This window comes from Bufo gargarizans, chromosome 3, assembly GCF_014858855.1.
Source record: "Bufo gargarizans isolate SCDJY-AF-19 chromosome 3, ASM1485885v1, whole genome shotgun sequence".
NCBI lineage: Eukaryota > Metazoa > Chordata > Amphibia > Anura > Bufonidae > Bufo > Bufo gargarizans.
Window position 1 is genome coordinate 59,331,561 of NC_058082.1, and position 144,179 is coordinate 59,475,739.

Sequence of the window (144,179 nt, forward strand, 5' to 3'; positions counted from 1 at the left end):
TAATCTCAGTTTCGGATAATTCCTCCTCCATCTCAACCCTCGCATCTAAGGAAATTGGAGGTAATGCCGTTTCTTCTACGTATGCTAGTATCCAACTTTCCAAGTCTGTTGTCTGCATGTCAGCTAGTTGCCCCTGATAGGTTGTCAATATATACAGCCTGCACAACCCCTTTAATAAGTTGCGTAGTAAATGGAGCTAGCCACTGCAGTGCTTCTCCCATTTACTTTAGTAGAAGTGCACAATGGACTGAGCTGTTTAGTTCTGACGTCAAGGCTACAAGGTTACAGCTGATTCACAGTGGTGCAAGCTGTCATCCTGAGAATAGGCCATCCATGTCATAATCTTGGACAACTCCTTTAAAAGAAAAATAAATCCCCAATTTTTGTTTTACATGTGAACAAAGAACTAGCAATTGAGATATAAAAAGGCTTTTGCAGCCTTTGTTTCCTTCATTGCTGAGCATATCATCTTCTGTTAGCGATTGAATGGTGACTCGAATAGAGAGCCGAAGTAGTACCATGATTTAGGGTACTTAGGGTACTTTCACACTTGTAGCAGAGGATTCCGGCAGGCAGTTCCGTCGCCGGAACTGCCTGCCGGATCCGGAAATACGGACACAAACTGATGGCATTTCTCAGAAGGATCCGGATGCGGATCCGTCTTACAAATGCATTGAAATATTAGATCCGTCTCTCTTTGGTATTATCCGGAAAAAAGGGATCCGGTATGACTTTTTTTTTTTGCATTTTTAAAGATCTGCGCATGCACGGCCGGGTAAGTCAGATCCGTTTTGCTGGAACACTTAATGCTACACTTAAATGTAAATGAATGCTCCGGCATTCCGGCAACTGATCAGTATTTTTGGACGGAGATAAAACTGCAGCATGCTGCGGTATTTTCTTCGTCCAAAAAACGTAAGAAGGACTGAACTGATGCATCCTGAATGGAATGCTCTTCGTTCAAAATGCATTAGGATAAAACTGATCAGTTTTTTTCCGGTATTGAGCTCCTGTGACAGAATTCCATACCGGAAAACAAAAACGCTAGTGTGAAAGTACCCTTAGGGTTATTATGATGTCATGGGTATAGGGCAGCTTGCCATCACTGATGGAACTATGAATTCTGTATTTTTCTTCATGAGAATGTCATGGAATGTGTTCATGAAATTAAGCTGAAAAGAATGTGGGTTTTGCAGGAGAGCCACAGCCAAATGAACACAAAAAGACTTCAAGCCAAATAACAAATTTATATTACAAACGTGGGATATTGTTCCAAAAAAGCATTGGTATATAAATAGTTTACACAAACCATGGTTAAGAAAGGACACTAAAAGTAGTGATCTTAAATTACAGGCATAGAATTTCACCCATTGCATTGTATACAATGTAGACAATTACGTTTCCAATGTTTATTAAGGATTTGAAGTTCTGTTACAACACATCAAACTCTTATTGTTCCTAGTCTAATGGAGTGACATTGTTTGCTAGTGTTTTTACCCTTTTATGCAAATGAATATTATTTTAGCTTTGAGAGACAGCATGGCGAATTGAATCACACGTGGCATAAAACATGGTAGAGAATACTCTACTCACCTCTCTAATAGCCTAATATACAAGTGGGCCAGTGATCAGGGGCATAACTAGAATTCAAAGGGCTCTGTTGCATTTGCAGGAATGGGACCATCACCTGGCTGACAGTAAAATGAACTATAGTGCAGATAGCCTAGCTATTCCATGGGATCTTCTGCACCAAACAGAGCCCACATAATAGATCTACAGTCATGAGAAAAACAAGGTACACCCTCTTTGATTTCTATGATATTTATGTGTCAGGACATAAAAAATTGGCCCTTAGAATGCCTTAAAATTAGGTAAATACAACCTCAAATGAAGAACTTAAACAATGAAACGGTGGAATCTGTTCTATTAAACAAAAATGAAACAAAAATGGAAAAATTATGTGTGAAAAACTAAGTACACCCCATGGATCAATAGCTTGTAGAACCAACCTTGGCAGCCATAACTTGAACTAATTGTTTTCTGTAAGACCTTACTTGCCTCTCACATCACTCTGGAGGAATTTTAGCCCACTCACCTTTACAAGATTGCTTCAGTTCATTGAGCTTTGTGGTCGCTCATGCATGCACAGCTCCGTGAAGGTCCCCCTACATCTTAATTTATTACAACTTTAGTATTTTCTTTTGATCTATTCTGTTGTAGATTTGCTGCTGTGCTTGGGCTCATTTTCCTGTTGCATCATTCAGTTTCTGACAAGCTTTAGCTGTTTGATAGATGGCCCGCAGCATCTACACTTTGGTCTCATCTCTCCAAAGAACATTAGGGGTAATTTATTAAGACCAGCATTTTAAACTGGTAGATCTGCCGAAGTTATGAATTGCCTTTGGACTATACATTACTACGGAGCATCCACCGCCGGTCTAAGTCTACTCCAGCTTCCTACCTGGCTTAAATTTAGACAATTTTCTACCCTAAAACAGACATAGAAAATGTTAAATTAGACAGGCCTGCCAGCCTATCCCTTTCCCCGGCCACATCACACACCCTTTTTTAGATCTGGCGTGAGCGGTGAAAAGTCACAGATTGCAGCGCAAATAACCTTTGCACCGCAATCTGCACCAGAAATGGGCCAAAAAATAGGTGAATTTCTGTTAAATTACTCCCATTGTTCCAGAAGTCTTGTGCTTTGCTTAGATGCAACTTTGCAAATTTAAGCCATGTTGCCATGTGGTTTTAGAAAAAGAGGCTTTCTCCTGGTAACCCTTCCAAACACTGAAGAATGGCAAGAACACAACAGGCTTTTCAACAGATAAGTGCAATGCTGAAAGGCAAATATATTTTTATTTGGCCAGTAATACACGGCAAACTGGGCTTTAGAATATTTCACTGCACCACACAAGGGCAATTAGGCCCAAATTTATTTCAACTTTTGCAAAACACAACAAGCTTTTCAACAGATACCTGCAACGCTGGACAGCAAATATATTTTTATTTCGCCAGTAATACACAGCAAACTAGGCTTTAGAATATTTCACTGCACCGCAGAACAACAATTAGGCCTTAATTTTTTTCTACTTTTACACAACACAACAGGATTTCCAACAGATAAGTGCAATGCTGAATGGCGAATATATTTTTATTTCGCCAGTAATATATGACAAACTGGGCTTTAGAATATTTCACTGCACCGCAGAACGGCAAATAGGCTCTAGTTTTTTTCTACCGTTACACAAAAGGCTTTTCAACGGATAAGTGCAACGCTGAATGGCAAATATAATTTTATATTGCCACTAATATACGGCAAACTGGGCTTTAGAATATATCAATGCACCACTGAGTAGCAAATATATATTTTTTTTCCCACTAATACATGGAAAAAAGGGCTTTAGAACAGATAACTGCACTGCTGAGCGGCAAATATATTTTACTTTTGCCACTAATACACAACAAAAAGGGCTGTAATTTTCACACTTCACCACACAACAGCTAATAAGCAAAAAAATGCTTTAGAACATATAACTGCACTGTACTAGTGCAAATAAAATGTAGAAATATTTCCATGTAATAACCCCTGTTAATGCTTGTATCAAACAGCACTTGCACCCTAATAAGAACAGTTTGTTGGAATTACAGAGCTGTATAATGTCAATTTGGATCCCCAGTCAGTGCAGCAAGGTGTAATAGGAATGTTCCTATTACCCAGGCGTCACCTCCCTGACTGAACCCTGTTCAACAGAAATGCTGTGGAATGATTCCTCCCTATCCTTTCCCTACACCTTGAATAATCTTTCCCTGCACTTGTAAATCGTTCTTTTTTTATTAGCACAATGACATTGTTTTCTAACACTGTCCCTAGCGCCTACAGATGTTTCTCCCTGCACTAAGTACACTGGTAAATGGCAAAATCTAAGATGGCTTCCGCTATTTATAGGGCTGTGACATCACAGGGCTGGCTGGCTGCTGATTGGCTGCATGCATAGCATTATGGGTTATCTCGCCTTCCCAGAGATCCTTTATCCATGTCCTCACACATGCAGCAGCCATTTTAAATGTGATTCATTATCACGAAGTGAAGGGAAATTCGCATCTGGTGAAAATCGAATTTTTCCACAAATTCGGATCGAATTCCACTTCGTCGGCTTCGATTTGCTCATCTCTACTTGCTAGATATTTCTCACTGATCAGTACGGCCAACGCTGTCAGCGAGTGCTCCTGCTGTATTCCCAGGACACTGAGTAACTAACCAGAGGCTGGGAGATACATGTCAGTAAGCAGTAAGCAATCCCTATTATCAATGCAGGGAGGCAGGGGGAAGCTCAAAAAAAATCTGAGCATTGCATGGTCTGATCTTGGGGTGAATTTGCTAGGGTGTCTACTTCTGGAAAGATTGTCAACTGTCTTGAATATTTTCCACTTCGCTTATGGACTTCAAATTGTTTAGCCTTGTAACTCTTTGCAGATTGATGGGCAGAAGCAATTGAATCTCTACGATCTTTACTGATGTCTTTCTCCCTTGGCATTGTACAATGCTCCAGACCAGCACAGTGCCAAAACATTATGTTTTTTTATAGTTGGTCACACTTGCTGATGATCAGTTAATCAAGGACATTTGATTTGCAGCACTTGGCTGTAACTGACCCTCTTAATTTTTATGGAAGTACTTAGGGTGTACTTAATTTTTTGTGTTAAATGAATAACGACATGGTGTGATTTGTCACGTGTTGTTGTTCGTCTGAGTTTGTATTTGCCTAATTGTAAGATATTCTAAGAACCAGATCTATTTTTATTATATCCTGATACATAAAACCCTAAAATTTAAAGTGTGCATTGTATTTCTCTTGACGGTATCTACAGGAAAGAAAAACCTTGTATATGTCCTGTTAAGAATGTCCCTTCTTCTGCATGGCTCCAGCACAGCATCGATCAGTGAACGAAATTGCAGTTTTAACCACACAATTATTAAGTACAGACAAATTTATAAACTAAATTAAAGTAGCACTCCCATAAAAAATATATCATCTGACCTGTTAGAAAGGTCCATGATGTAATTGTAGTGAATGTAATCTTCTCACCAGTAACTATATTTGTGAGGTATCTCCTCCCTTATGATCCTCAGCTGTGTCATGTGACCAACACTCTGATCTCCAACTGCCACTGGCCAGGAAGTCAGTTATTTTTCAATTCATTCCTATGAGACTGACATTGAGGCTGCCAAATAAATACATAGAGAAACTGGCTTCCTGTCCACACATAAAATGCTGTGTTATTTGGAAAGTCAGAGTGCTGGTCACATGACACAGCTGAGGATTGGAAGGGAGGGGCTAGCTCACAAATACAGATACTGGCAAGAAGATTGCATTCACTACAGTTAACTTCATGCACCTTTTCTAACAGGTCAGAGAATAAAAATGTTGTTGTGGGAGTGCCTTTCTAATACTGTGGCCCAGATTGCACTTGGTCTAAAAGGTGTTGCAATCTGGCACAAGGCACTTGGGTTTCTGTACTTTTTGGGTGCAGAGTCACCAGAAAGTGGGCATTTTCTGTAACATGCAATTTGCTTCATACAGTAATTCTAATGTAAAATTCTGTCTCAGAGTAAGCCAACCAATAGATGGTATTAAGTTAAACATCTGTGTCTATCACTGTGCCATATTTATCATCCAGCCTGAGCCCTTGTGATAAATCAGGTGCAGGTCTAAGTGTGCAACATTTATAGGATTATTAAATCCACCTCTGTAAATCCATTTAAACAAAAGCCTATTAACACTAATATGCATTTGTTTTTAAAGGGTATGTCCACCTTTGCAACAAATGTTTTCATTGCTCCAATCAGTGCATAAAAAGGTAAAAAATTTAAGAAATGTGCAATTTCTACTTCTTCCTATTATATATTTGGTAGGTTAGCAAGAAGCAGGAGTTAGATGGAAGGGAGTGTGGCTGCAGGATCAGCCCACACAGGTTTTGTTTAAAGTATCTTACCATGTGGACACATAGATTTGCATAGTAGCTACTGTGTAGGCAAATATTTACACATAGGTGTCTGCTTTATCATTTTAGATGTATTGGAGCAAAAAAATTATAGTAAAGAAGGACATAACCTTTTTCACTATGAATCAAGGTATTGGTCATGGCATCTACGGATAAAACTATCACTAGGATATCACTAAAATCCTGGGCAATGAACACCTAATATCGCCATCTCTTATTACGGATTACCTTTTTCTAACCACAAGCGCTGTGTCAATGAGCAGGGGGACCTACTTTTACACATACCATCTTCAATAACTTTATACAATGTGCAAATATTTGGTACAAGTCTGTATATTATGTGGAATAATATATGTCCTTCATTTTTCAATATTATCTAACCTATCGTGTATTTTACTCATAGTTTCCCATAAGATATGACAAGATAAGATATGGTAAGTTAGAAAAACATCACAGTTCATTTCCATCAATTAAATGCAGTAGATATTACAATGTCTGAAGTTCCATTGATTTTCTCCTGGGCTGTTCTTGTCTTTCCTCCCACTCTTCTTCCTCTTGTTGCAAAGTTGGCATTCTTCCTAGGAACACAGATAACTTCTCAGAGAAGCTTTGCTCCTGGGGGCACAGTACATAATTATAGATCAAGGAGGCTAGGATGGCCCCTACCAAAGGTCCAATCCAGAAGATCTGCAGAGATAAATAATATGTATAAGATGAGACAACTAATTGTTCCAACATGATAGTGAGAAAGAGGGATATAAATATTCAGAAACTGTTAATCATTAACCCTTAAAGGGGTTTTCTGGGAATTTACAAGTGATGGCCAATCCTCAGGATAGGTCATCAATATCTGATCAGTGTCACTCCAAAACTCTGCATCAGCTGTTCTGCAGTAGCTCCAGTGCTGGGACTACACTTCCCCGTTCACTGTTGAATGGGCTGGTTACTAGTGATGAGCGTCAGGGGTCATATTCGAATTCGCGATGTTTCGCAAATATTTTGTAGAATTCAAATATTCGTTATATATTCAAAAAAAATTTACTCGAAAAATCGCCAATGTAATGATCACGTAATATACGAATATTACGTGATCAATACAGGCATGGGTCAAAACGGATTATATAGCACTATATTCGATATATATAGCATTTACGAATATTCTAAAAAACAACAAATATATAGCACATTTTTTTCCATCTGAAGTCCTCTCTCTTTTTCCATGATTCCTCTCTGCTTAAATTGCTTGGCAAGCAACTTGAGCAGGGAGAAAAATCATAAATTCAGATGGGAAAAAAATGACCAATATTCTAAAAAACAAATATTTAGCACTATATTGAGTATAGTGCTATATATTCCTTTTTGACCCACACCTGTATTGATCGCGTAATATTCGCATATTACGCGATCATTACATTGCCGATTTTTCGAGTAAAAAACAAAAGACGAATATTCGAAAAACGAATATATAGCACTATATTCGAAATACTTGCGAATTCTAAAAGCTGCGATATTCGCAATAAATATTCGTAATTTGAATATTCGCGCTCAACACTACTGGTTACTGCACTTCAACTGGAAACAGCCTTGCAGTAGACAGCTCTTCCACTACACAATGGTTGGAGCTGTGTAGTTCCAGTGGTGATTTTAGATGCTAAAGCTACTTTGAAACAGCTGATTGGCAGAGGTGTGAGGTGTGGGATCCCTGCCAATCAAACATTGATGGCCTGACGTGAGGATATCACTTGTAAAAATCCTGGACAACCCCTGTAAGATGAACTATATATCTCAGAGGTCTGTATATACAAATCATCAAGGGCCTTAGATTCCACCCATCACGACAGCCACACCTTAATTCATGTATACCAGGTCACTACCTCTTGAGGTGTGAAGAACACAAAGAAGCTGGCCAAGATGGGCCAGGTGGTACCGGTGCTATGCACTAGCAGAGTTGAAATATAGTCAGCAGGCCACATCATAACCAGGAGAGACAGAGAAGTACCAAAGCTTGTCAGGGCAGGTGGCTCAGGAACAGGTCATGCAATCCAGGTCAGAAACAGGAGGATTAGAACAAGACAAGAAAGAATCAAGCAGCTAGCAGAATCCAGAAGGCAGATACAGATCAATATACTGGAATACTAAGACATAAGAACACAGACCTTTGCAGGAAGCTATGGACCAATGATGCTCAGGCAACTGGAAGGAGGGCTGGACCACTTCCATAAATGCACAGGAGAATTGGGATTGGCCAAGGAGCCAGAACAATTAATGTGCGGCGGCCCTTTAAATTACTTGGAAAGACGCATGCCAGCCCTGTGCGTGCACACAGGAAGCTGGCAGGGGAGGACAGTGAGTATCTGGACTGAAAGTCCAAAACACGGCAGAGAGTAGGAGAGCGGCAGCGGCCGGCAACTGCTGTTACAGTACCCCTCCTTCCCTTAAGCCCCCTCTTCTTGTGCCCAAAACCACACAAGAACCTTTTCAGTCCACAATATAGTAAGTTTTCTTGTCATGTTTCCTTGTTGGGAGTCTGCAAGGAAGGAGGCAGGCATAGCTTATAATTAACCTCATTGGTCCTTCTCAACTCTTCAAAAGGTCTTTTCCGTCTCTTGTCTGCATTTTCTTTCATACGGGACAATGCCTTGCTGATGCAGTCTTTGGTCTGACCCCATATCTTTAAGAAATCTCTAAAGGAGTCCGCAGCTAGAATCCCTAAAGAGGTGGGGATAGGGAGAGGGGTACAAGGATGTTGTCTATAAATGACAAAGAAAGGAGGAGAGGATTCAGTAGACTTACTAGAATGGTTATTATAGGAAAACTCTGCCCAAGGTACTAATTGTACCTAGTTGTCATGTTGGACAGAGATAATTATCTAATATTTGATTGACCCGCTCTACTTGCCCGTAAGTCTAAGGATGATATCCCGAAGAATAATCCAATTTAATCTCGAGCAGCAAACAAAGAGCTCTCCAGAGTTTAGAGGTGAATTCAACTCTACAATCAGAAACTATGTGTAGAGGGAGTCCATGCAATAGGAATATGACAAAGAAATCTACAAATAGGTTTGCAAGTTTTGCAGCAGAGGGCAGAACAGATAAGGGAATGAAGTTAGAGAAACGGTCCACAACCACCCAGATAATTCACCGGGCAAAAGATGGAAGCTTGATGACAAAATCTATGGCAATGTGTAGCCAGGGGGTGTTTGGAATGGGAAGAGGTAAACCAGGAGTTTGGTGTTGGCGATTTTATTCCGTGCACATATGGTACAGACAGACACATATTCACGCACATCTTTTGGAAGTGAATCCCGGGTGAATGGCTACTTTGGAGTCATGCCAACAGGCTAATACATTCCTTAGATTATGATGTAACTGCACCCAGGTGACCGATTTCAGGTCGGCCTCAGCAGATTTGTCATCACGGTTTCAGAATAGGGGTTACCCCAAGAAACTCATATCCCGCGCCTATCAGGATGCCAAGGGCTCGGATGGAACAAAGTTGTTTACTCCCAAGCACAAAATTAGGTATGGTAAGATACATCTTATCACCCGCTATAATAACCAGTGGACAGAACTTTACAGAATTTTGGAGAATCATTGGTTCTTGCTTACGTCTGATCAAAAATTGACACCTTATGTGGATAAAAACCCGAAGATTATTGCACGCAAGGCACCTTCCTTAAAGGATCAACTTGTACGGAGTCATTTTCAGCGTCCTCTACGTGGGTTGAAAAGAGGCGTCAAACTAAAGGGCACAAACCGTGTGGCCAATGCAACGTCTGTTCATTTATGCTGGGCAAGGATAGTTTTTCAAATGGTAAGGAATGTATATGCCCTTAACAGTATGTCAACTGCCACACAAGAAGTGTTGGTTATGCAATTATTTGCCCATGCAAGAAATTGTATGTGGGACAGACCTCACAGGAATTGCGAAAAACGGATTCAACAACATATGTCAAACATCGCTTTGGCTGCTCGGGACAGGGCGTGAAAGGAGAAACCACTCACTTCTGTGGCAACACACTTTCTGGACCACCATGGAGGCAAGTATAATGGCCTCCAGGTGGTGGGTTTAGAAAAGGTTCACTACAACATTAGGGGGACACATATGACACAATGTTTGCTTAAAGCTGAATCCCGATGGATTTAAAATTTGGAATGTTTGTCTCCACAGTGTCTTAATGAATAACTTTTGTTCACTGTTTTTTATACTAGGTAATTTATTGTATGCTTTATTCACTTTTTTGTTTATTACATTTTTTTTTTGTAGATGATTTTCTTTTGCACGGGTATTGACTTGATAATTTCACTTGTTGCACTCTGGATATTCTTCTCTTTTCCTTCCCTGGAATACCTCCGTATTGGCTGGCTACCTCCTGGACTGTTTGTTGAACCTTCTGCCTGGATCTACAGTGGAGGATATTTCTTGTTCGCCCTACATGTATTTTTGGACTATACGGATCTGATGAATGACCCTGGTCTTTTCGTGTCTCCTTCATGCTTTACTATGCCATGCACCCTCCTCTGGTCCTCAGTTGCGGACTCTTACTCTGTGGGCTACAGGACAAAATACTTCCTCTCCCGCACCCCTTCCCCTCCCTTCCTTTCCTCCCCCCTCCCTTGTTGTCTTATCCCCCCTCCTCTTTTTTTTGTGTAGGATGTAAAAGATAAAAATAAATATAATTTATAATATAAAATTTTTAAAATAAATAAAATATATAAAAAATATAAATTATAAAAAAATAAAAAATATAAAAATAAGGAAATATAATCAACTTAATTAAAAATAAAAAGTATCAATTATGTAGATTAACAAATAATGTATAAAACAATCAATATAAATAATATAAAACAATTGACACAATTGATAGGTATTCAAAAGTGAGGGGCTTTAATATAAGTTTTTTTATACACACTAATCATGGTCACTGTGTCGTATATTGTATGAATTCTGTATATACTATGAATGCATACCTTATTCACTTCTTCCCTTTTTTCTGGGTGATGTTTTATGATCACAGTTTCAATATGTATATATATAGAGGTTCATGCTTATCATTTGCCCCCCTATAAGGTACTTATTCATGTTATTATTTATGTCCTATCATTTGTTTGTTCCCCCTCCCCTTTGCCTTTGTCCTCTCGCTCACATGGGCCCTCATGCGTACATGTCGAGCTTTCATTGCGTGACGCTGCTTCCAGTCCATGGAACGCAGCATACGCTTTGACCCAGTGCGACATGCTGCTTCTGCTTTTTGGAACGCTGCGCACACTGGCCTTCTAATCGTGCACTCACGCATGCGCAGATGGCAGTTCCGCCCGCCGCTTGTCTTGGCGTGCATTTCTGTCTCTGCGCCGAGCCCACACTTACGACCAGTACCTCCTCTTCCTGGGGGGTCCCTCCAATAGACCACATGTACGCCCACACCACAGGTGACTATTATTATTTTATTATGATTATATATATATATATATATATATATATAGATATGAGCTCATATTTGATATACAAACAGGCACCCCTGAGGAAGCCAGCAGAGCCTGGTGATACGCGTTGGGCGTTCTTCCCTGTCCACCACGCATACCCCCACCATGCTACTTCTATGATAAGTATTTTAATTATATCATTCATGTTGATGGATTTCATGCACTTTAATTGAATCTTACCTAGTACTTACCTATGTGGGATGATGCTTATGGTCTTGTGGTAGAGTCAGGGTGGCGTGTGGTACTCATTTGGTCCACACAGCCATGATCTATTGTATACAATGATTTCAATTTGTCTCTGTTGTGTCTGTTGTCTTCAATAAATTTGATGTGTGGCTCTTATCTCGGTATTCTTTTTCTCTTTTGGCTTACATTGTATGTTTTATACCGTGTGCTGGCACTCTTGTTCTAATTCTGATGTGCCCCGCTTTCAAGATTACTTAACAGGCTAATATATGTCTCTTTCTGGCATGTGGCACAAAGGTCTTTCCGGGTGGAATGTCTATGTCTTTAACCAAGATAGATCCACAGTAATCAAGCGAGCAAGATCGATAATGTACTGGGGTTCCTCTTGCTGGTCCAAAGAATCAAATGACTGAGACAAAGCATCAGCCTTGATGTTCTTCTCGGCTGGGCGAAAATATAACCCCCCCCCCAAAAAAAAAGAGTGCCCACCTGGCTCGGTGTGGATTTAGATGCTGTGTGGTTTGGAAATATGCAAGATTCTTGATGTAGGTTACCACTGAATGTAGGGCACCTTCCAGCAAATAACCCCATTCTTCCAGGGCTAATTTTATGGCCAGAAATTCTCTTATACAATAGTTCCTTTCAGGAAGTGAGAAGAGCTTGGAAAAGAAACCGCAGGTAATCATTTTCCCTCATCATCATTTCTGTAATAAGACTGCACCAGCTATTACGGAGGATGTAAGAGACCAAAAATTAGGAATAAACTGGCAATAAAAATTAGCAATGTCCAGATACCACTGTAAGGCAGAAAGACCCTGAGGATCTGGCCAGTTCACTACTGCATTTAGCTTCTGTAGATCCATCTGCAGACCAGTGATGAGTGGCAGAAGCAATATTCAAATTTGCGATATTTTGCAAATATTTGGGTGAATATTCTTAATATATTCCCAAATTAGAGAATTTGTGATCCGCAGTCATTCTTTTCTTGATTGAGAAAATCGGCAAAAATTAGCGATCAACACTACTCCTAAAGTCAAAGATATTGCAGCCTTCTCATTGACCCACAAGCAAGAAGCAGTGAGGGGTCATGGGTACTGATGACATTTTTTTTTTAATATTCGCGATTACGAAGATCTAGCACTATATTCTAGTTTTTGTGAATTCTCGAAGTACCAATAGTTGCGATAAAAATTGGCAATTAGAATAGTCGCAATCAACACTACTGCAGACCTGTCTCAGAGATGATGTACCCCAGGAATGGCAGAGAAGATTTCTCAAAAATAGATTATTCCTCCTTAACTGCCATAGAACTAACAGTACATGTCTTCGGTGAGAAGTCAGATCTGGAGAATAAATCAAAATATCTTCTAGATAAACTAGTGCCAAAGGATGGGACGGCGGCATAGTCATACAAGCAAAGGGTCAGGGCAGGCAGCTCAGGAACAGGTCAGGCAATCCAGGTCAGAACCAGAACAAAACAGGCAAGGGTCAGGCAGGTAGCAGAATCCAGAAGGCAGACACGGGTCAATATACTGGAACACTGAGAAGTAAGAACACAGATTCGCGGGGTGCTATGGACTAATCACTCTCAGGCAACTGGAAGGAAGGCTGGGATTGGCCAAGGAGCCAGAACAATTAATGTGCGCTGGCCCTTTAAATTACTTGCATGCTTGCCCTGTGCGTGCGCCAGCAGAGAGACATGCCGCACTATGGAACTTAAAGAAGATAGGGGTGGATGCACCCGGGTAGGACAACACGGGCCCGAACTGAAAGCCCAAGGCTGCAGCATTGAGTAGGGTAAGGGTGGGGGCCAGCAACTGCCGTTACACACCCCTTTACTTTATAGTTAAAACCGATTGTATCTATTTTATGATACATTGTAGTAGGTATCAAATCTGTTTTATCTTGTGTTATTCATTATGAAATTTCAGTTGAGAGAAAAGTATGTCTTATTCTGAGCTTAGAAGGTGAGACCACCTTAATAAAATGCAACACCAGTCGGTAATAGAATGACTATGTAGACAAGATGACACCTTCTTAAGTCATATATTTACACTGTATCATTAACATAATTCAATGGCATGATATTGAAGTGTTATGGAATTGAAACTCGCAGTGAAAGGAATATTAAAGTGGTTATCCAATATCAGATAATATCAGAAACATCCTCCCCATGTGCCGGGCCCCTCACAGTTAATAAACTTACCCTGCTCCCTGCACCACTCCTGGTCCCCGCACCGAGGCTGCTGCTTCTCCCTGCACAACAATCAAAACATCTGGTGGGGAAGGGGAGCAGCCAATGGCAGGCGGGGATGGGGATGGGGACGAGCCTCCCTAGCGTCACCCGCAATGCTAAGGAGACTTGCCCCCGTCCCCGCCTGCCATTGGCTGCTCCCCTTCCCCACCAGATGTTTTGATTGGTGTGCAGGGAGAAGCAGCAGCAGCGGTGTGGGGACCAGGAGCGGTGCAGGGAGCAGGGTAAGTTTATTAACTGTGAGGGGCCCGGTACATGTTTTCATCTGTGTGCAAGGACAAGTAGCAGCGGCGGTGCGCGGACCAGGAGCGGAGCATAGAGCGGGGTAAGTATATAACCTGTGAGGGGCCCGGCACATGGGGGGTGGGTCGTTTCTGAAATCGGATAACCCCTTTAAGGTATATGCTTTACTTTATCATCTTTGATCGGTGCCCAATATAGATGCCTATTATTTAGATTCAGGATCATAAATGGTAGCTCAGTAATTGTCACTCTTTGTCATATTAGTAAGGTCTTCATATTAGCGGTTCCTTCATTTGTCTTACCCAGTGTGTGTTAAAATTTCCAACTACCAAAGCTGGTCCAAATGAGCGCGCTGGATTCATTGAACAGCCGGTGAAATAAATCTAAATCCAAAGGACAAAAGAACAGTTTACATTAGGAACATTGCAACAGCGTTGGTGGAAATTCAGTCTCTACACACATACCGTATTACTCATTACCATTACTCACACAGATTCACTCATGGCAACGTGTTTCAACTTACAAGCAAATAAAGGTAAGGCCTACTGGATTCGGCAATCCAGACGCAAATGGATGCATTTGTGAGACAGATCCGGATGCGGATCTATTTTCCCGTCTTTCAGGTTGTCATCCGGAAAAATTGATTCGGTATTTTTTTTTCTTCACATTTTTAAAGGTCTGCACATGCTGCAGTATTTTCTCCGACCAAAAAACGAAAGAGGGACTGAGCTGATGCATACATTCAGAATGCATTAGGGTAAAACTGATTAGTTTTTTTTTCCAGTTATGAGTCCCTAGGATGGAGCTCAATACCGGAAAAGAAAAACGCTAGTGTGAAAGTTCCCTTAGTTTTAGTTTTTTATTTCATCATAAATAAATTTCTGTTTTTGTTTTTTCCTCCCCACTTAAAACGATCCATAGGTTTTTTATTTATTTTTTTGTATAGTCCTATGAGAGCTTTCTTTTGTGGGATTGGTAGTATTTTTTCAATGCCACAATTTAAAGTTCCATGTAATGTATTGCGAGACTCCTTCCTTCTAACTGCTTAGATACTGTGACCACTATTGAGTGTGCAGTGAGACATTGAGGAGAGGATATAAGATGGGAGAGGTGGTAGTTGTACCCACAAATCACAGTCTCAGTCCTTACACTGGTACTCCGTAGGGTAATTCAGTGACAGGAGGGCACAGCCTTTCTTCCCTCGGCATACACCCTTCTTCAGACATAGATTTACACTGTATCATTAACATATTTCAATAGCACGATATTAAAGTAGTATGGAATTGAAACTTGTAGTTAAAGGAATATTAAGGTATATGCTCACTTAAAACGATCCATAGCTTTATTTTTATTTTTTTGTATAGTCATATGAGGGCTTGCTTTTGTGGGATTGGTTGTCTTTTTTCTATGTCACCATTTAAAGTTCCATATAATGCATTACGAGACTATAAAGAATTATGATTAGGTGGAAAGGGAAACAAAAACAATTCAACCACAGACTCCTCTGACTGAATTAACCAGGTTTTAGACCAAGTCAGACGCCTGACAACCTAACATGATGAGCCACGGTGTTAACCCTTAACTGTCTCAAAATAATGCTATTAAACATTAAAATACAATAAATCAGAACATTTCACTTAAGAATACAGTAACACTGTTCTGGGGTATTGCAACTGTGGCATCTGAGGGGTTAAACAACTCGACTTGGAGTTTCCTGTGACCCCTGCAGTTGCAGACAGCACCCCGTTGTAGTGAATGGGAGCTATGCAAACAGAATAGCAAAGCAAGCTACTGTATGTCATTTCCGAAACTCTGTGGCGAGATGGAATAAAAACTACAGCTATGTGTCTGTGCAAATAGTTTGATAGGCAGGTCGATGGTGACAGATACCCTTTACAGATATTAACGCAAAATTCCTTAATATGGTATTTAAAAACCTATTTAACTTTCCTAAATATAGAAGTTTTGTTGAGTGTAACTGATCATATTCTTAGCCAAAGAGAAATATGTACAATGTCTAATATACAGTAAATTTGTTATGGAGTGGTTAGCCAACAGCAACTCAAATACTACTTTATTCTCATCATAGACTTTTACAGCATACTGCTAGGATAAGCCATACAAATATGACTGGTTGGGAACCTGTGATCAGACCTCCAAACCCACTATCCTGGTCACTAGTGTTGAGTGAATAGAAGCATCTGAAGCGGAATTCAATGCGAAGTTTAGGAAAAATGTTATTCTCTGTGAAGCTGAATGTCCTCGTGCTTCATGGTAGTGAATCAATGTTTCCTAAAATGGTGGCTAAAAAGGAAAAATTATACTCGCCTCATCTACTTGAACGCAGAGAGACTGTCCGCTCCCGTCTTGATTAAATAAAACCCACCAAAGTATCTGCACGAGCATGAAGACGTCATCACATGATCAGGCGCGGCCAGCTTGATGACGTGGTGACATCTTCACGCTTACTGCAGGTGCTTTGGTGGGTTTTCTTCAATCAAGACAGGAACAGGCGTCCTTTCCACGATCAAGTGGATAAGTTGAGTATGTATATATATTTTTTTAACCCTGGATTAAGGGGCTAAATGAGAAGGGGGCGGCACAATCACCATTCCCCGTCATTGCGCCCATTTCATACAATGAAATGTGATTTGTGACAATGTAATCCATAACAAATCGAATTTCTTGACAAAGTTCTGTGAACCAACAAAATCAAATTTTTCAAAACTTTTCTTATCACTACTGGTCACCTTCTGTGCAAGGAAGTGCAACTCTGCCCCATTCAAATGAAATGTCCCAGTGGGTGACCTGGAGCATCGATGTGCAGGCAAACACTGAGGACACTTCAGCAGTCGAACCCCCAGTGTTCAGTAAGGGACTGCATGTCCTATTTAATTAGTGAACACACCTAATGCACTTTAAGGTAAAATCGAAGATAATAACACCCTATAAAATCATATTTTAGCTAAATATTTTTGCAATTCATAGCGCCTGCCATGACTGTTGGGTGGACAATGGACTTCTTTAAAAATTTTCTTTAAAAGCTTGGAGACTAACAAGATGAACAACTCAGTACCAGTACTGTAATTGCTCTGCTATACGCTGATATTTTTAAGTCCTCCATCCATCCTATTTATTAGATCATCAATAGCAAGAATTATTGAGCTTTATCATTTTTAAGTTATGATGAGCTGTGAACGTTAATGGCAGCATCAAAGAAGATCTGACATGTAAATTCTCCTCTCTCCTTCAGGATTCCATCTGCTCGGATCTCATACTGTGTGATGTATCATGGATGGAATGGTTTATATAGTCATCAGTGACTTGTGGGGATCATTATGCACTATTAATAAAGTTTAATCACATGCTTCAGGTCTCATGCGTGATTTACCAGCACTGATGTCAGTGCTCTGTCACTTGGGTCGCACACTGAGCGTTGTATGGTATCTTACACAATAGTGAGGTATAAGATGACAGGAGGCGCAGCATATTTCACAATTCTAGGAGTTTCTTGGAATTGCCTGCAGAAAGAGTTGAGCAATTGAAGCAAAAGTAAAGTTCTGAAAAGAATTCATCTCACTGCCAAATTAAGTCTATTAGTCACTATTAGGATAGTTCACATTGGACACAAATATTGCTATATCAGGTGTATGGAAGTGCAAGCAGCTGGAAAACAGCACCATAGCTGTATCATAAGAACGTGGTTCTGCTTCTTTGCTTAATTTTCTGTCCCCTTTATATAATATACTCATCACCATTGAAGTTGCAACATCAAGAAATACAAACTGTAAAGTAGAAAGTAGCTAAGATCTGCATATGACCAAATTTTAAACACCGATCTGTGGCATGTGGAAGGGGCATAAAAGCCAAACTAAAAGAAAAGTATTTTAGCCACATGAATCCTCAAAAGATATGATCAAGACGTGTGGGATGATTGTGTGATGCCTCCTGTCCATCGACAAGTCACGTATCACCACTTGTCACAAACTGAGAGGGATAGAACCCTTGAACTGAGAGACCTTGCTTTATCACTCCGGCAGATTGGTATGTGCTTAGGCCAAGAGGTCAGCATTGTATAATGTTGCATGTCTCGGAGAATGGGAGAACAACAAAAAACTGGAATGACAGCAAGAGGTACACAGCGGCAAACCTGTGCATGGACAGACGGATTAGAGTAATGGTGCATAGTGATCCATTCTGTACTGCAAGTGAAACTACACGTTACATCCTAAGTCTAGGGCAGCAAACACTACCTAAACAAACCATCAGAAGGTGGTTCCACAACTAATGTTGAGTGAATCGAACTCCATGAAGTGGAATTTGATCCGAAGTTCAGGGAAAATTCGATTCACCAAGGTCGAATTTCCTCGTGCTTTGTGGTAGAGAATCAATTTTCCTTGAATGGTGGTAAAAAAAATAAAAAAAATCTAACTTCTCTCATTTGTTTGAGCGTGAAGAGCCGGCTGCCGCCATCTTGATTGAAGATATCACACAAAATCCCTAGCGCAGTGAAGTATGATGTCACCACGTCGGCCGACGTCGGGCCGCTTGAGATTTAGCGCTAGATCTTCAATCAAGAAGGCGGCAGCTGGCTCTTCATGATCAAATGGATGAGGTAAGTATAATTTTTTTATTTATTTTACACTGTATTATTGCTGACAGATGCAGCGATCAGCAATGAATGCGGCATCTGAGGAGTACAATGAATGGGGGCGGCGCAATCACCGCTCCCTGTCATTGCACCCACTAGTTACATAGAAATGTGACATTGAGAGGGTGAAATGTGACATGGAGGGGGAGAAATGTGACAGGGAGGGGTGAAATGTGACATGGAGGGGGGGAAATGTCACATTTCTCACCCTTCATGTCACATTTCTCCCCCTCCATGTCACATTTTTCCCCCTTCATGTCACATCACCCCCTCCTTTTTACATCACCCCCTTTGTGTCACATTTCTTCCCCCCATGTCACATCATCCCCCCATGTCACATTTCTCCCCCTCCATGCCACATTTCTCCCCCTCCATGTCACAACACCCCCCCCCCCCATCTGGCATTTCTCCCCCTACATGTCACATTTCTTTCCCCTCCATGTCACATTTCTCCCCCCTCCATGTCACATCACCCTCTCCATGTCACATTTCTCATCCCACCCCATGTCACATTTCTCATCCCACCCCATGTCACTTTTCTCCCCCTCAATGTCACATAACCCCCTCCATGTTACATCACCCCCACCGAGTTCTGGTGGGGGCGCGCCAAAATGTAGCTTTGCTTGTGTTGGCAAAAATCCTTGCACCGGCCCTGATAGAGGGGATTGATATACCGGCTTCAACAAAATATTAATTGAGGCTTGCGATACACCAGCTTCCACCAAATATTGATTAAGGGGTTTGGTTTACCGGCTTCAAGCAAATACTCATTATTGGGTTCTATATACCTGTTTCCACAAAATTCTGATACAGGGTATTGATATACTGGCTTCCACCAAATATTGATTGCGGCCTGCTATACCCCAGCTTCCACCAAATATTGATTAAGGGGTTTGACTTATCATCTTCCAGCAAATTTTCATTATTGGGTTCTATATACCTGTTTCCACAAAATACTGATAGAGTGGATTGATATACCGGCTTCCACCAAATAATGATTGAGGCCTGCCATATGCCAGCCTCCCACAAATATTGATTAAGGGGTTTGACTCACTAGCTTCCAGCAAATACTCAATATTGGGTTCTATATACCTGTTTCCACAAAATACTGATAGAGGGGATTGATATACCAGCTTCCACCAAATATTGATTAAGGGGTTTGATTTACCGGCTTCCAGCAAATACTCATTATTGGGTTCTATATATCTGTTTCCACAAAATACCGATACAGGGTATTGATATACCGGCTTCCACCAAATATTGATTGAGAAAAAGAATTTAAGAAATAAGATTGGCACAGATTTCTTATATTCATTCTTATATTCATTTTCTTATATTCATTTCTCCATTTATCTGAGGGTGTCAGTCCTAGATTAGAGCACCTATCTCCATAGATTTATCCAGGTGAGCCACCATTGCTTCCAGTATTTAAATATTGATTGAGGCCTGCGATACACCAGCTTCCACCAAATATTGATTAAGGGGTTTGATTTACCGGCTTCCAGTGAATACTCATAATTGGATTCTATATACCTGTTTTCACAAAATACTGATAGAGGGGATTGATATACCAGCTTCCACCAAATATTGATTGAGGCCTGCGATACACCAGCTTCCCACAAATATTGATTAAGGGGTTTTATTTACCAGCTTCCAGTAAATACTAATTATTGGGTTCTATATACCTGTTCCAAAAAATACTAATACAGGGTATTAATATACTGGCTTCCACCAAATATTGATTGAGGCCTGCGATACATCATATTCCACCAAATATTGATTATGGGGTTTGATTCACCAGCTTCCAGCAAATACTCATTATTGGGTTCTATATACCTGTTTACAGAAAATACTGATACAGGGTATTTATATATCGGCTTCCACCAAATATTGATTGAGGCCTGCGATACACCAGCTTCCACCAAATATTGATTAAGGGGTTTTATTTACCATCTTCAAGCAAATACTCATTATTGGGTTCTATATACCTGTTTCCTCAAAATACTGATAGAGGGTATTGATATACCTGCTTCTGCAAAATATTGATTGAGGCCTGCGATATACCTGCTTCCACAAATATTGCTCTTCTATAGAATATTTGTCACAGAGTCATTTTGAAAATGACAGGCAGAGGAGGAAGCTGGCCATTCCACGGGGGTGGTAGGGGTCGGCAGGTGCACCAGACCGGAGCCTTAGTGGGAAGTTGGAGAAGGTGCGTGCGATTACATTAAAGGACACACCAGAATTGGTTGAGTGGTTCACTCAGCCTTCTGCTTCTGCACCCTCCTCATCCTCTCTATCAGCACCCTCCTCACTCTCTGCTGTGCACCCACAAAGACACCACCACCATAGCCCCTCAACTCGAGTCGAGGAATTATTTTCCATTCCCAGACCTTACTGATGGGCAGCCATTCTTGGCATCATAGGAGGAAGAGGAGGTAGCAATGGCCTCCACCCAGCGGTCTGATGACAGTACCCAGATCAGCCCAAGGAGGGTAGTCCCTGTTGCTGTCAACTCCGAGTTCTCTAATGTCAGTGGTGGTGAAAGTTACGATGATGACGTGTCGATGGACGTCACGTGGGTGCCCACAAGAGAGGAAGAGGAGGGGAGTTCAGAGAGAGAGAGAGGGACCAGCAGATAGGGAGGAGGAGGAGAAGCAGGCAGAACTAACAGTGCACAGGAGGCAAAAAGCAGACTGCAAATTAATCTGGAGCGAGCCATCCACCATGTGTGGTCACAGCTGGTGCTCCCAGGATGCCAGAACATTGCTCTGCAGTGTGGGCTTTTTTTTAACGTGTCAGCTGCTGACAATAGTGTTGCCATCTGAAGCCTGTGCTGTCAACGCATAAGTCGCGGAAAGCCCAACATTCACCTAGGGACGACCGCCTTAAGAAGGCACCTGGCCTCCCATCACCAAGCCCAGTGGGAGCAAGACCGTCAGAACTAGTGTTGATCACGTATATTCGAATTGCGAATTTTTATTGCAAATATCGGCACTTCAAGAATTCACGAATATTTAGAATATAGTGATATATATTCGTAATTTCGAATATTCAAGATTTTTTTTTAAACAGTACACATGATCCCTCCCTGCTTCTAGCTTGTGGGCCAAAGAGAAGGCTTCAATATCTTTGACTTTAGGAGTAGTGTTGATTGCAAATTTTTGTACTGCAAATTTTTATCACAAATTTTTCAATTGCCGATTTACGCAATCAAGAAAATAATGATTGAGATAACGAATTCGCTAATTTGCTAATATATGGCGAATATTCGCCCAAATATTCGTGAAATATCACTAATTCGAATATTGCCCCAGTTGCTCATCACTAGTCAGAACCCACAAAGCCACACCCCCGGCGCTCCACGTCCTGCCTTTTCTCCTTCTCTCTCCTCCCATTTGTCCTCCACTCCACTTTCCACAATGCCGTCGTCGTGTTCATCTGGCAAAAGGCAGGCTTCCATGGCCCAAATTTTCGGACGTAAAAAGTAGATGACACCGGATAACCCTCTTGCCCAATGGCTGACCGCCGGCTTCTCGGAGCTGCTAGTCCGCCAACTACTGCCATATAAACTGGTGGACTCAGAGGCCTTTAGAAAATTTGTGGCCATTGGCACACCACAATGGAAGGTCCCCGGAAGGAAATATTTCTCATCCCAGAGCTATATGGCCATTGTGGTAATGTGAACAGTGCTGGAAGGTGTGTTGTCCCACTCAGGTACCTCAGATGGGTGAGACAGATAAAATCCAGAGAGTGGTAGTGGTTTCAGCAAAAGCATTGTTTGCTGAGACAGTTTTGCATATATTTTCCGGGCGAGATTTTACTTAGAAAGGCAGTTAGGCTTGATAGTGGGAGCTGCCAGTCCACACCCTTTTGGCACGGGTATTCCCTTTCACCTGAGGTGATCGCAGGTGAGGCCTGCTGAAATCAGGCTGGCATAAAGTACCTCCCAGTATGTCAGTGTGGGGGAAAAAATTAGTCCTGCAGGAAGCTCTGTAAAAGTGGTCTCAGCCGGGCTGGCTGAGGGGCCATGGGGCTGGGTGATAGCCTGAACTTTGGGGAACTCAGTCGGCAGGACTGCTAGACCACATACCCCCAAAGGTTCTGGACTTACTACAGCCTGAGAGGGTGGAAAAGCTGCATGTTATTACCGTGTGTGAACGGTACTTTAAGTGAGGTAGGGATATTTCATGTTTAGTTAGAGCCCAGACAGGCAAGGTGTTAATTTATGTTTGTTCTGTGAAAATAAAGCTCACATTTGGTGTTTGTTCTGTGAAAATAAAGCTCACATTTGGACCTTGAATTTGGTGTCTGGCGAAGATACTTGTGAGAGTGACTCCTGGAAGAGAGCTAATCCCTTACACCATGTTCAGCGGCAAGTGAATGAATCTCTGGCACACAGTGTCGGTGCCAAGATACATCTGATCGCAGACACATGGTCTAGTAAACACGGGCAGGGAAGGTACATAACTTTTACTGCCCACTGGGTGAACCTTCTGACGGCTGTCAAGCATGCAACCCGTGGCACCCCTGTGGATTTGATGTTACCGCCACGGATTGCATGCAGGCCTGCCTCTTTTTCTCCTCCTCCTACTCTATCCTCCGTCTCCTCCTCGGCTGACTCATCCTTTTCCATTGCTACCGCCTTTTCTGCGGCACCTCCCCAGCTCCCCAGAACCTATTTGACGTGCCTGGTTAGATGTTGCCATGCTGCAGCTGTTGTGCCTGGAAGCCAAGAGCCACACCGGTCCTACACTCCTTTCAGCTCTGCGGTCACAGTCCGATCAGTGGCAAACCCCCCTCAATTTGACAGTTCGTAAAGTGGCATGCGACAACGGTGCCAATTTGCTGAGCACGCTGAAACAGGGCAAAATGACATACGTGCCGTGCATGGCACATGTCCTAAACTTAGTTGTGCAGCGATTCGTTGTCAAATACCCCGGGGACCAGGACGTCTTGCGGCAGGCCAGGAAAATCACTGGCCATTTTAGAAGATCTTACACGGCCTTGCCTTGCTGACGTTCAGCGGCGACACCACTTGCCCGTCAGACGTCTGATTTGTGACTGCCCGAAGCGCTGGAACTCCACCTTGTATATGCTTCATAGGCTGCTCCAGCAGTAACGTGCCGTTAACGACTACCTGTACGAACTCTGTGGCAGGACAGGTTCTGGGGAGCTTGTTTTTATTCACTGCGCCAGTGGCTGCTCATGTGTGATGCATGCAGACTTCTGGGGCCATTTGATGAGATCACCAAACTGGTCAGTCGCAGCCAGGGCGCCATCAGTGACATCGTACCTTACACCTTCTTTCTAGAGCCTGCATTACGTCGTGTCATTGATCAAGCCATTGAGGAGCAGGAGCAAGAAAGATGAGGAAGTCGCAATGCTAAATGAATTCCCAGAGGGGGGGCTACTCCATCTGAGACAAGTCAGCGGGAGTCTGAAGAGGAGTCAGAGAAGGATGGTGTCTGGGGGGAGGAGGAGGAGCAAGAAGAGCAGGCCTTAAACTTGTTTGGGATCTCTGGTGTTGTCCGTGGCTGAGGGGAGGAGACGGAGGATGACAATCTCCTGGGTAATGAGCAGGAGTCAGGCTGCTCCACCGCTTCCAATTTAGTGCAAATGGGGACCTTCATGCTCCAGTGTTTGAAGAGGGACCCATGTATAAAAGGCATAAAGGGCAAGGACCAGTACCGGGTGGCAACATACTTAGACCCCTGGTACAAACACAAAATGGCCGACATGTTACCAGCATCACAGAGCGTTGTCAGAATGCAGCATTTCCAGGCCTTGCTTCGAGAGATGCTACATTGTGCTGTTGCGGGTTCTGGCAGAGGAATTTCAACCCACAGAGAAACAGTTTTGGGTACCAATCCTACAGCGCATGCAAGAAGAGGGCGGTTTGAATATGTATTGGTCACTTCGGATATGAGATCATTCTTGCAGCCAACCCATCGGCAGCCTCCCTCCGGATCCAGCCTCAGAGAACTTCTAGAGCGACAGGTGTCCGACTACATCGGGTGAATGGCCGATGTGGATGCTCTGAGAAGCAAGGAACCCCTTGACTACTGGTTGTGCAGGCTTTACCTGTGGCTAGAGCTGGCACAATTTGCCATGGAACTATTGGCTTGCCCCTCATTCAGTGTCCTGTCCGAAAGGGTGTTTAGCGCAGGAGGGGGTATCGTGACCGATAAGCGCACTCGCCTAACTCACGACTACCTCACATTTTAAAAAATTAATGAAGCATGGATCTCGGAGGAATTCAACACCTGTGACGACCATGTTTAATTGAATTTCCTCATGCCAACCCACACATATCCACCACCACAAAGAACAAACAATGGTCCCTGTCTTAGGTAAATACAGCGGCTTATAAGGCCTTTTCTGTCCAGTGAAAGCCTAATGTTTGGGGCCACAAAGGAATTCAACACCTGTGACGACCACGTGTTATCGAATTTCATCTATTATAATTTTTTTATTTTTTTTTTCAAGAGGGGGGATTTCATTAGCCATGTTTATAATCCAATTTTATATTTTTAGTTCTTTTAAACATATGTATTTGACATGTATTTGTGCTGGCCTGCAGTAAAATTGATATCCAATAACCGTTTAAAGGGCTTCTGTCAGCCCACTAAACCCTTTTTTTTTTTCCCCGTTAATATTAATCCCTACACTGCAAGCTCCCTGTACATATGCTAAATATTAATTTTCGTTCAGTAGATATTGTTAAAAATCAAGTTTTATCATATGTAAATTACCTTGCTACCAGCAAGTAGGGCGGCTACTTGCTGGTAGCAGCCGCATCCTCCTCTCATCATGACGCCCCCTCCGCCGTTTGATTGACAGGGCCAGGGAACGGGTTCGTTCTCTGCTGGCCCTGTTCGAATTCAAAATATCGCGCCTGCGCCGTACCTTTCTTTAATCGGTGCAGGCGCACTGAGAGGCGGCCTCTCTCCCGGCCGCTCCATCCTCAATGCGCCTGCGCCGGGTGTAGATGTGACGTCATCGGCGCAGGCGCATTGAGGATGGAGCGGCCGGGAGAGAGGCCGCCTCTCAGTGCGCCTGCGCCGATGACGTCACATCCACACCCGGCGCAGGCGCATTGAGGATGGAGCGGCCGGGAGAGAGGCCGCCTCTCAGTGCGCCTGCACCGATTAAAGAAAGGTACGGCGCAGGCGCGATATTTTGAATTCGAACAGGGCCAGCAGAGAACGAACCCGTTCCCTGGCCCTGTCAATCAAACGGCGGAGGGGGCGTCATGATGAGAGGAGGATGCGGCTGCTACCAGCAAGTAGCCGCCCTACTTGCTGGTAGCAAGGTAATTTACATATGATAAAACTTGATTTTTAACAATATCTACTGAACGAAAATTAATATTTAGCATATGTACAGGGAGCTTGCAGTGTAGGGATTAATATTAACGGGAAAAAAAAAAGGGTTTAGTGGGCTGACAGAAGCCCTTTAATATACCTCCAACCACATAATCACTTGATGTTTTCTGTATGGTGAATGCCTAATGTTTGGGGCCTATACTTCACTGCCCTTCATTAAACTTGACATCCAATGACCGTCTAATATACCTCCAACCACATAATCACTTGATGTTTTCTGTACGGTGAATTAATAATTTTTGGGGCCTGTAGTCCACTGGCCTGCAGTAAAATTGATATCCAATGACCGTCTAATATACCTCCAGCCGCATAATCACTTGATCTTTTCTGTACGGTGAATGCATAATTTTTGGGGCCTGTAATCTAACTAGCCAACAGTAAAATTGTTATACGGTGACCGCCTAATGCACCTCCAGCCACATTATCAATAGTTCTTTTCTCTACGGTGAATGAATAATTTTTGGGACCTGTAGTCCACTGGCCTGCAGTAAAATTGACATCCATTGACCGTCTAATATACTGTACCTCCAGCCACATAATCACTTGATGTTTTCTGTCTGGTGAATGCCTAATGTTTGAGGCCTGTAGTCCACTGGCCTGCAGTAAAATTGATATCCAATGACCGTCTAATATACCTCCAGTCACAAAGTCACTTGATGTTTTCTGTCCTTTGAATGTGTAATGTTTGGGGCCTGTACTCCCGTCATCTAAAATAAACATTTTCTAGGCTCCAGCAGGGCACATTTTTGAGTTTCCCAGATGCATAAAAATGGCCCCTGATATAAATACATATTTTTGGTGGGAATTTTTGCCATTGATCCCCCTCTGGCATGTGACTGTCCATGTTGTGGGAAGATTTGTGCACTTCTAGTAAGTATTTGGTGGCTGCAAATATGACCTGAAGTTTTTTCAGGTTCACCTGTTATTAAAGTGAATGGGGTCTGCCGCGAACTTATGGTTCGCAAACATTTGATCACGTTCGCGCGATCGCGTTCGTGAATCGTCACGGCCGATGTTCGTCCATCACTAATTGAAAACAAGTGATCTCAAACTCGGATATTCGGAGGAGCTCTTTTCAGCGCCATTCCTTGATTTGGGCCTCTCGCCCGCTTGAAGAGGGACATGAGATCTTGTGCACTGATTCTCAAAGTCTTAAGTATCCACAGTCAGAAGAAGATGACGGTGGAGAACGGCAATTAGTGTTTTACAAGGTGGATGATGATGATTAGACACAGTTGCCAATAAGTCAATGGCAATTAGTGTCTCAAAAAGTTTATGATGAGGATGAGACACAGTTGTCAATAAGTGAGGTTCTTGTTAGGTCAGCAAGTCAGGAGGATGACCAGAGTGAGGAAGTGGAAGATGAGGTGGTGGACGATTAAATCACTGACCCAACCTGGGAAGGTTCAAGCCGAGCGAGGACAGCAGTACTGAGAGGGAGGGATCCGCAGCACCGCAACAGGTTGAAAGAGGCAGTGGGGTGGCAAAAGGGAGAAGGCGGGCCACACCAAACAGGCCCGCAACTGTTCCACGGAGCACCACTTTGCGGCAATCTCCCTTGCAATAGGGTAGGTGTTCCGCAGTCTGGTGCTTTTTTTAGAAAAGTGCAGACGATAAAAGAATTAGCAGTCCGTTAAATGACTGACACATGGACAAGTGCTTTTGGCTAGGTACGCTATATTTTCCTTATGGCACACTGGGTGAACGTTGTGGAGCCCGGGAGCGAGTCGTACCCTGAGATGGCACAGGTGCTAACGACGCCAAGGATTGAGGGCCCTACTTCCGCCACCACCTACATTAGTGGCTGCAACCCCCCATTCTCCTCCTCCTCCACTTCCACCTCTGAATTCTCAACTTGTAGCACCTCTCAGCCATCAGTCAGTAGCTGGAAGCAGTGTAGCACTGCAGTGGGGAAGCGGCAACAGGCTGTGCTGAAATTTATTTGCTTAGGTGACATACAGCACACCGCTGCAGAGCTGTAGCAGGGTATAAGGGACCAGACTAAGCTGTGGCTCTCGCCACTCAACCTACAACCAGGCATGGTTTTGTCTGATAACGGCCGTAACTTGGTGGCGGCTTTGGAGCTCGGCAAGCTCACACACATACCATGCCTAGCCCACGTTTTCAATTTAGTGGTTTAGCGGTTTCTCAAAACCTACCCCAATTAGCCTGAGCTACTGGTTAAGGTGCGCCGCATGTGTGCCCATTTCCAAAAGTCATCTATAGCTGCCGCCGGCTGGCAACGCTGCAGCAGTGCTTGCAATTGCCAGCTCACCGACTGTTGTGCGACGTGAGCACGCGCTGGAACTCCATGTTCCACATGTTGGCCAGGCTTTGTGAGCAGCAGAGGGCAGTAGTGGAATACCAGCTGCAACATGGTCGCCGCCTTTGGAGTCAGCTTCCGCTCTTCACAAGCAATGAGTGGGCATGGATGTCTGACCTCTGTGATGTTTTAAGAAACTTTGAGGAATCAACACAGATGGTGAGCGGCGATAACACTATTATCAGCATAACCAGACCACTTCTGTGTCTACTCAAACGCTTGCTGCTCACAATTAAGGTGGACACTTTGCATGTGGAAGAGGTGGAAATGGGGGAAGACAGTACACAGGATGATAGTCAGACCACCCTCATTTCGTCTTCTGTCGAGGACAGCAAAGTCTTGTCTGTTGGGACTCTGGCACACATGCTCACTTTCCCGTGATCCTCGCGTTATACGCATTTTGCTCAAGACCGATTACTGATTGTTCACCCTTCTCGACCCCCGCTACAAAGAGAACTTCTCATTTCTCATTCCTATGGTGGAGAGGACTAGCAAAATGGTGTAATACCAGAAGGTCCTTCTGGAAAAAAAAAATTAAAAATTTACAGCTGACAACGCTGGCGGTAGAGTACATAGTTCCTTGGGCAACCGAGGAGGGGAGACCAGTGGAACACAATGCAGTTCCAACAAAGGCAGGGCAACACTCTCCAAGGCCTGGGACAGTTTCATGACACCCCGCCAGCACCCTCACCCTGATGCGCGGCCTAGTGTCACAAGGATAGAAAAGTTTTAGAAGATGGTGAAGGAGTACGTAGCAGTGATCCCTCAGTGGCTTACAACTATTGGGTGTCCAAGCTGGACACATGGCATGAACTGGCGCTCTACGCCTTGGAGATGCTGGCCTGCCCTGCCACCAGCATTTTGTCAGAGCGGGTATTTAGTGCTGCTGGAGCATAATAACTGATAAGCGCATCCGCTTGTCAACTGAAAATGCTGACAGGTTGGTTGACTCTTATCCCTGGATCGCCCCTGACTTCTCTACTCCACCAGAGGAAAGCTGCTGAACATAAACACACTTTAATTGTGGCTTTTGTGGTGTATTGAATACACTGTATTCCCATGCATCCCTTCCACCACTAAAAGGGTATATGGTTCAATCTTACTTTTCTCCTCCTCCTCCTCCTCCATCATATTAACATGCTTATTAGGCTGTCCTCACCCCTAATGTTTTAGAGGGTCACCAGCAGGCCCTCGCCCATAATGTTTTAGAGGGTCAGCTCAGCAGAAGACCCTCACCCCTAATGTTTAGGTGGTCAGATCAGCAGCAGGCCCTCGCCCCTAATGTTTTAGAGAGTCACCAGCAGGCCCTTGCTCCTAATGTTTTCGAGGGTCACCAGCAGGCCAACAATCATAATTTTTGAAGGGTGTGTATGATGCCCTCCTTTATGTTTAAGGGTGCATTGGAGTGTCAGTTCCTTATAATTTTTGGCAGCCCTTTCCCTTTGTGCATAGGCTTTATACTCATATAGGAGTCCCACTACCTGAACAATTGTACCACAATGTGAATGAGGCCCTCCTTTATGTGATATACAGGTTGTATCAGAGTGCCTCTTCCTTGTAATTTTTGGCAGCACTTGCACTTTATATACAAGTAAATATACAGGAAAGAATGTTTCTTAACAATTTTTCCTCTAAAACCGATTTTATCTTCGGTTTGGTGCGCATTATTGTCAGTCTGTAAAAGTGGCGTACTACTCAGACAACATCGTTCCCAGCAGCGACCTGGGAGTCCAGATGCATCCAGACATCCTCCCCATGCTGTTCCCGAACCATTTCAGTGGTGTTTCTATCCATTTCTGACCTTTTCCTGTGAACCAGACACCCTCCCCTCTTTCGAGCAGGGGGTGCCTGGTATAATACTCTGGTTCTCCCACTGACTTCCATTGTGCTCTGGTGCTTTGTAAAGCACCCGAGCATCCCGAGGTGTTCTACTCAAGCACCAGAGCACACAAGCACTTTGGTGCTTTATAAACACTAGCGGTCAGGCTCCTGGCACTGAGACCATTTAGAGGTACATCAGTGATGTGCAGACAGTAGTGGATGATGATGATGATGTAGCCGATCGCACTATGGAGCCTGGTGAAGAAGGGGCTTCATCATCATCATCATCCGGAATGGGTGCGGACCCATTTATTCTCTATGTGGCCGGAAGAGATGCGGAGAGCACACTGTGCACCCGCATTTCCGGGCGCGGCCCCGATCTTCCGGTCCGCAGCTCCGCAAGAAAATAGAGCATGTCCTATTCTTGTCCGCAATTGCGGACAAGAATAGACATTTGTATAAGGGTGCCAGCCGGGTGTATTCACTACCACAGCAGATTCCCTATGCGTGTTACTGCAAGGCACAGTGTTCTACACCACTATACCGTCTCTCTGCAGCCAGGAAATAGCTGTTTTTTTTTATGTGATTTGCCACAATCAAATTCGGATCTAATCTTTTCAGAAAATTCGGCGAACCGATCGAATTACATTTTTTTGAAATTCTCTCATCTCTAATAATGACCCCAGTGGGCCCCCTCATGGGGGATCATAATGTATGTAGGGGGCACTGATGGTCATCATACTGTATGGGGGTCACTGGGGGTCATTATACTGAATGGGGGGGCACTGGGGGTTATTATATTGTGTAAGGGGCACTCACACAGTATAATGACCTCCCAGTGGCCCTCTCACATACTGTCACGGCCTATGGTATGTGGTGTGACACTTTCCTGCATTTGCTTGTCCGTGTCAACGTGTGGTCTTTAGTGCGTGTGGTGGCAGTGTCCGAGCCCTATGGCTGATCCCCAGGACATGATTGTCACACATGCCGTTGCCCGCGGCAACAGGTGTAGTGTGTGTTTTATGTGTGTATTCCCCTTTAAGTGGCAGTCTTCCCTTACCTTGTGTTTGAAGGGTTAATTCCCTTCTGTGTCTGTGAACACTGGGTGTGTTTGTTGGGTGTGGCTACTGGGGCCTATAAAGCCTCACTGTTAGCTTCAGTCTGTGGGTTGCTTCAGCCATGCTTAGCATGCGTTGGGATCTTCAGCTTGCCACCACAGGGATCAGCAAGTCTGTGGCAGGTAGGTGGAACTGGTTCAGTTCACCTGCCATTTCCATAGATCTGTTTGTGTTTCCCCTTTTCCCTGCAGCTTGGCCAGTGAAACCGCTGTTCCTCTGTGTCCAGAAGGAACAGGCCGTCTTACCCTGACTCCTAGTCCAGGGACCGGTCGGAGGGTGAGTTAGGGATCCGAGGTTCCTGAGCATGGGTCCTCCTACCTTAAAGGTCGGCCCATGCAGCTAGGAGTTAGGGTCAGATTAGGGATGTGATTAGGAGGTGACCTGCTCCCTAATTCTGTCGTCCTGGCCGAACAGGGGTTAACATCATCTGGCATCGCATGGCTGAGGATTTTCCCCGTCCTCAGCCGTGACACATACCTATCATTGCTGGAGCGCAGGGAGCCAGCAGTCCTTTCATGCACTAACCAAAGCCCCTTCATGTCATGATGTTGCCGCTGGGCCGGGCCTGGAGTAGTGAAGGAGCTGCTGTTAGTGAATGAAAGGACCGCTGGCTCCCCTACATTCCATGAATGAGAGCTTCCATCTGTATTGATGAAAGTGCTCATAGCAGCTGGCCCTCACCCCCCTGAGAGCTGGCACCCGGGGTGGACTAACCTCCCTTGGCACGCCACTACACAGTAGGCCCCAGCACTTGCCCGGCTATGCCGGGTGCTGACGCCGGCCTTGGACTTATACCTCTTCCTTTATAAAGTAAAGAATTCAAGTGTTGAATGTTATATTGTAAGTTACCGTTTGACTGAGACAAGTAAGGTGTCTTTGTGGCGTTAACGTGGACTTGAATAAAGATCAGGTGGATCTGTGTGTAGTACAATTTTAAAGAGGAGCTGTCACCTCTCCTGACATGTCTGTTTTAGTAACTGCTTGCATTCCCCATGTAATACAAATTCTGGAGCATCTTTTTATATAACTCTAGGTTGTGCCATTTCTCTGTTATCCCTACTAGAAATGTATTAATTACTTGCAAGCAGTCTGCAATAAAGGTCCAGTTGGGTGTTACCAGTTTGACAGTCTGACACAAGACAATCAGTGCTACCAGTTGCAGACTTTGCAAGCTCACACTCCCACAGCCACTTGGACCTTTAAAGCAGACTGCTGGCAAATAGCACAAGGGTGGTGGGAGCAAATTCTGTGAAAGGTAGAAGCCTAGTGGTCATGAGGATCAATGGAGCCTGTGCGTATCTATACAGAGTGCCTGATGCAACACCTTGAGAAATACCTACTGTAGGTCTGCCTAGGACCCACAGCAACACTGTAGGAAGGTGTAAGAAAGGTGAAAGCCAGCAGCTAACTGGCCCTTGGAAAACTTGGTCCTGGTAGAGATCCAGTTGCAAGTGAGCAAGTAGTTAAGTTCTGCAATGTTCAAGTGTTTAGCATCACTTTGTGTGTTCAACAACCATAAAGACTTTTGTGTCACTCCAGTTTTTTTTTTTTAAACCATCATGCTTCTGTAATCTGTGTAAAGTAATCACTATTTGCTATAGTAAGGGCATAATACAATATATTCTATTCACAACAGTTATCATCAACCAGTACTTACCCCAACTAAGTGACCCAGAACAACAGAGAGGCCAATAGAAAGTGCTGGAGACCCTACATTGTCGTCCCTCCTGTCATCAGTAGAGGCATAAATGCAGAGCACTAGTTGGAGGGTGAGGATGATTTCCACAGTCACAGCCTGTCCTTCTGTTGCATTATTACTAGGCTGGAAGAAAAAAACATATTAAAAACTTAATGACATCCCCAAATGCAGTCAGATATGATCAAATTATATACTGTTTTCCTATTTACTGGGAGCAGAGTGACATTCCCTGACACCATGTTATTATTTAATAGCTTTCATTGAATTATCCATTTTATAGTATCTCAATTCTTATAGTGAAATAAACGTATTTACCAGAGCTGTAAACCAATATATTATCAAAAGTAAATAGGTTTATATTATATATCTCTTATATATATAAAAATTAGTTTCTGTCTGTCTGTCTGTTCATTATGCACGACAAAACGACTGGACCGATCTTTACCAAATTTGGCAAACAGGTACATCAGGTGTCCGGCAAGGTTTTAGATCAGGTCTCAGCTCTCTAGGACAACCGTTCCTGAGATATTCCCAAAAAATTGCCCACATTAGCCAATACAAGCCTGCAAGTCTTTCTCTTCAAATCCCAACTGCCATAAACACCGTTTTACTCCAGGTTTCCATAACAACCCAGCCTTTTTTCTTTACTGCTTAATGGGGTGGGCACTGTCGAGGTCACTGTTTTTAACCGGCTCAGGACCGCCGTACGCAAGATTGCGTCTTCACGGCGGTCCAGTTGTTCTGGGTGGACGCGCCGGTGCGTCCTCTCGCAAGACGCGAGATTTCGGGGAAAGCCGGCCCGGGCATGCGCATCGCGGGCCGGCAAAATTCAAAGGACAAGTTCGTCATCAACCTGCCAGCCAATGATCGTGGCTGGCAGGTTGATGATTTTCAAAAAAACGAATCAGCAGCCAGATACCACATCATATTAGTAAATATGATATGGTTATATAGCTGCTGTGCTCCTCTGCTCCTTCTTTTGGTTGGTTGGCTCCAGCAGAGGAGCACACATCACTGTGAGTACCCACCAACACCACATACTAGCCCCAGATCACGTCCCAGCACCCAATTAACCCTTTGATCACCCCTTCTTGCCCCTGTCAATCACTAGTGAAAAGGAAAAAAGTGATCAGTGCAAACTGTCACTTTTTTTTTTCACTGGTATTGACCGTTAGGTTTTAGGTACAGTTTAGGCCCCTTGGTTAGGTAGTTTAGGGATCAGTTAGCGCCCAGCCCACCGCACCGCAGTCCGTTATTCGCTGATTAGCGTATCGCTAATCAGCATTTGTACTTTTATAGTATCTGGAAGTGATCAAAACTGATCACGGTCAGATCTATAATAGTATTAGTGTCACTTTAGTTCGCCCTCCACCCAAAACGCAGTGCGGCAATAAAAAAATCAGTTTGGATATTTTTTATCAACCGCAGCGGCCTCCGGTACTTCGCTAGCCTCCCCTTTGTAAGACAGGCTTGCTTTTTTTCTTGGGTAGTCTCAGGGAATACCCCTAAATTTAGTTGCCCAAATGTCAAACAGGGGGTATTCTTCTGAAAAGGCCTACAGGCTTCTGACCCAGTCGGATGAGGAATGGGTCAGAATACGAACCTGTAGAAAGCAGTGGCTCTCTGACCCAGAGTTCGGACGAGGAGGCTGAGGTCCCTGATAGCACCAGGCGTACCCGGCCCCGTGTCGCTAGACCGCAGGTTGCGCAGGATCCGCTTCAAGAGCAGCAGAGTGGGGCTGGTGCTGTCGGATTACGTGGTGAGGCATACACCAGCAGCGCAGCCCTTCCTGGACCTAGTACCAGCAACTGCCGTACAACCTGGTGAAGTGGCGAGCATCAGAAGGGCAGTTGAAGCTGGTACGGTGGCACGAGCAGTAGTGACCCCGTCGCAGCCACCGCAAAGACGTGCCCGTAGAGCCCCTAGAATCCCTGAGGTGCTGGCAAACCCTGATTGGCAGTCCCCAACTTCAGCCACACATGTAGTTTTCCCTTTCACTGCCCAGTCTGGAGTTTGGGTTGAGACAGCTCAGATCGGTTCGGCCCTGGGATTTTTTGAGCTGTTCTTGACTGCGGAGCTCTTGGACTTAGTCGTGGCCGAAACAAATCGGTATGCCACACAATTTATATCCGCCAACCCCGGAAGCTCTTATGCCCAGTCTTTCCGGTGGAAACCAGTCCAAGTTTCCGAAATTAAAACTTTTCTGGGCCTCCTCCTCAACATGGATCTAACTAAAAAGCATGAATTGCGGTCATATTGGTCCACAAACCCAATTCATCAGATGCCCATGTTCTCTGCTGCTATGTCCAGGACACGATTTGAGACCATCCTGCGTTTCCTGCACTTTAGTGATAACAGCACCTCCCGTCCCAGAGGCCACCCTGCTTTTGACCGGCTCCACAAAATTCGGCCCCTCATAGACCATTTCAACCTGAAATTTGCAGATTTGTATACCCCTGAGCAAAACATCTGCGTAGACGAGTCCCTGATACATTTTACCGGGTGCCTTGGCTTCAAACAATACATCCCAAGCAAGTGCGCCCGGTATGGGGTCAAATTGTATAAGCTCTGTGAAAGGGCCACAGGCTATACCCACAAATTTTGGATCTATGAGGGAAAAGATCAGACCCTGGAGCCGGTCGGTTGCCCTGACTACCTGGAGAGCAGTGGGAAGACAGTCTGGGACTTGGTGTCACCCTTATTCGGCAAGGGGTACCATCTTTATGTGGACAATTTTTACACAAGTGTGGCCCTCTTTAGGCATTTGTTTCTAGAACGGATTGGCGCCAGTGGCACCGCGCAAACTAGTCGCGCGGGCTTCCCCCAACGGCTCGCTACCACCCATCTTGCAAGGGGGCAGAGGGCCGCACTGTGTAACGAAGAACTGCTTGCGGTGAAATGGAGAGACAAGCGTGACGTTTAGATGCTCTCCTCCATTCACGCAGACACGACAATCCAAATTGAGCGAGCAACCCGTGTCATTGAAAAGCCCCTCTCAGTCCACGACTATAATTTGCTCATGGGAGGGGTGGACTTCAATGACCAGATGTTGGATCCGTATTTAGTGTCCCGCAGAACCAGACGCTGGTATAAGAAGGTGTCTGTATATTTAATTCAATTGGCTCTGTATAATAGTTTTGTTCTCTACAGTAAGGCTGGGAGAACTGGATCCTTCCTCAAATTTCAGGAAGAGATCATCGCGAACCTCCTGTACCCAGGAGGTTCCGTGGCCCCATCCACCAGTGTAGTTAGCCGTCTACACGAGCGACATTTCCCCAGTGTCGTTCCTGGTACCTCAAACCGACCGCCACTCTGAAAAAAATGTGTCTGTAGCAGGAGTGGAATAAGGCGTGACACCCACTATTTCTGTCCTGACTGTCCTGACCACCCTGCCCTATGCTTTGGAGAGTGTTTCCGGAAGTACCACACACAGGTACACCTAGCATAGGGATCATCTCACCAGGACAGGCACACAGGGCTATTAGGGCCCATTCACATACAGCTGCTGCAAACGTCTCCTTTCACCTGGAACAAAGTGCATAACGCACTTCGCCACATCTTTGGGCGATTTGCACTTTGCACATTGACCCATGGGGAAGGAGAGGTTTGTTCTATAAAGGTAAAAAAAAAAAAAAACTGTAAGCAAAAAGGTTAATGTTTAGTTCAAAAAGTTAACGTTTATAAGTTCTGTTCCAAAGTTAATAAAATTATTGCATTGCGGCCTGGTTTTTTCTTTTTTTTTCTTTTTTTTTTACCTTCCAGGTGGACCAACCGATCGACTAGCTGCAGCACTGATGTGCTTTCTGACAGAAGCATTGCGCTGCTGTCAGATTACACGCAAGTCGGTGTATGCGGCGCTGCAAGACGAGATTTCTACTCTGCAGTAACAGATACGTTTGCCAAGGCATACGAGCTGAGGAGGAGGCGGCGTTCCTATGCTTTGGCAAACACTTTGTATGTAAAAAAAATAAATAAATCCCGGCAATGATTTATTCATCCACATCGATTGATGTGAATGGAGAAATCTGGTTTGCCAGGGCATATGAGCTAAGTGGGTATGGATGTTGGGCGGAGCTCCTATGTCCTGGCAGACGCCTTTCCCCTCCTTTTTTTTTTTTTTTTGGCAGAGATTTTTTCATCCACATTGATCGATGCGAATGAAGAAATCTGTGCCGTTCATTTTTTTTCTTTCAGCCCAGAGGCTGAACGAAAAAAAAAATCAAATTACCCGTATGCTCAATATAAGGAGAATAGCAGAAACTCCTAATGCTGGCCATACATGTAATGATTGCGGAGACCCTCAAATGCCAGGGCAGTACAAACACCCCACAACTGACCCCATTTTGGAAAGAAGACACCCCAAGGTATTCACTGAGGGGCATATTGAGTCCATGAAAGATTTAAATTTTTGTCCTAAGTTAGCAGAAAGTGAGACTTTGTGAGAAAAAACAAAAAAAAAATCAATTTCCGCTAACTTATGCCAAAAAAATACATTTCTATGAACTCGCCATGCCCCTCATTGAATACCTTGGGGTGTCTTATTTCCAAAGTGGGGTCACATGTGGGGTATTTATACTGCCCTGGCTTTTTAGGGGCCCTAAAGCGTGAGAAAAAGTCTGGGATCCAAATGTCAAAAAATGCCCTCCTAAAAGGAATTTGGGCACTTTTGCAGCCTAGATGCGCAAAAGTGTCACACATGTGGTATCGCCGTACTCAGGAGAAGCTGGGGAATGTGTTTTGGGGTGTCATTTTACATATACCCATGCTGGGTGAGATAAATATCTTGGTCAAATGCCAACTTTGTATAAAAAAATGGGAAAAGTTGTCTTTTGCCAAGATATTTCTCTCACCCAGCATGGGTATATGTAAAATGACATCCCAAAACACATTCCCCAACTTCTCCTGAGTACAGCGATACCAGATGTGTGACACTTTTTTGCAGCCAAGGTGGGCAAAGGGGCGCATATTCCAAAGTGCACCTTTCGGATTTCGCAGGCCATTTTTTACACATTTTGATTGCAAAGTACTTCTCACACATTTGGGCCCCTAAATTGCCAGGGCAGTATAACTACGCCACAAGTGACCCCATTTTGGAAAGAAGACACCCCAAGGTATTCCGTGAGGGGCATGGCGAGTTCCTAGAATTTTTTATTTTTTGTCGCAAGTTAGTGGAATATGAGACATTGTAAGGAAAAAAAAATAAATAAATCATCATTTTCCGCTAACTTTTGACAAAAAATAAAAAGTTCTATGAACTCACTATGTCCATCAGCAAATTCCTTAGGGTGTCTACTTTCCGAAATGGGGTCATTTGTGGGGTTTTTCTACTGTTTGGGCATTGTAGAACCTCAGGAATCATGACAGGTGCTCAGAAAGTGAGAGCTGTTTCAAAAAGCGTAAATTCACATTTTTGTACCATAGTGTGTAAACGCTATAACTTTTACCCAAACCATTTTTTTTTTTTTGCCCAAACATTTTTTTTTTATCAAAGACATGTAGAACAATAAATTTGGTGAAAAATTTATATATGGATGTCGTTTTTTTTGCTAAATTTTACAGCTGAATGTGAAACAAAAAAAGTAAAAATGTCAGCAGCAATAAAATACCACCAAATGAAAGCTCTATTAGTGAGAAGAAAAGGAGGTAAAATTCATTTGGGTGGTAAGTTGCATGACCGAGCGATAAACGGTGAAAGTAGCGTAGTGCAGAAGTGTAAAAAGTGGCCTGGTCATTAAGGGGGTTTTAGCTAGCGGGGTTGAAGTGGTTAAAGTGGCGGGCACAGTGGAGGTCACTGTTATTAAAAAGGCAGGCACTGTGGAGATCACTGTTATTAAATGGGCGGACACTGTGAAGGTCACTGCTATTAACCTCTTCCGGACACAGGGCATACAGGTACGTCCTTATGTCCTGGTACTTAAGGAACCCGGTACTCGGCGGGTGGTGATCGGAACCCGGTACCTGCTCAAATCATTTAGCAGGCACCTGGGGCAAATGCCTCGGGGGGTCCTGTGACCCCCCCCATGTAGGCGATCGCAGCAAACCGCAGGTCAATTCAGACCTGCGGTTTGCTGCGTTTCCGGGTTATTCGGGTCTCTGAGGACACGATAACCCGGAACAGGATGGTGATCGGTGGTGTGTTTTTACCCGACCAATCACCATCCTTAGATCCTGAGTGGTGATGGTGACATCACCTCTCAGGATCGCCTGTGATTGGTAGGTGGGCGGGCCGGCGGAAGATTCAAATCATAGCAGCGCTCCTCCTCCTTTTGTGTCCGGAGCCCGAGGAGAGAGGAGCGCTGCCTGCACATGTGGATCTGAGCCAACATCACCCCACATGTGCCCCAGCATCCTTGCCCCCAGGACCCGATCTGTGCCTCAGCACCCCCCATCTGATCAGCAGTTAATTAGGGAAAGTATAGGGAAAGGTTGGGCTAGGCAGGGATAATAAAAGGAAAGTTAGTGTGAAAAAAAGTTTTATTGCATCACCCTAAGTAGGGTGTCTGGGGTCCACAGCACAGCTGTGTGACCCTAGACCCCCCAGGGGTGCTGCCGCTTGCCCCCCCCCCCAACTTTTTTGGGGCGCATTTTATCTTTATTTTTTATTTTTTTGTGCATATGCTGACTGTGTCCGGCCCTCTTTGCATCCGGCCACTGTTAGCGCATCGCACACCCCACCGCTGATCAACTTCGGACGGTTGATCAGCGGTTTTAAATTTTTTATTTAATTTTTTTTCACATTTTTCCCCTTTTTTTAGTTAGTCTTTATTTTTTTCTGTTAGTTTTTAGGGATAAGTACGTGAACACCCATGCCCCCACACACACTGAATAAAGATTTACACGCACGCACACACATACGCAGACACACTACCCTATGGCCCGCCGAATGTTCTCTGCCGAGGAGGCATACGCCCAGCTTGCCTCTGAGTCCGAGAGTCCTAGTGAGGATGAGGATGACCCCACTTTCCTGTTGTCATCTGCGTCCTCCTCATCATCTAGTGATGATGATGAGCCCCCAAGGCCTCAGACACGCTGCCAGGCGGAGTAAGGGGACCGCCATGCTAGGGACCCTGTGGCCCACCCTAGTACTAGCAGCTCTGGGGCTCGTACTAGTTTTCCGGCCCACCAGTTAAATCTACCGGAGCCCCCTGCTGGTGAACTTGTCTGGTGTACCCCAGAGCGATTTGAGCCCGTGATTCCTGAGTTTGTAGGCCAATCAGGAATCTAGATTTCCACAGTGGGCTTCACTGAATATGACTTTTTTAGTCTTTTTTTCAGTTACCAACTGGTAAATTTAATGGTGGAGCAGACAAACCTGTACGCCCAACAGTTCGTTGCTCGACACCCGGGCACCTTTTTGGCTATGCCCAGTGGCTGGACCCCGGTCAGTGCAGCCGAGATGAGGATATTTTGGGGCCTCGCGCTGCACATGGGCCTAGTCAAGAAACCTAGTGTCAGGCATTACTGGAGTGGGGACGTCCTCTACCAGACCCCACTTTACAGTACGGCCATGACACGTACCTGGTTTGAGGCCATCCGGAAATGCCTGCATTATTCAGATAATGCAGCATGTCCCCCCCAAGGTGATCCTGCCTATGACCGTCTGTATAAGGTATGGCCGGTCATCGATCACTTTGGGGTCAAATTTGTACAGACCTATGTACCTGGAAGGGAGGTTGCGGTTTATGAGTCTCTCATTGCGTTCAAGGGGAGACTCATTTTCCGCCAGTATGTTCCCTCAAAGCGGGCGAGGTATGGCGTGAAGCTGTACAAACTTTGTGAGATTACCTCAGGGTACACTTACAAGTTTTGTGTGTACGAGGGGCGAGATTCCCGTATTCAACCCCCAGAATGTCCCCCCACTCTGGGTGTTAGCAGGAAACTTGTGTGGGACCTTATGCCCCCACTGCTAGATACGTGGAGAACTTTTATACTAGTATCCCCTTGTTCCAGTGCCTCGCCGCCAGATCCACGTCCGCTTGTGGGACCATGCGGAAAAATCAACGCGGCCTTCCTGCCCACCCCCTCCAGGTACCTATTCCCAGGGGTGAGACCCATGCCCTTACCAGTGAAAACCTGTTGCTGGTCAGATATAAGGACAAGAGGGATGTCCTTGTACTGTCCACAATTCACGGCATCACCCCTGTCCCTGTGCGGGGTACTGCGGCAACGGTCCTCAAGCCCGATTGTATCGTTGACTACAATCGGTATAAGGGAGGAGTTGATCTCTCTGATCAAGTCCTCAAGCCATATAACGCCATGCGCAAAACCCGGCACCCATGGTACAATGCAGGTTGCCTTGTACAACTCTTTTGTGCTGTCCCGGAGTGCTGGCAACACAGGGACATTCCTTCAGTTCTATGAGGCAGTTCTCAAGGCCCAGATCTTTTTGGACCGGAAAGAGCAGGCTGGAGTACCTCGAGAACAGGAGGCGCCCGGATCGTCCCTGGCCAACACTTTCCAGGTGTGGTCCCCCATACTGGAAAGAAGGGACTAACCCCAAAAAAGTGCAGAGTGTGTCGCAGGAGGGGGATACGGAAGGACACCCACTACTCAGTGCGATACATGCCCCGATCATGCGGGCCTCTGCATTGACGGTTGCTTCAGGGAGTACCACACTTCCATGGAGTACTAAATTTATATCCCAATTTAGCCACTGACAATCGGATAAAAAAACTGGTTCTCAGAATTGAGACACCGAAAAAAGAATTGTAAAAACTAAAATAATTTTTAAAAAGTATACAAATTAGGTATTGCCGCGTCGGTAATAATCTCCTCTATAAAAATACCCCATGACCTAACCCCCCAGATTAACATGGTCCCAAAAAAAAAAAACGGTGCAAAAAAATAACTTTTTTTGTCACCTTACATAGCAAAAAGTTTAATAGCAAACGATCAAAAAGTCATATAAATAGTGCCAATCAAACAGTCCTCTTATCCTGCAAAAAATGCGCCCCTACATAAGATAATCGGCTAAGAAACTAAAATAAAAAATGACTCTCAGACTTTAGAGATACAAAAAATAATAATTTTGTATCAAAAAGGATAATATAGTCTAAAACCTAAATAATTGTAAAAAAAAGTTGAATTATTAGGTATCGCCGCGTCCATAAGAATATCCTCTATAAAAATACCCCATGACCTAACCCCCCAGATTAACACGGTCAAAAAAAAAAGTGCCAAAACAGCTATTTTTGGCACTTTTCCATTTCAATCCGTTTTTTCCGGTAACAAAACAAGGGTTAACAACCAAACAAAACTTAATATTTTTACCCTGATACTGCAGTTTACATAAACGCCACATTTGTAGTCGCAAACTGCTGTATCACTAAAAGGCAGGGCGCAAAAGGAAAGGACCGACATGGTTTCTGGAAGGCTGATTTTGATGGCCTTTTTTATTGACACCATGTCCCTTTTGAAGCCCGCCTGATGCACCCCTAGAGTAGAAACTCTCTAAAAGTGACCCCATCTAAGAAACTACACCCCTCAAGGTATTCAAAACTGATTTTACTAACTTTATTAACCCTTTAGGTGTTCCTCAACAGTTAATGGCAAATGGAGATGAAATTTCAGAATTTAAGTTTTTGGTAACCTTACCTCACAAAAATGTAATATAGAGCAACCAAAAATCATATGTACCCTAAAAATAGTCCCAACAAAACCGCCACCTTATCCCATAGTTTCCAAAATGGAGTCACTTTTAGGTAGTTTCTACTCCAGGGGTGCATCAGGGGGGTTGAAACAGGACATGGTGTAAATAAACCGGTCCATAAAAATCAGCCGTCCAAAAACCACACAGCGCTCCTTTCCCTCTACGCCCCGCTGTGTGGCCGTACAGTAGTGTACAACCACATATGGGGTGTTTCTGTAAACGGCAGAGTCAGGGCAATAAAGATACAGTCTTGTTTGGCTGTTAACCCTTGCTTTGTTAGTGGAAAAAATAGGTTAAAATTGAAAATTTGGCAAAAAAATTAAATTCTCTAATTTCATCCCCATTTGCCAATAACTATTGTGCAACACCTGAAGGGTTAACAACGTTTTTAAAATCAGTTTTGAATACCTTGAAGGGTGTAGTTTTTTAGATGGGGTCACTTTTATGGAGTTTCTACTCTACGGGTGCATCAGGGGGGCTTCAAATGGGACATGGTGTAAATAAACCAGTCCAGCAAAATCTGCCTTCCAAAAACCATATGGCACACCTTTCCCTCTACGCCCTACTGTGTGCCCGTACAGTAGTTTACGGCCACATATGGGGTGTTTCTAGAAACTACAGAATCGGGGCAATAAATATAGAGTTCTGCTTGGCTGTTGACCCTTGCTTTGTTACTGGAACAAATGGATTAAAATGGAAAATTTGCCAAAAAAATCTAAATTCTGAAATTTGCCATTAATTCTTGTGGAACACCTTAAAGGTTAATAACGTTTGTAAAATCTGTTTTGAATAGCTTGAGGGGTGTGGTTTTTAGAATGGGGTCTTTTTTGGGTGGTTTCTACTATATAATCCTCACAAAATGACTTCAGACCTGAACTGGTCCCTAAAAATAGTTTTTTTTGAAAATTTCTGAAAAATTTCAATATTTGCTTCCAAACTTCTAAGCCTTGTAACATCCCCAAAATATAAAATATCATTCCCAAAATGATCCAAACATGAAGTAGAAATATGTGGAATGTAAAGTAATAACTATTGTTGTAGGTATTACTATGTATTATAGAAGTAGAGAAATTGAAACTTGGAAATTAGCAAATACAATTTTTTAATTTTTGGTAAATTTAGCATTTTTCATATAAATAAAAAATTTTTTGGGGGACTTAATTTTACCAGTGTCATGAAGTACAATATGTGACGAAAAAAACAATCTCAGAATGGCCTGGATAAGTCAAAGTGTTTTAAAGTTATCACCACTTAAAGTGACACTGGTCAGATTAGCAAAAAATGGCCTGGTCCTTAAGGTGAAATAAGTCTGTGTCCCTAAGGAGTTAAAGGGGAGGGCGCTACGAAGGTCCGTGTTAATGGGGAGGGTACTGTGAAAGTCACTGTTAAAGGAGAGGTCACTGTGATAGTCACTGTTAAAGGGGCGGTCACTGTGAAAGTCACTGTTAAAGGGGCAGTTGAAAGTCACTGTAAAAAGGGCGGTCACTGTGAAAGTCACTGTTAAAGGGGCAGTTGAAAGTCACTGTAAAAAGGGCGGTCACTGTGAAAGTCACTGTTAAAGGGGCGGTCACTGTTAAAGGGGAGGTCACTGTGAAAGTCACTATTAAAGGGGCGGTCACTGTGAAAGTCACTGTGAAAGTCACTGTTAAAGAGGCGGTCACTGTGGAAGTCACTGTTAAAGGGGCGGTCACTGTGACATTAACTGCTCACTGTGAAAGTCTCTGTTAAAGGGGCAGCCATTGTGAAAGTCTCTGTTAAATGGGTGGTTACTGTTAAAATGGCGGCAACTGTGGAAGTCACTGTTAAAGGGGCGGTCACTGTTAAAGGGGCGGTCACTGTAAAAGTCACTGTTAAAGGGACAGTCACTGTGAAAGTCACTGCAAAATGGGCGGTTAATGGTAAAGGGGCAGCCACTGTGAAAGTCACTGTTAAAGGGGCAGTTACTGTGAAAGTCACTGTTAAAGAAGCGTCCACTGTGAAAGTCACTGTTAAAGGGGCGGTCACTTAAAAGTCTCTGTTAATGGGGCAGCCACTGTGAAAGTCACTATTAAAGGGGCGGCCACTGTAAAAGTCACTGTTAAAGGGTCGGTCACTGCTAAAGGGGCGGTCACTGTGAAAGTCACAGTTAAAGGGGTGGTTCTTAATGATGCTGTCGAGTATGTGGTGTCTAAAATAGTGGATGTCAGGAAGGTGCGTAATTCCTTGCAGTACCTGATTCACTGGAAGGGGTATGGACCTGAAGAGAGATCTTGGGTACCTGCCAGGGAGGTTCATGCTCCTAGACTTGTTCGAAAATTTCATTTAGAACACCCTGAAAGGCCATCGCCTGAAGTCTTGGGTGCGGTGGCCCCTCGTAAAAGGGGGAGTACTGAAGGCGCACTCGGTCTCCCATCAGCCGCAGACCTGCTGCTTAGCTTCGGGAGTGAGGATCTGTGTTTGACCTTGTTCCCAGGGCGGCTTTGCTAGCTGGGAGGCTCCCTGCTCCTAGGTCTGCCTTGAGCGCCGAGCTGATCACTCGGTGTTCGACTGGTCGGTCTGTCGGTCATGTGACGCTGGCCACGTCACATGACCCTCACTCCCCACTATAAATACAGGCAGCCTGCTGGCCACAGGTTGCCTGTTAATTTCTAGGTTCCTGGCTATTTGTTGGACTACTGAATACTCACCTGATCCTGTTCCCTGACGATCCTTTGCCTGCTCCTCCTGTACTGCGCATCCGTCCTGGTATTGTGACCTCGGCTCCCACCTGACTACTCTTTGCGAACTCCTCTGGTACTTCTCTACTCTCCTGGTATTTGACCCTGGCTTCTCCTGACCATTCTTTGCTTAACCCTTTGTACTGCGTAGCTCTCTTGGTTCTGACCCGGTCCGTTTACGTTCCGTATTTTGTCTTGTCTGTCTTCCCTGCACATATCCTAAGTAAGGGACTGTCGTCCAGTTGTCCCCTGTCATCAGGACTCACGAGGCAAGTAGGCAGGGCCAGCGGTGAGGGTGGAGCGCAGTGGTCACTATCCTTCCCCCTGTGTGTGTGTGGACGTGACCGTTACATGTAATTTTCCCACTTCACCACACAGCGGCTAATAATCCCTTTATTTCCCACTAATGCAAGCCAAAAAATGCTTTAGAACATATAACAGCACCACACAAGGGCAAATAAGATGTATAAATATTTCCCTGTAATAAACCCTGTTAATGCCTGTATCAAACAGCACTTGCACCCCAATAACAAGAACTGTTTGATGGAATTACAGTGCTGTATAATGGTAATTTGGATCCCCAGTTAGTGAAGCAAGGTGTAATAGGATTATTCCTATTACCCAGGCTGTAACCTCCCCTACTGAACCCTGTTCAACATAAATGCTGTGTAATGATTCCTCCCTATCCTTTCCCTACACCTTGAATAATCTTTCCCTGAACTTGTAAATCATTTTTTAGCACAATTAAGTTTTTCCTAGCACTGTCCCTAGCACCTTATGACGTCTCTCCCTGCACTGGATAATATCAGAATCCAAGATGGCTGAGGCTATTTATAGGGCTGTGACATGACAGTTATATGTTCTAAAGCCTTCTGTGGCATTTATAAGTGGAAAATAAATAAGGGACTATTTGCCGTTCAGCGGTGCAGTTATATGTTCTAAAGACCTTTTTGGCCTGTAATAGTGGCAAAATAAAAATATTTTTGCTGTTCAGCGGTGCAGTTATATGTTCTAAGGTCCTTTTTGTCATGTATTAGTGGTAAAAGTAAAATATATTTGCCTTCAGCGGTGCAATTATATGTTCTAAAGCCTTCTGTGGCGTGTATAAGTGGAAATAAATAAGGGCCTATTTGCCATTCAGCAGTGCAGTTATATGTTCTAAAGCCCTTTTTGTCAAGTATTAGTGGTAAAAGTAAAATATATTTGCCGTTCAGCCGTGCAGTTATATGTTCTGAAGCCTTTTGTGGCATGTATAAGTGGGAAAAAAGGGCCTATTTGCCGTTTAGCGGTGCAGTTATATGTTCTAAAGTCCTTTTTGTCATGTAATAGTGGCAAAATAAAATATATTTGCCATTCAGCCATGCAGTTATATGTTCTAAAGCCCTTTTTGTCTTGTATTAGTGACAAAAGTAAAATATAATTGCCGTTGAGTGGTGCAGTTATATGTTCTAAAGCCCTTTTTGCTGTCTATTAGTAGCAAAAGTAAAATATATTTGCCGTTCAGCGGTGCACTTATATGTTCTATAGCCTTAGTGGAAAAAAATAAGGGCCTATTTGCTGTCCAGCGGTGCAGTTATACGTTCTAAAGCCCTTTTTGTTGTGTAATAGTGCCAAAATAAAAATATATTTGCCGTTCAGCACTGCGGCTATATGTTCTAAGGGCCTTTTTGTCATGTATTAGAGTCAAAAGTAAAATATATTTCCTGTTTAGCCGTGCAGTTATATGTTCTAAAGCCTTCTGTGGAGTGTATAAGTGGAAAAAATAAAGGCCTCTTTGACATTCAGCAGTGCAGTTATATGTTCTAAAGCCTGTTTTGGCGTGTAATAGTGGAAAAATAAAAGTATATTTGCCGTTCAGCGGTGCAGTTATATGTTCTAATGCCCTTTTTGTTGTGTATTAGTGGCAAATGTAATATATATTTGCCATTCAGCGGTGCAGTTATATGTTATAAATTATAATGCCCTTTTTGCTATATATTAGTGGCAAAAGTAAAATATATTTGCTGTTCAGCGTTGCAATGATATGCTCTAAAGCCTTCTGTGTCGTGTATTAGTGGCAAAAATATATATATATCTATTTGCCGCTCTGCGGATATTTTCTAAAGCCCTTTTTGGCGTGTATTAGTGGGTAAAAAGAAAAAAGGCTTATTAGCCGTTGTGTGTTGAAGTGAGAAAATGACAGCCCTTTTTGGTGTGTATTAGTGGCAAAAAAAATATTTGCCGTTCAGCGTAGTTATACTACAGCCATTTACAGGGTATATAAATAGGATAGATACGTACGTCCTACTAGCTGTTCTGCAGTGAATTGTGATTGTTATATTTATTTTTTGGGGGTGTATTAATAGGAAAAAGAATACGGGAAAATTGACGTGTGATTGTAGACTTTCTTCTGTATGAACCGAATTACGTCGACGCCGCTTCCGCCTCCACGTTCTCACGCCGTTGGTCCTGTGACAATGTCAGCCTCTACCTCCTCATCCTCCACTGTGTCCTCAGCCTCCACTGCAGGGACAATTCACAGTGCTCCTTCAGCATACCACATGTGCAGGGCACGGCAGTGTCACGCTGTTCTACACCTCATTTACCTGGGTGATCGGAGTCACACAGGGGAGAAACAGCCCCGTGTCCTTCATCAAGAAATCAAATCCTGGCTTTCTCCGCGACAACTCAAAATCGGAACCATGGTGACTGGCAACAGGAAGAACATGGTGTCTGCGCTGCACCAAGGAGGGCTGAGTCATGCGCCCTGCATGGCCCATGTGTTCAATCTGGTTGTCAAGAGATTCCTGAAGTCTTCCATCCATCTGCAAGACATCCTAAAAATGGCCAAGGAACTTTGCAGCAACTCGTACACCGCAAGGCACACCCTCCTTGAGTTGCAGCGGCAGAACGGCATTCCCCAACATAGGCTGATATGCGACATTTCCACCCGTTGGAATTTCACCCTCCATATGTTGGACCGACAATATGAACAGAGAACAGCCATAAACAATTTCTTCATGAACCACAAGGACAGGAGTACTCCCCTGTGTAACTTCAATTTCAGCCAGTGGCAGCTCATGCGTGACACCTGCCGTTTGCTCAGGCCCTTTGAGGAGGCCACGTTATTTGTCAGTTGCCAGGACTACGGGATGAACAACGTCATTCCACTGCTTCATATCCTGGAACAGATGCTGGTAAATCTGGCTGGTTAGGGGACTGGAAATGTGGTGCCTACAAAGATGGCGGCAGAGTTTGATAAATTTGTCTGTCAAGATCTCTGTTTACAGTCAGTGAACAGGAACATTATTTATTGCAAGGATATGCCAACAATGGGGTGTTAACCCCCAGAAGTATGTCATCGGCATAAAGGAGTAGTCATTTTCACAGCTCGCGGTATCCTCCCGGAAGCTTGACCTCTGCACATTAACAGTCTGCATTGTGAAGCTTGTTTAAAAGAAAAATTCCACAGTGCAAAACTCTTGATCCGGCACAGGCTGCTTTGCTCCATCAAAAACAATTAACTCTGTGCAGCGTGACACCAATGTATAATTTCTCATATACTAGACTGAAAAAGTATTCCAATCACCTGTCTGCCCACATAGCTGCTAAGAAGCAGAAGGGTCTTGCCATTGAAGTGGGCTCAGAGCTGAACCTAAAAGCCAAATTTTCCTGTTTACCTGGAAAGGACAGAAATCCACTGGCTGTGCTCATACAGATTTCATCCAAGCCTCCACTCACCAAGGCAAGCACAGAGGACTGGATTGTGTGAACAGGTTGGTTCTGCGGGACGTACACAGAGGCCAATCTATTGGAGGTATTTGTGAGGACTACCTAATCCGAGTGCTGGGATTCATCACGGAGCTGGCCATCAATAACATCCAGTATTGAACACACGGACGACTCTCATCTCGGACCTTGTCCACAATGTTCGGGACCCCCGGTCGTCTTATATGTCTTAGACATGATCCCTGCAGTGCTTACTACATGTTATGCCGCTTATTACTATTTTATTACAGTGGCTGTGAGACCTGCGCATACTAAGGCTAATTTATAAAGCTTTTTGGATGTTGCCTGTACCGACCAGTTACCGTCCAGCTGTGTAGCCTGCACTGTAGGAATGAGATGGGGTCGGCTTGTTTGCTGGACTAACCTCCAGTTATCAGCCATAACCCCATATATTTCATGATCAATATGCATGACCATCGTGGTCACCTCGACACTAGTAGTCAATCAATTCTTATTGATGAAGCACTTTTTTTTCAGTTTGTCTTTTAAACCTTGTGGTTTTGCTCCTTCTGTGTTGTATTTTATGTGTGACAATGTCCTGTTTGTGAAATAAATGTTTTTTTCTCCCCTGTTCCAAAAAAAATAAAGAATTGGCTTTTGACTTGGTAGCCAAAAGCAGGAGTAGGTACAAAACACAGAAGACATGCAAATATTCCATTCACGTGTCATCTGTTTTTGATCCACTCCTGTATTTTTTGGGGCATTAGCAATACTGATGAAAAACTGATCAAATGCTGACCAAGTGAAGGCGGATGCTCAACAGACAGAATACGTTTTTTGGGGGTTATTTATCTTGATAGAGATGTGGACTACATTATTTGATTCAGCTAAGAAAGCTTCCACATACTTTAGCTCTCAGACAACACCTTATCTTCTCCAAAGCACAAAGGTTCCATCCTACCCAAGAGAACAAGCCTCCTTGCAACGTCATATATGCTTTTTCTGCTGTTAGAGAACTCCATTACAAGATGGCGCTTACAGCTAGATATTTACATAGTTCACATACCACAGTTAGTAAAACAATGCACAATGGGCAGATACAAATTGTTATCTCTTGTCTTATTTTCATATTTCAGACAATGTAACAATGCCACATGCCTTAGGATGAATGCCTCTCTGATGTCTATATAAACTGCTGTACTTCCTGTAAGAAACAAAAAGTTTCTTTGACCCCAGTGTGTGTGCCATAGTTATTTTCTTCTGTGCACGTAAAACCCTTGAGTTACTATTAATTTGGAGCAGAAGACTAAACGTAATCAGCCCCGATTGAGGTCACTTTATCAGTTGACGCCCGATACATGGGGCTCAGGAGAAGTAACGTCGCTAGCCAAAGTTTTGGGGTTCCCAGAGCACGGTGGACCACGCTTGAGGAGGAGGACTGCAGCCTCAGAGACAAGGTGAGAAAATTTTGGTTATCTCACCTGCCTCTTACTGGTCCACTGTGCTGTGGTAATATGTTCTGCTATTGAGGTTACGTATGTAGTAGCAACTTCAGTTGATGTAAAATCCTGAGTTCCTAGAATCCTTCTTTTGAGTTTGCTCTTCTGTGTTTGTGTTTTGTCTGTGTGTTTTTTTCAGGCACATTCACAGTTAACGGTTAAGCATAGTAAGAGATTTCCCTTGGTTGTGGTGGTGGTGGTGGGGGGGGGGGGGGGGGGGCTACAGTTGATTTCTGCTGGACCTGGACTGGAGCATCTTTACAGATCTCCCCTTAGGAGGTGGCAGATGAAGTAGCCCAGGGGGACTATGGTAAATATCTGCTGGACCTGGACTGGGGCATCTTAAATGATCTCCCCTTAGGAGGCGGCAGGTGGATTAGTCCCGGCTGGCGGCCCGGACATGGGAGGCAGAGTGTATATACTGCATAGGGGTGAGCTTTGCTTGGGAGCATGAAGTTGAAGGTGCCAGCTTCTGTCTTGGTTGAGTGTGTGGCAATAAGTATGTGAAGCATTGTGGCTTGTGTGCATGTGTGCCCCGCACCATGTGTGTATCTGTTGCCCGGTGAATATAGAGGGAGAGAAAGGGGGCCATAGCTGCCCGGGGGGAGTGATGTCATGACGTCGTGAAGTCATGACATTGGAATATGTCATAGTGAGAACACTGCAATACTAAGATATATTGGATATAATCAAAAGAAAATGTGCGTGAGGTACTGAGTGTGTGTATGGAGCATGTATGTATGTTATTTGAATATTATTTGTTAAAAAGTTCAAACAGTTGTGTGTGTAAAAGTATGAGAAAGTGTTCTATATGTCTGTTCGACATTGAATGTTATGTCTGTGCGGACCGGGAACTTGACCTTGTGTGTTGCCAACAAAACTGACTAGTAGAGGAAGGTCACAAAGCCAAGTTTACTGTGAGTGAAATCAGCCCTGATGTGATGAAGTCGAGAATGAAAAAGATCATCACACAGGGAGGGGTGTGTGTTCTGGCTTTAGGCCAAAAAGGAGCGAAATTATTGCAAAGTTTCTCACAGTGAGTGAACACAGGACATTCGGCCTTGAATTTAGAACATTCTATTCTTGATATTATAAAAAACCAATGCAAGTGTCAACATGAAAATAATTGAGTATAAGAAATTGGGCTAGACAGAAATGTATGACACCACTGATACTACCCTCCAAGATGGCGCTGTGAGACCCTACCACACACCCCAGCAGCCATCTTAACTGAGGTAAGTATTGTTTCATTGTTTTTTCAGATGAAATGTTTTAACTTTTATGTTTCTGTTTTTCAAGTAAAGTCAAGTGAAGTCCCCCCTCCTGAACATTTGCTAGAATGGCAAAAGGTGGGGATTGTGATAGAGATAGTCTTGACTGTGGGAAACTGTAGCTTTTTTTCCTGTATTTCATATGATGTTGCTGAAAAATGCTAACCTTGAGATAATTAAAGAATGTAAACAGGCCGTGAAAAACATCAGCAAGCTAATGAAAGGTGTAAACATGCCCCCCCCCCCATTCTCTGATGCTAAACTGAGAGTAGTAGTGAGAAAAAGCATGTAGGGAGATATAGGGTGGCTAATAGATAACAAGCTCACAGAACAGACAGAAGTCTTCCTGCGAGAGGCAAGTGTATAGAGGAGGAGGTGTAGAGAGGCAGAGAAAGTCGGGTTGTGAATGTTATCAGGATAATGTTAAACCACCTCCCCAACAGAGAAAGGAAACAGTAGGTCTTCTGCCACCCTATAATGGTCCTGGGAGATGGACCTGCAGAGTCTGCGGGACCCAGAACCCAGAACCCAGATGAGAGAGAGAGTTGTGCTGTGTGTGGCACTCTTTGTCCACACCACATGAGAGTATCATATTCTGTGTTGCCTGGATTACTGTCCGTCCCCACAGACACCCATGTTTTTGTCATTAGAATGACATAGGTGAGGGGGGAAAGTTAGACCAAGATTAGGAAACAGGCAATCCTGTACCTCCAGATTCGTCTGTGCTTTTAAACATTTAGCAAATTCAAGTTCGGTCCCAATGAAGTAGTCCAGTTTTTTATTGATACTGGAGCAGCCAAGACAATTCTGCATAGCAAATATGGCCTCCCCTGACTTAGGCTACTTTCACACTTGCGGCAGAGTGATCCGGCAAAATGTATGCCAGCTGACGGTATTAGTAAGACTGATCAGTATCCTGATCAGTCTTCAAAATTCAAATTGTAGGACAATATCCAGCTCACCTGCTGCTTCTATCCCTTGGATCGACTTCCCTGATGCACGTAATACCTTGGTAAGACCGTGAACTTGCAGGAATAAAAAGATGAATCCAGCATCGAAGTTGAAAATATTGTGGGTTCCTTTATTCAATATAGTACAGATCCATACAGTGACAGCATCACCTCAGTGTTCCAAGTGATTGTCTATGCATTTCGAACAAACGTATTCTTAATCATGACTGAATAAATGCCTGATCAGTCCGAAAATTTTTGTGATAATACCTGATCAGTTTGAAAACGCTAGTGTGAAAGTACCCTTAATCTCCAAGAACACCAGTCCTTGGGTAGAAGTGGATGGGAAAGTAGTACACTCCCCTTTTAACAGAACCCATCTGTGTTAGATTTGCCATTACCCAAGAAGTACTTGCCGGTTGCTGGTCAGAGATAATGGCCCCTGTTGCCTCCTGGATACAGACTTGCTTGCAAAAGTACGTGCCATCATCTCATACCATGAGGATGGCACTGTTAGGCTCACAGGTGCCCTCAATGTCCAGGAACTTTGTTTATTAGCCGTTAGTGATAAAACTCCCCGGTCCATCTTTTTGTCAGTACTCCTGGAAGATGAGAAGGAAGCCCTGCTTGCGGGAATGTTGGGCCATCTGTGGGCTATTGGACCCACGGATGTTGGCAAGCTCCCAGTACCTCCTGTGAAAGTGGTGATGAAAACTAGTGCCCCATTTCCCAGGAAGATGCAGTATCTCTTGAGTATGGCACAGTCAGATGCCATATCTCAAACAGTCTGAGACTTTTTGAAAAAGGGGTTATCAAGGAGATGGTATCCCCTTCTAACACTCTTTTTTACACTGTGAAAAAGAAAAGTGAGAAGGGCAAACCAACCCGATACCAGATGGTACGTGACCCACGTGCTGTCAATGAAGCCACAGTTTGTAACAGGCCCATTGTGCCCAATACATACCTTGTTGATTCAGGTTCCCACTACCCCTACACACTCCACTGTGATTGATTTGACAATTGTTTTCTTTAGAGTACCACTACATCCAGACAGTTGGTATTTGTTTGCCTTCACACATGAGGGTAAACAGTATACCTGGGGGGTGCTGCCGCAGGGAGCCTAGAACTCACCTAGTATGTGTACTGCAGCCAAGTCACTCTTGTCCTTTTTTGCAACATAGTTTCAAGTGAGAGGAAAAATAAAATAAAATTCAGTTTTGTTGCATTACTGATGCCTTCCTGGGGTGAAACATTTCATCCCTGAATGTAAGAAGACTGTGGAGGACATCCCTTTGCCCAGAAACATGAATGCACTGAGGACATAATTTTTAGGCCCTGTTTCTTATTCCAGACTGTGGATAAGCATGTTTGATGCATTTTTTAAAAAATAATTATTTGTCTTTTAGTCCTTTCCACCTTACAGATGAGGTGGTAGATGCCTTTTATGCCTAAAGATGACCAGTTTGTTCTCCCCCACACTGGGCCTATCAGATTACCACATTTATATTGTATTATACAGAAGTGAATGGCTATGCCTCAGCTGTCCTCATCCAATTGCATGGCCAGCAGCAACAAAGTCCTGTGGCATATTATTCAGCCAGACTTGACCCTGTGGCCAGAGGTGGCCCTTTCTGCATCAAAGCTGTAGCAGTTGTACAAGCCATGCTTGATAAAGGTTCTGAGATAGTCCTGAAGTGACAGTAATATTACATCTATCCTCATGAAAGTACAACCCAAGAACCTTTTTGTAGCCCGCAGAGTTAGATGTGATAACTTACAAAGTTTGTGGTTTAACTCTGCTAAATCCTTATGTGCCAGAAGAAGGCCACAGTCTGGTTAGGACTGAACCTCGCTATATCTCTGCTTGCTGATTTGAATGTTCATATTCATCTTGACTAAGGATAAGCAAATTGGCTCTCACATAGTTTTATAGGGCTGAGAAAAGACATCTGCCCATCCGGCTCAGCTCAGGAATTCAGTCCAAATTTCTCAAAAAGGCAAGAGAGAGACAATGACTAAATACACAAATGTGTGTTTCTCAACGGTATATATGTGTGTTTTAGTACACCAAAAAGTCACTTAATTAACAGTTAATAACTGATCCCGACCATATGTTTATTGTGTCAATTTCTTAACCTACTACTAACACATAGGATCATGTCATGGACTTTCATTTTAGATTGTATTACCTTTCTTGGCTTCTCACAATTGACACTGTTGCAGACGATCATGACGTATCACAAACTTATTTCCTGAAGCTTATAGATCAAGTGTTTTAAGTACTATCATGGATTCATCGTGTTGATTATTTGTTCTCATTACTAATATATGGGACCGTTCTAGATAATATTATCTTTATAGAATTTTTTTTCTATCACAGAATTCCAGCTATCGTAACTTTTCCATCAATCTATTCATCTAAATATTGTGCCTATCAGGGATATTATTGTGTTGATGTATGATCATCCACTTTATTTGATAAATGTAATGTGTTTTAGTTGACAAAGGATATTCATATGACGCCTGAAATGTCCAAAGATGTAATATTTTGAATCCAGCCACCCTGTTGCCTCTGGAGCAAGGGGGGACGGAAGAATTAGGGCACTTAAACTATTCTTCAAGACTTCCATATCCAGAGGAAGAGGCTCATGACTGTTTGCAGATAAATGTCACAAGGGACAGCGGGATTTGGTAAATCAGCTATTAGATATTCCAGATCATGTGCTCTTTGTGGATGATTCGAGATATGGCCAGGATGGCAGTTACTAAACAGGTTGGGCAGTGGTGAAAAAATATAACACTAAAAAGCAGAGTCCTTACCACCACACATGTCTGCCCAAGAAGCAGAGCTGAGGGCTCTGGAGATAGCTTGCAGATATGCAGATGGAAAAGCAGCCAACATTTACACTTATTCCAGGTACAGCCTATGGGCCCATTTGAAGAGCCAGAGACTTCCTGACTGCTTCAGGTAAACCCATCAAAATGGGGAAGCAGTCAGGTCTCTTATAGAAGCCCTCATGTCACCAACTTGAGTGGTGGTGATAAAAACAAAGGTTACTGTAAAACAGACTCAAAGGAGGCAAAGGGAAAAGCCAAGGCAGATCTGGCTGCCAAATTGCCTAGGCAGACCCCTGCCTTAAGTGGCCAAAGCTGAGGTCTCTGAAATAACTCCTCCTGTCTCGCTGGAAGTTCTTAAGACCTTACAGAACCAGGTGGGGAAGGAGGAAAGGAACTGGTGGATGGAAAAGGGGGGACTACAAATGAGGAAGGCCTAACACAGTTCCAAGGGAAACTCTGCCTTCCCAGGTCCCTCTAATGCAAGGTAGTAAAGGTACCCCAGAAACACACGTCTTGCCCTTTGTATCTGTTTCAACGCTTGCAGACTACTTTCAAATACCCAAGGTGGGCATGTATGAGTATGTATTAGTGTGTAATGACTTTTTTCAGGTTGGCCATAAGCATACCTGGTAGCTAAGACCACAGCAAAGAAGATTATGGCCGAAATTGTATGCAGGTATGGGGTACCTGAGACCATTTAAAGTGACACATGTGTTCACTTCACAGGTGAAGTGATGCCGAAGATAATGAAGGTTTTGGGTGTAGAACGGGCCTCACATGTTTTGTACCATCCACAAAGCAGCAGCAGAGTAGGGAAAAAAGGAACTGAACGGGACACTAAAGATAAAGATGAATAAAGCCATGGCAGAGGCTGGTAAGCCATGAACAGAGTGCCTTCTGGTAGCTATATTTTCAGTAAGGTATACCCCTAACCGTGAGACAGGCCTTACTTCCTATCAGGTCCTTAGTGGGTCAGGCCCTAGGATAGGATTGTATTTCCCACAGTAGCTCCAGATGCAATATGGTTGTCTGACAAATTATGTGATCAGTTTGCACAAGCATTTGACTAAAATACATTCTCGAGTTTTTGCTTCACTTCCAGATGTTGATAAAGCACCAGAAACGCACCCACTTGTGTCTGGAGATTGGGTGGTGGCAAAAAGACACGTTAGAAAAGTTCTGTCCTCAAATCCTAGGTTGATGGTTCATTCCAAGTGTCCTTGACCACAAGCACATCAGTGAAGCTTGAAAGAAAGCCTAATTCAAGTCATTTCAAGAAAGTATTGAGTTGGAAGACTTGAAAGAATGTTTCTTGTTCCCCCTTGTGTGACTGCTGATGCTGATTAAAAGCCTATGGATTCTTATTGAGATACTAAAATCAGGTTTCTGGGCTGGGGAAGAGTTGTGCAAAAGGAAGAACAAAGTTGTTACAATCCGATACTTCTAGCCCAGTGACCTATGTATAGACCAATGACTCCCAGTATTGATAGTTCTTTTGTTCTCTTATGAATGCCCTAAAAGGACTTACTTCCTATTCCTGAATTTTATCTTTAATTCTGCTATTTGAGTTAATTGTTTGATGTGTCATCCCCTGCATTAGGAGGTTTTTGCTTAACCCCTTAAGGACATAGCCCTATTTCCACTTAAGGGCCAGGCCATTTTTTTGCACATCTGACCAGTGTCACTTTAAGTGGTGATAACTTTAAAACACTTTGACTTATCCAGGCCATTCTGAGATTGTTTTTTTCATCACATATTGTACTTCATGACACTGGTAAAATGAAGTAAAAAAATATATATATTTATAAAAAAAATACCAAATTTACCAATTTTGTTTTAAAAAAATTGCACATATCCAAGTTTCAATTTCTCTACTTCTATAATACATAGTAATACCTCTAAAATAGTTATTACTTTACATTCCCAATATGTCTACTTCATGTTTGGATCAATTTGGGAAGGATATTTTATTTTTGGTGGATGTTACAAGGCTTAGAAGCAAATCAAAAACCCACTTTTTAGGAACCAGTTGAGGTCTGAAGTCTCTTTGTGAGGCTTACATAATATAAACCACCCAAAAATTCTAGAGACTACACCCCTCAAGGTATTCAAAACTGATTTCACAAACGTCGTTAACCCTTTAGGTGTTACAAAAGAGTTAATGGCAAATGGTGATAAAATTTCAGAATTTAGATTTTTGGGCAAATTTTCAATTTTAATACATTTTTTCCAGGAGCAAAGCAAGAGTTAACAGCCAAACAAAATGCTATATTTATTGCCTTGATTCTGTAGTTTGCATAAACACCCCATATGTGGCCGTAAACTACTGTACTGGCACACAGTAGGGTGTAGAGGGAAAGGTGCGCCGTATGGTTTTTGAAAGGCAGATTTTGCTGGGCTGGTTTATTTACACCATGTCCCAATTGAAGAAGCCCCCCCTGATGCACCCCTAGAGTAGAAACTCCAAAAAAAAAAATGACCCTATCTAAGAAACTACACCCCTCAAGGTATTCAAAACTGATTTTAAAAATGTTGTTAACCCTTTAGGTGTTGCACAAGATTTAATGGAAAATAGAGATACAATTTCAAAATTTCACTTTTTTGGCAGATTTTCCATTTTAATATTTTTTTTCCAGTTACAAAGCAAGGGTTAATAGCCAAACAAAACTCATTATTTATGGCTCTGAATAGGATAGGAATGCCATACGGTTTTTGGAAGGCAGATTTTGCTGGCCTGTTCTTTTTACACCATGTCCCATTTGAAGCCCCCCTGATGCACCCCTAGAGTAGAAACTCCAAAAAAGTTACCCCATTTTAGAAACTATGGGATAGGGTGGCAGTTTTGTTGGTACTAGTTTAGGGTACATATGATTTTTAGGTTGCTCTATATTACACTTTTTATGAGGCAAGGTAACAAGAAATAGCTTTTTTGGCACCTTTTTTTTGTTATTTACAACATTCATCTTACAGGTTAGATCATGTAGTATTTTTATATAGCAGGTTGTCACGGATGCGGCAATACCTAATATGTATACAATTAAATTTTTAAGTTTTACACAATGATTTCATTTTTGAAACAAAAAAAATCATGTTTTAGTGTCTCCATAGTTTTTTCAGTTTTTGGGCGATTATCTGTCACGGCTGCTCAGCCGTGCGGTATCAGCAGATGGAGTCGCTGCAAGGCCAGGACAGAGAATTAGGGTGCTGGTCGCCTCCTACACATCCCTAATTCTGACCCTGTCTCCTATATGTATGAGCCAACCCTGAAGGTAGGAGGGCTCATACTCCGGAACCTGATATTCCTGCTCGCCCTCAGGGTGGCCCTGGACTAGGAGCAGGGCAAGACGACCCGTTCCTCCTAGACACGGAGGAACAGGAGTCTCACTGGCCAAGCTACACAGAAAGGGGGAACAGAAACAGACATATGGCATTGACAGGTAAGTGAGACTAGTACCACACTTACCTGCCACAGACACACAACCTGGAACCCACGTGCAAGTGCTGCTTTCCACAACCAACACCAAGGACACAGCACACAACAGACATCACACGGGAACCCAGTAAACCATATGCTGCAATAACACATAAACCATAAACTAACACCAGACATAAAGTTTTTGACCACCAGGGTGGCCCTCACTGGCAGATGGTAAATAACCAGGAGGATGTCTCCAGAAAGCATGGCTGAAGCACCCTCTCTGACTACTGCCTTCCACTGAGGCTATATAGGGCCAAGTAGCCACACCCACAGTCAGACACACCCAGTGCACACACACACTAGGAAGGAAGTTAACCCTTCCAACACCAGGGAAGGTAAAACATCAACTTAAAGGGGAAGTGCACACAACACAAATAACACCCCGTGCACACTGATAAAAGGCACACCTATCGGAGAGGTTGCCAGGTGCAACCGCATGCCTACTGCAGCAAGCTGCCTAGCACCGCTCAGGCTGCTCTGCTGCCACATACCCAATGTTGCCAGCGGCAACCACAGGAGAGGCAGCATACAATAGCCCTCACCTGTGATTGACAACCACATCAAGACCGCAGGCAACTGCATGCGGCCACAAGAGTCACGACCATGAACAAGAGTTGTGACACTCCCACCCCTCAAAGCCCCCCCCCCCAACCGAAAAGGGAAGCTGGTGGGGACAAACAACAGGGAGGGGAGAGGGGCAATTCCTGATAACCACCAGTGTCTCCCTCCAGAACTGCCGCCAACAAGCCTGGACCGACACAACGGTCCCAGGTCGTCAGCCACCAAAGCAGACTGGAGGAAAGAACAACTGGAGGCACTGTTAGACAGGTACCCGTATCCTCCTCCAGAACTGCCGCCAACATACCTGGACCGTCACCTAGGTCCCAGGCAGCCATCCACCAAAGCAGTCTGGAGGAGAGACACTGGACAACGCGTCCAACTCAGGAAAACTTTCCTACTCCAGGTCGCTGCCAGCAGACACTCCCAGACCAGCACCGAGCAGGTATACCATGGAAAACTGCCAGCAAGCGACCAGAGCAAGGAATTCTGAGAGGGACGAGGGGTCACCAACACAGACACGGTTAGCAAGGTGGCGGGGAATAAGCCACCAACCGCGCCGTTAATGGTGAACCCCATAACACTCTCCCTCCGGAGAACGCGCATGCACCCCATCAGTCTATGGCGATGCATGCTTCACCCTCTTTCGAGGGAAACGCCACGTGAGGCTCCATGGTGGTCATACTGTCACGGCTGAGGATGGGGAAAACCCTCAGCCGTGTGGTATCAGCAGATGGAGTCGCTGCAAGGCCAGGACAGAGAATTAGGGAGCTGGTCACCTCCTACACATCCCTAATTTTACCCTAACTCCTAGCGGCATGAGCCAACCTTGAAGGTAGGAGGACTCATGTTCCGGAACCTCGGGTCCCTACTAACCCTCCGCAGGTCCCTAAGCTAGGAGCTGGGTAAGACGACCCGTTCCTCCTAGACACGGAGGAACAGGAGTCTCACTGGCCAAGCTACATAGAAAAGGGGAACATAAACAGACATATGGCATTGACAGGTAAGTGAGACTAGTACCACACTTACCTGCCACAGACACACAACCTGGAACCCACGTGCAAGTGCTGCTATCCACAACCAACACCAAGGACACAGCACACAACAGACATCACACGGGAACCCAGTAAACCATATGCTGCAATAACACATAAACCATAAACTAACACCAGACATAAAGTATTTGACCACCAGGGTGGCCCTCACTGGCAGATGGTAAATAACCAGGAGGATGTCTCCAGCAAGCATGGCTGAAGCACCCTCTCTGACTACTGCCTTCCACTGAGGCTATATAGGGCCAAGTAGCCACACCCACAGTCAGACACACCCAGTGCACACACACACTAGGAAGGAAGTTAACCCTTCCAACACTAGGGAAGGGAAAACATCAACTTAAAGGGGAAGTGCACACAACACAAATAACACCCCGTGCACACTGATAAAAGGCACACCTATTGGAGAGGTTGCCAGGTGCAACTGCATGCCTACTGCAGCAAGCTGCCTAGCACCGCTCAGGCTGCTCTGCTGCCACATACCCAATGTTGCCAGCGGCAACCACAGGTGAGGCAACATACAATAGCCCTCACCTGTGATTGACAATCACACCAAGACCGCAGGCAACTGCATGCGGCCACAAGAGTCACGACCATGACCAAGGGTCGTGACATTATCTTAGGTAGGGTCTAAGTTTTTGTGGGATGAGATGACGGTTTGATTGGCACTATTTTGGGGTGCATATGACTTTTTGATCGCTTGCTATTACACTTTTTGTGACGTAAGATGAAAAAAAATTGCTTTTTTTACACCGTTTTTATTTTTTTTACGGTGTTTATCTGTGGGGTTAGGTCATGTGATATTTTTATAGAGCCGGTCGATACGGCACGCCACATTGTACAACACCATGGAGGCAATACCAACTGCCTTAAATTTATAGGAATACAACATGTCCCCAAACCCAAGAGAGGTGACGATTGGGACAAGATGATCCTACGAGCCAAAACAAAATGGACATATAGACTAAACTCTTTGACACCGCAAGGCCTAAATGAATTTATTTCATATAAGCCTTTTTTGTAAATACTGCCACAATCCCTCAATTGTTTCTGCCAGGATGCGCCTGGATCTCTCAAATACCCCACTCTGCTACACTAAGGGTGCATTGAAGGCAGAAGTATGATCTAAATTTGCATCCTTAAGGGCTGTAATCTGTTCTCGCTATCTAAGTTGTAGCATCTTACTGCCCACTTGACAGTGCACTTCACCACTCAAGCACTTTAGATTACTGTAAATGTAGGAAGTAACCTGTATATAAAAAGGAACCTGTGACCTGCAAGGACCTTAAATCCTGCATGGTCCAAACATCTTGAAACCTAAAGTGTTTCTTTTGGAATCGTTTGAATGGAAGTTCTGTGAGTGAGTGCTTGTGTGCACCCTGCAGACTACACATAATGCAAATTCTGATTGTTGATCTCTATGCTCGATTCTGTGGACGCATGTATCAAGTGTGTTTACATTTACCCTGCAAGGACCTGCCGGGGACGCGGTGCTAGATCCCCATAGTAACTGAGACGCCACCCACCAACGTCACTTCCGGTTTGAGACAGAGCGCTGCTGACTGGGCGAGATACAAGGTAACGGCCCAATGCATGTACGCGTCTGCCCTGGGTGACATGACGCACGAGTGGGAGGTGTTCCAAAAGTGCTCACCCAGCAACCATTGGTTAATTAACCAAGTGGGCAGGGTTGAGACGCCATAAAAAGATACACTTTGAATCAGTTAGTTGCCACTGTCTATATATACGTGCGGGAGCACTGCCACTGCACCAGGCGCCCCGGCGTTTCATTCTGTGTCCCTGAAGAACCACTACTCTTTGTGGTGAAATGCTTCAGACATCTTTCAGGAAAAATTTTATTGTCAGGGTTTAGCAGCAATAGATCCGAGGTTCCAGCGGCTTTGGGTCGCCATTTTAAGGCGGGTGCCCGGAATACAGCCTGTTAGGGTTCTCACCACGACTAGCTTATGTAGGGATAGAACCTAGGCCGAGCAATCTGCTGAAATATCGTTCTGAAGGCGACCCCTCTGACATATTGCTGCTTGAACAAAGAGACCAGAGCTGCTAGTTATACCTGACACACTTCCAATAAAGCAGTGCAACACCAGCATTGTTTTAGTATAAGTGTCACAATATCCTAAATATAGATAAAATAAAAGTTTTAAATAACTACAATGAGGCACACTCAGTTTAATAGTTATATTCAAAGACACCTCTGAGTAATTATACACTGGGCCACGACTATTGACCTCCTGACCCTGAGTAGTTTTTTCATCCGTTTATACCAGAGTGTCAGCAATGTGCTGACACTCTGGTATAACCACTGGATGCCAATGAATATTCAAGAGGAGGCGGGCGGGGGATCGCAATCCCGCCTGCCACACCGCCCGCCTCCCACACCGCCTGCAACCCCACCCTGCACCACCCGCTGGCATTAAATAATTCAGGGGTGCAGAGGGGGTTAAAAATATATATTTTGGGCATATTAAAGTTTCTGATCCTGCGGTTAGGGACCGCGAAGATCAGAAACTGCAGAAAGCGCAGCAAACCGCAGGTCTGAATTGACCTGCGTTTTGCTGTGATCGCCGACACAGGGGGGGGGTCACGGGACCCCCCCTCGCATTTAGCCGAGGTGCCTGCTCAATTATTTGAGCAGGCACCTTGTTCTGATCACCGGGCGGCGGTGATCGGAACAACACATGACGCACCGGTACGCCATGTGTCCTTAAGGACTCGGGAAACATGCCGTACCGGTACGTCATGTGTCCTTAAGGGGTTAAAGTCATAGCTGAGGCTACCCCGGAGATGCTCATGGGAGACCTCTATAAGGATAGGAGACCTCCGTGAGGATGGGAGACAAAGTCCACTTAGCTCTATTGGTCCACCTTCCTGCTTACAATGCCACCTGGAGATCATCGACAATTGGGACTGACATATGACTTTCCCAGGCTAAGTCCAGTGTCTTGGGAGGCTATACACTAGGCTAGGTTGTCATGGAAGCTGGCGAAGAGGATTTGAAGCATGGGGACAGATGTGCTAGGCTTTCATTAGGGAAAGAATGAGGTCCAAGGGGGGACTGATAGAGATGTAGACTACATTCTTTGATTCAGCTAAGAAAGCTCCCACATACTTTAGCTCTCAGACAACACCTTATATTTTCAAGAGCACAAAGGTTCCATCCTACCCAAGAGAACACACCTTCTTGCTACGTCATATATACACTCACTTAAAGAAATATTAGGAACACCATACTAATACGGTGTTGGACCCCCTTTTGCCTTCAGAACTGCCCTAATTCTACGTGGCATTGATTCAACAAGGTGCTTATAGCATTCTTTAGAAATGTTGGCCCATATTGATAGGATAGCATCTTGCAGTTGATGGAGATTTGAGGGATGCACATCTAGGGCACGAAGCTCCCGTTCCACCACATCCCAAAGATGCTCTATTGGGTTGAGATCTGGTGACTGTGGGGGCCATTTTAGTACAGTGAACTCATTGTCATGTTCAAGAAACCAATTTGAAATGATTCAAGCTTTGTGACATGGTGCATTATCCTGCTGGAAGTAGCCATCAGAGGATGGGTACATGATGGTCATGAGGGATGGCCAAATTCAGACTCTACCATTTGAATGTCTCAACAGAAATCGAGACTCATCAGACCAGGCAACATTTTTTCAGTCTTCAACAGTCCAATTTTGGTGAGCTCGTGCAAATTGCAGCCTCTTTTTCTTATTTGTAGTGGAGATGAGTGGTACCCGGTGGGGTCTTCTGCTGTTGTAGCCTATCCGCCTCAAGGTTGTGCGTGTTGTGGCTTCACAAATGCTTTGCTGCATACCTCGGTTGTAATGAGTGGTTATTTCAGTCAACGTTGCTCTTCTATCAGCTTGAATCAGTCGGCCCATTCTCCTCTGACCCCATTCTCCGCCCACAGGACTGCCGCATGCTGGATGTTTTTTCCTTTTCACACCATTCTTTGTAAACCCTAGAAATGGTTGTGCGTGAAAATCCCAGTATTTGAGCAGATTGTGAAATACTCAGACCGGCCTGTCTGGCACTAACAACCATGCCACGCTCAAAATTGCTTGAATCACCTTTATTTCCCATTCTGACATTCAGTTTAGAGTTCAGGAGATTGTCTTGACCAGGACCACAACCCTACATGCATTGAAGCAACTGCCATGTGATTGGTTGACTAGATAATCACATTAATGAGAAATAGAACAGGTGTTCCTAATAATTCTTTAGGTCAGTGTGTATATATATATATATATATATATATATATATAGAGAGAGAGAGAGAGAGAGAGAACTCAATTACAAGATGGCGCTTACAGCTAGATATTTACATAGTTCACATACCACAGTTAGTAAAACAATGCAAAATGGGCAGATACCAAGTGTTATCTCTTGTCTTATTTTTTATATTTCAGCCAATGAAACAATGCCACATGCCTCAGGGGGAATGCCTCTCTGATGTCTATATAAACTGCTGTACTTCCTGTAAGAAACAAGAATTTGCTTTGACCCCAGTGTGTGTGTGTCATAGTTATTTTCTTCCGTGCACGTAAAACCCTTGGGCTACTATTAATTTGGAGCAGTAGAGCAAACGTAATCAGCCCCGATTAAGGGCATCTTTATCATTTTGGTGGATCAGAGATAGGGCAAAATAATCAGTGACGTCAACACAAATTTACTGTTTACACCCTCTCCACTCTGTCGGGGGCTCTACTTGTATAAGCGTTTAATAGAATAGGTTCTGTAGACATCTATGTGGAATCAGCTGACAATGGTGTAAAAGGAGTGCACTTCTTCTTGGTGCTAACATCGACCTGTAAGGCTGAGTTCATGCTTGATTTATTTGGTCAGTTTTGGACTTGTGACTGCCCAAATAAGTGAAGTGTGCAGTGATTCTAAGAGCGACGCCTGTCATCTCCATATCATACTGACTTACAGTATTATTTCACTACCACAGCAGACTCCCTATGTGTGTTACTGCAAAGCACAGTGTTCTATACCACTATAAAGGCTCTCTGCAGCCAGGTAATCACAGTTTTTTAACGCAATTTGCCGCAAATAAATTCAGATTGAAGCGATTTATTTATTTTTTATTCGGCGAACCGGCCAAATCAAATTTAAAAAAATGTACTCATGTCTAGTAACCTTGCCTCACAAAAAGTCTAATATCGAGCGATAAAAAATCATATGTTCCCCAAAGTAGCACTAATAAAACCATCAAATTATCCTGTAGTTTCCAAAATAGGGTCACTTTTTTGGAGTTTCTACTGTGGGGGTGCATTAGGGGTCTTCAAATGTGACATGGCAGCTTAAAATTTTCCCTGTGAAATCTGCCATCTAAAAACCATATGGTGCTCTTTCCCTACTGAGCCCTGTGTTGTGCCCATACAGCATTTTACAAACACGCATTGGGTGTTTCTGTAAACTGCAGAATCAGGGTAATAGATTTTGAGTTTTGTTTGGTTGTTAACCCTTGCTGTTCCACAGGAAAAGTGGATTACAATGGAAATTCTGCAAAAAAAAAAAATGTTTAAATGTCACCTCCATTTCCTTTTAATTATTGTGGAACACCTACAGGGTTAACAAAGTTCATAAAATTTGTTTTGAATAACTTGAGGGGTATAGTTTCTAAAATGGGGTAATTTGAAATATACAGTCATTAGATTGTATTATATTGTATAAATAGTAGAAACCACTAAGCCCCACAAAGTGACTTCATAGTTGAGCCGGTCCTTAATAAAGTTGGTTTTTGAAATTTTCTAAAACATTTTAAGAATTGCTTCTAAAATTCTAAGACTTTTAACATCATTAAAATAAAATGTAATAACAAAATGAAGTAATCATAGTGTAAACATATAGGAAATGCAAAGTAATAACTATTTTATCAGGTATCACTATCTGCCTTAGGCCTCATGCACGCGACCGTTGTTTCATTCCGTGTCTGTTGTTCCGTTTTTCATGATTTCCTGTGGACCCATTGACTTTTAATGGGTCCATTGAAAACTCGGCTAATGCACCGTTTGTCATCCGCGTCCGTGATCCGTGGTTCCAGTCCGTCAAAAAAATATAACCTGTCCTATTTTTTTTTCACGGAAAATGGTTCGCGGACCCATTCAAGTCAATGGGTCCGTGAAAAAATGCGGAGGCACACAAGATTGTCATCCGCATCCGCGCGTCCTATCATTTGCATGGCAAACTTGACTTAGACTTTTTTTTTACTTTCCTTCATGTATGGTGATCCTCCAAAACTAAAGGAAGACACACGGAAACAAAAACGGAAATGGATCACGGAACAACAGAACACCATTTTGCGGAACGGAACACAACAACAGTGAGGCCTTAGAAGCAGAGAAATTAAAGATTTTGAAAATTACTGTTTCCAAATTTTCTGTAAATTTGGTATAAATATATATATATATATATATATATATATATATATATATATATAGATATATATATATATAGGTAAAACATATTGGCTTAAAATGTATAACTATCATGAAGTACAATAAGTAAAAGCAGTCCCAAGTTATTAAACCACATAAAATGACACATGTCAGATTTGCAGAAATCAGCCTGGGATTTAACATGAAAAGTAGCTCAGTACTGAAGAGGTTAAACACACACAAAAAACAATGGCTTGATGGGGGACCAAGCATACAAAAATTATCCCATGGTCAGAATAGCTGCCTGTTTGACATGCAGATGCCAATAGTCCAACCACACCGCCCAAGCCAGATGGTGTGGAGTCAAATTTTTCATATAGCAGCAGTACCTTTTCTTGCCTAGCACAATCGCAGAACAGCGCCCGGGCTAGAAACCAGAAAAATTAAATTTACCTGAAGGCACAGAAGTGCACCACATTTAACACAACTAAGTGATATGGCAGCAACTGAACTACCATCAACTTGGCTAGGTGGGAGTTGGGCGAGAATAGTTTTCTCATGGCCACACAATCTGTAATATATGTCTCACATTAGAATGGAGGACAAGGAAGAGTCTGAGCAGGAGAAGAAGCAGTTGATAATGATGACAAGGACACTGTAATGCTTGGGGATGCGGGCTGGTTGCCACAAAGAAAACCAGGAGAAGGAGGACAAGTTTGTTCAGTTTGAGAATGCTAGCCAGTTCTATTTCCCCAAAGGATCTGGTGATGCCACCTCATGTGCTCTGATACTTGTGTTTGAAAGCCCACAGCTTATTGTAATCCTGCAGAATTTGCATAAGGCTATGGTTTTGTGTGCTGGCCTTGTGGAGAAAAAAACTTACAGAACTAGAGCCAACTGAGCTTGGCCTAGGTCTGGCACATTTTAAGGCTGAGTCTGCAGTATCAGCGGCTTTACCAGTTCCCGAGCTGACCACAGTAGAAGCAGATATGGCCCTGCGATTTCCTTTGGAGGTCTTGACTGTGCATTGCTCTTGCTCTTTATTGCCATCACGGCCACCACCCTTCTCTCCTAATGTCTTCTCCTACTCAGCACCCAGGTTAGGCTCTCAGGTCCTGTCCAACATACAATCACTGTCATAGTCCTCACCTTCCCCTCCACTTTTATAAGACAGTGATATCTTATGATGGGCTCCTTGACCCCCTCCAAATTCCCTGGTCTGTATTTTCCCACATGGGTAAAAAATGGGTGTTTTTTTTAACCCAGAATATAATTGCAGTATTTCAAGCTTGAATCTCACTGTGACAAATGCAGCAAAGGCCCCAGAGGTAGGGTATTGCCAAAAATTTGTGTTTTTTTAAACCCAGAATATAATTGCAGTATTTAGAACTTGTATTTCACACTGACAAATGCAGCAAAGGCACCAGATGTAGAGTCTTGCAAAAATTGGGTGTTTTTTTTTTTAAACCCTGAATATAACTGCAGTATTTAAACCTTGTATTTGACTGTCACAAATGCACATATGCTGTGCTGGTGCACTGAACTTGCATAAAATGGCCGCCGACGCCCACCTAACTTACAGACGGATAAAAGTTATTTTTCTGTGTCACTGGGCTCAGGGCAGGGGAAAAAAAATGGTGCATTGCACCCACAAAACAAAGTCGCTGTAGATCGCAGAGTTAACAAGCACTTCTGATAACAGATTCTTTCCTATTCTCACCCTCACAGCAGCAGCATCCTCTCCCTACACTAGTAACAGCAGAGTGACGTGCAGCGCTACGTGACTCAAGCTTATATAGAGGCTGGGTCACATGCTGCACTGGCCAATCACAGCCATGCCATTAGTAGGCATGGCTGTGATGGCTTCTAAGGGCACAAGAGTTAAACGCTTGTTAATTGGCTGCTCTGCAGCCTTTCAAAAAGTGCCATTAACTCACCGAAACTTGAAAAGTTCGGGTTCGGGTCCGGGGTCCAAAAATCCTAAAGTTTGGTACGAACCCGAACTTTACAGTTTGGGTTTGCTCAACCCCAGTCAGCAGGCACTAGGGACAGTGCTAGAAAAACTATTTACGAGTGTAGGGAAAGATTATTCAAAGTGTAGGGAAAGGATAGGGAGGAATCATTCCACTGCATTTATGTTGAACAGGGTTCAGTAGAGGAGGTTACAGCCTGGGTAATAGGAACAATCCTATTACACCTTGCTGTACTGACTGGGCACCCAAATTGCCATTATACAGCTCTGTAATTCCAGCAAACCGTTCTTGTTATTGGGGTGCAAGTGCTATTTGATACAGCCATTAACAGGGTTTATTACAAGGAAATATTTATACGTCTTATTTGCCCTTGTGCGGTGCTGTTATATGTTCTAAAGCATTTTTTTGGCTTCTATTAATGGGGAAAAAAGGGCTTATTAGCTGTTGTGTATATTATTTGCCATTCATAGGTGTTGTTATATGTTCTAAAGCATTTTTTGGCTTGTATTAGTGGAAAAAAAGGGCTTATTAGCCGTTGTGTGGTGAAGTGCAAAAATTACAGCCCTTTTTGTTGTGTTTTAGTGGCAAAAATAAAATATATTTGCCTTCAGCGGTGCAATTATATGTTCTAAAGCCTTCTGTGGTGTGTATAAGTGGAAAGAAATAAGAGCCTATTTGCCATTCAGCAGTGCAGTTATATGCTCTAAAGCCCTTTTTGTCGTGTATTAGTGGCAAAAGTAAAATATATTTGCCTTTCAGCGGCGCAGTTGTATGTTCTAAAGCCCTTTTTGTTGTGCATTAGTGGCAAAAGCAAAATATATTTGCCGTTCAGCGGTGCAATTACAGTTGCAAGAAAAAGTATGTGAACCCTTTGGAATAATATGGATTTCTGCACAAATTGGTCATAAAATGTGATCTGATCACAACAATAGACAATCACAGTACTGCTTAAACTAATAACACACAAAGAGTTAAATGTTACCATGTTTTTATTGAACACACCATGTAAACATTCACAGTGCAGGTGGAAAAAGTATGTGAACCCTTGGATTTAATAACTGGTTGAACCTCCTTTCGCAGCAATAACTTCCACCAAACGTTTACTGTAGTTGCAGATCAGACGTGCACAACGCTCAGGAGTAATTCTTGACCATTCCTCTTTACAAAACTGTTGCAGTTCAGCAATATTCTTGGGATGTCTGGTGTGAATCGCTTTCTTGAGGTCATGCCACAGCATCTCAATCGGGTTGAGGTCAGGACTCTGACTGGACCACTCCAGAAGGCGTATTTTCTCCTGTTTATGCCATTCTGTTGTTGATTTACTTTTATGCTTTGGGTCGTTGTCCTGTTGCAACACCCATCTTCTGTTGAGCTTCAGCTGGTGGACAGATGGCCTTAAGTCCTCCTCCAAAATGTCTTGAGAAACTTGGGAATTCATTTTTCCTTCGATGATAGCAGTCCGTCCAGGCCCTGACGCAGCAAAGCAGCCCCAAACCATGATGCCCCCACCACCATACTTCACAGTTGGGATGAGGTTTTGAGGTTGGTGTGCTGTGCCTCTTTTTCTCCACACATAGTGTTGTGTGTTTCTTCCAAACAACTCAACTTTGGTTTCATCTGTCCACAGAATATTTTGCCAGTGCTGCTGTGGAAAATCCAGATGCTCTTGTGCAAACTGTAAACGTGCAGAAATGGTTTTTGGACAGCAGTGGCTTCCTCTGTGGTATCCGCCCATGAAATCCATTCTTGTTTAGTGTTTTACGTATCGTAAATTTGCTAACAGGGATGTTAGCATATGCCAGAGACTTCTGTAAGTCTTTAGCTGACACTCTAGGATTCTTCTTCACCTCATTGAGCAGTCTGCGCTGTGCTCTTGCAGTCATCTTTACAGGACGGCCGCTCCTAGGGAGAGTAGCAGCAGTGCTGAACTTTCTCCATTTATAGACAGTTTGTCTTACAGTGGACTAATGAACAGCAAGGCTTTTGGAGATACTTTTATAACCCTTTCCAGCTTTATGTAAGTTAACAATTCTTAATCGTAGGTCTTCTGAGAGCTCTTTTGTGCGAGGCATCATTCACGTCAGGCAATGCTTCTTGTGAAAAGCAAACCCAGAACTGGTGTGTGTGTGTTTTATAGGGCAGGGCAGCTGTAACCAACACCTCCAATCTCATCTCATTGATTGTACTCCAGTTGGCTGACACCTCACTCCAATTAGCTCTTGGAGATGTCAATAGTCTAGGGGTTCACATACTTTTTCCACCTGCACTGTGAATGTTTACATGGTGTGTTCAATAAAAACATGATAACACATTTAACTCTTTGTGTGTTATTAGTTTAAGTAGACTGTGATTGTCTATTGTTGTGACTTTTTTTGGGGTGTTTTCATTTCCTATTTATTTATTTGATCTAACAGTATGTCAGACAGAGGAGTGCCAGGCCCTGCACAGGGGAGTGGCAGAGGCCTAAATGTTTCTGGCACAAGCAGAGGTAGCAGCAGAGTAAGGGGCCATGGCAGCAGGGGTCTCTTCGAGAGGCCTGAGCTCCAAGTGTCAGCTAGCGGTCATGTCTTGACCAGCAGCTTAGCGGTTCTTGAATGGTTGATGTGATCTTTAAATTCGTCACAAGTGACATCAGACACCCCAGCCAAGAGTCGGTGAGTTCGTCAGACACAACCCTTAGTTGGCATGGCCCGGGAGCAGGCCCTGTGCCCTCATCTGTCCTCAACCTGCCTCTGTCCTTTTCTGTTTCCTCAGCCAGAGAAGTATTGAATGCTGTGGGCTCAGCTCCACTATACGGTGAGGACGAGCTACTAGAAGACAGTCAGCAGCTACTGGCAGGCCAAGATGTGGAGGAGACATCCGTCGCTTCCTCCACTAGGTGGGCAAGTAGATGGTGAGGAGAGTGGTGTGAGAGCTGGTGTTGCAAGCGGTCAGGCTCCTGACCCAGAGACGTTTGAGGAGGACGCCAGTGATGTGCAGACAGTACTCGATGATGATGATGTAGCAGATCGCACTTGGGAGCCGGGTGAATTAGGGGCTTCATCATCATCAGCAGAAAAGGGTGGCAGCTTGCCGGTGAGACAGCGGCGGAGCCAGCAAGTCGCTAGAGTGGCAGCAGTGTGATGCCGGTAGCCAAACATGCCCGGGGTAGTCCACCCGCTTATCAGGAGCCTACCTGCCTGGGAAGTAGCGTTCCACCTGTTCGCGGAGACAGCGGCGGTAGCTGTCAGTCAGTGCGTAGTGTTGCGGGTAACATAACCTACTCAGCGGTGTGGCAGTTTTTTGTTAAGCCGCCGTAGTAGGCGAAGATGGCCATATGTAGAATCTGTTGGAAGAAGGTGAAGCGTGGCCAGGGTGCCAATGTTGGCACCACGGCCCTGCGTCAACATATGCAGCGTCACCATAAAGTGGCCTGGGAGAACCGTGGCTCCGATGTGGTGGTCCAGCCTGCCGCAGCAATCGCTACACACGGTGGCATGCAGCCAATTTCAGGCAGTCAAGGCTCCACCACCTCAGGCATAGGGAGCTGTCTGTCCTTCCCATCATCTACCGGTCCTGATGCTCCTGCTCCTCCTCCTCTTACTTCTCGTCACTCATTCCGTCTGCAATCAATCACCGAATCAATTGCCAAGAGACAACAGTATGCATGCACTCATCCAACGGTGCAGAAGCTGAACGTGCTCCTGTCCAAGTTCCTGGTGCTGCAGTCCCTCCATTTCCAAGTGGTGGACTCTGGAGAGTCCCAAGCCATCATTTCTTTGCCAAAAATGAAGTACCAGCCCTGCACACACATGTAGAATAGAAGGTGGGCCAGTCCTTGAGCCTGTCGGTGTCTGCCAAAGTGCCCGGCAGCGCCGACGTGTGGAACTTTAACTACAGTCAGAGACAATACATGTCCTTTATGGCCCACTGGTTGAATGTAGTTCCTGCACAGCCACACCAGCAACTTGGCCAGGTGACGCCACTTCCGCCTCCATGTTCTCACGTCGTTGGTCCTGAAACAATGTCCGCCTCTGACTCCTCATCCTCCACTGTGTCCTCATCCTCCACTGCAGAGACAATTCACAGTGCCCCTCCAGCATACCACATGTATAGGGCACCACAGTGTCACGCTGTTCTGCACCTCATTTGCCTGGGCAAACAGAGTTGCACAGGGTAGGAACTGCTCCGTGTCCTTCATCAAGAAATCAAATCCTGGCTTTCTATGCGACAACTCAGAATCGGAACCATGGTGACCGACAAGAAGAACATTGTGTTGGCGCTGCATCAAGGAGGGCTGAGCCATGTGCCCTGCATGGCAGATGTGTTCAGTCTGGTTGTTAAGCGGTTCCTAAAGTCTTCCACCCATCTGCAAGACATCCTAAAAATGGCACTGCAAAGCACACCCTCCTTGAGCTGCAGCGGCAGAACGGCATCCCCCAACATAGGCTGATATGCAACGTTTCCACCCGTTGGAATTCCACCCTCCATATGTTGGACTTAATGTACTAACAGATAAAGGCCATAAATGATTTCTTGATGATCCAAGCTTATTAGCCATTGTGTGGTGAAGTGAGAAAATTTCAGACTTTTTTGGAGTGTTTTAATTTCCTTTTTATTTATTTGATCTAACAGCATTTCAGGCAGAGAAGTGCCAAGCCCTGCACAGGGGAGTGGCAGAGTCCTAAATATTTCTGGCGCAGGCAGAGGTCGCAGCAGAGTAATGGGCCATGGGAGCAGGGGTCACTTCGAGAGGCCTGAGCTCCCAGTGTCAGCTAGTGGTTGTGTCTTGACCAGCAACCCAGCGGTTCTTGAATGGTTGTCTCGGTCATCTCAGTTTTTTAGCCACTTCTGTTTCTTTTTGCATTAGAAATACTGATGGATTACTGACCAGATGCTGACCGAGTGAAGGCGAAAGCTCAATATACAGGATCCGTTTTTTGGGGGTTATTGTTCTGACGGATCAGAGGAAGGGCAAAATAATCAGTGACGTCAACACAAACTTACTGCTGACACCCTCTCCACTCTGTCGGGGGGCTCTACTTGTATAAGCGTATAATAGAACAGGTTCTGTAGACATCTATGTGGAATCAGCTGAGGACGGTGTAAAAGGAGTGCGCTTCTTCTTGACGCTAACATCAACCTGTAAGGCTGAGTTCATACTTGAGTTATTTGGTCAGTTTTGCCCCCGTGACTGCCCAAATAAGTGAAGTTTGCAGTGATTCTAGGAGCGACACCTGTAATCTGCATGTCATGCAGACTCACAGTATTATTTCACTACCACAGCAGACTCTCTATGCATGTCACTGCAAGGCACAGTGTTCTACACCACTATAAAGGCTCTCTGCAGCCAGGAAATAGCTTTTTCTTTTTACTTTATTCACCGTGAATATATTCGGATCGAACCACATTTTTTCAGAAAATTTGGTGAACCAGCTGAATCGAAATTATAAAAAATCTCTAACTAGTATGTACCATATTGTACTTACTTTCTGCTCACTGAGTTATGGTAAAAGGGCTGCATATTTGATGGCTTCCACCCATGCAGCCAAGGAAGGAAAAAAACTTGCTTTGTCTACCTTTATTGCGTTCTATACGAGTTTATCTGTACCATTATAGGGAATATGCAAATCTTGCCATAGTTCTGGAATATTACAAGCATACATTTATGCCTAGGTATTTTCAGTCATATGACGATTGATGTCAGTGCAAGTCATCCCAAATGTAATTGCTCTTAAGTCAAACCAATTATCATGTAAGTGATCATCAGTGGGAGTTGTTGTAATAACTTAAGCCAAATATATCATTGAAAACTGGATATCAGCCCATTAGGATTATAATTAATATCCTACATGTGACATGGGAACATTCATGAATGAGGTCACAGTGCAGAGCTGGAATATTACCCTAAATAAGGAAGTAATGAAGAACTCTCTTAATTAAAACTAAACATGTGCAGTAGGTGCCTTCTATAAAAGGTCTCTGGCATAGGCACAGGTACAGTGGTGTGGTGCATCATTGCTATCTCATTTTGTGAAATATCCCAATTATTATTGGCACTAAAAAGTAAAAAGGCCCATGGCAATAAGCTGAAGTTATGACTAAACTTCAAGGAATATTTCTATTTGTGAGTCACAGGACTATACAGTATGTGACGTTCTGTATAATCCATGTTATCTAATGTAAGCACAGTGGAAAATATTTAAGAGGCATTCCAGCTTTTAGATATTGATCACTAGTCCTCTAAATAATAAAAGTAATCAATATCACACTGTGGGTGTCTGACACTTGGAACCCCCACCAATTCAACATTTTTGACAACCATTGGCACCAGAAACTAAACAGTAGATAGACACAGAAGCATAATTCATCCACTGTGTAGTGGTCATTCCAGTACATCGCTCTGCACAATACATGAACTGCACACATCGAGGCCACAGAAGCCACAATCCTTAACTTTTTGATGGACAAGCGAAAAGTAATGTCTAAAACAATAAATTTGTTACATATCATGTACTCCAGTTTCTGGCACCAATGGCAACAGAATTTTGGCACAGTTTAATCAATAAATCTCCCCCAGTATGTCAGTTTTGCACAGAGTGTTCCTGTACGCTGTCTGTGGAGTCAAAGATAAAGTAATAAACCTAAAGGTTCAAAGAACACTGAAGACATCACTGACCAACTCTTTAGGCCATGCACAAGGTACAATAGAAAGTATCTGTTTTTCATAGAGTCTTCCATTAATTTTCCAATAAACTCCTGATTTTAGATAGCCACAGTGTATATTCATATTAGGAGACCTTGAGGAAACATAATTTGAGTGTGAGTTGAAGGTAGCATGTTACAGAGCAGGAGGAGCTGAACAGTTTGATATATCGGGGGGAAGAATGAATAAAATGTGTATTTTATATATTTAAATTCCTGCTCATTCTGAGCTTTGAATAAAAGGAGGTGGTCTTATCGGTGACTTACAGCTTTTCTTCTATGACTGTGCATACATAGATACAATTGCTATACAATTTGCTATACACAAACTTAAAACCTCACTCCATAACCCTCTTTTTACTATTCTAAATACCTTTATGTTACGGGCAGTGAGTGTGAACCCACTGTGACAACCAACTAGGCCTGAGGGCATTATCCTGTCAGACTCCTGATTTTCACCATCCTGATAACTCTTGAAATAGTCTTGGTGTGGTTGGCTGTTGACCCGTTGGGGTCAGAGACACCAGTGTAAAGCACAGAAGGATCAGGCAATACATGTAGTCAGAAAACGGACATAAATCAGGGCAGGTAGAGTACATGTGAATCTGTGAAACAGTCCTGGGGTCAGGGCAGGTGGATCAGGGTAAATACAGTGAGCAAGCATGGATCAGGTCAGGTAGAAGAGTCAGGAAACAGGGAGAAGTTGTTACATTGTCAGACAACTGGATTGTAGCTCTTTGCAGGGCATAGCAAGCAAGTGAAACCAAAAGGAAGTTAAGGATTGTTCAGGTAAGGGGTGGAACAAACAGACCAGCATATATAGGGGAGCTGATGAGCTCATTAGTCAAACAGCTAAACACAAAGAAAACGGGGAATTAATCCTTGCAATGAGGTTCAATAAATAGACACTAATGCTCACACAGAAACAGACCTAGCAGCCACAGACAGAAGCTAGGTGAGTGAAATGGAGCCCATGCTTGCCCAAGATGGCAGGGGGCACAGAGCATCGCCATGTCACTTTACACTTAATTTTAACCAGGATCTCTCAATCTTCTGACCTAATCTTATGTTACTGTGATTCAGCAGTGACTGCCTTTCCATCCTGTAGTTGTAGCTTCAGTCCTGAGGGTGACCAGTGAGATTACTATTCTGAGTAGTCAAGCTGTAAGATACTTAGGACATTGAACCATTTAAGGCTCTGGCTCAGCTTTCAATCAGATGTGCAGGCTAGGAATTTAAACCAGGCACTGATATAACGGTAGGTACACATATTCCAAAAAAATGATTTTAGCCCAAAATGAGTAAAATGGAATCATAAAAATTGCCCCCAATGGTGTACATAGCCTTTAAAGAGATAATATTATACAAAGCTTGGAGAAATTTGACCCATGTGAGTATATTTATCTTGCACAATTTTTCCACATGCTGAATGTACTTCTTTATGACGTGACTTATTTAAGGCGAACGACAAAGCCAAAAAAGAAATTGCTTTCAGCTACAGAAAGTGATTAACTGAAGATTTGAGTTGGACAGAAACATTGTCCACCAACGGATAATGCTATGGTGGTGAGCTTCACCGTTTCTTTTTGTATTAAGACCCGAAAGTGACCTATTTCCTGAAACCTGCTCGCTCAATAATGTGGACTGTAGGGGGGAACTATTGTATTTGTAATACTGAACTCTATAGCTACTAGTTTAACCTCTGCTTGGTTAGGTCTACTGATTTACCTCTACTCTACTGATTTTGCTATATCTGTACTCTCCAGGTTTGGACCTTTATTTGGTCTACTGATTACCCCTCATCTGCTATATTTGGCTATTTCTGTACCGGGCTGGTTTGTTTTATTATCTGTTCTGCTTTCCTTTCAACATCTGGTTAGGTCTGTTACTTGCAAACTTACACGTATTTTCTGTCACCTTAATCCACAGACATAACCTGGGTTCCTAGCAGCCAAGGCCATCCTGCCAGTTCCTTTACTATTAGGCAGTTTGATTTGGAGATATTTGAGGCCGGCTACTTTTCCATGGGCCACCCTGTACAATCTAAAAATTTCTGCCATCAAATTTTTTATACAAATCAAAATCTCTCTGATACAGTATTTCCGTGCTCTAAGAAGGCAGCTAATACTCCCTAATTTGCAAATGTCTTGTATCTTACGTGTTATTCTTTGAAGAATGTATGCTGATGTAAGACACTCTTGCTTAATATATCCATTTTACATATCTTTGTACGGTTGCAAAATAAAGCACGTGAGTACTTTGGAAACTTTAATAATAATAAAATGTAGTGCAATCTATACTAATAACAAATAGCTGTACAGCTCATGTCTTTTATTAAGCACATTGAATGAAGATCTACTGTACTGTGCAGGTAGATAAAGTAAATGAATTTAATAGCTTGTAGAAACCCTTTGGCAGCAATCATCTTTTCCAGTAGCTACAAATAAGAATCACATAAATCTGAGGAGGGATTTTAGACCATTCTGCTCTGCAAATGTGTCTCAGTTCATTAATATCTCTGCGATGCCCTGCATGTACTACCCTCTTTGGGGCATGCCACAACACCTCAATAGGGTTAAGGTCAGGATTCTGACTTGCCCATTCTAAAACAGAAAGCCTCTTTTCCAACTATTACTTAGTTGATTTACTTGTGTGGTTTGGTTAATTGCCTTGCATCACCGAACATTTCTTTAGCTTAAGCCTATGTTCACACGACAGTAAAAACCGCTGTCACGCGGTCATTTTCAGAACTATTGCAATCTATAAGGCTATTCACATGACCATTATTTTAACGGCCAGTGAATACTGTCCATCAAAAAAATAGAACATGTTCTATTTTTGCCATTTTCAAGGTCAGACGGACCCCATAGAATAAATGTCATTAGACAGAAATGCACCCATCTAACAGACATTAATAATGGGTACATCATGAAAGGAGAAAAACCTTCCTGAGAAGTGATGCTTCCTGCGTCATAACATCACTTTATTGCACCGAGAGCAGTAAAAATGGATGTGTCCCCATTGACTTACATTGTGTGCCAGGACGGATCCGTTTGGCTCAGTTTCATCAGCAGCGTTTGTTTTTATATTTTATTTTTATTATTGTTAATTATACACTCAGATGCCGCAATCATGTATGAACGTGCACATGGCTTAAAGGTGACATTATGGTAGCACTAATGGCCCCTTTGGTGCGTAAAATAGTGCCAATGTACGGCAGTGTATATGAAGTGGTGACCTGAAGCAGTGACCCGTTGAGAAGTAGCTAAGAGGAGAATGGGAGTGGTAGTTATGGCACTGACATAAGTTGTATTTGTTGACAGGGGTTGTCCTCAATGCTATGCTCCCTGGCTCTTCAACATTGAATGGAGGGGCACTTTCTTTCCTTTGGGGCAGACCATGGCATTGTGGTTCCTGGCTGGTGTAAGGTGGGCTGCCCTTGATCTTATGGGGTTTAGAAGTGCAAGGCAGGGCTCCCTTGTAGTGCAAGGCCATATGTAGGTGACAGCGGTGCAAGTGTTGGGTGTAAAGCAATGATGAGACTGTTATAGGGACTACAAATCCTGTGTTGTGTACTATTGATTTTGCTGGCGAAAGTAAACACAGTCTCTCTAGAGTACATGCTTAATCTGTTGAAGGCTGAATATGGGCCAGCAAATTGCAATACAGCTGAATCTGAGTTTCTGCTTCTATGATATCCAGTCAAATTCCCAAAAAGTCCATCTGGGGCAATGTCATTTACAATAGGTACTGCAGTTCCCACTGCAGAGTGATGATCGACAAAACTGGGGTCTCTTGCCACTGAACTGTCCACATTAACAAAACAACATATTCTGGTCTTGGATTTACTTTGCATATAACAGTAAATGAAGTATTTTTATTATATTAAGGCTTTTACAGTGGTCCTCTGGCCCACTGCATGGTCATCATTGCTTTGTGAATAAATTAAATTTTTCTTAATGTTTTACCAAAACAAGTCTAGTGGCAATTCGATGGAGGAAACCCAGGACCAACAGATGGTGGAGGAGGAGGTGGAGGAAGGGGCTGAATTTGAAGTAGAGGCCACTCCGATGGACCGTCCTGAGGTTCCAGATAAATTAAACACCACAATGGACTCCATCAACTGCAGACTATGTTCATTGTCCTCAGTCTCAAAGGAAGCACAATGTACTTCCTCCTTCAGGGCATGAATCAATGAGCGGGTGCTGGAGTACCTTGAGAAGAGCGCTCTACAGGGTATGGAGCAGGCTTTCTTAAAATCTCTAGCACCCCTCATCCACAGGATCCTTGAGGTGGTACGTAATCAGGCGCAAATGGTGGTAATGACTGTATTGGAGGCATTTGTTCCATCAAATGATCCATCCTCCATACTGCATGCTGTAAATGCAGTATGAGTATAAGGAGCTCTTTCCAAAGGCTTCTACTGTTCCATGCACGCATTATTGGGGGATGGAATTGCCCCCCCTCCTATATAGTCTATACTGCCATGGCCCCCTACCCAGTCCTTAGGGCGCGTGAGTGTCAACATGCACATGCCTAAATTGGCTTCAGTCTGTGTCTGGTCACTTATGTGTATTTATGGCCACTTAAGTGTATTTAAGGCATCTGAACTTTAGTTAGTCTAATCTCGCTAGTCATAATAAAGGTGCACTTGTTTATGTCTGACTGCTCATGCACTGAACTTTGCATGTTTACCGTCTCTGATCCTATACTGCCTGTTCTGACCACTTCATCTTTATTGCATAGACCCTCAGCTGCCAACACTCCACCCTCTGATTTGTTTCACGCACATACTCTGCCTGTCCTGACCTCGGACTGTTTCCTGACAGTGAGTATTGTCTTATCCTGTCACGATACTAGTGGAATACTGCTGGAATCTAATGGCAGGGACAAGGCCTAAACACAGGAGACACAGGAGTCTTGAACAGGAGGTAGCAGGAATGCAGATGAAGGCAGGGATCCAGACGAGAGGTCAGGGGGAAACCCAGCGAGCGGTCGGCAGGTGTCCAGGAGTAGCAGGGTAAACCACAAGGAGAAGGAACAAACCAGAGAACAAGTTCAAGGTGAGAGGACTGCACAAGCAGGAGCTAAAACACAATACTCAAGCAATGCGTAACATACTTGAGAGGTTTATATATGAAACAGAAAGTAAGATGGCACCCAGCTGAGACACAATCCACCATATTAACTGAAAAATAAAAGGGGACAAGACAATCTGGACTAAACAGACATAACAGGATGATTCCTGACATTACTCTCACCTCAACAGCGGCCTCTGGACGAGACCTGGCTTGGTCTCCTAGGATGTCTTTAATGAAACTATTTGATCAGTTGGTAAGCATTTATATTACTCACCGGTCCCCATGAATTCTCTTCAGACCCATAATCCTACCACTTAATGAGGTATTGTAAATGGTTCCTGAAAATTCTGTAGTCCAAGATTTTCTCTACAACAAACTGTTCTTGCCCATCTACAGTATCTCCACCGCATTGGGAGGAGGAGGGACACGTTCTGGAAAAGGGTTGGGCACGGCAGGCTTTAGTAGAGACACATGAAAAACAGGATGAATCTTCATAGATCGTGGGACCTTGAGCCGAACAGCTAATGGACTAGTTATCCCGATAATCTTATAAGGCCCAACAAACTTCTGTCTTAGTTTTGGTGAAGGAACCTTAAGTTTCACATTTCTAGTGTAAAGCCATACTTTATCCCCTATTTTAAAGATTGGTGCTGGTCTACGAAATTTATCTGCCGTCCTATTGTAATTTTCTTGAGCCCTCTCTAATGTTCCTTTTATTAGCTTTAAATTTTGCTGTAATGCAGAGATCCTTTCCGCGACTGCTGTAATAGGTGAAACAGCAGGGAATTTGGGAAGAATATTTGGATGATACCCCAAATTTGCAAAGAAAGAAGTTTGCTTGATGGAGGCATTTTAGGAGTTATTGTTAGAGAACTTAGCCACAGGAAGCAGATCGACCCAATCATCTTATAAATGACAGATATAGCATTGAAGATACTTTTCCAGACTCTGATTTGTGCGTTCAGTTTGTCCATTAGATTGTGAGTGAAAGGAGGTTCATAGATTAATATCAATTTTAAGTGCTGTGCAAAAACAAAGCCAAAATTTTGATGTAAACTGCACCCCTCGATCCGAGATAACTTCATCAGGAACTCCATTAAAATGGAACACATTCTGAACTACAACTACAGCTGTATTTTTGGCAGAAGGTGGGCTGGTACATGGAATGAAATGTGCAGCATTGGTGAGCCGGTCAACTACTACCAGAATTGTATTTTTTCCCCTTTTAGATAGGTAGATTTATGATAAAGTCCATGGGAATAGAACCCCAGGGACGAGCGGAGACCGACAAAGGCTGTAATAAACCCATGGGTGAAGAACGTGGAGTCTTGCATCTAGCACAAACGTCACATGACACAACATATTTCCTTACATCCTGTTGATAATTGGGCCACAAAAAGATATGGGATAAAAATTCCTGTGTCTTCTAGAATCATGGACTAACTTTAGAATTTTCAGTCTTATTGTTTCGGGTATATATAGCTGCTGCCCATGGGTCCACACCTTTTTCTTAAGCATTAAATGCACATCAGGTGGTTGAGACAGCAAGGAGTTAGTGTCATAGGCTTTTTTTATCTCTTCAAGCAAGTCTTTATTATGGATTACTCCTACAAAATTAGACTTCGGAACAATAATCTTGAGCGGAATCGTAGAAGTGGAATCATTTGAAAAGATTCTAGATAGATCATCTGCATTGTCGTTATAGGAACCGGGCCTGTAAGAGATTACAAAGTTGAATTGATTGAGGAAGAGACTCCAAAGAGCTTGGCGAGGAGATAAACATTTGGCAGATCTAACGAATTCCTTATTACGGTGATCAGTCAGAACTATTATTTGCTGTGAGATTCCTTAAAGATGATGTCTTCAATCCTTAAAAGCTGCAATGATAGCTAACAGTTCTTTATTCCCCACATCATAATTCTTCTCAGCAGGGGATAAACATTGGGAGAAAAAAAGCACACGGATGCAATAAACCCTTGTCTCCTGTTCTCTGAGACAGAATAGCCCCTATAGCACAGTCTGAAGCATCTACTTCCACAATGAAGGTGAGTTCTTGGTCAGGGTGAACTAATACAGGGGCTGTAGTGAACTTGGACTTTAGGATACAAAAGGATTCCTGTGCTTGAGGAGACCAGGCAAAAACATTTTTTTCTTAGTCAACTGTGTAATAGGAGTAATTATCTCTGAGAAATTCTTAGTGAAGCGTCTATAAAAATTGTCAAAACCTATGAAATGCTGAACATCTTTTATGCTCCTGGGAGTAGGCGAGTCTACTATTGCTTTAATCTTGCTAGAGTCAATGTGTAGACCATGAGGTGAAATGTTATAGTCAAGGAATTGGATCTCAGTCTGGTGAAATTCTAATTTTTCAATCTTAATGTAAAGTTGACTCTTAGACGTTCCAAAATGAGTCTCACATGTCTCTGATGTTCTTCCATAGAGTTGGAGAAGATCAAGATATCGTCCAAATAGATAACTACAAACTGGTCCAGAAGATCTCTGAAGATATCATTGATGAGGTGTTGAAAAGTGGCCGGGGCATTGCAAAGACCAAAAGGCATAACAAGATATTCAAAATGTCCGTAACATGACCTAAAAGCCGTCTTCCATTCATCTCCAGATCTGATATGGACCAGGTTATAGGCGCCTCGCAGGTCTAACTTGGTAAAAATGTTTGCATGTTGAACTCTCTCCAAAAGCTCTGGGATCAATGGTAGAGGATAACTGTTTTTGATGGTAATTTTGTTAAGTAATCAATGCAAGGTCTTAGAGAACCGTCCTTCTTCTTAACAAAGAATATAGGAGCCACCGCCGGTGATGAAGATGGGCGGATAAGCCACTTAGCCTGATTTTCTTCTATGAAGTCCTTTTAGTTCAGGGCCTGCCAAAGGGTAGATGTTTCCAAAAGGTATATATGCACCATGAAGCAATTCAATTGGACAATCGTAGGGTCGGTGTGGGATAAGCCTGTCAGCATTTTGTTTATCGCAAATGTCCGCAAATTCCTTATATACAGAGGGTAACTCTATTACCTTATTATCTTGAGCCAGATTTACTGAGCTGTTCAAAGAACATTCTCCACTGAGAAGCTTATTTCTTTGGTTTCCCAGTTGATAACAGGGTTCTGTGCTTGCAACAAGGGTAGGCGTAGAATAACAGGGAAATGTAGAGAAGAGATCAATAGAAACGATAGGACTTCAAGGTGATGGGGTGTTTTAATGATTTCAAGTGATTCCGTCTCTTGATCCACTGGCCCTGAGCTCAGTGGAGATCCATCCATGGTCTCCATTACCACGGGTGAGTTTTTTCTGAAATTTAACCCCATGCCTTTGAGCAAACGAAAGGTCCATGAAATGTCACTAGCCCCGGAGTTTACCATAGCAGAGGTGGATATCCACTGAGAGTTAATCAAAAACTTAATGGAAAGTAAGCAATGGGAGTCTTTATTCTCTTTCTTTATATGAGGGGCCACTGATGACCTGAAATGGATGATTGCATGGATGATTGCCACCAACCTCCGTGGACAGCTAGGGCAGTAGATAAGGAAGTGGTCAGACTTTTCACAGTAAAGGCATAGACTTTCCCAGAGCCTGTGCTCCCTTCCAGCAACACTTTCACGTCTTAGTATGGAATCTACTTGCACAGGCTCACTTCCTTATTCTCTGTAAATCTTTCCTTGTGGTTCCTTGGAAATGGAGACAGGAAAGGAGGGGGGCTGCTTAGTATCATAATTCAAGGTAGCCCATTTCTCTTGTCGTTGTTCAGGCAGTTGGGTATCGATTCGAATGCAATGGTTAATAAAAGCATCGATAAAGCATCGATAAAGTCCTCTAAGTGATTTAGCCGGGTGTCTTGAGTTTCAATCAACGGACTAGCCCAGGCAATAGCTTTATGTGTCAGCAGCATAATAATACATAAGACTTTAGATCTATCAGTAGGAAACTGAGTTGAATTTGCATCAAAGTATAGCCTACATTGATTGAGGAATCCCTGGAATTTGTCTCAGTCTCCACCAAATCTGAATGGTGGCAACTTAGGGGTCATTGCAGACACTGTAGTGGGTGGTACAGAAACTCAATTCTCCAAGTGGACTATCCGGTCAGATAATGTCTGCACGGTACCACGTAGCTCTTGAATCGCTTGTCCATAAATTTGGTTGTTGTGAGAAGTCTGTCCTTCAAAGGCGTCATATTATATTTTTTTAAGTCTGCATCTCGGTGTGCATATTAGCCATAGCAGTTTGCAGTTGCTTAATGCAAACCTCTGAACTCCCAGTTCCGGCGGACTCCATTTTAGGCTTGAGTATTCTGTCACGATACTAGTGGAATACTGCTGGAATCCAATGGCAAGTACGAGGCCTAAACACAGGAGGCACCGGAGTCTTGAACAGAAGGTAGCAGGAATGCAGATGAAGGCAGGAATCCAAACGAGAGGTCAGGATAAACCCAGTGAGCGGTCGCGAGGTATCCAGGAGTAGCAGGGTAAACCGCAAGGAGAAAGAACAAACCAGAGAGCAAGTTCCAGACGAGAGGGCTGCACAAGCAGAAGCTAAAACACAAAACTCAAGCAATGAGTAACAGGCTTAAGAGGTTTATATATGAAACAGGAAGTAAGATGGCACCCAGCTGAGACACAATCCACCATCTTAACTGAGGGAAAACTTAAGGGCAAAACAGTCTGAACTAAACAGACATAACAGGATGATTCCTGACAGATCCCTTCTCTATGACCGTTGTGGGTCAGCTGCCAGCTACACCGTGACTATTCCAAGAGGTAGTGGCCTAGTGGGTCCTCTGCAGTGGTCAGGGTCCCTATGCAGATGTTAAAGTTATGAAGTACCCTAGAACTGGGAGCCTTCAAAGTGTTAATTTGGTACAATGCAAAAATGATTAATGCTTTCTATTTTGCTTTGTATTCCCAGAAGCTTTCTATGGGTGGCACTGTTTACTTAAGTTTGCCCTGAATCAGCAGAGGGAACTAGCTTTCACATGTGAGGGAGGAGATTTCTAGTTAGTATTGCATCAATCATTTTAGTTTAGCTCTGCCTGTCATTCAGGGCAGATGCTAGTTTGTTCTGAGCTTTGCTTGAGAGAGAAGCAGAGGCCTAGCCTGTGGGAAGTTGGAGGCAAGGAAAATTACTATTTCTCTGAGAGAAACATCATTCCTTTGAAGTAGATAATTTTTGAGGGAAGGAGGAGCAGATATTGAGATAGTGGCTAGGATCACAATGCCACGGGTGTTTGGGAAGAGACTGCACTGTGACTTGCCTTGTAACTCTGCCTTGATATTGTTGGATGTATTACAACCATTCTGCACTTTAGTAAAGACTTGTTTATTTTCTACAGTTATTCTGGCTACTGACTCCAGCACCATTCACACTGCACCTACACCACCTACACCCCCTACACCCCCTACACCCATACAACACTCACACCACTGGCAGCAGACTACCATCAGGTAGGGCTCCAACATTAGGGTGTGCCTCCAGGGAAGAAGGGAAGTGACCTTGTGGAGCATTGGTGTTTGCCACTGTGAAGAATTACTGCAGCCAGATCCACTACCACTCACATCCTCTGCTCCTCCCAGGCTTGCGGCAAGGAGGAATATCCGAAAGTCAAACCTGTTAGTTAGCACAGTTGTTCCACATCCATTATCCTTAACATTGGACAAGCCATAGATTTAGTTTCTTTTTCTCTGTGCACTCTGGATATTTATTCAATGTGGTCAATAAAATACATAAATGGTGTAACTATTTGACTGTTATTAGTTTAGTTATGTCATGTTTGTCTATATTTGCAGTTTCAGATCACATTTTATTAGTAATCAATGCAGAAATTCAGGTATCCAAAAGTGGGGGGGATGCTGCCATAAGTGCGTCTTATGGGGCGAATGCTGCCATTTTTACATCGCTAACGCTGATACATCTCCGGCTGCGATGCTGCACAGCGCAGCGATGTATCAGCGGGGAGGGAGGAGGGGCTGGAGGCCGGCAACTTGCAGCGGGGTCCGGTGCAGTCACTGTACTCTTACACCAGGCCCCGCCGCTCACAGCAGTATACATATCTAAGCAGTAATCCTTAACCTCTAGTAACTTTAACTTTAAAGCAGCTCTATCCTGTTTACTACTTACAATCAAGCTCCGGTAACAGGCCGAGCGGGCAGCAGCGTAATGTCACTAACTCACATCACACACCCCTGCTCCTCCCACTTTATAAACGAAGCAGGCAGAGCAGGCGCGTGACATGAGTGAGTGACGTTATGCTGCCACCCGCTCTTACTGTTACCGGAGCTTGATTGTAAGTAGTAAACAAGATAGCGCTGCTTTAAAGTTAAAGTTACTCGAGGTTAAGGACTACTGTTTAGATATGTATACTGCTGTGAGCGGTGGGGCCCGGTGTATTGGGGGACACTGTCATGGGGGGGGATCTGTGGATGACACATATAGCATAAGATGCTATATAGTGTCATCCACAGATCCCCCCCCCCCATAACAGTGTCATCCACAGATCCCCCTCCCCATACCAGTGTCATCCAAAGATTCCCCTACCCATAACAGTGTCATTCACAGATCCCCCTCCCCATAACAGTGCCATCCACAGAGCCCTCATAACTGTGCCATCCACAGATCCCCCCTCCATAACAGTGTTATCCACAGATCCCCCATAACAGTGTAATCCACAGATGCCCCCATAACAGAGTCATCCACAGATGCCCTCCATAACAGTGTCTTCCACAGATCCCCCATAACAGAGTCATCCACAGATACCCTCCATAACAGTGTCCTCCACAGATCCCCCATAATAGTGTCATCCACAGACCACCATTAGTTCAAAACCCAAAAAGCACACCATTTGGTTCAACATATTTTTTTTCTTATTTTCCTCCTCAAAAACCTGCATCTTATGGGCAGGTGCGTCTTATAGGGTGAAAAATACAGTAATTTTAAAGGATTAGCTTGCATTTTTCTTGCAAATGTACATCTGTATTTGTCCTTTGATATGAGTGCTGAATTTATTTAAAGTTGGTATCCCAACTTGATAACCCTGTCATAAGGACATCATAGAAGGGAATCTCCAACTTAGGATACTAAGGGTACTTTCACACTAGCGTTTTTCTTTTCCGGCATAGAGTTCCGTCCTAGGGGCTCTATACCAAAAAAGAACTGATCAGTTTTATCCCGATGCATTCTGAATGGAAAGCATCAGGATGTCTTCAGTTCAGTCTTTTTGACTGATCAGGAAGGAGATAATACTGCAGCATGCTACGGTTTTATCTCCGGCCAAAAATCCGGAACACTTGCCGGAATTCCAGATCCGATTTTTTTTTACATAGGAATGTATTAGTGCCGAAATTAAAAATACCGGAATGCTGGATCCGTCCTTCCTCTTCCGCAAGTGTGAAAGTACCCTTAGGCACTTTTGACTTGAATTTATTCAGACCCCAGCTGAATTACAAGAATTGAACCCAACAAACATTTTATCTCTAAGGGTCCATTCACACTTCCCTAGAATGGGTCCGCATCTGTTCCGCAAATTGCGGAATGGGTGCGGACCCATTCATTCTATATGTGGCAGGAATGGATGCGGACAGCACACAGTGTTTCCAGAGCGCGTCCCCGATCTTTCGGACAATTGCGGACAAGAATAGGCAGTTCTATTGGGGTGCCAGCTGGGTGTAATGGACCCTTACTGCGACAGGATTGGACAATTAAAAAAAAAAGCCATTCACTCAATTTTTTATTATAAAAAAAAAACACAGCAGGAAAGTGAACTTAAACTAGGACATGTGAAAATACCTCTATGACTCTGATTTGTGCCATCAAACAAAAGCGCCGGGCACGTGCAAGTATGGTAAAATCTCTCTAAAAATGTTATGTATGACCACCTATTTAAATCACATTTTCTGTGATGGATTTTCAATGTGTATATTGGTCTATTTCTCGAGCGTACCTTGCCCCTAGAAACTATTTCATACTGTAATTTTGGGTAGTATAGATAGTGTGACACAGGGAGAGGTTTGGTCTAGGAAAACAGGTATTTTCCTTCCCAGCATGTGCTGCTGGGCTGATTTACAGCCAGGTGTGGTCAAATACCAGACCGGATTTTAAATGCCGGTCCGGGTTTTGGAAGCACCTGGCGGTCCTTAAATAGGCAGCTGGGCTCAGAAACCAGGTCTCTGTGTTAGGATTTGGGAGCCTTGTGTCTGGATGAAGGTTTTCTACCTGTTTGGCATAAAAACAGGTTGGTGCTGCTATCAGCAAGGACTCTTTGAGGCAGAATTGTCGCATGGTGTGAATTACCACCAACACCGCAAGGTGACTTTTTGTTTGAATATGACTGTTTGTTCTGTCACTGTTTGATCCAAAGAACTTGTTGTTGCCTCTATACTGCGTCCACTAATCCTGTCTACCAGAGCGAGTCCCCACAATAGTTAAATGTTTCTTCCATTATCTTACAGTACCTTAAAAAAGCTTTATGCTATGCTGTAGTGTATATGATCTATGCTGAATCTCTTTATACTGAAATGGTAATCAATTGCCCTTCTCAATAAAATGTATACAAAACATAATACAGCCAAATTGTACTCTTTTGACTCATTTGGCATATATTCAGCTAATTCTGTTGGCACATGAGCGTATTATCAGAACGTTCTCCCAACATATACTTAATAGAGACAGATAAATACATGTATTAATTAATTTAATAAGTAGGTATTAATTAATGTAACCCAACATTAGGGTGCCTATTTTAGGATTGTCTTTGCTTCTGATGCAAACATTACGTATCATTGATACATTTGTAAAGTTAAAAGATTTATGTTGGTATATGCTCGCATTTGTGTTTGCTCATTGTATTAGACTGGGGTATCCACATTTGGATTCCATTTGGAATTAGGTGCATATGAGGGTCCTTGACCCTATCATGGGTCGAGAATCAGTACCTGACTGCAGTTTCTGCAGCATTTTAATTGTTTTTCTAACTTTTTGCTGCTTTTGTGTATTTTTTTTACATTTCTTATCATTGATTCAATAATGTCATTGTTTAATTTATTGATACATGGAGGAGCGTCCATTTGTTGGTACTTAGCACCAGGAAAATTGTGCACCGACACATAATAGCCAGCACATGGCTGAGCTGTAGGTTCTTGTCCATGTTGCCAGGAGGTCCACACAAGGCACGGGATTCAGCCAGTTCCCTCCAGTTCTCCAGATCCAGTTGTTAAAATTACAACTGTATCGGAGAACGTGTTACCGGCTGAGTCCCTATCCGGTGCTCTGGCGGCAGCAAGGCAGCTGGAAATGTTCACTTCCATTGCTTTGCTGATAGTTAAGCTCCTTAGTTGGGGGGTATGTGTGTATATTGTGTATATATAGTGTATTTCTGTATGTGTACCATGTATATGGTGTATTTATGTGTATGTGTGTTGCTTATATATGGTGTATGTATATGTACACATGTGTCATGACGCCGAGTGTCCGCCGTTGAGTAGGGAACCTGTTAAAATTTGTGTCCCACCCCTGGTCCACACTGATTGCTGATGAAATAAGCACAGTACCTTTTCGTTGCTGTTTGTTAATGGACATGCAGTTTGCCTAAAAACCGCACTGCTGTTAGCAAAGCAAGAAGTTAACACTTCTTTCATTGGGAAGAACTACAGACGCACAGCTCTTGGCTGCATTATGGACTATGTCTGACGCCAAGCTTGCTATGAATGAATCTCTATGTACACAGAAATTTATTACGATACTTGTTTTTTCTGTATTTCAGGATTATTTCCACCATTTAACCATGGTCTTTCAGCCTCTGTAGATTTTATTGTGTTGTCTTACAACACAGTGAAATACTCAGACTGGCTCCTGGCAATGTTTCTTTTCCATCTTTTATAATAAAGCTTTTTATTATTTCTAGTTTTGAAGCTTATCATGTGAAGTTATATTATTTCCAAACTCCAGATGCTTATCATTAAAGGAACACAAGCTCAGTTTATTAACTAGGCTAAAAATACGTTTGTCAGCAGGCAGTGTTTTATCCCACAGGTTTACTACCGAAAATTAAATTTTACCACTATTTTATGCTGGAGAATTGTACTATACACTATATGGTGAAATTGCTCTATTATGTTGTTAACTAGACTTCAGAGTTGATCTGAAGACACAATTTCCCAATAATTCCATGTATTTCCATTTTGACCCAATCTGGATGACATAGCATTATGCAGATTGTATAACATAGGCTTTTTTGGGGGCCATGTAGAATTCTGTTTACAATAATGGAACTTATTTAATACCTGTATGGTAATATCAATGTCCATTTAATGTGGACTTTACCTCCCTCCTCAGTCTTACATTGTTTCAGTTGCTTTTACTAATATGGATATAAGTTCTATAATTAATAAATATTATATTATTGGTTAAGTGTCCGAGTAATTTGGTATATTGGAAGAATTGTAAGTGTTATATAATGTTATGTTCACTACTAGTGGGGATCACTTGGTGTTCTTTCTGTCTGGACCCATAGTTGCAAGAAATATGCAGTCCTATAAACCTGTCATCTAAAGAAGTGTTATACATTTTTCAAAGGCTCATATAACATCATTTACCTAGCATACCATAATCTGGTCCTCATTCTTTGGACAGTGGCTTCATGGGTAAATGTACGTTTATACATTTCTCATCCATAAAAGTTGCTCTAGAGGTAGATCTCTGTAGGTATCTGGTCCATGAACACCTTTACAGATGTGTATATGTACACATATAATACCACTCAATGCCCCTAGAGCAGTGATGGTGAACCTTTTACAGACTGAGTGCCCAAACTGTAACCCTAAACCCATATATTTATCGCAAAGTGCCAACACGGCAACTTAACCTGAATACTACAGTCCAATATAGTTTTTATGCACGGGTGCCAGAGGCGGCACTCAGAGCCCTCTCTGTGGGCATCTACTCCTTGGAAAAAGTCTCTATTGTACGAATATGCCTTAGACTTTTTCTGCCATTCATCTGCGCAGGGCGTGCTATGTGTAGGCAGGTTATTATAGCTAAATGATAAAGTACATGGAAGATATACTTACCAAGTTGACTCCAAAGCTACCACGAACGTCTTCAGGAGTGAACTCATACAGTAAAGCAGCACCAATAACCGCTCCCAACAGCTGGGCACAAACATAGCAAACAGCACGGAAGAGGGAGATTTGGGATGATATCAGGAAAGCCACAGTCACAGCTGGATTAAGATGGGCACCACTAACATGTCCCAAGGTTTGAACAAGGGTTCCTATGCCCAGTCCAAAAGTGAAGGAAATCTGCAGAACTGTTGGAAGTGCTGATTGCCAATTTAGTGCAGAACCCAGGCCGAAAAAGACAAATATGAAAGTACCAATGAGTTCTCCAGCGAATGCCCTTGTGAAGGGCCCAGTGCACATCTCCTTCATCGTGAATGGTAAAGTACAGTCAAGAGAAGATAAACTGGTTGTTCCTTTTTCAAATGTTTGTCTTCTTGTGATTTCAATAAGTGATATGTACATGAACCCTGCACAAATTATATACAAGGCAAAAAGATTGCAGTGTTACAAGGGGTGGCACCCAGTCTTCAGAAAATGATAGCTCCTATCCATTACAGGCAGAATATTCTCCAGCTCCAGGCTGCACCAGTCACTCCTCCTATATTTATACTGGTATCATAACTCACCATTTGCTCTCCGACCAAGATATAGAAATGAGTATCTGAATCCATGTGATTTAACGACATCATCCTTACACACTATTCTACAATGACTCTCTCTGTTTAAGTAAACCAAAGTGGTTTATTTGAGCTACCTACTGTAATGTATTAAGTATGAGACACAAGCTGAGCAACAGAGGAACAATGACAATTTCAGCTTATTAAAACCCTTGGTGGCTATTAAATGCTCAGGAATAAATGACCGACGCATGAATACAAGGCACAATTGTCATCTGGATATTCCCATGCATATTGTATTTAGAAATTGTTTTAAGTTCAAGACAGTTCAATGGAATAAGTCTAATGAATTATTCTATAAGCAGCTCTGGTCAGCTTGTAAAGTGGATGAGAAGGTAGGAAGTATGTCCCACCTTTCAAGGGAAATGTTAGTAAAGTTTACCGTTCTTTTTATTCTACTACTTCTGTATGGTGAGTCTGAAGCGAGCTGGCAGTATCTTGTAGCTCATGTAATCAAGTTATTAAAGTTTGTGGGGCCTATTTAGGGTTGGGATGGTAGTGGGCTATCTGTATGGGGTGAGACTTTGTTAGCCAAAATTAAGTTGTGGAAAGCTAGGTTGGCAATTTCTTCATTGTTAGGGCTAGTTGCCATAATGACCAGGGGTAAGATACATGAAATGGTCCCTGGTAACAAGATTACCTGAGTGAAAAAGGGAGACCACCATGACAATAAGGGTAAAAGAGGAAGTATTAGCTGGGATGGCAACTTTTGCGGTGTGGAGAGGTTTTGGAAGAGGACAGCGTAAAGCAGGGTTGGCCAACCCATGGCTCTCGAGCCGCATGTTCTCTTCACTAGCACAGTGGAGAAGGAGGGAGTCCCTCACTCTCCACTGTGATGCGACTGATACCGCAGTCAGCACCTGCTGCCTCCTATACTTGAATTAATGTGTTAATTACATTAATTGGTGGCGCAGTGCGCCCCCCCGTATTATAAATTGTAACCATTGGTGGCGCAGAGCCCCCCCAAGTATTAGTATTATTGGTGGCAGTAGCCACAGGGTCCCCTCCCCTCCTCTTCATTGGTGGAAGTTCCGATGAGAGCCCCAGCAGTGTAATCCTGGGGCTCCGATCTGTTATCATGGCAGCCAGGACGCTACTGAAGCCCTGGCTGCCATGGTAATCTCCCTGCTGCTGTGTGTACCATGCACAGGGCAGCAGGGAGAGTGTGAAGTCCTGTTTACCCTAGTAAAGCTATATTGGGGTGAATAGGACAAGGGTTTATAGCCCCTAAGGGGTCTAATAGTAAATAAAAAGTAAAATAAAAAGGTAAAAAAACATACTAAAAGTTTAAATCGCTCCCTTTCCCAATTTTACATATAAAATTTACAAACAATAAAAAATAAACATATTACATATCGCCATGCCCAAAAAAGTTGAACTATTAAAATATTTAAAAATATTTCCTATGCGGTGAACTGTCGTAACAGAAAGAAAATCACAACCGCGCGATTCACCATTTTTAGTCACCTTGTTCCCCCACAAAATAGGATAGGACTGTTCTATTATGGCCCGGACGTTCTATAAAATATGGAATGCACACAGCTTTTTTGGTATTTTTATTTTTTTGCATGGTACGAAATTGAATGAAAATTTTGGTATCGTGACAACCCGAAACTCACTGTGGAGACCGTGTCAGACCTGCAGAGTCACAACTACCTTAGTTTTCCCTATGATGTCAGGATGCAATGTTTTACTTTTATAACTTCATATACTAATGTCCCTTGGACTACCTTACACCTATTTATCCTGCACATACCTTATCCTAAAACTTAACCTTTATTATTATTTTATTCTAATAAGTAACTAAGATTACTTGTTAAAAATTAGCCAGTCCCTAGATAGTGATTCTGTTAATATTCCTATTATATTTCCTGATTCGGAATATCCTCTGTTGCTATACTGGCTGCTCGCTAGCCAGCATTGCTAGGTACAATGTGTCTGCTATCTCCTATTAAACTTGCTAGAGACTAATCTGAATTAAAACATTCCACCAGAGTAGCAGGTGCCTGATCAGGAGCCTGGTACCTGATCAGGAGAGGTAGGCGATTTCTTTAAATTATAGTACTGAGCATGGGGGTCTGATCTGAGTATGGGGGATCTGAGCATGAGGGGGTCCTTATCTCAGCATGGGGGGTCTTATCTCAGCATGGGGGGTTCTTATTTCAGCAATGGGGGTCTGATATGACCATGAGGGGTCTGATCTGAGCATGGGAGTCTGGTCTGATCATGAAGGTTCTAATCTGAGTATGGGGGGGTCAGATTTGAGCATGGGGGTCTGATCTGAGCACGAGGGGTCTGATCTGAGCACGGGAAGGTCTGACACTGGGAGTCTGATTTGTATTGTCTGATCTGAGCATTAGGCGTCTTATTTTGGGGGTCTGATTTGGAGTTCTGATGAGGAATGGGGATCCTATCTTAGATCAGATGAGCATTGGGGGTCTGATGAAAAATCTATTTTTTTTTCTTTTCTTCTCTGCTAATGAAAAATGAGGGGAAAAAACTCTGATCTTATTTTTCTCCGCTAAAACCTAGGTGCATCTTATAGGGTGAAAAATTGTGACTTGTGTGTAAATGTCTAGCTTGTGGCTCCTGGTAGTCATACGTTTTTTTTTCTGGCTCTTTGTGTCTGTAAGGTTGGGAACGAGAGGTCAGACAGGACCCCAGATTTCCCTGAGCATTTGAACAATCTCCAGTATCTGCTATAGGGAGCAATTGAATACCGCAGTAGTCTAGGCCACATCAATGTTGGGCAGCAGCTGTGGCACGCACTGATAAGCCCAAGATATAGAGAAAGTTTGTGAAATGGACTTTCGATGGTGATAAAGAAGAGTTAAGATCGATGGTCCTAGCCTGTTAAGGGACGTTCAGTAAATCAAAGCAGGTTGGCTAGAGTTTACGGAATAAGGTTCCCACAGTGTGAGTAGAGGATTAAACCTGAGATGTACTTGTCTTGTGGTGAGAGGGTCTGGGAGCAACCCCTGGAAACCACTGAGAAAGTTGTGATAGAGAAATTGTCCAGGTTTTTGAGATGGAGACAGAATCCTTGGTAGCCAGAAAAAGATTGACTGTAGGTGCTAGTGTCAGTGCATGTACCAGTGGAGGTGAACACTAGTGCCATAGTGGAAAGGCCATATTGGACAGGCCAAAGACATGCCTAAGCAAATTTGTTTTAACTGTTATGTTTTATTGGTGAAGATATTTGTTTTCTTATTGAAGGCATCCAAAAAGTGATTTCAGCGGACAGCAACTGGAGAACTGGGGGGGGGGGGGGGAGGGTGTATGTAAGGTGGGTGGGTAGTACATCCCACCTCACATTAAGTTGATAAAAACTGCTAAAATCCCTATGCATGATTATCCCCAAATATTTAAAGTTCTCTACAACTTGGAACTTAGAGTGTAGTGAAATCTTCGTCGGATCCACATCAGAGACTAGATTTTCCCCCTTTTACAGGTATGTACGGTAATTAAAATCACCTTCAGGGATTCTTCTGCGTCAGCCAGATACACCTACATGTCATCTGCATATAATGATAATATCTTGGTGATACCCACCATCTCCATTCCTTCTATTTTAGAGATAGTAGAGATGAGTATGGACAATGGCTCCATAAATAGTGAAAAAGGCAGCGGAAATAAGGGAAATGCTTGTCTGGTACTCTTACCAAGGAGAAAGGGATCCAAAACATAAATATTGACTTTCACTCGGGCCATAAAGGCTTGATAAAATAACCACAGCCATCGAAGATAATCTGAGGGGAAACATATATGTGTGACTGTCCCCCATAGGAACTCCCATTCCACAGAACCAAAGGCCTTTTTGTTATCTAAACAGGCCAAAACTCTCATTCCCGAATTGAAATGTTTAACCTGGAGATTAGTGTACAAGTGCCTTAGGTTTATATCAGTAGTCTTCTTCAGAATGAAATCTGATTGATCAACCCCCATGACCAACAAGATCACTTCCCAAAGCGTAATGTCAGGACTTTTGCTAGAATTTTAGCATCAAAATTTAAAAGTAAGATAGGCCTATATGAGCTACACTGGTCCAAAAGCTTCCCTGGCTGGTATATCATACATTTGTTGCTTCTGAAAAAGATGGAGGCAAAGACTGGTGTTCAAAAGCATAATCAATAAGTTTCTGAAGTCTTTCCCAATGGATCTTAGTATTAAGCTTATACTACTTAGTTGAAAAGTCATCCAAACAAGGAGCCTTACTCGCAGCGATGAAATTAATAATCAATGTGATTTCAGCATCAGTAATGGGAGCCGCCATAACTTGACTATACTCACATGAAAAAGATGGAAGGGCAATCCCAGCTAAAAAACAAGACATATCGACCTTCGCAAAAGAGACTTTAGAAGTATATAGGGCAGAGTAATACAAAATTAACGACAAACATCCCAAGGATCTGTAACTAGGGTTTCCTGACTTGTAATATTGACGACTGCAATTTGAGGAGATTCAGATCTAGCATAGTATGCCAAAGTTCTACTATTTTTGTCCCCATCAGAAAAGATTGTTTGCCGCTACATTAAAAGATTTATCTGCATATATTCAGTCAGATCGAATTGAAAAAGACACTGCGCCTCAAGCCACCTACTCTGATTTACACTCGGGTTACTCAGAAATGCCTGCTCCTCTCCAAAAAGATCTACGCCAAACTCGTCCGAGTACTCCTCAGTTCAGTTCTATGAGTTGCTGTAGCATGGATTAGTATCCCCCTCATCACTACTTTAAAGGCATCGCATTCAAGTAAGGGGTTAGAGGTACCCTCATTCTCAGTCCATTAGTGGACCATTTCCTGCTGATATCAATTTGCAAGTGATAGAACATCGAACTACAGAAGGTTCAGACGCCACCATCTGGTGGGAGGGATCGTTGGCTGAGATAGTAGTTGTAATAATGGAGAGTTATCTGAAATACCTCTATGCAAATAATCACTGGCTCTGATAAATGGCAATAGCCCCCTACTGGCAAATTCAAAATCAATACAAGAAGGATAAATAGTTGAGGCAGAGTAACAGGAGAATCGTGAAAACGTACTGTAGGGTGAAAATGTCTCAATACCTCTACCAAGCCTTTGGCCTCTACCTAAGGCAATAGGGACCTATTGTGAGTGGACTGTGGATATAAACTATCCCACAAGGGATCCAGAACTGCATTATAGTCCCCCATGATAATGCAAGGGACTGCTGGAAATAAAGCACCTTTACCCATTATATGATCTAGGATTTCCCCATTGAAAGAAGGAGGAATATAGAGTCCTATAGTTAAATAGTCCTGTTTTCTAATAGTAGCATGGAGAATAACATAACGCCCAGAAAAATCTAACTTCAGTGACAGGAATTGAAAAGGGAGGATTTTTGTGACTAGAATAGAAATACCTCTAGCATAATTAGAAAAAACTTTGTGATAGGCATGGCCTACACAGGTGCGCTTGAGTGACAGTATTTTCTTCCCCCTTAGATGCATTTCCTTTAAAACAACATCTGGATTATAACCTTTTAGTTGAAAATCAGAGAATATTTAATCATATTGTTGAGAGCCGTGATATTCAATAATATTAATCTAACTGACAACAATTTTTCTGGACGTCAGAGTTAAAGTCCGGTAAAAGGTCATACTTGAAACTTGCTTTCTGGCTGGTAGCCAGCAATATGACATCTCTGTTTCGATAGTTTAAAAATTTAAAAATGAAAAGTCTAGCAGGGGCTCCCACAGGCAAGAGTTTTGGAGAGAACTCTGTGTGTCTGCTCAAAAACAAAACAATCACAAGACAGAGTGATAGGAGCCAATATATATATATATATATATATATATATATATATGAGATTTCTGGAGTAGTGCCCTGCACCAGCCCAAGTAGACCCAGAATGCAAATGTTATTGCACATATTGCAGTTCTCTGCGTCTTCATCTCTAGTCTGAAAAAGTTTGACCTGCTGTTGTACGATTCCAGTTTAATTCTAGCTCACCCGAGTCACATCCTCCAAGTCACTTAGTCTGCGTTTCACCTCTGTGATTCTCTCTCATATTTTATCAAAATCGAAAGACAAGGAATGGGAAAGTAGCAGCAGGACAGTTAACCTGGGCAAGGAGACACACACTCCAGTCACCGCGCAACTCACCATCTCCACAATCTTATTCTCCCAAGATTAGCTGGGTTCCCAAATCTCCTCCGTGTGTCCCATAGAAGCAGGTATATCCAGGCACAAGTTGGGGCAGGATGTTTTGCAGGATGCACCAGGAGCCAACAGAGCTTGCTTCCTTAAGAATCATATGAGAGCTACACCACGCCCCACCTTTTCAAGGGAAATGTTGATAATGTATAGAGTTTGCCATGTTTTATTGGATTGTGACATTCTGGCTATATCTTCAAGATATATCCCAGTTGAGTCTATGCTGGTAAATAGCCACCTGTCTGGGATGAGACTTTGTCGGCTTGTTTAAGTCAGATTGCAGTTCTTTCAACATCTTTCATAGACTACTAAATAGCCTGGTCTCATCTGCAGAAATAGCAACAGTGCTATTGTAACGGTCACGTACACACACACACACACACACACACAGGGGGGAGGATAGTGACAACTGCGCTCCACCCTCAACCCTGGCCCTGCCTACTTGCCTCGCAAGTCCTCATGACAGAGGACAACTGGACGGCAGTCCCTAGCTTAGAATACTTGCTGGGAGGACAGACAAGACAAACAACGGATAGTGAACGGACCGAGTCAATACCAAGAGAGCAACAAAGTACAAATGGAGCAAGCAGAGAATAGTCAGGAGAAGCCGGGGTCAAATACCAGGAGAGTAATAAAGTACCACAGGAGTCTGCAGAGAAAAGTCAGGTGGAAGCCGGGGTCGGAATGCCAGGAGAGCAGCAGGTTATACAAATGAGCCCTTAGAAAGTTCGGCCTTCAATGATACCAGATGTAAAGTAGCTAACTTGTCAGTCAATGTTTAACTTTTTAAACAGGCATGAGACATGAGCCAGCATCTCATCTACAGACTGTTTCGGAGTGATTGCCTCTCATCAGTGCAGAGCAGAGTGTACTGGCTTAAGTGGGTGAGAAGTTTTGGTCAGGATTAGCACCTAATCAGTGTGAGGAGTCTTATAGGCCAGGCAATACTCCTCTGAGTTTCTGGGAAGAGGCTATGCAAGTAAGCTCCTAGCAAGCTTTGCCTCTAATGCCATTTAAGCTAAGGTAGCTATCCTGTCCAATCACCCCAAAACAGCTGTCTGCAGATGAGATGCTGGCTTAATTATCATCCAAGTCATGTCTCAAGACTTGTTTAAAAGGTTGATCATTAACCTATCTACCTTACATTTGGTGGCATTAGAGGCACAGCTTCCTAAGAGCTCATTTGCATACCCTCTCAACAGCTACATGTATCTACATTAATACATGGCAACCAGGCACTGGTCAGCAGTCCTGGAGAAAGCAAGGAGTTTTCTCTCATCCTGAGTTCACTGTATTAAAAGTTTCTATTAATCAATTGGAATAATATGTTTTTGCCTTTTGAACTGATAGTACAGCAGATCTGGTCTTTAACATATATTTTCAGGTAATATATAACAGAGACGATCATGGCACATAGTTGAGTGCAGACAGGTTTTGTTACAAATCTGTAGTAAAGTAAGGAACCGCACTCTGTTCAAGTAATCTCATTGGTGCCAATCAAGAGCTGTTAGGCCGTGATCCAAGTAATAATTATTGAGGCACTCAGTTTGGAAGTTTTGAAATTCAAGTGTAGTTTTATTTCATTTTTCTGCATCATCCATTTGCCCGTGGTATATATAAAAATGACAGACTATTTCTGACCAGACGTTTCGGTCACGGTGGACCTTCATCAGCGGTCATGTTATCTGTAAAGTGGGTGAGGTATTCCTGGGCGCTAGATGCAGCAGCAGCCAGCCAGCCCGGTGATGTCACAGCCCACAGCTATTTTAGATGCTGCCATTCACCATCGTACATTGTTCAGGGACAGACATGTATGCAGGCGCTATGGAGAGTGAAAGAAAAACTGTTTTAAAAAAAGGAAATACGCGATTTACTAGTGCAGGGAAAGGATAAGTGAGTTGAATCATTTCACAGTCAGAGAGAGACATGTGCAGATGCTAGTAGGGAGAGTCATCGGAATTTCCTCATTGTGAAAACCAGCGATTTACAAGTGCAGGGAAATGACAGTGAGAGGAATCATTTCACAGTCAGGGAGAGACATGTGCAGATCACTTTTGCTCTTATTTAGGCCTCATGCACACGACCGTTCCGTTTTTTGCGGTCCGCAAACCGCGAAACCGCAAAAAATTGAAGCCGTCCGTGTGCCTTCCGCAATTTGCGGAACAGAACAGCCGGCCCATTGTAGACATGCCTATTCTTGTCCGCAAAACGGATAAGAATAGGGCATGCAAATTTTTTTTTTGCGGGGCCTCGGAACGGAGCAACGGATGCGGACAGCACACGGCGTGCTGTCTGCATCTTTTGCGGCCCCATTGAAGTGAATGGGTCCGCACCCGAGCCGCAAAAACAGCGTTCGGATGCGGACCAAAACAACAGCCATGTGCATGAGGCCTTACTCTAAAATCATTTACAGTCATTTCTTGTGAAAGAGCATAGGGCGGTATTTCAGTAATACACAAAGCATTTAAACGCACTGCACGGTTGCATTCATTTCTGGTGAAAGAGTATAGGGGCTTATTTAATAAAAATACATGCGCACTGCTGAGGAAAGCATATAATGGCCTATTGAAGTCCAACAAGAGATATATATTTTCAGTTCACTTTTGCAGTTATTTCTGTTGAAAGTGTATAGGGACATATTTCAGTAAACAAAGAAAAATATATTCTCAGTTCACTTCTGCAGTTATTTCAGTTGAAAGTGTATAGTGGCCTATTTGAGTCCTGCAAGAAATATATATTCTCCAGTCACTTCTGCGTATAGGGGCGTATTTCAGTACTACAAGAAAAATATATTCTCAGTTCACTGTTACAGTTATATCTGGTAAAGCCTTTTCTGGCGTATTGCAGTATAAAAAGAAATATACATTCACCATTTGCTGCTGCACTTATATCTTGGAAAAACTTTATTCACATATTGCAGTAGAAAATGAAATATACATTCACCATTTGCTGCTGCACTTATATGTAGAAAAACCTTTTTTGACATATATCAGTAGAAAAAGAAATATACATTCGCCATTCGCTGCTGCACTTACTGTATATCTTGAATAAACTTCATTCACTTATAGCAGTAGAAAAAGAAATATACATTCGCCATTCACTGCTGCATTTATATCTTTAATCTAATTTATTGACGTTATTATATATCAGTAGAAAAATTAAAATATATTCAGCGTTCACATATGAGATAAAGCGTTTAGTGGCGTATTTCTGTACAAAAATCAAGATATATTCAGCGTTCAGCGCTGCAGTTATATGTGGAAAAGTCCTTTTTGCAGTATGGACTGAATTACGTTGTGTTGAAATTTTGTATTTACTTTACACACACTGCGCACTTATGTGACAACGTCCATAAGAGCGGCCCACCAATTCAGGTGAATGCACTAAGCACTAAGCCTGCGCAAAATAATTCACACCTGCCCGCATCTATCTATGGTATTGCTAACTGGACACTACGTGGACTTTTCTGCAGCATAGAAACTGCAAGAGGTCCGCGTCTCGCTCTTCCAGCGCGGACCTACTTCCTCCGCTACGTCCCGTTCACTTCAGAAAAAATCTTGTATTCTGCGTAAAGCGATGCACTGATATGCACTAAAATATCTTTTGAAATATTTGGGTGGAAAAAAAACTTGTATTCTGCGTTAAGCGCTGCACTTACAGTGGATATAAAAAGTCTACACAACCCTGTTAAAATGTCTATAACAAGTATAAAAACTAAAATATTGCTATTTCAATCCCTACACTATCTCTCCCTTCTGCTCTCCACCTCTCCCTGACTAATACTCAGCTGAACACGTGTCATCGGGTGCTATTTAGCACCTGATGACGCGTTTCCGGCCAGCCAATCACTATAATGCCAGCAGCCAACATTGCTCCGGCATTATAGTGAATGGCAGTACTCACCTGCAGGCTTATTGGCTGCGTAGCAGCCAACAAACGTGCGGGGAGGAGACTTGAGCATCACGCTTGAGCACACATAGTATTCGGCCGAACACCGCGAGGTGCCGAGCATCGCAATGCTAGAGCCGATCTAGTGTTTGGCCAAGCATGCTCGCCCACCACAAATCTATATCAGTCCCTCTCTCCTTCCCTCATGCATTAAGAGCTTACATGAATTTATGTTCTTGAATTGCCTTTAGGGTTCTGTCACACATACTGTCCACCACACAATCATCACTTGGCTGTACATTGGTTGCAATGCTACCAGGAACTGCAGGACCCCTCAAGACAGCAAATGACAGAAGTGGTAAATTGTTGCAGTTTGCTAATGACCAGGCACATTTTCAGCAAATCATGTGGTCATTAACAAAATTGCAATAAGTTACCATTTCTCTCAATTAGTGATCCGCGGGGCCCTGCTGCTTTTGGTGGCCCTGAGTGCAACAGCCATTACATGCTACAGTATCCCTAGGCCTACTTTACACGTCAGTGTTTTGGTCATTGTTTGGTCAGTGATTGTGAGCAAAAACAAGCAATGGAGCCTACACAGATAAGGTAATAAGGGAAAAATTTGCAGCAGTTCTGTGTTTTTGGCCTGCACCTGATTTTGGCTCACAATTGTTGATGGAAATTCCTGACCAAAATATGACTGTAAACTAGGTCTCACACCATCTGTACCCACTGTTCAGCACAAAACTCAATCTCATAAATCAATAAACCATCTGCTGTATGCTGTCCATTCTCCTTCTATTAGCTTCAGGAGACGTCTCTCCTAACTCTGGTTGTTCAATTTTTACTGCTAACTTCAACTTCTTACCTGCTAAATATAGAAACCCAGCAAACCTGAGTCACATTCTTGTATGTTTTTCCCTGTCTCCTTTAAACATGTGTTTTTCACTGATGACCTATCCTCTCAATAGGTCATCAGTATCTTTTCAGTGGGGGTTGGACACCCAGGACCCCATGAATCAGCTGGTAGAAAAGGCAGAAGCTTCCTAGGTCATGTGATATAATTGATCACATTCATTGATCACACAGATACCAGGATGCAACACTTATCACTTTCACTATGTAACCATGGGGCATCAGCAGGATGTGGGCCTTAGCAAATTCACAGTCCGCCTATAAAATATGTCCAGACTCCCAAAGACTTTCATCTCCTAGACAATTGAGCTGAAGAGCCCAAAAGTCCATAAGACAGATTATCTCCACAGAATTTCTGCACACACCTCCTCTCAACACAGGTATACACTTCAATATATATAGTTAGCTTTTTTTCTTTGCTATACATTTTCTGCTAGATCTTTTGCACAGTTGTACTTTTTTCTTCAGTTTACTTGAGTGTCTGTCTAGACACTCACTCATTGCTCCCTATGGGAAGGGTGGAAACAGCTATATCTAGCTATGGTTACTAAGGCCTGTTAACTCCTTGTGCTAGTTACATACAGTCAATGCATAGTACCAGTGTCAGACTGGGGTGCCTAGGGCCCACCAATAAAATTTATTTTGGGGGCCCACCGTATGGATACATTCAAATATTACCTGCTCACACAGCAGTAAGATGTTACCAGATGATTGAATATGGGGGTCCCTGCAGCAACTTTAAGAAGGTAGGTACTAGGGAAAAGAGGATACTGGCTAGCTTTCCTCTATACCTATAATTCATATCTATAATAACAAACTGGGAGTTTCTTTAATAATCTTCAAGCCCTGTAGTCACACTCCTGTTATTTGACATGCTGAGTGCAGTATGCTGCATTGTAGCACATGGAGTTTAAGGTACAAAACTGAAGGTACTCTATGTGCTGTCATATGATGCTTGGTTAGTGGTTACCACAAATCTGGGGGGAAGAGAATCCCTAGTGATACAGAATGTGATCTGTCAGATTCCAAAACTGTAGACACACAGATATACACTAGACACACAGATATACACTACGACCCCATGCATCTTAAAATACACCATGGAGGCGTAATATAGGTGAAACTCGAAAAATTAGAATATCGTGCAAAAGTCCATTTATTTCAGTAATGCAAATTAAAAGGAATTGCATCAATGTAGCTTAAAATTAGAATTTTGTGAAAAGGTTCAATATTCTAGGCTCAAAGTGTCACACTCTAGTCAGCTAATTAATCCATACCCCCTAAGCCAGGCATGTCCAAACTGCGGCCCTCCAGCTGTTGCAAAACTACAACTCCCAGCATGCCCTAATAGCTGTAAGCTATCTAGGCATGCTGGGAGTTGTAGTTTTGGAACAGCTGGAGGGCCGCAGTTTGGACATGCCTGCCCTAAGCAAAGGGTACCTCAAAATTGTGACTTTGGGGTTTCATAAGCTATAAGCCATTATCATCCAAATTATAACGAATAAAGGCTTGAAATATCTCGCTTTGCATGTAATGAGTCTATCTCATATGTTAGCTTCACCTTTTAAGTTGCATTACTGAAATAAATGAACTTTGCACGATATTCTAATTTTTTGTACATCTAGGTGCACAAGGTCTTACCAAGATTTTCAAATTGCCATTCATTTCTATAAATTATGGTTGGATGAGTTTTACCTTAGGAGACGACTTCCTTATTTCTGCAACATTTATAAATAAAATATAGATAAGATGATTTAGCATTTAAACCTTCTCGTAAAATGTAAAATATAAAAACATAATCACGATAAGACATTTCTTTCTGTATTTCATCACCGCTGTGAATTTTGGATTGCCTCCAAGAACATTCCATAGAGAGATGGTTTCTCTTCAGATAATTTTTTATTAGCAGTTTGTAATACAGTGAGAAGATTTAGGGATATGATGTTTTAGCTGAACGGAAAATATTATTGCCCCTATTTAATCTGTTCATGATTTCAACATAAAATATCGCATTTGTGCTTAATCTGCCTCACTACTTTGATTTAGGCTTCAGTGTATCCATCTCCTCATCCTTCCCTCGTGTCTCACCTAATGAAATACATTCAGAGATATATTTATTTTACAGCTTCCTGAACCATTTCAAATAGATAATAATAAAATACATAATGTTAGGTCGCATTTTAATTCCTTCTGCATGGTAGCACATCGTGAAATTCATAAATGACACTATTTGCTCCTGAAGTATAATTATGACCATGAATGAGAGCATGTCACTAAGGGAAATATGATTGTGCTCTGTTATTTTCCAGGACTTTGGCCTCTTGCACACAAACGTATTTTCTTTCTGTGTCCATTCCGTTTTTTTTGCGGACCGTATATGGGACCATTCATTTCAATGGGTCTGCAAAAAGTAAAACGGAAGTTACGCCTTGTGCATTTCATTTCCTTATGTCCGTATTTCTGTTCCGCAAAAAAATAGAACATGTCCTATTATTTTCCGCATTATGGACAAGGATAGTACTGTTCTATTAGGGGCCAGCTGTTCCGTTCTGCAAAATAGGGAATGCACACTGATGTCATCTATATTTTTTGCGGATCTGTTTTTTTTCGGACCGCAAAATACATATGGTCGTGTGCATGAGGCCTTAAAGAATAACTAAACTTTAGATAAGTTTATTGTAAAAATGTCCTAAAATCCCTAATAATACTTTTTGTAATACACTTTATTAATGGATTTTTTTTTTTAAGTGCCCAGGGGCGGCGTTCTGTGTGTAGGAGCCCACGCTGCTCTGCCTTCTTTTCACTTTACTCCTCCCCAGCCTCTTCCTTTGCCCGCCCTCCAAGTCTCTTGCCTCATCGATAGGTCCGGACTTGGAGGGCGGGAAAAGGCAGAGGCTGGGGAGGAGTAAAGTGAAAAGAAGGCAGAGCAGCCTGGGCACCTATACACTGAACGCCGCCCCTGGGCACTTGCGAGTGCTCATTTGCATATGAATTAAATGTAGTTTTTCCTGCTGGTGCAAGTCTAAAGAAAAGAACAAAGGTACCGTTACAATCCTGTATAGAGCCATGTAAGCACTGTATATGGCCATATGAAGGTGACAGACTCCCTTTAAAGGTTATGTACATTTTTGGGGGCAATTTTTTTATTGAATTGTACTAATTTTGAGCTAAAAAATCATTTTTTTCAGTTGGCCTTTATTAAAAATGTTGAACTATTGTCTTTGTGCAGCCTTGAGTTTAGTAGCAGGATCTGAATTTTCACTCTGTTCCACTCATTATAGCTCAGTTCTTATCTTACTGATAAGAATATGATTCATAGAATATGATTAGAAAACCGGCACAAAGTAAAAGTGAAAAGTAACACACAGCTAGTCAAACAGAACAGTTTGTCACAGAACCCTTTGTCACAGAATAGTTTAATATTTTTAATAAAGACCAATTGAAAAGATATTTTTTTTTCTAAACCAAAATGAGTAAATGCAATCATAAAAAAAAATTGCCCTCAAAGCTGTACATAGCCTTTAAACAAAGTCTGTCACCAGGAGCCCAGATGACTGTAATGATACCTTTCACTTAGTGATCGATTGCTTCATTATGGAAAAAATGTGTTTTTAATCCATATAAAACAGGGGAATTAAGGGTTGGCCCAAGCCACTATGTGCATCCTTGATGACAGAGGGGCTGGCAGAGGAATCAGGAGGGCATCTGTTGACAGATGCCCTTTAAAATACTGTCGTACTCCAGAAAATTTTGTTATAACTGGTGATTGACATTTAAAAGCCACTGAAAGACATTTGGGGAGATTTATCAAAAGAGGTGTAAAGGAAAACTGGCTTAGTTGCTCATAGCAACTAATCAGATGCCACATTTAAATTTTCAGAGCTTCTTTCGAAAATAAAAGGATCAATCTGATTGGTTGCTATGGCCAACTAAGCCAGTTTCCCTTTGCACCAGTTTTGATAAATCTCAGTGATGCATTGTCCTTAAGACCCTGCACTGGGCATAACATCAACTTCTTGGATGGCTCCTTTAAGCAAACAATTACGGGAATATGCTACAAACCATTATCTATATAGATATACAATATAAAAATAGACCATAACAGCGTGTAGGCCACTTACATGTCCTCTTTAGGCAGGGGATTTCACTGCTTATATCCCTTTTATGTCTTGTAATGTGATTTATTAACTTAAAAAAACGTAACATTTTGTAAGAAATTCTATCACAGCGATCCCCCAGGCAGGAGCACCAACAATCCATAAATTCTAGGACAGTTCATTAGAATAGGTGACTTTTTTCCAGTGTCATTGAAAACAAATGGATGTGTGCTTGGTATTTTTGATACTGGAGGAGATTGGGCAGGATATTGTGATTGTAACTATCATTTACAGTTTTCAGTCATTGCTTCTGATGTGAGGATATCAGTGCACTAGGCTGCAGACATCTGTAACTTACAAGCTTAAAGGGAACCCGTCATCAACGTTATGCTGATCTCACTTATGGAAGCATAAAGTAGTGACAGAAATGCTGATGTCAGCGGTGTGTCACTCATCAGCTAAAAGTCAGTGGTTGCTGAGAACCAGCATCATAATCATTGCAGCCCAGGCCTGGAAAAGAGTCAAATCTACCTGAGAAGAGTCCTGGTTATTATAGTCTCCTGCTTACTCGCCCATCTGCTGATGATTGGCAGTTCTCTCCTAGAGAGAAAGGGAGACAACTTGGTATTAGACTGTCAGCCATCAGCAGGTGGCAGGAGAGCAGGAATTCATGAATAACCAGGACTCTTCTCAGGTGGTCGTGACTCTTCTCAGGTGGTCGTGACTCTTTTTCAGGCCTAGTCTACAATGATTGTGATGTTGTTCTCGGCAACCACTTACTTTTAACTTATAAATGACAGGCCGCTAAAATTAGCTCACCTGTCTCTACTTTATTCTGTCGTTAGTATGGGCAGCACAAAGTTGATTACAGGTTCCCTTTAAAGGTTTATTATTGCTGTGATTTTGTGAGAAGTTGTCAATCTTGATCTATCAGCAGATTTGTACCTATGAAACTGGCTGACCTATTGCATGTGCGCTTGGCAGCGGAAGACATCTGTGTTAGTGCCATGTTCATATATGATAAATTGTAAATATATATCTAGTGAGTCTTGAACTATGGACCACCTTAGTGGTGAGAATATGCTCCCAGTGCTCAGGAGCTGTGAATTATTTTAGAAGTATATGTAATCACTTCTGAAGGCGAGTTATTAAAAATATGAAAATGAAATCAATTCTAACACAACATCAAATGTATAAAACTAAATATTTTAAATTAACATCAAATAAATAAAATAAAAATAGAAAAGCAATGTATGTAATTGTTCTTTGCGCTTTTTGCACTTTGAGCAATTAAAGTTTTCTACTTGGTAGGCAATTCTTTATATTACCAACACATAACCCAAATAGGGTAGTTGCTTTTAACCAATATATTTATAGTAGTATATAAATATATATATATATATATATATATATGCATATATTGTAGGAAGGCGCAAGGGTTCGTCATTGACGGAAGGTACGTGTCACTGAGGTTCCTGGCCTCGGTGAGATAAGAACCGGTAATTTTCTGTCAGTGGCAGCTAGTGCTCGCTGACACTGTTTTACTTAGTGTGGCTGTAAAGTCAATCCGGGACGGTTCTTATTGGGAGCAGCCAAAGAGCAGGGTGGGTGGCTGTACCCCACGTCCAGGACAGGTTTCGGGCTGGGAATAAAAACCCAGACAGCAGTCACAGCTGTGTGTAAATTACCCGGTATTTTTATAGTGGATCTGTGAAGCACTGTAGTTTTTGGGTTCCAACCAGTTGGTAGTGTGCTGGAGAGCCGCACGCTGCAAATTGGGCGCCCTGAAGCCTGCGGTGGACTACTGTGGATTGCCCTGGACAAAACAGTCCACCAGGTGACACGTTTATGCTGTGTGATTTAACACCAGGACTCTGCACAGTGTTCTTTTTGCTTTGTTGCTTTTTGTGTGAATAAACACTGAACTTTTGCTTTCTTACCGTGTTCTTGCCTCTGTACTGCGTCCGCTTACCCTGCCTACCAGAGCAAATCCCTACAATTGGTGGCTTAGAGCGGGCAAGGCTGGGGTGTACTTTTACATATACCCATGCTGGGTGAGAGAAATATCTCTGTAAAAGACAACTTTCCCATTTTTTTATACAAAGTTGTCATTTTACAGAGATATTTTTCTCACCCAGCATGGGTATATGTAAAAAGACACCCCAAAACTGCCCTACTTCTCCTGAGTATGGCAATACCACGTGTGACACTTTTTTGCAGCCTAGGTGCACAAAGGGGCCTAAATTCCAATGAGTACCTTTAGGATTCACAGGGCATTTTTTACGCATTTGGATTCCAAACTACTTCTCACGCTTTAGGGCCCCTAAAATGCCAGGGCAGTATAAATACCCCACATGTGACCCCATTTTGGAAAGAAGACACCCCAAGGTATTCCATGAGGGGCATGGCGAGTTCATAGAAGATTTTTTTTTTTTGCCACAAGTTCAATCTTTCATGGACTCAATATGCCCCTCAGCAAATACCTTGGGGTGTCTTATTTCCAAAATGGGGTCATTTGTGGGGTGTTTGTAATGCCCTGGCATTTTAGGGTCTCCACAATCATTACATGTATGGCCAGCATCAGGAGTTTCTGCTATTCTCCTTATATTGAGCATACGGGTAATGAGATTTTTTTTTTCCGTTCAGCCTCTGGGCTGAAAGAAAAAATGAACGGCACAGATTTCTTCATTCGCATCGATCAATGTGGAGGGGAAAGGCATCTGCCAGGACATAGGAGCTCCGCCCAACATCCAGAACATTAATTTTTTTGATTACCTGTGATTTTATGTCACGAGGGTATCGAGAACCACGCCTGACTCCTTTATACCCGGGGTCAGGAAGTCGCAGCGGTTGGCTGCACGCTCTATTTAAGATAGGGCTGTTTTCCTTATGGTAGCTTTCTGGGTTTGCTTTGCAAACCCTTTTGGCTCACTCAGGGATCCGTAGCTCCTTCTCCTCAGCTGTTCCTTGTCCAGCACTCCCAAACCTCCTTATATTCCTCTCTCACACTTCTCTGGTTGCCAGAGATAGAGCTTCCTGCCTGGACATCTATCCTGACCCACTGGAGCTGTGTTGCTGCGTTCTCTGATTGTTGATTCAGAACGCTACCCTCCGGATCCCTGTTGGACCTTTGTGGACAGTTGTTGTCGTCCACCTGGGTGTTTGTGTTTGTCTGCGTTTGTCTGTCCTCTCCCTGGTGTTTCCCTCTTAGTGCAGTGGTGAGGACTAGCGATCCCACCGGCCCGTTCACTATCTAGGGCTCATTTCAGGGAAAGCCAGGGTTTAGGCACGTGATCGCCGCACGGGTGAGGAACCCGTCTAGGGACGTCAGGGCAGTCAGGTGCCAGCCGCAAGGTGAGTTAGGGGTCACCACCTTTCCCTCTCCCTTAGGCAGGGCTTTCCCTGTTTTCCTCCCTGTGCGTGACACCGGTCATTACATTTTATTTTTTTATTTTTTATTTTTTAACCTTTAGAGGACAAACCTCTCCTTCCCCATTGGACAATGTGCAAAGCGCAAATCGCCCAGAGATGCGGCGAAGTACATTATGCACCTTGTCCCAGGTGAAAGGAGAGGTTTGTGGCAGCTGTGTGTGAAAGGGCCCTAAGAACCCTGTGTGCCTGTCCTGTGTCACGCAATCCCTATACTAATAGTGTACCTGTGTGTGGTACTTGCGGAAACACTCCCCTATGCGTAGAGTAGGCTGGTCAGAACAAAAAAAGGTGGTGTCACGCCTTATTCCACCCTTTTCTTGGGGAACGTTGAGTTGGGGTACCAGGATAGACACTCGGGAAGTGTCTGCCACGTAGCCTGCTCACTACATCAGGGACTTGGGGCACGGACCCTCCTGGATACAGGATTTCCGAAATGATCTCTTCCTGGAATTTTAGGAAGGATCCTGTTCTCCCAGCCTTACTGTAGAGAACAAAACTATTATATACAGCCAATTGAATTAAATAAACAGACACCTTCTTAAACCAGCGTCTGGTGCGGCGGGACACTAAATAGAGAGCCAACATCTGGTCATTGAAGTCCACCCCTCCCATTTGAAGGTTATAGTCGTGGACAGAGAGGGGTTTCTCAATGACTCTAGTTGCCCTTTCAATTTGCACTGTCATGTCTGCGTGAATGGTGGACAAAAGGTAAACGTCCCTCTTGTCCCTCCACTTCACCGCGAGCAGTTCTTGGTCACACAAGGCAGCCCTCTCCTCCTGTGCAAGTCGGGTATTAACGAGCCATTGGGGGAAGCCCCGGCGACTAGGTTGCGCGGTTTTTAGGCCTCTTCAGCGGAATACCCCTTGTTTGACATTTTGGGCTCACTAAATTTAGGGGGTATTCCTCTGAGACTACCCAGGAAAAAGAGCATACCTACCTAGTAAAAAGGAGTGCTTGCAAAGTAAAGCTGTGATCACTAATAAAGATCCAAAAAGCTCAAAAGTGATCTTTATAGCGCCGCAGCGATTTTACAGTGTTTTTGCAGTGATCCGAAAAAAAAAAACATTTTGTTACTGCGGTGGGGCGGACTGAACGCAAGTGTGCGCACATGATCAGGCCTGATTGGGCGAACACTGTGTTTTTTGTACAGCCTAAGGTGACCCTAATGTACTGATATAGATCTGATTGCGATCAGTCTTGATCACTTACAGATACTATATAGTACTAGTGATGATTAGCAACAGCGATGACGCCAATCAGTGAATAATCAGTGACTGCTGTGCGGTGGGCTGGGCGCTAACTACCTAGCAAGTAGCTAACTACCTGGCGGTGATGAGGGACCCTTACAGGGGGGTGATCAATGACAGGGGGTGACAGGGGGGTGATCAGGGAGTCTAATATGGGTGATCAGGGGTTAATAAGGGGTTAATAAGTGACAGGGGAGTGTAATGTGTATGTGTGGTGATTGGTGCTACTTAGGCTAGTTTCACACTAGCGTTCGTCGGTCCGCTCGTGAGCTCCGTTTGAAGGGGCTCACGAACGGACCCGAACGCAGCCGTCCAGCCCTGATGCAGTCTGAATGGAGCGGATCCGCTCAGACTGCATCAGTCTGGCGGCGTTCAGCCTCTGCTCCGCTCGCCTCCGCACGGACAGGCGGACAGCTGAACGCTGCTTGCAGCGTTCGGGTGTCCGCCTGACCGTGCGGAGGCGTGCGGATCCGTCCAGACTTACAATGTAAGTCAATGGGGACGGATCCGTTTGAAGATGCCACAATGTGGCTCAATCTTCAAGCGGATCCGTCCCCCATTGACTTTACATTGAAAGTCTGGATGGATCCGTCCCAGGCTATTTTCACACTTAGCTTTTTTTTGCTAATATAATGCAGACGGATCCGTTCTGAACGGAGCCTCCGTCTGCATTATTATGAGCGGATCCGTTCAGAACGGTAGTGTGAAAGTAGCCTTACAGAGCTGCCTCTGTCCTCTGGTGGTCGATCCAAGCAAAAGGGACCACCAGAGGAGCAGGTAGCGTCTGACATACCTCTTTGATTGGATCTTTTAAAAATCTTCAGCCTGTCAGCCAATGATCGCTGCTGGCAGGCTTTAGATGAACTTCTCAACTGCGCGATCCTGTGAACAGGAAATCTCGGGTCTCACGAGATGACACCTTTTGGCATTAGTGTGACCTGAGAGAGCCGTCGCACTCACGCCTTTCGGCGTTAGTGTGACGGCAAGCGGTTAAAATCATTGGTGGCTAGTGCGGCCCCCCTACCCCCACCCACCCCCTATTAAAATCATTGGTGTCCAGTACGGTCTCCCCTCTCCCCCCCTAATTAAAATCATTGGTTAACATCCTTTCCCCCCATCATTGGTGGCAGCGGAGCGGCAGTTCCGGTTTGAGTCCCAGTTTAATCGCTGGGTCTCCGATCGGTTACCATGGCAGCCAGGACACTACTGCAGTCCTGGCTGTCATGGTTACTTAGCACTTTTAGCAGCATTATACTTACATGCGCTGTCTGTGGCTGGCGGGCGCTCCTCTTACTAGTAAGTGAAAGGTCTGTGAGGCGCATTGCCTATAGCACAGACCTGTCACTTACCAGTAGGAGGAGCGCCCGGCCGGCCACAGATAGCGCTCATAAGTATAATGTCATGCCCTGCTCTGACTATGTGCGGAGGTCAGCCAGATTAGCAGCACGTGTTTTGTTTTTTGTTTTGTTTTGGAGTTGTGTTAGATCCGCCTCCCTTCACGTGCACTGGGTGGGGTCATTGGTTTAAATTACACCCAATCCCAGTGTTCCGTGCCGGTTTTAGAATTCAGTCTGGCCTTGGAAGCAAGGAGAGAAGGATTGTCTGTTCCAGGTCAGATAAGATAAGTTTGGTTTCTTTTTTTTGTGGTTTGCTGTCTGGCTGTTTTGTGTGATGTCTGTCCCCTCCAGGTTCTGAGGGAGCAGGCTGCCCCTTCCCATTTCACCCTGAAGTTCGGGTCCCCATTGACTTCAATAGGGTTCGGGTCCCGAACCCAAACTTTTTTTTAAAGTTCGGCGAACATCTAGGTGTTCGCTCAACTCTACCCATGACACATTCATCAGGTGGCACAGGACAGCCAACTAAGATGTTTCAGCGCATGGACACACCCCCACCCTTTAACAGAAACCGATCTGGCTGCCATTTTACATTCTATGTTTTGCCAGTGTAAGGAGAGGTTGCTTTGTGGAGCAGGGACAGACTGTTAGGAACACCAAACGCTAGCTAATAGGGCCACAAAAGTCCTTTTAAGGACTCGTATAGGTGTGCTATCGATAGGTGTGATATACTGAGGGGTGGGGTATACATATATACTTTCTAACATAGAAAGTATATTATAGTGCATTTGTATTTTGCAGCATTTGTGTGCGGTGCTGCTGAGATACCGCAGCTAGATAGAGAGACAAACGCTATTGATATAACTAATTGCAACTGGTGTGATATATCTGTTGCCTCAAAAAAATCTTATTGAGGGGTGTGATATACCTAAAATATACTTTCTAACATAGAAAGTATATTATAGTGCATTTTTATTGTGCAGCAGTTGTGTGCGTTTCTGCTGCGATATCGCAGTATATAGAGGGACAAGCGTTATTGGAACAACTATTTGCAACGAGTGTGATATACCTGTTGCTCAAAAAAAAATAATTGAGGGGTGCGATATACCTGCTTCCACAAAATACTGATTAAGGGGTTTGATATCCCTGCTTCCACAAAATACTAATTGAGGGGTGCGATTTACCTGCTTCCACAAAATACTGATTATGGGGTTTTATACCCCTGTTTCCACAAAATACTGATTGAGGGGTGTGAAATACCTGCTTCTACAAAATACTGATTAAGGGGTGCGATATGCCTACTTCCACAAAATACTGACTGAGGGGTGCGATATACCTGTCACGGACGGTGTACAGGAAACAAGGCAAAGCAACATGCATAAATGACTCGCTGGATCCAAAAGCTAAGGAACAAAAGGGAGACCCCTGCAGAAGACCTGGCACTTTCCCTGGCTGCTCAGCCTATGCAAAGATCCAAATGGTGGAGGTTTGCATATCCACGTACCTTGACTATATAACCCCTGAGCACCCTACAATAGTGAGAGGACATGACCACCGGCTCCCTACACAATATATGGAGGGAGTCAGGGTCACCTGGGATCCAGCAAACAGAAAATAGCAGATAAATATTCAACACTTAACTTTGTAGCAGAGAGGAGAACAAGACCAGCATGCACACACACTCCAGGAAAAAGTATAAGCCGCCCAGAAAAGCATTCTGGGGAGGAATTTAAAGGGAAGCAATTAGTCCAACACATGACAGCTGAGAGAGGCTAACGAGATGAGTAACTGAATACCACAACAAAGGAAGTCAAGGAGGAGGTTCTGAAAAGCCTCTGTCAGAGCTTCTCAGCTGTCTGGTTGTGACAGTACCCCTCCCTCTACGAGTGGACTCCGGACACTCAGAACCCACCTTCTCAGGATGGGACCTATGGAAAGCCCTGATCAGACAAGAGGCCTTAATGTCCGTCACTGGGACCCACATCCTCTCCTCAGGACCATACCCCTCCCAATGAACAAGGTACTGAAGAGAACCGCGGACAAGACGAGAATCCACAATCCTAGAGACCTGACATTCAAGATTCCCATCAACCATAATCGGAGGAGGAGGCAAAGGCGAGGGTACAATGGGTTGAACATAAGGTTTCAATAAGGACTTATGAAAAACATTATGGATCTTCCAAGTCTGAGGAAGATCAAGACGGTATGCAACAGGATTGATGACAGACAGGATTTTGTAAGGCCCAATAAACCTAGGACCCAACTTCCAGGAGGGAACCTTCAATTTGATATTCTTGGTGGACAACCACACCAGATCACCAACATTCAGGTCCGGACCAAGCACACGTCTCTTATCTGCCACACGCTTATATCTCTCACTCATGCTCTTTAGATTATCCTGAATCTTTTGCCAAATAGATGACAAAGACGAGGAGAATCTGTCCTCATCAGGTAAACCAGAAGACCCCTCTCCCGAGAATGTCCCAAACTGCGGATGAAACCCATATGCACCAAAAAATTGTGACTTATCAGAGGACTCCTGACAACGGTTATTTAAAGGGATTCTGTCACCTCCCCTAAGGCAAAAAACGATTTAAAACCAGCCATGCAGCACAGCTTACCTGGATTAGGCTGTGCTGTTCAATCTTGAAATCCGTCCAGCAGTTAGTTCAAAAAACGAGTTTGATCAATGAGGAAATGCGTCCTGAAGGTGCCCAGAGGGGCGTTTTTTTCTTCTGAGAGAGCCCAGTCCCGCCCCTTTTTCAGTGCCCAGCCCGCCTTCCTTTTACTTCCTAACTGCCGCCTCCAGCCTGCCACAGCCTCCCCTTCCTCTCCTCCCCCTCCCTCTTGCCGAACGAAGTCTCGCACAGGCGCAGTACCCACTGAGGGCTGCGCCTGTGCGATCATCAGGAGACTGAGGGCGGCAGCTTCATCTTCGTCACTGGGCATGCGCCGAGCCCAGTGACGTCCGATGCTCGCTCTTCCCTGCTGAGGGAAGAGCGAGCATCGGACGTCACTGGGCTCGGCGCATGCCCAGTGACGAAGATGAAGCTGCCGCCCTCAGTCTCCTGATGATCGCACAGGCGCAGCCCTCAGTGGGTACTGCGCCTGTGCGAGACTTCGTTCGGCAAGAGGGAGGGGGAGGAGAGGAAGGGGAGGCTGTGGCAGGCTGGAGGCGGCAGTTAGGAAGTAAAAGGAAGGCGGGCTGGGCACTGAAAAAGGGGCGGGACTGGGCTCTCTCAGAAGAAAAAAACGCCCCTCTGGGCACCTTCAGGACGCATTTCCTCATTGATCAAACTCGTTTTTTGAACTAACTGCTGGACGGATTTCAAGATTGAACAGCACAGCCTAATCCAGGTAAGCTGTGCTGCATGGCTGGTTTTAAATCGTTTTTTGCCTTAGGGGAGGTGACAGAATCCCTTTAAAGCAAACTCAGCAAGGGACAAAAAAGAACACCAATCCTCTTGATTCTCCGCCACAAAACAGCGCAGATATGTCTCCAGATTCTGATTGACGCGCTCTGTCTGGCCATTCGACTGCGGGTGGAAAGCAGAAGAGAATGACAACTGAACCCCCAAGCGAGAACAGAAAGCCTTCCAGAATCTGGAAACAAACTGCGTGCCCCTATCAGAGACTATGTCTGAAGGGATACCGTGCAATTTGACAATGTGATCAATAAATGCCTGCGCCAGCGTCTTAGCATTGGGCAAACCAGGAAAAGGGATGAAATGCACCATTTTGCTAAAACGGTTCACCACCACCAGAATCACAGTCTTCCCCGAGGAACGAGGCAGGTCCGTTATGAAGTCCATGGACAGATGTGTCCAAGGACGGGAAGGAATGGGTAAGGGAAGGAGAGGACCTGATGGCCGTGAATGAGGGACTTTGGCACGAGCGCAAGTCTCGCAGGCTGCCACAAAACCCTCAACCGACTTATGAAGCGCAGGCCACCAGAATCTCCGAGCGATGAGATCCAGTGTGGCTCTTACCCCCGGGTGCCCAGCAAGGACCGTATCGTGGTGTTCTTTAAAAATCTTGTGTCTTAAAGAGAGAGGCACAAACAACCTCCCAGGAGGACAAAGATCAGGAGCCTCTGACTGGGCTGCCTGCACCTCTGCCTCCAATACAGGAAAAAGAGCTGAGACCACCACACCTTCAGCCAAAATGGGACCCGGGTCTTCAAAATTCCCGCCTCCCGGAAAACAACGTGACAGGGCATCTGCCTTCACATTCTTAACTCCAGGGCAGAACGTGACAACAAAATTAAACCTAGAAAAGAACAAAGACCATCTGGCCTGTCTCGGGTTCAGACGCTTGGCTGACTCCAAGTAGGCCAGATTTTTATGGTCAGTAAATATGGTAATAGGGTGTCTGGCTCCCTCTAGCCAATGGCGCCATTCCTCAAAAGCCAACTTGATGGCCAACAATTCCCTATCTCCCACATCGTAATTTCTCTCTGCGGAGGAGAGTTTTCTTGAGAAAAAGGCACACGGTCGCCAATTGGCAGGAGAGGAACCCTGAGACAAGACCGCCCCCACACCCACCTCAGAAGCATCAACCTCAACTATGAAGGGTAAAGAAACATCAGGTTGCACCAAGATGGGAGCGGAAGCAAAACTCTCCTTGATATCAGAAAAAGCCTTACGCGCCTCTACTGACCAAGAAGAAAAATCTACCCCCTTTCTGGTCATATCAGTGAGTGGTTTAACAATAGAAGAATAATTCAAAATGAACTTCCTGTAATAATTGGCAAAGCCCAAAAAACGCATCAGCGCCTTCTGATTCTCAGGAAGCTCCCACTCAAGCACAGCGCGGACCTTCTCGGGGTCCATGCGAAAACCAGAAGCGGAGAGAAGAAACCCCAGAAATTGAATTTCTGGAACCGCAAACACACATTTTTCCAGTTTCGCATATAATTTATTCTCCCGCAGGATGAGCAAGACTTGACGTAAATGTTCCTTATGAGTTTTGAAATCGGGAGAAAAAATCTAAATGTCATCCAAATACACCAATACAAATTTTCCCATCAAATGATAAAAAATGCTGTTCACGAAATGCTGAAAAACGGCTGGGGCATTCATCAAACCAAAAGGCATAACCAAATTTTCAAAATGGCCCTCAGGGGTATTGAAGGCCGTCTTCCATTCGTCCCCTTCTCTGACCCTGACCAGGTTGTATGCCCCTCTTAGATCTAATTTGGAAAAGACTTTAGCCCCAACAACCTGGTTAAACAGGTCCGGGATCAGAGGAAGCGGATAAGGGTCACGAATTGTGATACTGTTCAGCTCCCTGAAATCCAGACAAGGTCTTAAAGAACCATCTTTTTTCTTAACAAAGAAAAAACCAGCGGCAACAGGTGACTTCGAGGGTCGTATGTGTCCTTTTCTCAGACTCTCAGAGATATAAGCACGCATAGCGATCCTCTCAGGTTGGGAAAGATTGTATAAACGAGATTTAGGCAGCTTGGCGTCTGGGATGAGATTAATAGGGCAATCGTACTCCCTGTGCGGGGGCAAATCCTGAACTCCACTCTCAGAGAAGACATCCGAAAATTCAGAGAGAAAAGATGGTACAGTCTTAGTAGCAACCTCAGAAACAGATGTCATGAGGCAATTCTCTCTGCAAAAGTCACTCCAACCATTTATTTGCCTCGCTTGCCAATCAATGGTGGGGTTATGCTTAGTGAGCCAGGGCAGCCCCAACACCAGAGGGGTAGGCAAACATGACACATCCTCAACATGAGCATCACTCACAATTAAACGGATATTGTGAACTATGCCCTTTAATGATTTCTGAGAAAGTGGAGCGGAATCGATAGCAAAAACAGGAATATCCTTTCCCAAAGTGCGCACCTGGAAACCATGAGTTATCGCAAATTGATTATCAATGAGATTGAACGCTGCTCCACTATCCACAAAAATCTCACAAAAAATGTTCTTGCTCTCTAGCGCCACCCTAGCCGGCAGGACAAAACGGGAACTACAAGCAAACGGAAAACCTTCAATTTCCGCCTCAACCCCGCCAATAGTAACAGACGGAACATTTTTAAAAGATTTTTTCCTGTTTGTTTCTTTATTACTCCCAGAAAACTGCCTGAATCTCCTAGAGGGACAAATATTTGTCAAATGATTTATACCTTCACAACAAAAACAAACTCTCCCATGCGAGCTGAATCTTCTATTGTCAGAAGCAATCAAACCCAGCTGCATGGGCTCCTGCTCAGAAGGGGCTGACAACGACTGAGACCCCTGCGCACAGAATGGGACCGCTGCACTGTCCTGGAACTGAGTATGACAGGAAGGGGACATCTCTCCTCTCTCTCTAAGACGCCTGTCAATACGAACGGCCTGAGACATAGCAGAGTCCAAAGAAATAGGCCTCTCATGAAAGGCAAATGCATCTTTCAATCCCTCTGAAAGACCATGGCAAAATTGACTTCGGAGTGCAGCATCATTCCAACCAGTATCAACTGCCCATCTCCGAAATTCTGAGCAGTATATTTCTGCGGATTGTTTACCCAGGCATAATAGACGTAGTCTAGACTCAGCCAGAGCAATACGATCCGGATCATCATATATCTGATCCAGGGCTACAAAGAATTCATCCACTGATCGGAGAGGCCGTGCCCCCTCCGGCAGCGAAAAGGCCCAGGACTGAGCGTTACCTCTGAGCAGCGATATAATGATCCCCACCCTCCGTTCCTCATCACCAGAGGAATGGGGAAGAAGGCGAAAATGGAGTTTGCAAGCCTCTCTAAAACGCACAAAATTCTCACTACCCCCGGAGAACGTATCCGGGAGCGAGATCTTAGGCTCAGAACAAACTCCATGAACGCCAGCTGAACCGGTCACTTGAAGCTGAGAAAAAGTCCTGCGGAGATCAGCTACCTCCAATGAAAGACCCTGAAGGCGTTCAGCCAAAAGTGAAACCGGATCCATGCTTGAGACGGTTTCGGCGGCTTATAATGTCACGGACGGTGTACAGGAAACAAGGCAAAGCAACATGCATAAATGACTCGCTGGATCCAAAAGCTAAGGAACAAAAGGAAGACCCCTGCAGAAGACCTGGCACTTTCCCTGGCTGCTCAGCCTATGCAAAGATCCGAATGGTGGAGGTTTGCATATCCACGTACCTTGACTATATAACCCCTGAGCACCCTACAATAGTGAGAGGACATGACCACCGGCTCCCTACACAAGATACGGAGGGAGTCAGGGTCACCTGGGATTCAGCAAACAGAAAATAGCAGATACATATTCAACACTTAACTTTGTAGCAGAGAGGAGAACAAGACCAGCATGCACACACACTCCAGGAAGAAGTATAAGCCGCCCAGAAAAGCATTCTGGGGAGGAATTTAAAGGGAAGCAATTAGTCCAACACATGACAGCTGAGAGAGGCTAACGAGATGAGTAACTGAATACCACAACAAAGGAAGTCAAGGAGGAGGTTCTGAAAAGCCTCTGTCAGAGCTTCTCAGCTGTCTGGTTGTGACAATACCTGCTTTCACCAAATATTGATTGAGGCCTGCGATACACCCGCTTCTACAAAATACTAATTGAGGTTTGTGATATACACGCTTCTGCCAAATATTGATTCAGGGGTTCTATATACCTGTTTCCACAAAATACTGATTTGAGGGTGCAATATACCTGCCTCTACAAAATACTGATTAAGGGGTTCTATATACCTGCTTCCACAAAATACTGATTGAGGGGTGCAATAGACCTGCTTCCACCAAATATTGATTCAGGGGTTCTATATACCTGTCTCCACAAAATACTGATTGAGGGGTGCGATATACCTGCTTATACAAAATACTGATTAAGTGGTTCTATATACCTACTTGTACAAAATACTGATTGAGGGGTTAAATGTAACTGCTTCCACAAAATACTGATTGAGAGGTGCGATATACCTACTTCCACAAAATACTGATTGAGGGGTGCAATATGCCTGCTTCCACAAAATACTGCAGGCCTGTACTCCACTGGCCTACAGTAAAATTGTTATCCACTGACCGCCTAAAATACCTCCAGCCACATAATCACTTGTTCTTTACTGTCCGGTAAATGCATAATTTTTGGGGCCTGTACTCCACTGGCCTACAGTAACATTGTTATCCACTGACCACCTAATATACCTCTAGCCACATAATCACTTGTTCTTTTCTGTCAGGTGAATGCTATATTTTGGGGGCCCGTACTCCCGTGGCCTAAAATAAAAAAAATTCTATTCTCCAGCAGGGCACATTTTTGAGAGTTTCCATTAAAAACGCATAAAAATGGCCCTGATTAAAATACATATTTTTTGTGGGAATTTTTGACATTGATCTTGTTATCGCAATTCATGTGATTCTGTTCTTCTTTGTGTGGTGCCAAATTAATTAAGATTGTACATATGAGCTCGTACAGCTTTCTCAATGAGACCAATACAGGCTGGTATCATGGAAAATGTGCCATCCTTTATTCAAGTAACATACACTTATACAGGAGATGTGAGGTAGACAAAAAAGCGTGGTGCTTAAAGAAAGGTTATTGACTCTGTGACAAAAAGGGAGTAGCTTACCAACTTTATCCCTGAGTTTCATTGGCACATTTGAAAGTTGCAACCTTACTCCCAGGGCCGGGCCGGCACAGAGGCTCCAGCCTCAGGGCGCAGGCCAGCTCCCCAGCCTCTGGGCGGCAGGCAGGCCACTGACCACGTCGCTGCTGCTGCCGCGCCTGCCGGGCTGCCGGCCGCGCTAGAGGACGGTGGGAGTAGTGAGCACTTGGCACTGACTTACGTGCTCCCTCCCCGCTCCGCCTCCTGGCTCGGCCGCTCAGCTGCTCTGATCTCTACTCAGTCGCTTGCCTGACTGGCTGCGTACAGCCGTGCACTTTGACCTGATGCGCTGTACGCAGTCAGGTCACATGTGTGCCTCTGGAGACCAGGAGCAGCGCGGGCAGCAGCAGGCAGCAGCACAGCACTGTGTCACGACCCAGCCCAGGCCCCAGCAGGGATAGAGCGTGAGAGTCTGCCCTGAAGTGAAGTAAGATATTTTTTAAATAAAGATAATATTCTTTTCCGTCTGATCTGAGGTCTGATGGGGTTCTCGATGGGGTAAAATGACAAGGAACGGGGGGGAAGGGTGTGCTCGGAGTTGGGGTAGATGATGATTAATAACAAACATGCATATCTAAATGGCGGGGGGGCTTGACGAGTCATCTACTGATCAGTGATCATCAGAGCATTAGAGCTGCAGGAATAAATAACATCTAAATGTCTGGTGGGGTAGATGGGGGGGTCGAGGGCTGATGGGGGAGGGGGGCTTTTAGATGATCTACCCCAGCCCCCCTTCCCCCATCAGCCCTTGTCCTACCACCCCATCTACCAGTACCCCTGCAAAACTTGCTAGTTTTTATTCTGTCTTGTTGACAGGATTATGTTTATTTATATTAAGATTATGTGGTTATTGTCTTATATGACTTGTTTTTGCACTTTATTTATATCTTTATATGGATCTAAAGAGGTTGTGCATTTGTTTACAGCTATAGTTAATTGGTACATTAAACTGTGCATATTTATGTGTGATTACAACAGTAAGTATTTAGTAAAGACTCCACAAGTTGGGGGGGGGGGGGGGGCGCACTTGGGCAGCTCAGCCTCTGTTGGTGGGGGACCTTGTCCCAGCCCTGCTAACTCCCCTCCCCCTCACAGTGTCCTTAAAACAAAAGAAATGCACATGAGAGGTTCTAAACCTGTTTTGCTGCCAACTAGTGGACAGAAAAGAGCAATTCAGGATGTTCACATTATATATAGAGAGAAATAAAATCTCTCACAATCCCCCTCTGGTATGTCACTGTCAAAGTCCGATTAAAACTATACCGGGTACCCGAGGCTCGTCAACAAGCTATATCGGAAGAGGTGCAGCAAATGTAGCAGCTAGACATCATTAAGGAGTCAAAAAGTTAGTGGCCCAGTCCTATAGTATTGATACCCAAGCCGGACGGGATGTTGCGGTTTTGTAACGGCTTTCGAAAACTTAACAAGGTTTCCAAATTCGATGCGTATCCCATGCCCCGGGTGGATGAGCTCATTGAGAGGTTAGGACAAGCCCGGTATTTTTCTGTTTTGGAACTCACGAAAGGTTACTGGCAGGTGCCCTTAACAGAGACTACCAAAGAGAAAACTGCCTTCATCACGCCTGAGGGGCTGTATCGATATAAGGTCTTACCCTTTGGTCTGCATGGTGCCCCTTCCACTTTTCAGCAACAAATGGACATCGTGCTTCGTCCACATCGTCGGTACGCTTCGGCTTACCTGGATGATATTGTCATCCACAGTACCGACGGGAAAAGTCACCTACCCAAAGTGCAGGCTGTAGTGGACTCCCTTCGGAAAGCTGGCCTAACCTCTAACCCAAAAAAGGTGTGATAGGGTTAGAAGAGACTAAGTACCTGGGGTATGTCATTGGGCGCAGAGTCATCAAACCCCAAGTGAACAAAATAGAGGCGATACAGAATTGGCCCCCATCTGTCACCACTAGACAAATAAAGTCATTCCTGGGAATGGTGGGCTATTACATGAGGTTGATCCCCCACTTTGCTACTTTAGCCGCGCCCTTGACAGGACTCTTCAAGGGACACAAGTCAATGATGGTTCGCTGGGATATTCGGGCAGAAGAGGCTTTCTCTGCTTTGAAGTTTGCCCTGTGCGGATCCCCGGTTTTAGTGATGCCTGACTTCAAAAGGGAGTTTATAGTACAGACCAATGCCTTCGAAGTTGGCCTCAGTGCTGTACTGTCTCAGGAAGTCAACGGGGAGGAGCATCCTGTTGTTTTCCTCAGCCATAAGCTCAACCTAGCTGAGACCCGGTATAGTATAGTGGAGAGAGAGTGCCTGGCTATAAAGTGGGCACTAGAATCTCTCTGCTATTATTTATTGGGGAGAAAATTCTGCCTGATGACTGACCACTCCCCTCTCAAGTGGATGAGCCAGGCCAAGGACACCCAATGGTTTCTCTCCCTACAAAACTTTAAGTTTTCAGTGGAACACAGGGCAGGCTGGTTACAGGGAAACACAGATGCCCTATCCCGAGTACACTATCTGGCGTGTGTTCACCCCTTCAGGGTTGAAAAAAGGTGGGGGGGGGGGGGGTATGTGACAAAGTGAGAGGTTTTGTATGGGAAAACAAGTATTTTCCTCTCAGCATGTACTGCTGGGCTGATTTACAGCCAGGTAAGGTCAAATACCGGACCCGATTTTAGTGCTGGTCCGGGTTTTGGCAGCACCTGGCTATCCTTAAATAGGCAGCTGGGCTCGGAAACCAGGTCTTTGTGTTGGGCTCTAGGAGCCTTGTGTCTGGATGAAGGCTTGCTACCTGTTTGGCGTGAAAACAGTTTGGTGCTGCTATGGTCAAGGACTCTTTGAGGCAGAATTGCCGCATGGTGTGAATTACCACCACCGCAAGGCGACTTTTTGTTTGATTATGACTGCTTGTTTTGTCACTTGCCTAAAGTGTGAATAAAACAGTTTGATCCAAATAACTTGTTGTTGCCTCTATACTGCATCCGCTAATCCTGTCTACCAGAGTGAAACCCCACTATACATATATATATATATATATATATATATATATACTGTGTATATTGCGCGCTGTGCCTCTGTTTATGTAGTCAGTTATTATTGGACATAGTGTTTCACAGTGGTCTTACTTAGTGTCGATAGCGAATATTCTAATCGCAAATTTTTATCGTGAATATCGGCACTTCATGAATTCGAGAAAATGTAGAATATAGTAATATATATTCGTAATCGCGAATATTTTAGATTTTTTTTTTATCAGTACACTCCCTTCCTGCTTGCGGGCCAATAAAAAGGAAAAATCTTTGTCAGAGCTTAGCAACATCCCTAGCAACCAATAGGAAAGTTGCCTACCCCTTACTATATAAGAACCTCCCCAGCAGCCATTTTCTGCAGTTTTTTTTTTTTTTCAGTTCTGAGAGAGAGAGCAATGACATTGCTGTGCTTTCATCTGGATCCTATTCCTTATCCGATTACATTAGATAGTTAGATAGCTTATATATATAATACAGATAGTGGGAGATAATGTAGGTTAGATAGTGATATAGTGTATCTGATGTACAGTTGCAAGAAAAAATATGTGAACCCTTTGGAATGATATGGATTTCTGCACAAATTGGTCATAAAATGTGATCTGATCTTCATCTAAGTCACAACAATAGACAATCACAGTCTCCTTAAACTTATAACACACAAAGAATTAAAAGTTACCATGTCTTTATTGAACACACCATGTAAACATTCACAGTGCAGGTGGAAAAAGTATGTGAGCCCCTAGACTAATGACGTCTCTAAGAACTAATTGGAGTGAGGTGTCAGCCAGAGTCCAATCAATGAGATGTGATTGGAGCTGTTGCTTACAGCTTTCCTATTAAAAAAACACACCAGTTCTGGGTTTGCTTTTCACAAGAAGCATTGCCTGATGTGAATGATGCCTCGCACAAAAAAGCTCTCAGAAGACCTACGATTAAGAATTGTTGACTTGCATAAAGCTGGAAAGGGTTATACAAGTATCTCCAAAAGCCTTGCTGTTCATCAGTCCACGGTAAGACAAATTGTCTATAAAGGGAGAAAGTTCAGCACTGCTGCTACTCTCCATAGGAGTGGCCGTCCTGTAAAGATGACTGCGAGAGCACAGCGCAGACTGCTCAATGAGGTGAAGAAGAATCCTAGAGTGTCATCCCTGTTAACAAGAATGGATTTTACAGGAGGATAACACAGAGGAAGCCACTGCTGTCCAAAAAAAACTTTGTTTACTGTTTGCACGAGAGCACCTGGATGTTCCACAGCAGTACTGGCAAAATATTCTGTGGACAGATGAAACCAAAGTTGAGTTGTTTGGAAGAAACACATAACACTATGTGTGGAGAAAAAGAGGCACAGCACACCAACATCAAAACCTCATCCCAACTGTGAAGTATGGTGGCGGGGGCATCATGGTTTGGGGCTGCTTTGCTGCGTCAGGGCGTGGACGGATTGCTATCATCGAAAGAAAAATGAATTCCCAAGTTTATCAAGACATTTTGCAGGAGAACTTAAGGCCATCTGTCCACCAGCTGAAGCTCAACAGAAGATGGGTGTTGCAACAGGACAACGACCCAAAGCATAGAAGTAAATCAACAACAGAATGGCTTAAAAAGAAAATACACCTTCTGGAGTGGCCCAGTCAGAGTCCTGACCTCAACCCAATTGAGATGCTGTGGCATGACCTCAAGAAAGCGACTCACACCAGACATCCCAGGAATATTGCTGAACTGAAACAGTTCTGTAAAGAGGAATGGTCAAGAATTACTCCTGACCGTTGTGCGCGTCTGATCTGCAACTACAGGAAACATTTGGTTGAAGTTATTGCTGCCAAATGAGGTTCAACCAGTTATTAAATCCAAGGGTCCACATACTTTTTCCACCTACACTGTGAATGTGTACATGGTGTGTTCAATAAAAACATGGTAACATTTAATTCTTTGTGTGTTATTAGTTTAAGCAGACTGTGATTGTCTATTGTTGTGACTTAGATGAAGATCAGATCACATTTTATGACCAATTTGTGCAGAAATCCATATCATTCCAAAGGGTTCACATACTTTTTCTTGCAACTGTATCTGGGTGTTAGGTAGTGTGACAGGAATTACTGTTTCTCTGCTGTCCATACATACATGCTACAGACATAGTGCTGGGATGTCACAACAAAAATTAGTGCACCAATCAGTAATATCCGCTCAGACCTGATAAAATGTGAAGTTGCATGTATTGCACAAAAAATATGCGCATCATTAGTGGCGATTTGCGCAATCGCAAAAATAATGACTGGAGATCACGAATTCTAGAATTCACGAATTTATTGCAAATATTATGTGAAAAATTAGCGAGCCATATGTCTCTGAGCAGCATACATCGTGCGCACAGGAGCACACAGCATCATAGGTTACTATGATACTGTGTGCATCAGGCCGCCCACAGGGCTATTGTCCTGCACTCTTATGATCATATGAGTACAGGACAGGAGTCACGCAGGCGGCTCGATGTGCTCAGAATCATAGTAAACTATGATGCTGTGCGCTTCCGTGCGCACAATGTATGCCGCTCCGGGACATATGGCACGCTCACGGACCATATGTCTCGGAGGGCATACGGTCGTGTGCATGAGCCCTAATTGACAGTTCCAGGCAGTGTAAGCATGATCACATCTGGTCCTGTAGATAATAGTACAGAGGGTGCAGCAGTTGCAGAGAAAGCTGAGCCTCTAGAAGTAATGATAATGCCCCTGTTGCTCCTAGAGGCTCATCAATGCGGGCACATATGAACATGGGACCAACACAAATGTTTTCAGCTCACATGTAACAGGTCAGCCAGTTTCATAGGTACAAACCTGCTGACAGATGCCATTTAAAGGGAATATGGCATCTAAAAAATGTATATTTAAAAAAATACTGATATCTTGCAGTTTAAGGCTACTTTCACACTAGCGTTCGATCGGATCCGTTCTGAACGGATCCGATCATATTAATGCAGACGGAGGCTCCGTTCAGAACGGATCCGTCTGCATTAAATTGGCAAAAAAAAGCCAAGTGTGAAATTAGCCTGAGCGGATCCGTCCAGACTTTTACATTGAAAGTCAATGGGGGACGGATCCGCTTGAAGATTGAGCCATATTGTGGCATCTTCAAACGGATCCGTCCCCATTGACTTACATTGTAAGTCTGGACGGATCCGCACGCCTCCGCACGGCCAGGCGGACACCCGAACGCTGCAAGCAGCGTTCAGGTGTCCGCCTGCTGAGCGGAGCGGAGGCTGAACGCCGCCAGACTGATGCAGTCTGAGCGGATCCGCATCCATTCAGACTACATCAGGGCTGGACGGAAGCGTTCGGGTCCGCTCGTGAGCCCCTTCAAACGGAGCTCACGAGCGGACAGCCGAACGCTAGTGTGAAACTAGCCTTAGTCTGGCCACAGAGCCACATCAAAGGTTGGTATTTTCCTGTTCTGTAGAGATCACTTATCAGCAGTCGTCTCATTATCATCATAGGAAGGATTACAATAAAGAGGAACACCTATATACACAGTAGATAACACAGAATCCACCATTCACAACAGGTGCTGATCACAGCCTATATAGTCCTCCTTCCTTTACAGCAGGGATGCTCAACCTGCGGCCCTAGAGCTGTTGTAAAACTACAACTCCCACCATGCCCTTCTGTAGGCTGATAGCTGTAGGCTGTCTGGGAATGATGGGAGTTGTAGTTTTGCAACAGCTGGAGGGCTGCAGGTTGAGCATGCCTGCTTTGCAGTGACCTCTGCACACTGTGCACAAACCTCTCCCAAAGTAAATGAATGTCCAAAGGCTGCAGGTTTCTGATTCATGTGGCTGCTTTAAAGAATATCTCTGAATACCATTAACAGCAGCTCAAGTAAAATGTCTGCCCCATCATCATACAGAAATTATAATAAAAAAAATGTACTATCAGAAAATAAAAAGCAGTATAGACACAAGAAAATGTATCACTATCTGGTTTTAATTAGTAACACAAAATATGTCAGATACATTCCCTTTAAGGGACCGCTGTACTGTATGTGGTAGCGAGAATACAGAGAAAAATTATAGATTTGTACAATGATTTTTTTTTTTTACACTGACCAAACACTGGTTGTACATTATGTTTTCATGCCCTAAATGGTTATGTATTATACTGTATGCTAAATCCAACCAAACATACTTGTGACCAGATGCGGCACAAATCAGAGGTCCTTCACTCAAGCACTATGGCTGGTCACCTTAGGTCTTCTTCTCTGCAGTTTACTCAGACTTTTTCAGTCATCCCACTTCTTGGTATTGTCTGGGGTGAGTGTAACTCTACTGATTGTCTTCTACGTATATCCTTCTCTTCCCAGTCTTCTTCAGGCTCCAGCTCCCCTCGCAGGATCGCTATTCTTTCAGAGAAGGTCTTGGTGTTTGGAATCAGTATAAAGTTATACATCAGGGATCCTAATATGGCACCGAACATTGGTCCCAGCCAGAAGACCTGAGAATAATGTAGGTGATAGGTAAAAATGATAATTATTCATTGTCTCACTCTGTACCAAATGCAAATATATCACTTATCCAATTACATAGTTGCACAGGATAAAAAAAAGGCACAGGTCCATAAAGTTGATTTTTCCTGAACAATTATACCCCATTAATCAGTAGGTTATGGTAAATAATGCCCTCGAGGCCATTTGCTATTACCGTATTTTTCGCCGTATAAGACGCACCGGCCTATAAGACGCACCTAGGTTTTTGGGGAGGAAAATAAGAAAAAATATATTTTTAACCAAAAGGTGTGCTGTGTGTTTGGTGGGTTTGGTACTAATGGTGGTCTGTGTATGGCACTATTACTGGGGATCTGTGGATGACGAACACTGTTATGGGGGATCTGTGGATGACGAACACTGTTATGGGGGGGATCTGTGGATGACGGACACTGTTATGGGGGGATCTGTGGATGACGGACACTGTTATGGGGGGATCTGTGGATGACGGACACTGTTATGGGGGGATCTGTGGATGACGGACACTGTTATGGGGGGATCTGTGGATGACGGACACTGTTATGGGGGGGATCTGTGGATGACGGACACTGTTATGGGGGGATCTGTGGATGACGGACACTGTTATGGGGGGATCTGTGGCTTGCACTGTTACAGGGGGATCTGTGGCTTGCACTGTTACAGGGGGGGATCTGTGGATGGCACTGTTATACATGTGTCATCCACAGACCCTCCCAGCCCATAACTGTGCCATCCACAGATCCCCCGCCGCTCCAGTATACTAATATAATATGTCTTATTCAATTAATAGTTATTAAATATGCCCCTTTATTCCTAATAGTACCTTAAATCCTAACCGCTTCAGTACAATGGAGGCAGGCAGGCCGGGGGGCCGGCGCGTCACTCACTGACGTCACTTGCCTGCGCCGCCTGCTTCATTCATAAAGTAGGCGGCGCAGGCACGTGACATCAGGGAGTTACGCTGCCACCCACCCGGCCTGCATTGTACTGAAGCGCTTAGGATTTAAGGTACTATTAGGAATAAAGGGGCATATTTAATAACTATTAATTGAATAAGACATATTATATTAGTATACCGGAGCGGCGGGGCGGGGCTATAGTACAGTGACTGCACCGCCCCGCCGCTATTGCCGGCCCCCAGCTCCTCCACCCAGTCCCTCCCCGAGTCCCCACTTGCTCTTGCGATGTAAAACTGACTGCATTCGCCGTATAAGACGCATTTTGGGGGGAGAAAAAGTGCGTCTTATACGGCGAAAATAGGTAAGCACCCAGCCCTATGTAAATGCTTATCTGCCATTATTAACTCTCAGTGTGGGGCATTAAATAGTTTGACTACTCTAACTGTAAAGAATTATTTCCTGTATTGATGTCTAAACTGCCTCCTGTGCTATTTCTATTATTATTTTTTTGTATGGCACATGACTCGAGTCTTTTTGGAAATCCCTTAAAAGTGAATGGAGAGGATGGATAGTGAGAGACAGTGCTGTGATGTCACAAGTTCACAACAATACTTAGTGCACCAATCACTAATAAGTAGTCAGACCTGCTAAAGTGTGAAGTTGCACGTATTGTGCCTAAACCTTCGCATCATTGGTGCCGATTTCGCAATCGCGAACATATTGGAGCACTCTATCTGCATATAAAGCTATTGTAATGTTCTGCCGTGCCAATCATTTTCTCCAGTCTCAGGAAACTTCTAGCAGCTTGAAAAATGCAGCTTTAGTGACCCACGCCTGTATTTCGCACGCATTACACGAATATTGCATTGCCGATTTTTCACGATCAAGAAAATAATCTCGAATTCACGAATATTCTACTAAATATTTGCAAAATATTGTGAATTCGAATATTACCCCTGCCGCTCATCACTAGTCCTGAGGACAGGTAAATATTGAAAAGCACTAGCAAACAGCAATGAAACATTGCTAGACGCTATGGAATTCCCGCAAACCCCCTCACCTTGCAGTACCAGAGGTTGAAAACCACTGCTCTAATGCAGTGTTCCTCAACTCCAGTCCTCAGGGCAAGGGGTACATCCAGCCTTTCTGCTCCCTGAGGCGAAAACTGAAATGCCTCCTTATGTGCCAGTACAAAAAATTACCCCCATAGTGGCCCCTTATAATGTGTGCCAGTACAAAAATGCTCCTTTTTACAGCCGCAATGTCCTCATAGTGCTTTCTCCAGTTACAAAATAACGACCACCACCCCACTGTGGCCAAACAGCATGCTGCCAAATAAAAATAATAAATTCAAAATACTTACCTCCATTCTGCTGTCAGCGATGTAGTGTAAGGCATAGACCTCTTCTAGTCTGTGCCCTGAGCTCTATGCAGCCCGGCTCAGCCTCTGATAGGCTACAGGAACTAGGACTAAAGCCTATTGGAGGAAACAGTGGGCCAGGGAGACATTGCTCCAGTGAACCGTCGCGGCATTCAACTGTATTGTCGTCCTGGATACAGCGATGCAATTGAATATGCATGGCCCTTCGATTACACCCCTTTTGCCCCTACCTGGTGCTGTGTGAGGCAATTGCCTCACCTCGCCTCATTGGCAGTGCACCCCTGCTCAAGGCCCACCTGCTGGTCATGTTTTCAGGATTTCCTTATTATTGAGCAGGTGATATCATTAGTGTCAATGCATCAGGACTTACCGCAGGTAAGCATTCTGTGGGATATTCTCAAATCTTGGCCCTGAGGACTGAAGTTGAGGATATGCTTTGCAGCAGCCATCATGGGCCACAGGTAAAATACACTGTAGGGGGCTCATTGACTTCCATGGGAGAGTTTTCTAGGCATGATCTGTGCAAAGGTCATTGTACAGGGAATATGCAAGTTGTGATATCTCCTATTGTGAACAGTAGTCTTGTGTTATCTATACAGAGGTGGTATCAGCTATTGTAATCCTGTCTGTAATTATAATGAGATGACTGATTCTATAACTGAGATGACTGATATCTGACTATTATTTGGGTTAGTGGCCAGCATGAGAATTACAGAATTTTAGGGTTTTGGGAGTCATTTTTCAAATTGGCATAAAGTATAACTGGCCTAGTTGCCCATAGCAACCAATTAGATTCCTCCTTTCCATTTTCCAAAGATGAAAATGAAAGGTAAATCTGATTGGTTGCTATGAGAAATGAAGCCAGTTCCACGTTACACCAGTTTGATAAATGATCCCCTTTGTTTTTAAATATACATAGTGACATGAAAAATTGAGAAAGTCACCAAAAATTCTAAAGAAAATGTAACATAAAAATGTGAACATACATGAACCACCATGAACAAACATAAAAGGGCAATTCACATTAAAATGCAAGCAATGCTTTTTGGATAGACATGGGAATATATCACTGGTAAAACAGCATTAATCCAGAAGATTTTATACAGTCATACAAAAGTATAATACATTTACCTAGTGATTACAAAATTACTAACCTAATAATTATGCCAGCAATTTGGATAAACAACCCAACCCATCTCACATGTACATCATCATGGCATGGAATCCACAAAACACCTTTGGTCACACACTGAAAAAGTCAAAAGGGCAAACTTACCCAATGAGCATCGAAAATCCCTGTCACTACTGCTGGTGCAAAGGATCTTGCTGGGTTCATGGAGCATCCTGTGTAGTAGATCTTAAAAAAATTATGTTGATAAAAATAGTGCCAAGTACAAAATTCCTGACTGAGCAAAAATATCAAAAACAGACCAATAGTAGGTATAAAGCCTTAGGCTACTTTCACACTGGAGTTTTGGCTTTCCGTTTGTGAGATCCGTTCAGGTTCCTCAAAAGCGGTCCAAAACGGATCAGTTTTGCCCTAATGCATTCTGAATGGAAAAGGATCCGCTCAGAATGCCTCAGTTTGCCTCCGATCAGTCACCATTCCGCTCTGGAGGCGGACACCAAAACACTGCCTGTAGCGTTTTGCTGTCCGGCTGACGAAGCGGAGCCTGGAACACAATGTAAGTCAATGGGGATGGATCAGTTTTCTCGGACACAATCTAGCACAATAGAAAACGGATACGTTCCCCAATGACTTTCAATGGAGTTCAAGACAGATCTGTCATGGCTATAGAAGACATAATACAACTGGATCCATTCATAACGGATGCATGCGGTTGTATTATGGTAACGGTAGCATTTTTGCAGATCCATGACGGATCCCCAAAAAACTGTAAATGTGAAAGTAGCCTCATATAAAAATGTACCAATTCAAACATTTTCAATCTATGTTTTTGTCCTTTTTAGCTTTCAGTGAAGGCAAAGATCTGTTTTTGCACAAAAATACTTGTTTTTTCTAGCTTGCCTCTTGACTTGTTTTAAGATTGAAGAATAACATGATTTTGATTAAACATGCTTGCGGACCTTTTTCTTTATATGAGGTTATGATTTCTAATATAAATTTTTTTGAACTTTTGAAATGAATTCCACTCTATCACACTTTGGTTCACTTTTTGACTTAAATCAACCAGATATATCCAAAGCCAGGTCTAGAATTATTAGAATATATTATTATGTATTATCATTGGCCATGACAAAGTTATGTGCACAGTGAAAAATAAAGTTCACATGGTAAAGTTTCAACACCTTGTCATATGTAAGAAACAAACAGAATAGATTCCAGTAGTGTGGAAATTGTGTGTTGCTTTGACTTTTTCTTCACCTTACCGTATCTATGCTATTCAGATAACTAAATACAGCAAATATAATCCATACATCCTATCCAAAGTCTCTCCTCACTAACACCTGTTCCAACATTCTGCCCTGTTAAATTATTTGTAGCTAGACAACCCTGAGGGTTCTGAGCTATAGATATCAGATGTGTCCTTCCTTATCTTTTTATGGGCACAAGATATTTAGAAATTTTGTTTTTTAAGGCTAGTTATTTCATGCCATTCATCTCTGGACATCTCGAGTCGACCATAAGTCAGGGCACATCTGGAAACATGCTGGAAACTATCAAATGAACTCAAACTAAGACAGTGAGACCAAAAATATCCTGTTCTGAATATTCTTACACTTCAATTCAAAGGATGGAGTGTCCAGGACCTCATGATCCACAACCTTCTCTCTCATATTTCTCCTGCCCTTGTGGCCTTCTTTTCTTTTGCTGTCTTTCATAAACTGTATATACTTTTGGATCATTAGTAAATAGAAACATAATTTAAAGGTATAGAGATAGTGGACAATACCATCTCTAATCATTCTATAGTTGACTTGTCACAGCCACTTGATAAGGGACCCCTCAAAAGAGAGGTGAGGAGCATAAGAAATAAGAATTTCGTTTTCGATGTAGATGTGTGATGATACTTCTTTCTCCAAATTTTACACATCTCCCAAACAAACAAAAAAACATTTTCTGTTATCTACAGTATATCAATTTTGCAAGGCATCTTGTGTACAAGCTCTGATACCTACACCAAGGAGGTGTCCAAGTGTCACTGACAATCCAATAGACAAAGCTGGTGAACCCACATTATCTGTCCTTCGATCGTCAATAGATGCAAATATACATAAGATTAGCTGAAGTGTTAGAAAAAGCTCAACAACAAAAGCTTTTCCAGCATCTGTGTTGTTAAATAACTAGAAAAAAAAGAAGATTAATATACACATATTACCTTCAAAGCAAAGGAGCAATTGAACATGATTTAATGATGTATGACTGTGTACAACCCTTGTGTCTACAAAACTAATAGTCTCAATAAAGATAACTCTAGACTGGCTAAAGCCAAGGATCCAGGAAGCCAATTACCCTATAATTTAACATGATTATGTAAAACTAATTGTTTTATCATTTATAAAACAAGACGTGAAGGAGAATGTGGAAGACCAAAAAGAGCATAGATGGACACCACAATCATTCACAAAAAGTAGCATCACTCTACTAAGCATAATTTGCCATCTATCATATATAAATATAGCTGGGCTTATCAAATGGTGTTTTCAACATTCAATGTGTTATTAATAAGTGTTATAGTCATAATAATTATCAGTTCTCATGGTGGCCTATGGTAATGATTATGTTTTTGGTGGTGCAACAATGTCCCATGTGCTTATGTGTCCATCACCAAACAAAGACATACAGTGAAATGTCTTACCCCATTTACCGATAAGTTCCCTCTGACTTCAAAGGGAGTAAGCCCTTGAAGAATGGCTGCTCCAGACACAGCTCCCAGTAACTGAGCTCCCATATAAAAAACAGCTCTCAGGAATGAAATCTGGGAGCCCACCATGAATGCTAGAGTTACAGCTGGGTTGATGTGGGCACCACTTACATGACCAAAAGCCTGAACCAAAGTACCTATACCAAGGCCAAAAGCTAAGGCAACTTGCAGGACACTTGGTGGTGCTCCAGGCCAGTGTAAAGATGAGCCTAAACCAAACATAACAAATAAAAGGGTTCCAAAAAATTCCACAAAAACAGCCCTTGTAAAGGCTACAGAACGAAGCTCCCATAGTCTAATCATTTCATGAAAATTGTGAAGATTTGTGAAATTGTCTCATTCACTTCTAAAAAGGAACTGGATCCCTTAGTTTCACTTATATATAGTCCAATCAAAGATTAAAAAAAATAGAAGGAAGAGCCGTAGAGTTTCCTGTTAATTAGTAAACACAATTTGAAGTAAAAAAAATGAATCCCTGGTAATGTTCTTTGTCCTTTGCTTCTAGTCAGTTTGAGGGTAGATACTTATCAAACATCAGAAACGCTGCAATATGCATCGTTGAAGGCAGTTTCCTAATCAGTAATAAAGCTTGTTATTTCTGTTAGCTACTGCAAGCATAAAACTACAGTAATCAAAATCTATTAAAGGGCATCTGTCAGCAGATTTTTCCCTATGAAACTGTTACATGTGCACTTGGCAGCTGAAGGCATCTGTGTTGGTCCTATGTTGATATGTGCCGGTATTGCTGAGAAAAATTATGTTTAGTATATGCAAATAAGCCTCTAGGTCAGTGGTCAGCAACCTGCGGCTCTAGAGCCACATGCGGCTCTTTAGCCCCCTGATATTGGCTCTTCCAGGTGCGGGCTCACATGTACAGTGTGATAGCATTTTCGTTGCCCGTAGCAAAAATAGGTAGGAGGGTGACGACCAGGAAGCGGTGAAGGCTCTGTACTCACCGCTTCCTGGTCCTCGGTTGTAGGCTGTGCAGGGCTGCGCACAGTGTGAGGCGCTCTGTGACGTCACGCTGTGCACGCCAGTTCACAGCACAGCCAACAGCAGGAGGAACACAGAGCGCGGGTGGTGAGGAGCAGCGGCATCCAGGAGCCGGAGAGGTAAGTGCTTTTTTATTTTTTGAAACTTGGGGCTGATCTGAGGCAATGAGGTGATGAGAATCATAATGGGGGATATGAGAGGCATCATGGATGATGAGAGGCATCATGGATGATAATGGTGATGATGAGAGGCATCATGGTTGATAATGGGGATGATGAGAGGCCTGGGGCTCTTATCTGAGGTCTGATTGAGGGGGTCATTTACTTTGGGGTCTGAGCTGACATCTGATCTCAGGGAGGTCGTATTAACATTGAGGTTCTGCTTAAGTGCTTGAGGCATAAGGTCACTGACTTTTTGAATGTTCGTATTGCGCTTCAAACAATACCTTCATGGGAATAGGGGTTCTAAGTTAGTCTCCAACCTTATTAAGAACCAAAGAAATAAATCCTTTATTCAAGCCATCAAATCAGCCTCAGGCCCCCGACTTATTAATACTCCAGCGATAGCTCAGGAGTTTTGCTCCTTTTAATCAAATCTGTATAACCTCCCAATACCCCTCACCAGCCAGCAAATCGAGACACGCACGTCGGAGTTCCTTAGCTCTATTAACATCCCAAGAATTTCTGAGGTCGATATACATCAGCTGCTTCAACCGTTTACAACGGAAGAGGTAGAAAAGGTTCTAATGTCTATCCCTTCAGGCAGGAGTCCAGGACCTGACGGTTTTCCAAGCTCATATTACAAAAAGTATAAAGATATTTTAGTCCCACATTTTGTCACGGCATGCAATCTACTCCTTACAGGTGGCTCTCTGACCCCACAAGCCTAGGAAGCGCACATAACGATTATCCATCAAGAAGGGAAGGATAAGGAAGCATGTGGAAGTTACAGGCCGATTTCACTGCTGAACACCGATTTGAAGTGGTGGGCTAAACTGCTTAACAGCAGGATGTCAGGGTTGCTCCCTGGGCTTGTGGGTGAAGAACAGGTAGGTTTTGTTGCAGGTAGAAAGGGTAGGCATAATATCAGTAGAGTCATACATGCGATCACCCACGCCATCAAATCTAAGTCCCCTCTTGTACTCCTGGGCACAGATGCGGAGAAGGCGTTCGATAGGGTTAGCTGGGCCTATATGGAGAAAGTACTACAAGCCTTTGGCTTCCCTGAAGGCCTCATCAGAGCTATCTATACTCTATACTCTGCACCATCTGCGAGAGTACTAGTCAACGGCACCCTATCGAACGCCTTCCAAATTAGAAACGGTACTCGTCAAGGATGCCCATTATCCCCCACCTTGTTTGTACACACCCTAGAGAAGCTTCTTCTTAAGTTCCGCCAATCCCCCACGATCAAAGGAGTGAAACTAAGCAGATTTACTGCTCCTGATGATTTACTGCTCCTGTTGTCAAATCCTGAAGAGGCTTTGCTGGAGGTAATGGAGATTTTCGAAACTTTTGGGGTTATCTCAAATTTTAAGATAAATTTCGATAAGTCGGAGGCCCTTGGCGTTTCCCTCCCAGCTGTCCTGCGTACTAAGGTCAAAGCCCTCACACCATTCAAGTGGCCTACACAAGCAATAAAATATTTGGGGGTGACGATCCCGATGGACCCCAAGTTGTTGTTTAGTCTTAATTTCCCCCCGCTACTCTCCAAAGTCACCTCTATTCTCTCTAAGAGCAGCTCTCCTTTCCTAACCTGGCTAGGCAGGAAAAATGTCCTCACCACCTACATCCTGCCGCTGATAATGTACACCTTGAGAGCCCTACCCATATCGGTACCTGTTAGTTTCATTAATAAACTACAATCCATCATGAGCAGTTATTTGTGGGATAAGAAGCGCACTAGAATGTCTTTTCGCCTTCTTTCCCGAAGAAAGAAACATGGGGGTATCTCCCTCCCTGACCTATCAACCTATATACAGGCTATTAGTTTGGAAAGGTGGCTTAAACTGGCCAGACAAGAGACATTCTGTATGCATGTAGATTTAGAATTGGCCCTGTTGGGTAAGGAATTTTTCCATAGGTTATGGACACCTGAGAGGACAGGAGAAGGGACCAAAGTAGATAGCGTACTCACCAGAGGAATGCTGCATATTTGCCATAAGTCTTTGGTCTTAACATCTGCTCAGGACAAGATTTCTCCCTTAGCTCCTATCTCAGTAATACCCACACTACTGTTCCCACAAATTAAATCTCCATCAGCCATTTGGCTATCAATGTCACATCACAGATTAGGAGATTTGAAAGGGTTTACAGATCACTTCCGACTTCTATACTGCCCTCTCGGGTGTACCTGCCCTTGGTAAAGATTTCATTCAAAGAAATGACTTTGAGAATGCTTGTAGGCAGTTTATGATTTCCAAATTTACCCCTCTCCCTGATCCATCATGGTTGGAGAATTATGTTCTGCTGCCAAATTTACCTCATAAATGCACCACCCTCATTTATAGGCAGATTCTAAGTGAGAGCTATTCTAGCGTACCGCCCTGGGTTGCTGAGTGGGGAAAAGAACTCCACCTTGAATTTAGTGACACTGACAGTAAATGGATTCAGAAATCTTCGCACGGCTTTTCCAAGTGCATAAAAATTCAAGAAAACTCTGTTAAGACAGCGTTGCGTTGGTACAGAACCCCCGAGTTCCTTTTTAAAATCCGGTTGCTCTCTACGGATCTTTGTTGGAGGTGTGCTGCTGCCACCGGATCCTTATCCCACATCTGGTGGTTATGTCCTGCCATCAGATCCTTCTGGACAGAAGTAGAAAGCGCCATTAACAGGATCTGTACAATGACCCTGAAACTTTCAGCCCAGCTAGAACTACTCTGGATCCCTACCCCAGATTTTCGCCCCGGAAAAATATAACTTGGCCACGCATCTGCTTATGGCCGCAAAGCTCTTAATCCCAGTAAAATGGAGATTAGTTGACCCACCAACACTGAAGATGTGGCGGAGTAGGGTCCAACAGATATGCCTGATGGAGGAACTGATAGGCTGGACATACCATAGCAGAAATAGATTTTTACAGATCTGGCAACCATGGTTAGATTATAGGACAAACCTTCTCAATGCTCAACAGTGGGACTCTGATTAAGGATATGGGAAGACGGTCACTTCTTTCGATCAATATGCAGAACCCCCTTTTTTTTTTCTTTTTTTTTTTTTTTCTTTTATTTCTTTTTATTTAATTACATTCCTTCTTTTCGGCACGCCTCCTATCCTCCCCTGTAGTTGTCTCCATTGATATAGTCAAAACTTGTTTGTGCCAGGTTATAGATAAATATACATAACCTTAGATAAATATAACTAGTCTTAGTTATATAGACGTTCCTGAGCGGGACCCTAACTGCACCTTGGGTTGACACACTGTTAGGGCTGTTATCCCCATCCTACCTCCCCTCCCCTTACTGCTATGTATCTAATGTTACCCGCATTTGTTTTGTAAGATCAATCACTTTAAGGGCCCCTTGCCCTAGCTGAGTGGTTGTCACATCCTAACCTGTATTGTTAGGCTATGCCTTCGATGATCTATGACTAGATTTGATTGTGATGTGTCACCCGCTGTACTGCACTACATGCGATTTGGTCATATTTCTTTGCTTGTCTAATAAAAAGAGATTTCAAACATTGAGGTTCTGATTAGTGGTCTGACCTGAGGTGTAATGAAATTTTTTTTTTTCCATATTGTCCTCCTCTAAAACCTATGTGCGTCTTATAGGGTAAAACGTTGTGGAGTGAAAGAAGATGTAGTGTCGAGGATTGAGAAAGGTATGTTCAGATGGTTAGGAATACCCTTATGAAGTAAATAACAATGTACCTTCCTATATATTTGAAGTTTAAAAAATTTGGCTCTCAAAAAAATAAAAATCGCTTCTTTGTCGATATTTGGCTCATTTTACTAATAAGGTTGCCCACCACTGCTCTAGGTAAGTAGCAATGGGAGCGTTGCCGTTACACACAGAGGACCTGCTCACTAATTAGCTATCAAGAGGACAGTTTTTAGGTTTAGGCCTTATACTGTTGGTTATGAATACATTCAATAATATTTTGCAGCTTCCAGCCCTCTAGGGACACAGAAAGATCTCAAACTATCACTACCTACTGTGCACAACATAGTTTGTAATGAAGACGACAGGAATGCAGAATGGAGGAACAGAACGAGAATGGATTGTGAGAGGGACACCAGATACGCTGACCATACTTTAGCAATGTATAGTCAAGTTTACAGTTTAGAATTAAGAGTTTAAGGTCGAAAATAGACCAGTACTTCTGAGGTTAATTTAGATTATTTGAAAAATTACCTCATTTTAAATGCATCAGTACAAAAAAAAAAAGGTAAATATACATAACCTTAGATATACATAACCAAGATGTAGCTAATTACACAGGATTGAAAGAGCAGCATGAATGTTACACATTGTGGTGTGCACTTTATGTACATACAGTATGTGACAAGCCAGAAAAGAACATGTTCTTCACTAGAGATGAGCGAATTAAAAAAATAAATTGATTCGCCAGTTCGCCAATTTTTTTGGGGAAAATTTGGTTTGATACGAATAAATTTGCGGCAAATTACATAAAAAAACAGCTATTTCCTGACTGCAGAGAGCCTTTATAGTGGTGTAGAACACTGTGCCTTGCAGTAACACGCATAGGAGTCAGCTTTTTTTCTACTTTTACACAGAAGGCTTTTCAACAAATAAGTGCAAAGATGAATGGCGAATATATTTTTATTTTGTCACTAATACATAGAAAACTGGGCTTTAGAGTATATCACTGCACAGCACAAGGGCAATTGGGCCCTATTTTTTGTCAACTTTTACACAACACAACAGGCTTTTCAACAGTTAAGTTCAATGCTAGACGGCGAATATACTTTTATTTTGCCACTAATAAGCGGCAAACTGGGCTTTAGAATATATCACTGCACCGCTGAGCGGCAAAGATATTTTTCCTTTTTTCATTAATAAATGCAAAAAAGGGCATTAAAACAGATAACTGCACTGCTGAAGAGCAAAGATATTTTTGCTTTTTCCACTAATACACGCAAAAAAGGGCTTTAACACCTTCAGGACACAGCCTTATTTCACCTTGAGGACCAGGCCATTTTTTGCAAATCTCACCAGTGTCACTTTAAGTGCTGATAACTTTAAAACGCTTTGACTTATTTAGGCCATTCTGAGATAGTTTTTTTTTTGTCACATATTGTACTTCATGACACTGGTAAAATGAAGTAAAAAAAAAAAAATATTTTTTTATTTATAAAAAAATACCAAATTTACCAAAAATTTGTAAAAAATTGCAAATTTCCAAGTTTCAATTTCTCTACTTCTATAATACATAGTAATACCTCCAAAAATAGTTATTAATTTACATTCCCCATATGTCTACTTCATGTTTGGATCATTTTGGGAATGATATTTTATTTTTTGGGGATGTTACAAGGCTTAGAAGTTTAGAAGCAAATCTTGAAATTTTTCAGAAATTAAAAAAAAAAAAACTATTTTTAAGGACCAGTTCAGGTCTGAAGTCACTTTGCGAGGCTTACATAATAGAAACCACCCAAAAATGAAAAACCATTCTAGAAACTACACCCCTCAAGGTATTCAAAACTGATTTTACAAACTGTATTTACCCTTTAGGTGTTCCAAAAGAATTAATGGAAAATAGAGATACAATTTCAAAATTTCACTTTTTTGGCAGATTTTCCATTTTAATATTTTTTTTTCCAGTTACAAACCAAGGGTTAACAGCCAAACCAAACTCAATATTTATGGCCCTGATTCTGTAGTTTACAGAAACACCCTATATGTGGTCGTAAACCGCTGTACGGGCACATGGCAGGGCGCAGAAGGAAAGGAATGCCATACAGTTTTTGGAAGGCAGGTTTTGCTGGACTGGTTTATTTGACACCATGTCCCATTTGAAGCCCCCCTAAAGCACCACTAGAGTAGAAACTCCATAAAAGTGACTCCATCCAAGAAAATACACCAATCAAAGTATTTAAAGCTGATTTTACAAACGTTGTTAACCCTTTAGGTGTTCCACAAGAATTAATGGAAAATAGAGATACAATTTCAAACATTCACTTTTTTGGCAGATTTTCCATTTTAATAATTTTTTTCCAGTTACAAAGCAAGGGTTAACAGCCAAACCAAACTCAATATTTATGGCCCTGATTCTGTAGTTTATAGAAACACCCCATATGTGGTCGTAAACTGCTGTACGGGCACACGGCAGGGCGTAGAACGAAAGGAATGCCATACGGTTTTTGGAAGGCAAGTTTTGCTGGACAGTTTTTTTTCACACCATGTCCCATTTTAAGCCCCCCTGATGCACCCCTAGAGTAGAAACTCCATAAAATTGACCCCATCTAAGAATCTACACCCCTCAAGGTATTCAAAACTGATTTTACAAACGTTGTTAACCCTTTAGGTGTTCCACAAGAGTTATTGGCAAATGGAGATGAAATTTCAGAATTTCAATTTTTAGGCAAATTTTCAATTTTAATCCATTTTTCCCAGTAACAAAGCAAGGGTTAACAGCCAAACAAAACTCAATATTTATGGCCCTGATTCAGCAGTTTACAGAAACACCCCATATGTGGTCATAAACTGCTGTACGGGCACACGGCAGGGCGCAGAAGGAAAGGAATGCCGTACGGTTTTTGTCCCATTTGAAGCCCCCCTGATGCACCCCTAGAGTAGAAACTCCAAAAAAACTCCCCAAAAAATTACCCCATTTTAGAAACTACGGGATAGGGTGGCAGTATTGTTGGTACTAGTTTAGGGTACATATGATTTTTGGTTGCTCTATATTATACTTTTTGTGAGGAAAGGTAACAAGAAATAGCTGTTTTGGCACCGTTTTTATTTTTTGTTATTTACAACATTCATCTGACAGGTTAGATCTTGTGATATTTTTATAGACCAGGTTGTCACGGATGCGTTGATACCTAATATGTATACTTTATTTTTATTTATGTAAGTTTTACACAATGATTTCTTT

At 43.3% G+C, this 144,179-nt stretch overlaps 2 protein-coding genes across 3 annotated transcripts; both read right to left on the minus strand.

Annotated features, from left to right (window-relative positions):
* Window positions 1–5,406: 5,406 nt before the first annotated feature.
* On the minus strand, window positions 5,407–92,521 carry LOC122931321 (aquaporin-2-like). Its single transcript, XM_044285386.1, has 4 exons — window positions 92,087–92,521; window positions 33,131–33,295; window positions 14,475–14,555; window positions 5,407–6,693 (listed from the first exon to the last, which is right to left on the minus strand). Exons 1-4 carry the CDS (start codon window positions 92,444–92,446, stop codon window positions 6,493–6,495), a joined length of 807 nt encoding a protein of 268 aa, XP_044141321.1. The 5' UTR covers window positions 92,447–92,521; the 3' UTR covers window positions 5,407–6,492.
* Window positions 92,522–129,405: 36,884 nt separating this feature from the next.
* LOC122931930 (aquaporin-2-like) lies at window positions 129,406–136,485 on the minus strand. 2 transcript variants are annotated; one of them, XM_044286020.1, is made up of 4 exons: window positions 136,060–136,484; window positions 135,380–135,544; window positions 133,515–133,595; window positions 129,406–129,930 (listed from the first exon to the last, which is right to left on the minus strand). In XM_044286020.1, exons 1-4 carry the CDS (start codon window positions 136,426–136,428, stop codon window positions 129,709–129,711), a joined length of 837 nt encoding a protein of 278 aa, XP_044141955.1. In that variant the 5' UTR covers window positions 136,429–136,484; the 3' UTR covers window positions 129,406–129,708. The 2 variants fall into 2 exon arrangements, with proteins under 2 accessions (XP_044141955.1, XP_044141956.1); XM_044286021.1 differs by lacking the exon at window positions 135,380–135,544 and having other exon boundaries at window positions 136,060–136,485.
* Window positions 136,486–144,179: the final 7,694 nt, after the last annotated feature.

Coding starts and splice junctions, on each gene's coding strand:
- LOC122931930 (XM_044286020.1), bottom strand. CDS start 136,428: ATGATTAGACTATGGGAGCTTCGTTCTGTAGCCTTTACAAGGGCTGTT. Junction 135,545..136,059: donor GGAACTTATCGGTAAATGGG/GTAAGACATTTC, acceptor TTTTTTTTCTAG/TTATTTAACAACACAGATGC. Junction 129,931..133,514: donor GGATTTTCGATGCTCATTGG/GTAAGTTTGCCC, acceptor CATTATTCTCAG/GTCTTCTGGCTGGGACCAAT.
- LOC122931321 (XM_044285386.1), bottom strand. CDS start 92,446: ATGAAGGAGATGTGCACTGGGCCCTTCACAAGGGCATTCGCTGGAGAA. Junction 33,296..92,086: donor GTAGCTTTGGAGTCAACTTG/GTAAGTATATCT, acceptor TTTTTCTTCCAG/CCTAGTAATAATGCAACAGA. Junction 6,694..14,474: donor GAAATTTTAACACACACTGG/GTAAGACAAATG, acceptor TTATCTCTGCAG/ATCTTCTGGATTGGACCTTT.